Raw genomic sequence first — 144,179 nt, forward strand, 5'->3', positions numbered from 1 at the left:
GTCAGACATGACTGAGCGACTTCACTTTATAGCAAGAGATATAATACTTTCAAAAAGCTTTTCATCATCTGCTGAAATTTTAAATGCATGCAGTATTTGACAGTTTGGTTTGTTAGTGTTTTCATGATTATATATTTGATTTTTTCCCTACAAGTTATAAATTTCGCTGCAGTTTTGACTCTGCTATATAGAGGATAAAGTGATACTTAAAATTTTTTCTATAGGTATTCTAAAGATACAAAGAGCTATTCTATATGTATACATTTTGTATTTTAATAATGTTTTAATTAGTAGTCTAAATAGAGAGATTTTATTTAAAGAGATTATATTTCACAAATTTGAAAGATTAGATTTTACCCATTTTCAGCAAGCCTCTACAGATTTAAATTCCAATTTGGAATGTGTTATAATACATATGTGGTAAAATACATAAAAATTTCAACAGCAGTTCCATAGTTGAAGGCATTATATCAGGTTCTGAGTTTGTCGTTGCTGGGGTTAAGCTACTTTCTGATAAGAGTTTAAACCTTTCTGATGGCTGACTGCTAGAATTTCACTGAATAAATGGGCTAACTGCCCAAATGACAAGATGGCTGAACCTGTAGAATCCTAGTTTGTGTTTCCAAAAACAAAACTTTAAAATCTTAAAATGTGGCACATATTTACTATAATGAGTAATAGGTGTGTGTTGCATGTTAGAAAGAATATATGAGAACTCATGAACATTTAAAATACTGCTAGGATCGGAGAACTGTGGAATACATTCTAATAGAAATGATAAGATTGGCTAGTTGAATAAATATCTGCACATATTTTTTGCAAGCTTTCTGATAATAATCTACTATTCTTTGGGGACAGTCTCCTTCTGTTTAGTTGGACAAAGTCTTTCATTGACTGACCGAGATAGACATCAACATCATCTCTACAAAATGGTATGGATTGTTTGTCAATTGTTAGCCAAACAGAGAGGCCAACTGCAAATGTTTAGTTCACATCTTTCTTATCTGTATAGATTTTTTTCCTTCTTTTCTGAGAGAAAAAAAAAATTGCTTAAGTCAGAATACTACATATTGGGGAAAAAAACAGGACAAGGATCAACTAATGCCATCCTTTCACATATTTTATACTATTACTTCCACTCATATTTTAATGGTGATAATGAGAAATCTAAATCTACTGTAATGTAGTAATATATAATACACAATAAAGGCAGACACATATATATGTATGGATAAAATTTATTATTGATTTTTACATTTAAAATATATTCAATTTTTTTTATATTTTAAAAAATCTCCATACAAAAATATCCATCATATACAGATGTTCCAAATATTGCCTAAAAATATATGAGCTGCAGATTAATTTTAAAGTTCTCTTTTCAAATCAGGAATCCATATGGTAAACACATTTCTTCAGTGGATTCATGACATCTGGCCTTCCTCTTGCAGTTGGCATCCTTGTCCTCTCTGTCACTTCAACTCTTTTTCAGCCTATAAATATACACATCTTCTATAATCTCTTCCATCCTAAATAAAACAATAACATCAAACTAACTCTTTCTAACATCATATTCCTCTTTGTTTATTGCATACCAGCATGTGTTTCCATTTCTCTGCTCCACTTCACACAGACATTTGTTGAGAAAGTATTTGTAATACCGTGTCACACCTGCTCACCTTCCAGTCTCTCTGCAATCTATTCTACAAGGGCTTTCATTCCCAGCACTCCACTGAAACTGATCTCACCCATGCCTCCCGTGGCCTACATTGTGCAGATACAGGTGTTATTTATTGTTAATCTGAAGGATCTTGAACTTGCAAAGTGCTGGGTGCAAGTGATATCTTTGTTCTCTCCACACACTTTGCTTTTGAGTTCTGTCACACTGTTTATATTTGCTGTCTGACCACCTCACCAGTAGGCACTCAAGGTTTAGGTTCTGTGATGCAGGGCACCCTCCACTTTTTGGTCTTTCTCCTTCCACACCAGCCAACAGTTTCCTTGTTGCCTCTTATTCCACAGCTTGATTAGCACCTGTTAGAATGCTCCAAGGCTAAGTACTGGCACTTCTTCCCTTCCCTATTTATACTCTCTCCTTAGATGATCATGGTCAGCATCTTTATTTAAACATCTTTATGCTGATGACTCCCAAACTGATATCTTTAGCTTTGACCATTCCTCTGAGGTCCAAGAGTACGTAAGGATGTCTAAAAATCATGTCAGATAATATTGACCAACATAAAATCTTAATCTCACTTCCCACTATAAAGCATTTCCCATCCCCACCCTTAGTCTTTTGCATGTTTTCAAAAATCTTGTTGAAAGATTTGTTTGTTCTTATTTTTCACTATTACAAAAGTGCTGCTAAATATGTGGAGCAAATGTCACATCTTCATGGGCACATTCAAAATGACAGTCTGCTTCATATATTGACGATTCTAATGGTAGCTTCATATTTAGAGGACATTACTTTAATTCTTGATACATGCACCTAACATTCCAGGTTCCTATGCAACAGTTCTTTTTACAGCATCGGACCTTGCTTCTATCACCAGTCACATCCACAACTGGGTGTAGTGCTTGCTTTGGCTCCATCCCTTCATTCTTTCTGGAGTTATTTCTCAACTGATCTCCAGTAGCATATAGGGCACCTACCAACCTGGGGAGTTCCTCTTTCAGTATCCTATCATTTTGCCTTTTCATACTTTTCATTGGGTTCTCAAGGCAAGAATACTGAAGTGGTTTGCCATTCCCTTCTCCAGTGGACCACATTCTGTCAGACTTATCCATCATGACCCATCCGTCTTGGGTGGCCCCACACGGCAAGGCTTAGTTTCATTGAGTTAGACAGGCTGTGGTCCATGTGATAAGATTGGTTAGTTTTCTGTGATTAAGGTTTCAGTGTGTCTGCCCTCTGTTGCCCTCTCAACAACTACCGTCTTACTTGGGTTTCTCGTACCTTGGACGTGGGGTATCTCTTCATGGCTGCTCCAGCAAATTGCAGCTGCTGCTCCTTACCTTGGATGAGGGGTATTCTCACAGCAGCCCCTCCTGACCTTGAACGTGGAGTAGCTCCTCTCAACCCTCCTGTGCCCATGCAGCCGCCGCTCCTTGGACGTGTATCAAGGCAAATTGGAAGTGGTCAAACAGGAGATGGCAAGAGTGAAAGTCAACATTCTAGGAACCAGCGAAATAACATGGACTGGAATGGGTGAATTTAACTCAGATGACCATTATATCTACTACTGTGGGCAGGAGTCCCTTAGAAGAAATGGAGTAGCCCATCACAGTCAACAAAAGAGTCCGAAATGTAGTACTTGGATGCAATCTAAAAAATGACAGAATGACCTCTGTTCATTTCCAAGGAAAACCATTCAATATCATGGTAATCCAAGCCTATGTTCCAACCAGTAACACTGAAGAAGCTGAAGTTGAATGGTTCTATGAAGACCTACAAGACCTTTAAGAACTAATACCCAAAAAAGATGTCCTTTTCATTATTGGGGACTGGAATGCAAAAGTAGGAAGTCAAGAAACACTTGCAGCAAAGGCAAATTTGGCCTTGGGGTACGGAATGAAGCAGGGCCAAGGCTAATAGAGTTTTGCCAAGAGTACACACTGGTCATAGCAAACACCCTCTTCCAACAACACAAGAGAAGACTCTAAACATGGACATCACCAGATGGCCAAAACCAAAATCAGATTGATTATATTCTTTGCAGCCAAAGATGGAGAAGCTCTATACAGTCAGCAAAAACAAGACGGGAAGCTGACTGTGGCTCAGATCATGAACTCCTTATTGCCAAATTCAGACTTAAAATGAAGAAAGTAGGGAAAACCACTAGACCATTCAGGTATGACCTCAATCAATTCCCTTATCCAGTGGAAGTGAGAAACAGATTTAAGGGACTAGATCTGATAAGAGTGCTTGATGAACTATGGACAGAGGTTTGTGACATTGTACTGCAGGCGGCGATCAAATTCATCCCCAAGAAAAAGAAACGCAAAAAGGCAAAATGGTTGTCTGACGAGGCCTTACAAATAGCTGTGAAAAGAAGAGAAGAGAAAGGCAAAGGAAGAAAGGAAAGATATAACCATTTGAATGCAGAGTTCCAAAGAATAGCAAGGGGAGATAAGAAAACCTTCCTCAGCAAACAATGCAAAGAAATAGAGGAAAACAACAGAATGGGAAAGACTAGAGGTCTCTTCAAGAAAATTAGAGATACCAGTGGAACATTCTATGCAAAAATGGGCTCGATAAAAGACAGAAATGGTATGGACCTAAAGGAGCAGAAGATATTAAGAAGAGGTGGCAAGAATACACAGAAGAACTGTACAAAAAAGATCTTCACGACCCAGATAATCACAATGGTGTGATCACTCACCTAGAGCCAGACATCCAGGAATGTGAAGTCAAGTGGGCCTTAGAAAGCATCACTACAAACGAAGCTACTGGAGGTGATGGAATTCCAGTTGAGCTATTTCAAATCCTGAAAGATGACTCTGTGAAAGTCACTGCACTCTGTGAAATTTGCTGCACTCACTATGCCAGCAAATTTGGAAAACTCAGCAGGGGCCACAGGACTTGAAAAGGTCAGTTTTCATTCCAATCCCAAAGAAAGGCAATGCCAAAGAATGCTCAAACTACTGCACACTTGCACTCATCTCACATGCTAGTAAAGTAATGCTCAAAATTCTCCAAGCCAGGCTTCAGCAATACGTGAACCGTGAACTCCCTGATGTTCAAGCTGATTTTAGAAAAGGCAGAGGAGCCAGAAATCAAATTGCCAACATCCACTGGATTATCAAAAAAGCATGAGAATTCCAGAAAAAAAACATCTATTTCTGATTATTGACTATGCCAAAGCCTTTGACTGTGTGGATCACAAAAAACTGTGGAAAATTCTGAAAGAGATGGGAATAGCAGACCACCTGATTTGCCTCTTGAGAAACCTATATGCAGGTCAGGAAGCAAGTTAGAACTGGACATGGAACAACAGACTGGTTCCAAATAGGAAAAAGAGTATGTCAAGACTATATACTGTCACCCTGCTTATTTAACTTATATGCAGAGTACATCATGAGAAACGCTGTGCTGGAAGAAACACAAGCTGGAATCAAGCTTGCCTGAAGAAATATCAATAACCTCAGATATGCAGATGACACCACCCTTATGGTAGAAAGTGAAGAGGAACTAAAAAGCTTCTTGATGTAAGTGAAAGAGGAGAGTGAAAAATTTGGCTTAAAGCTCAGCATTCAGAAAACTAAGATCATGGCATCTGGTCCCAATTCTTCATGAAAAATAGATGGGGAAACAGTGGAAACAGTGTCAGACTTTATTTTTGGGGGGCTCCAAAATCACTGCAGATGGTGACTGCAGCCATGGAATTAAGAATCTAACTCCTTGGAAGGAAACTTATGACCAATCTAGACAGCATATTAAAAAGCAGAGACATTACTTTGCCAACAAAGGTCCGTATAGTCAAAGCTATGGTTTTTCCAGTGGTCATTTATGGATGTGAGAGTTGGACTGTGAAGAAAGTGACTGAGTGAAGTCGCTCAGTCGTGTCTGATTCTTTGCAACCCCATGGACTATAACCTACCAGGCTCCTCTGTCCATGGGATTTTCCAAGCACTAGTACTGGAGTGTATTGCCATTTCCTTCGCCAGGGAATCTTCCCGACCCAGGGATCGAACCCAGGCCTCCCACATTTTAGACAGACGCTTTACCATCTAGGCCACCAGGGAAGTCATGAAGAATGCTGAGCGCCAAAGAATTGACGCTTTTGAACTGTGGTGCTGGAGAAGACTCTTGAGAGTCCCTTGGACTTCAAGGAGGTCCAACCAGTCCATCCTAAAGGAGATCAGTCCTGTGTGTTCTTTGGAAGGACTGATGCTAAAGCTGAAACTCCAATACTTTGGCCACCTCATGTGAAGAGCTGACTTATTGGAAAAGACCCTGATTCTAGGGGGGATTGGGGGCAGGAGGAGAAGGGGACGACAGAGGATGAGATGGCTGGATGGCATCCCCACCTTGGTGGACATGAGTTTGAGTGAACTCCAGAATTTGGTGATGGACAGGGATGATGGGCATGCTGTGATTCATGGGGTCGCAAAGAGTCAAACATGACTGAGCGACTGAACTGAACTGAACTGAATTGAATTTAATTCTTAAGTCAATAAAAGGACTCAACTTTCAAAAAGTTTGGCAAATCACAACTATGAAACACTATGTGAGTTAATAAGAAAGCAATGATGAAAAATGTGTGTTACCTAATACCTAGTACTGATAACTACTAAAATACTTGTTGATGCTATTTGATTTCCCAAAATAAATGCTTAGTTCATCTATTTAGTCTGAAATTTAAATTTGAATATGATAAGAACTTAATCTTTGTGCTTATCATAATTTATGTAGACCAATGGTTTCAACTGTGTGGATCACAGCAAACTATGAAAAATTCTTAAAGATATGAGAATACAAGACCACCTTACCTGTCTCCTGAGAAGCCTTATGCAGGTCAAGAAGCAACAGTTAGAGCTGGATATGGAACAACAGACTGGTTCAAAATTGGAAAAGCCATACATCAAGGCTGTATATAGACACCATTCTTATTTAACTTCTATGCAGAGTACATCATGCAAAAACCTGGGCTGGATGAAGCACAGGCTGGAATTAAGATTGCCAGAAGAAATATCAATAACCTCAGATATGCAGATGACACCACCCTTATGGCAGAAAGCAAAGAAGAACTAAAGAGTCTCTTGATGAAGATAAAAGAGGAGAATGAAAAAGCTGGCTTAAAACTCAACATTTAAAAAACTAAGGTCATGGCATCCAGTCCCATCACTTCATGGCAAATAGATGGGAAAAAAATGGAAATAAGGGCAGATTTTATATTCTTGGGTTCCAAAATCACTGAAGATGGTGACTGCAGCCATGAAATTGAGACACTTGCTCCTTTAAAGTAAAGTTATGTCAAACTTCAGCAACATATTAAAAAGCAGAGACATCACTTTGCTAATAAAGATCTGTATAGTCAATGCTGTTTCCAGCAGTCATGAACAGATGTGAGAATTGCACCATAAAGAAGGCTGAGCACAGAAGAATTGATGCTTTCGAATAATGGTGCTGGAGAAGACTCTTGAGAGTCCCTTGGACTGCAAGGAGATCAAACCAGTTAATCCTAAAGAAAATCAACCCTGAATATTCATTGGAAGGACTGATGCTGAAGCTCCAGTACTTTGGCCACCTGACTCAAAGAACTGACTCATTGGAAAAGACTGGAATGCTGGGAAAGACTGAGGGTATGAGGAGAAGGGGGTGACAGAGGATGAGGTGATTGGATGACATCACTGACTCAATGGACATGACTTTAAGCAAGCTCTGGGAGATGGTGAAGGACAGGGAGGCCTGGAGTGCTGCAGTTCATTGGGTCACAAAGAATCAGATAGGATTTAGCAACTGAACAAATTATTTCAAATGTTTCAAGTAAATGACCTATATTCAGAATATATAACAAGAGATTTCATATAATACCATTTGTATTTTCTATCACTTATGTAAAATAAAGTCTATAGTTACTATGCATTTAGTTAACTTTTTAATATAATAAGTGTGCATTTACTCTAGACAATTTGTATACATTTTAGTGATATATATTTGCAATGTATGTTATTAGTCAACAATAATTCATACATATGGGTAAAGAATTCCTTACTAAATTTCATCTAGATATAGAGGTGGAACTATGACTATATTTAAATCTTTTATTTCTTCCTACCCAGACATGATGGAAAACTCAATGCTATATATCTGTAAAGTACATAAAAATGCACAGAAGAGGGATGTATGATTGGTGGCACACAGCGGATTATTAGAAAATGAAATTATTTTCTTTGATTAGGGTAGACACATGTCATTATATGGTTGTTAAAACTGATAAAATGTACAACACCAAGAGTGAGGTTGCTTGTAAACTATGGACTTTCGGTGACTGTGATGTGTTACTGTAAATTCACTGATTGTTAACAAACATACCACAGTGATGTAGGATGCTGATAATAGGGAAAGATATATGCATGGGTATTAGGGTGGGGCTGTGGTGTAGATCTGGGGATATATGGGAGCTTTGTGCTTTCTGCTTAGTTTTGCTTAAACCCCAAAACTCTTCTAAAAAATAGTTTGAAGTGAAGTTGCTCAGTCGTGTCCAACTCTTTCGACCCTTTGGACTGTAGCCTACCAGGCTCCTTTGTCCATAGAATTTTCCAAGCAAGAGTACTAGAGTGGGTTGCCATTTCCTTCTCCAAGAAAAAAAAAAATAGTTTATTGAAAACTAAATATGCAAATGCATGGCAGCAATCTATGTGTATGCATATGTACACATACGTATATGCATAAACACATATATGTATATATTAAATTAGATTGTGGGTATTCCCTAGTGTCTCAGATGGTAAAGAATGTGGCTGCAATGCAGGAGACCCAGGTTTGATCCCTGGGGTGGGAAGATCTTCTGGAAAAGGGAATGGACAGAGGAGCCTGGCAGGCTAAATCCATAGGGTTGCAAAGAGTCGGACACAACTGAGCAACTTTCACTTTCAAATGAGACTGTATACATTCATAGAATGTGAAAGTATACAGAGGCAATACATGAACAAATATTATCTTGTTAATTTACATCTGTTAACAATAGCTCTATACATACACATGTTGTTATTTAGTTGCTAAGTCATTTCTGACTCTTTTTGTGACCCCATGGACTGTAGCTTACCAGGCTCCTCTATCCATGGGATTTCCTGGGCAAGAATACTAAAGTGGGTTGCCATTTCCTTCTCCAGGGGATCTTTCCCACCCAGAGATAGAAAGCTGTGTCTCTTGCCTTGGCAAGCAGGTTCTTTAATACTGAGCCACCAAGGAAACCATATATACACATACACACATACAAACTATTTATAACTTTGTATGTGAATGCATTTTTAACCTTTATAGTAGCTTTTTAAAATATATAAATATCTTTGCCATTTTGGTGACATGCAATCCAACACTTAAAATGTTTAAAGGTCTTACAAAGTACACACAGATCTAAGGGCCAAAGTAAAGGCTTAAAACTGACTTTTGTTAAACATCATTTATAATCTTATTACTACCTTTCATTGCTGAATTTATAACAATACAACTGGAAACATATTTTTTTAATGTATTAAGATTTTAAAATACATATTTTGGCAATTCTGTATTTGAGGGCCAGCTTTTCAAAATTAATTAAGCAGCAAGAGGAAGAAATATTAAATCTATCTTGGGATGTAAATACTTTATAGTGTGTGATGGCTTAGGTAAAATCCCATGCCTTAGGGCATGAGGTAATGTTCTCTTTTCTCAAATTTTCATCAGGCCATGAGATTCTATGCACTGACATTACTTGATTTGAAGAATAGTGCTGTTGATATTGAAACTGAGTATTTTTTTACTTTTTATTTAGGGAATTCACTTTCCCTTTATTTAAAATAGGTATTTTGCCTGAATTATCAAAAAGCCATATTCCTTAACAGCAACTCTAATAACTTTTATGACAGAAGATGTCCGTATCATTACTGTTAAGTTCTGTTCATGTCAAAATTAAGCAAACCGCATATCACATTCCACTGTCATTTTTTAAGTTTTGTAATTATCCTCTGAAGTAGTCAGTTTATATATCAATGTAATTTTGAAATTGTAAAATGAAAAAAGATCAGTTGACATAATGTAGTAGCCCCAAACACAAAGGTCCAAAGAACATGAATTGTCTGAGACAGCTTTCTAATGTTTGACTTATTATATATTTATTGAAATACTTAGAAGTGCCAGAAGTGGTGCAGGACCTACAAAGGATTTGCTTATGAGGGTCTAGAAGCCAAAATTTAGATAGTCACATGACTGTGTAATCATGAGAACAGTTCTAATATTTAGAAAGGTAGGGGTTTTGTATGTTGAATTTATGATAATCTTCCTACATAATTGAGGGGACTTGGCAGATACTACTGTCTTATTTAGTATGTATTATTAATCACTGTTTTATTTTGTACAAAAGTGTCTCACGGGATATAGATTTTATTCAAACACAGCAGTTAAAAAAATCCTCTATTTCCAGAGAAATTCAAGAAGTATTTGTGAATTCTCTGGTAATCTGATCTGTTATTAAGCCTCAATTACTTCCTTTTGCTCACCCACACTATATACCCACTTCAGCCAGGCGAGTGAATTATCTATGACTTGAAACGGGAATGTATTCTCTGCCATAACTCAAATACCCAAGTTTTAGCCCACTCCACATGCCACATCCTCAAGGATACTTCTCCCGCAAGAATTTCATCTCAGGAACTGCTCCAATACATCATTTCCTATGTAAATCATCGGTAATGTCTTTTATTATACTATATAAATTATTCCATTTAGTTGAGTGAGAACTTAAAACTTTGCCCAGGTTTTTCTGGATTAAAAAGATATCAGAATATTTTATGTCTTCAAAAAGCTTTAAAATATTAATGTTTCAATTAATATTCTTGAGAATCTATTCCAAGTTAACACACTATTGGCAGTACATATTTCCTCTACTAATAATTAAATACTGACTAGATATAAATGAAGAAATATCTACAGGTTGTTGCTTTCTTACATAAATGAAATGTAGAATTATACTGATCACTAGGAATATAATATGCTTATTTCTTTGAGACAGGTAGGTTGAGTAACATACTTCTACTATTTATTTTTAAAATGAGATACATTTATAAATAAATGCTGGCAGAATAACTTTTTAAAGAAAATCCACTCTACATCTATCCTAGAAAATCAATGCATATAGATATACCTAAAGAATAAAGCTTGGCAAGCACTAACACTGATCCATTAATCAGAGTGATATCTTCAAAGTCAATGATCAGACATCTTTATGACTTTCTCAACACTCAGTGATTAAATATTAATTAAGTAAATTTTCACAGGGGTAACTAATGTTTGATTTAATAACACCTTGAATAATGAAAATGGAAAGTTTTGCTTCCATGTCATCCATTTTGACAGAAATCAAATTGTCACACTGAGATTTATTATGACATGTTTTTTAAGAATGGCATGTTTTTAAGAATTTTTAAAAGGAACTTAGAAATTTGTATTGTGCTGAATTTCATTTATAGGGTGACTTTCATAATTTACTTCACATACATTTCTTTTCTGTATTGAATTCTTATGAATAGTTGAGATGTACCCAGCATCCTTCCCCTTATTTTTCCTCAACCTTGCTACTCCTTGTGGATCCACATTTTACAAGAAAGCTTTGCCTTTTTTCACAGGTGAAGCATATAACCTGACTTCGCCAATCAGTCCAGTACAACACTATATCAAATAAGTTCAGTAAAGGTGACTCTCAGTGACACGTGATCAGATTTCCTCTCTTCCTCTCTATCATGTATGTGGTATGCAGATATGAAGCCTAGAATATCTGTAGTCCTTTGCTGTCAAATGGATAAACTGAGGAGGACAGAGCCCCAGAAAATCTCGGGTAAATTGTTCTGGACCCTAATCATATTTAATATCAAGCCCAGTTTAACTCTTGGCATTGCCAATCACATAAGGAAATGTATTTCTTGCTGTCGTTTCCTAGACTGAGTCAGGCCTGCACTTACTGGAAAATAAATTACATATATAATGGATAAAAAATTTGTTTCCAGGAATGAGGTTATAAGTAACAGGGGAGGATTCTTTAGAAATGAGGGAAGTGAAAAAGAACAGTCTTTCTTATGAGAAGTTGGAAATCTTTGTTTTACAACTAACTGCATGGTGGTTGATAGAAGCGGAGTTTCTTGTACTTCAGAACTAGAGCTGCTGCTGCTGCTAAGTCACTTCAGTCCTGTCCGACTCTGTGCAACCCGATAGACGGCAGTCCACCAGGCTCCCCCGTCCCTGGGATTCTCCAGACAAGAACACTGGAGTGGGCTGCCATTTCCTTCTCCAATGCATGAAAGTGAAAAGTGAAAGTGAAGTCTCTCAGTCGTGTCCGACCCTCAGCAACCCCATGGACTGCAGCCTTCCAGGCTCCTCCGTCCATGGGATTTTCCAGGCAAGAGTACTGGAGTGGGGTGCCATTGCCTTCTCCTCGGAACTAGAGCATGTGCTACCAAAACTACAGTATGAAGCAACTGAGAAAAACAAAGAAAAGCCACAGGATGGTGGATTCTACAGACAAAACAGAAACAATCTTGCTTCGTTATGTACTTCTCAAAGCAGAAAGAACATAAAAGAATATTTTGCTAAAAGCGGGCCCTCCCTTTGGTCCACAATACTCATGTACTAAGTTTAATTTGCAGGGACCCCCATGATTAGGAAGGCTGGATTACTTACAACAAGCCAAGGGAAAGTTATCAAAAGTAGAGAGATGGGAGACATAGCAGGGGAAAACAGAGAGCAACAGGAAGTATATAATCTTATCCTAGCATATTTTTAAAGCACTGACTACTGAAAAAAATATAAGCACTCACATTATAGAAATAAAATCAAACTAAAGGTTGAGAGTAAAAAAATAAATATAGTAAATACCCACTGCATTCCATTGTTTCTACTGGCTTCTGTAAAGATAGGACATATATATATGTGTGTGTGTGTGTGTGTGTCTGTGTGTGTATATACATATAAAATACATATAGACATATATCTCTCCAAAATATGTCTCATACAGATAAATATTTCCCAATTAAAGATGGAAGCAAAGCTATATTTATATTATTTTAGAAAAACTTTCATAAGAATATGATATTCACATTTAAGGTTAGTATATTCAATGTTTTCAACATGTAATCAGATGACATTCTTTTTAGAGATATAAATCAAATAAGCATTACTTTTCAAAATGATTTACAGGTTAAATAATATTCTCTTAAGATGCTGTGGATATCACACTTATTACAAACCTCATTAAGAATAATTTTTAATACATGTATCAAAAAAAGCTATTTAAGGCTGATTTTCTTTAAACCATCTTTAATTTTCTGATTTCCAGTTTATAAGCGTTTAAAATGAACAAGCATGATTTTACTTCCTAGTGCTAATTTTATATTAATTCAAGATATTTTGATTCAATATATAGCAATAAATCGCCACATGTTAACCATTAGTATCTTGGGGTTTTTAGTGGGATGTAACAACCATTACCTATAAAACACATCATTATTTTGGTGATTTTACAAATCTTTTCTCCAGCTGTAAATTAAAAAACAATTCTAAGACTTAGGGAATACAGAAAAACTAATGAAATCGAATTCCAGATTTATAATATTTCTGTTTTATCCTGGAAGAGAACATTAAAAATATGTAATTGCTATAAAAGACCATCTGGTTAACATTACAAAAGATTGGCAGGAGTAAGAACTGTGTCACTGACACATGAATTTTGGAGTTATCTCTACAAATCATTAGGAAAATGTTCAAAGGTAAAAAGAAAAAATAAAATAAAACAGCGTAGAAATATTTAAACTATTTTGATGATGAATAGCTTAGTCTAAATGTTTTTGCACTTATAATACTCACTCTCCCCTCAAATGCCTTCAAAAAATACCTTACAGAGTACAGTAGCAAAAATCAAAGACAATATATTTTCAAGAACAGAAAATTCTCTAGCGAAGATAGGCATGTGTGTGTGTTTGTGTGCGTGTGTGTACCCGCGAGCTCAGTTGCTCAGTGGTGTCCGACTCTTTTGTGACCCTATTGACTGCCCCCAACCAGGCCCCTCTGTCCATCCTGGCAAGAATACTGGTTGCCATTTTCTTCTCTTAGCAAAGAAATGGATGTTATAGTAAAGAGCAGACTTCTTTGGAGACATTAGTCAATTAACTTGCAATTCATTATGAAGACTTTTCTTTCCTCATCTGGGGAGAATCTAGTAGTCTATTTGAAGTTGCCACACCGTTTTCCGTTCCTTTTCTACAAAATCTGCCCTTAATCCGTTTCTTCTTCACACTTGGAGCCTGAAGAGGCGCATCTTCTTCCATCCACCTCTGAAGCTGAACATTAAATAAATTCCATGTTACGTATGCTTGGATAGAGCAACTGGATGACAGAACAGCGATTTTAGCTGCCAACACGTTCACGTCTTCAGCAGAATCATCCGAAATCACATTATGCCCTCCAGCCAGCTGAAAACCAGCAGTTATCAAAGAAACAATTAAAGTCACAAGTCGACCCAAAATAAACACAATGGCCCATAGAGAAAACTCCTTCTGGAACTTCTCGTCGCTAAAATAAAACAGGTCGCAAGAGTGGGAAAGGAATTCCACAAAATAATGCATCATCAAAAGAAGAAGTCCCAGGTGATTCAAGTACAAGAGATAAGCTCCCGCAATGTGAAAGAGGTGAAGACCAACATATACAGCTTGCTGGGAGAGTTCTTGAGGTCTGCTTCTCTGGAATAGTAGTTCGGGAAAGGCGTGAAACCAGTAAGCCAACTGGGAGATGTAGAAAAACTTCATCTGAAATGTCATCATGTTATGGGTATGAGCCTTCCATAAGACAGCCAGGTCTGACAGGCAGTTTTCAGAAACTAGAATGAATGTGCCCCAGATACAGGAGACAAGGAAGAATACGCTAAACTGACCAGATTCATAAAATTTGCCTTGCCTCTGTTTGGGGAACTGCATTCGCCTGTTAATTCTATCCAACACGTACTCCTGAATGGTGGCGTGAATGATGATTGCCACCAGCGTATAGAAGAACACCGTGGCCAAGTCTTTGGCACCATAATGATAAAGGAACTTGGGTGCTGTGGCTCGTTCTGCTTCTGCTTCTGCTTCTGCTTCTGCTGCAGGGAAGGTAACCCCGTGCTGGAGAGTAATAAAAACGATCGACACTTCTGCTGTCCCCTCGAACATGAGCCCCAGCACGAAGAACATCCCCACACAGGCGACAAAGTCCGCATGATTCTGCAGGATGAATTCCAGGCTCAGGAGTGGGGGGTTCTTGGAGCCCTTCTTACGAAACGTCATGGTGGCGGTTCGACTACTCACCGACGAGCGGCAGCTGCCTCCCCGTGGCTGCTCCTCACGGCGCCGCAGCAGTCGCTGCGGCGGCTCCGGGGGCTTCACTCCCCATCCCGGAGCCGGTCCCAGGTCGTCACGGCCGCCCAGAAAAAAATCAATCACAGCATTGGGCCGAGCAAGACTGAGCATGCGCACTAGGGCCGGCGGAGGCAGGGAAGGAAATCGAGCACCGCGCCCTTACCCGGCTCCAGGCCGGGGGTTGCAAGCCTTGATTTTTCTACGTTGATCCGCGGCTCTTGAAATCCGCGGCCGCCGCGGAGATGCTCCGAAATGATCTGTCCATAGCATCTTCATTAGTGACCGTGACAAAGCAGGACAGAGTTCTTCTTGTTCTTCATCAGCACTGATAATGTAAAAACCAGTATAATAGTTATGATAAAAGTCCTCTAGTAGCGCTTAGTATTCACCAGGTGCTGTTTTAAGCCCTTTATAAATGAAAGCTTTCTAGAAAACTCATTGAGGTAAATACTGTTGTGTGTGTGTGTGTGTATTTTTTTTTCCCCCCAGATGAGAAACAGGAACAGAGGTTAAGTGGTGTGTCCAAGATCACACAGCTGGTAGATCAGTCGCACCTGGAAATATTTTGCTAGGGCAATAGAGCACACTCAAAAATAGTTTCGTGATTAACAATAATAATATTTGTGGCAATGGGGAAAGGATGGGAAGTTGGAAAGCTATCAGTTCATGGAAAGGTCTTTTGGCTGCAAAGCCCACAAATGAATTTCCTCTTTCTAGCAGACAAGAAATTCACTTTTCATTATTAGTTTTTGCATATAATTTTGCTGAAATTCACAGATCAGAAATAGCTTCTTTTGTAAATGTTAATATCTCCATCAATTCAAAGTTCATGTCAGTCTTCAAATTTGTCTTTGCAGGCAGAGTAGTTCTGTGTTTCATGAGATCATAATCATTACTGATAGAGTTAAGATTTGAAGTCAAAATGAGAGCATCAAGAAGAGAGAAAAAAAAAAAAATCAAGCTTGAAGGCAGTTGCCAGGGATAAGACAGTCAAAGAACAGAGCAGTGTCTAGTGGGAATTGTTGAGTTTATTCAAGAAAGTGCAAATTTACTTTACAAAAATTTTAAAAATTTTTTTGAAAATAATAATTTAAAATATAGAATTCATCAGTTTTCTCATAGACATAGACAATATGACTAATCATTTTGTAAAATACTAAATATAAAAATAGTTGTGCAATTCCTGCACTAAGATTTCTGATTATGTTTGTTTGATATTTTTGACAGGTCTTTCAACTCTTGCTATGCAAATATGATAGATTTCGCCTCAAAAAAGAGGAACATATCAAAGTGAACAGAATAAATATTTATGCATAGTTGTGAATGGTATTTTATTAACAAAAGAAAAAGAAAAAAGGCCATTTTCAGTTAGCTTAAAATTATCTCTTAAAGAAAAACCAACAACATTTTCACCATCCCCCACCTTATTTTTGAAGTAGAGAAACTTCTTCAGTCATCAAATTATATTCTACAGTCTAAATTATTAATTTAAAATTTATATTAATAGTGTAAGTATTTGAATTTTAGTTTCATATTTCCTATTAACATTATCATGAAAATGTCAAATGTCTAAATTATTAGAACCTTTAAGAGTATTATAATAATATTATATAACATGCAGTTTAATTTCAGGAGTTTTATTGGCACTATTTGACAAAGAATAAAAGGTATATAACAATATTTAAAAAATGTGGATAGCTCTATGATTATTACACCATTTAATGTATGGGGGGTACTCCACTTTTATGTACAACCCTATGCCTGTAGTACATACAGATAAGGATTAAATTCAAATGGAGATTTCTTCTCTGGCCATGAATGAGTAATGATGATTGAACTTCCACTACTGTTGTAAATAACTGAAAAACTAGGCAAATTACACACAATAAACTTTAAATTATTGTTTGTAGTTATTGGAGAACAGAAAGGAGGGAGAGAAACGAGGAAAGCCTCACAATTTGCCTGGTTTTCTGCCTGGACACATTTTCCAGTTCCCTGTGTACAAACTAGGAGATGGAGGGTGGAGGGGGAGCTTGGAGCCCTTGGAACTGAGAAGAGAGAGGAGTTAGGCCATTGAAGTTTTCTGGGCAGAGCAATTTGAAGACAAAGTTAGGTGATTAGAGCACTTTTGAAACTTGCATATGGATTCCCTAGACTGTTCTTCTAATATTAAGTCTTATAAGTATAAGGTTAGAATACATGCAAGAGGCCAAGCAAGAAACAGTAGAAGAAATGTAAATTCAAAATTTCCAAGAATTCAAACAGGACCAGGAGACTTTGAAGTTTGGAAAAGTCAGAATGCCCTTGGAACACCTGTGAGACTCTATTCGGTAGAAGGACAAGGAAATTCATAGTCAAAAGTAATGGTCAAAATTCTCCAAGCCAGGCTTCACCAACACCTGAACTCTGAACTTCAAGATGTTCAAGCTGATTTTAGAAAAGGTAGAGGAACCAGAGATCAAATTGCCAACATTCACTGGACCATCGAAAAAGCAAGAGAGTTTCAGAAAAACATCTATTTCTGCTTTATTGACTACGCCAAAGCCTTTGACTGTGTTCAGTTCAGTTCAGTCACTCAGTCATGTCCGACTCGTTGCGACCCCATGGATCACAGCATTCTAGGCTTCACTGTCCATCACCAACTCCCAGAGCTTACTCAAACTCATGTCCATCGAGTCGTTAGCTTGGTTGTATTTATCAATTCACTGTGTATCAGTACAATTCAGTTTGCCTTCTCAGTTGTGTCCAACTCTTTGCAACCCATGAACCGCAGCATGCCAGGCCTCCCTGTCTATCAACAACTCCCAGAGTCCACCCAAACCCATGTCCATTGATTTGGTAGTGCCATCCAACCATCTCTTCTTCTATCGTCCCCTTCTCCTGCTGCCCTCAATCTTTCCCAGCATCAGGGTCTTTTCAAATGAGTCAGCTCTTCGCATCAGGTGGCCAAATATTGGGCTTTCAGCTTCAACATCAGTCCTACCAATGAACACTCAAGACTGATCTCCTTTAGAATGGACTGGTTGGATCTCTCCTTGCAATCCAAGGGACTCTCAAGACTCTTCTCCAACACCACAGTTTAAAAGCATCAATTCTTCAGCACTCAGCTTTCTTCACAGTCCAATTCTCATATCCATATATGACCACTGGAAACACAATAGCCTTGACTAGATGGACCTTTGTTGGCAAAGTAACGTCTGTGCTTTTTAATATGCTGTCTAGGTTGTCATAACTTTCTTTCCAAGGAGTAAGCGTCTTTTAATTTCATGGCTGCAATCACCATCTGCACTGATTTTGGAGCCCCAAAAAATAAAGTAAGCCACTGTTTCCACTGCTTCTCCATCTATTTGCCATGAAGTGATGGGACCAGATGCCATGATCTTAGTATTTGGAATGCTGAGCTTTAAGCCACCTTTTTCAGTCTCCTCTTTCACTTTCATCAAGAGGCTCTTTAGTTCTTCTTTGCTTTCTGCCATAAGGGTGGTGTCATCTGCATATCTGAGGTTATTGATATTTCTCCCGGCAATCTTGATTCCAGCTTGTGCTTCCTCTAGCCCAGTATTTCTCATGATGTATTCTGCATATAAGTTAAATAAGCAGGGTGAGAATATACAGCCTTGACATACTCCTTTTCCTGTTTGGAACCAGTCTGTTGTTCCATGTCTAGTTCTAACTGTTGCTTCCTGACCTGCATACAGGTTTCCCAAGAGGCAGGTCAGGTGGTCTGGTATTCCCATCTCTTTCAGAATTTTCCACAGTTTATTGTGATCCACACAGTCAAAGGCTTTGGCATAGTCAATAAAGCAGAAGTAGATGTTTTTCTGGAACTCTCTTGCTTTTTCGATGATCCAGCGGATGTTGGCAATTTGATCTCTTGTTCCTCTGCCTTCTGTAAAACAAGCTTGAACATCTGTGGATCACAATAAACTGTGGAAAATTCTGAAAGAGAAGGGGATACCAGACCACCTGACCTGCCTCCTGAGAAATCTGTATGCAGGTCAGGAAGCAACAGTTAGAACTAGACATGGAACAACAGACTGGTTTCAAATAGGAAAAGGAGTATGTCAAGGCTGTATATTGTCACCTGCTTATTTAACTTATTTGCAGAGTACATCATGAGAAACACTGGGCTAGAGGAAGCACAAGCTGGAATCAAGATTGCCAGGAGAAATATCAATAACCTCAGATATGCAGATGACCCCACTCTTACGGCAGAAAGTGAAGAACTAAACAGCCTCTTGATAAATGTGAAAGAGGAGAGTGAAAAAGTTGGCTTAAAGCTCAACATTCAGAAAACTAAGATCATGTCATCTGGTCCCATCACTTCATAGCAAATAGATGGGGAAACAGTGACTGACTTTATTTTGGGGGGCTCCAAAATCACTGCAGATCGTGATTGCAGCCATGAAATTAAAAGACACTTACTCCTTGGAAGGAAAGTTATGACCAACCTAGACAGCATATTAAAAAGCAGAGGCATTACTTTGTCAACAAAGGTCCATCTAGTCAAGGCTATGGTTTTTCTAGTGGTCATCTATGGATGTGTTGCTCCTGCTAAGTCAAATCTGACTCTGTGCAACCCCATAGACAGCAGCCCACCAGGCTCCCCTGTCCCTGGGTTTCTCCAGGCAAGAACACTGGAGTGGATTGCCATTTCCTTCTCTAATGCACAAAAGTGAAAAGTGAAAGTGAATTCTCTCAGTCATGTCTAACTCTTAGCAATCCCATGGACTGAAGCCTACCAGGCTCCTCCATCCATGGGATTTTCCAGGCAAATGAGTACTGGAGTGGGGTGCCAATGCCTTCTCCGATACGGATGTGAGAGTTGGACTATAAAGAAAGTTGAGCACAGAAGAATTGATGCTTTTGAACTGTGGTATTGGAGAAGACTCTTGAGAGTCCCTTGGACAGCAAGGAGATCCAACCAGTTTATCCTAAAGGAAATCAGTACTGGGTGTTCATTGGAAGGACTGATGTTGAAGCTGAAACTCCAATACTTTGGCCACCTGATGCGAAGAGCTGACTCATTTGAAAAGACCTTGATGTTGGAAAAGATTGAAGGCAGGATAAGAAGGGGATGACAGAGGATGAGATGGCTGGATGGCATCACCAACTTAATAGGCATGAATTTGGCTAAACCCCGGGAGTTGGTGATGGACAGGGAGGCCTGGCGTGCTGTGCTTCATGGGGTTGCAAGGAGTCGGATACGACTGAGCAACTGAACTGAACTGACTGAAGGCTAAACTTGCCCTAGGGAAAAAGCTAATTCATATTTGCCTACATAGTTTTCAAGAAGCTGTCAAAGAAAGGTGGTCAGCAAGGTCCTGTCAGAAAAATCTGCAGCTCAACAATAGGGAATGTATTGTCCATCATCTAATAAAATTTACGAAATAAACGCTAGTTTCAGCTGGGGTCTATCAGAATGCCTATATGTGGTCTCTCCATGTGGGTATTGGCATTGTCACGGAGCAGTGGCTATAGGCTCTAAGACAGTTTTCTAGGCTAAAGACGCTTTGTGGCCTTTTATGATCCAGCATTGAAAGTTACATCATATAATTTTCATTGTCAAAGCAGTTACAAGTTTTTAGTTTCAAGGTGGAGTAGTTTGTTAGGAGGGTGGCAGATACAGATATCACCTCTTAATAAGAGCTGTACCCGAATATGTGTGGCTAAGTTTTTTAATAGGTATATAGTTTTTTCCCTTTCAATAGCAATTCTTCTTTCCTCTCATATGAAATAAGTACTATTTCTTTCAATGCAAACAAAGTCTCATGCCAATAGAGCAAGAGGATCAAGTTTGTTATCCAGGAATTTGAAAACTAAATTAGATACAGGCACAGAAGGGCTCCTTAAGTCCTTTCCTCTGTTACACTTAGTCTTCATTTGAATACTTGGAAAGAAACAAGGTATCTGGGTCTCACATACCTAAGGCACAGGAAGAATGCAATAGACACCTATGGAAGTGGTCAAATGGGGATGCACACAGCAGTCAGTGGTCAAAGAAATTAGGACATCTATCTGGGGAAAGTCCCAAGATCTTTTATTTAAACCCAGTCTCTCTCCCTGGGAAATGGAAGATTTTTCTTTTTTGTTGTTGTTCTTTAAAACATAAACTAAATATTACAAGTTATTTGCTTATATTTATTGGTTCATGTATTTTCAAAGATAAAGAGAGTTAAGCAATAACTGCCGTGTGCTAACCACCATCAGGGGTATTAACAAGGCTTCTAGTATCTGGAAATAGTGCAAGCTATCTATGTTTCTATATAAACATTCATAGGGCTTTCCTAAAGCCAAGTAAGGTTAACGTGTTAATGTTAATCTTTGTCTTTGTGATACAATAGTGAATTATGCTATTAATTATAATGTATTAATTATACTATGCAACTTCAATGAACTTCATTTCATCAATGAATTTGTGGTGGAGGCAAGAAAGGAAAGGAAGGATTCGCATCCACCTGCAATAAGGTAGACCTGGGTTCGATCCCTGGGTTGGGAAGATGCCCTGGAGGAGGGCATGGCAACCCATTCCAGGATTCTTGCCTGGAGAATCACCATGGACAGTGGAGCCTGGAACGCTATAGTCCATGGGGTTGCAAAGAGTTGCACATGACTTAGCTACTAAACAACAACATCCTTTAAAGAGGACTGCCACATACTGGGTAAGGTATCTTGTCAAATGTTATTCTGATTTTGTTATAAGAAATTTGAAAAAAATTGATAGTAAGCCCCATTATAATTTAGGTAGTATATATTAATACAAATAATTAGTATTTTCCATTATCTACACAACATTTTGTGTATTTTATTACTTAACATTATTATTTATATGACTATTTTAGCCAAAATACTCTTTTAAATGAATTACATGCCTTTTTAAAACACAACTTCACCCAAGGGATAACTGAACACTGATTCTGACTTTGTTAAACAAGTACATTAAGAACTCTATATATGAACACTGCCTCATCTTTTCAGTATTATTTCTTATCTCACATGGAAAAATTAATTATATCTGTATACCTCTAACATACCAGATTTTTAATAATTTAAATTTGGATAATTCAAGTAATTTCAACATTTACATGCTGAAATTCAATAGCATTTGAGGAAGTAAGATGTGTTGGAAGAAAACTACTTCAAAAGATCAAAAGCAAGTCATTTTAAATCAATGTTTATAATTAGCAGTGATAATTGACTGAAATCACCAAACACTTAGCCCCATTAAGCAAAACATAATATGATTTAGCTTGTGCATGAAATTACAAAGTCTCTTGAGGTTTAACCAATTCAAACAGTTTTAAATAATTCAATTAAAGAGATTTTTTTACATTTAAGTCATTTTTATAACTGATAAGACATATTAAACATAGGCTTTAAAAATACAGCAAGCAATAAGATTTAAGATTTGATGGAATAAAGAAAAGCCTCCATGGGAAGAACAAGATGGTGGAGGAGTAGGTGAACATGGAGTACATCTCTATCCATAAATACATCAAGAATAGACCTTCAGACGCAGAAGTGCATGAAAAACACCAGCTGAGAGCAGACAGGAGAATCTGACCAGTGAAAAAGAATATATAGACCCAAGCAAAACTCGGTAGGAGGAAGGAACTAGGGGGGAAACTAGGAATGTTATTAAGACTGGACCTGCCCTCGGCAGGTGGGGGAACTGAAGTACGGGTCTGATCCCCACATCAGGGCAACTGTCTGAGTCAGAGGAGAAACAATGAAGGCTGAGAGTGAAACAGCTGATCTGTGGCAGTCCAAATGGAATAAGAATTAAATAGTCCTTGCTGCAGCCATACATACCCCAGACAGGGAGTAGATGCCCTGGAAGGTGCAGCTGCTGGGAGCTGTCATTTAGGGACTGTGGAACAATCCCAGGGTGAGGGCTGCTGTTGATTGCGGAGAGATGAATCAAGGGGATGTGAGGGAGGAGACTGTGGTGGGAAATGCCTGTGAAGGAAAGCCAGGCAGCCATGGCAGCAAAGTGATACTGCTGAGTCACGCGTAGGGGGTAGAGCTATCACCATAGCCTCTCTCACCCCACTCACCAGCACTGGTAGCTGAGCAACAGAGAGTCTGGCCCATCAAACACATGACACACTGAACTACTGAGTAGGACCCCACCCTGGGTGCCCCTTTAAGTGACTGCTGCACCAAACTGCAGAGTAGGACCTCACCTAAGGTACCCCATAAGTGCTTGATGTGCCAATCTACAGAGTAGCACACCAGTCAGGGGGCCCCCTCTATGTGCCTGATGCTCAAAACACCAGAGAAGGACCTCAGGTAAGGGAGCCCTTTAAGTGCCTGAAGGGAGGGAGCTATGGAGAACGACAGGCCCAAGAGGCCTTCTGATCACCAGCTACAAGCGGCTTGAAAAAAGACTGATAGGGCCATAACTCTTGCGAGAGAGGCAGTGCGTGTCCCTCCACATTTGACGCCACCAGCATCCCTGCAAGCCAAGCAGCTGTGCCACCTTCATGCTCAACTCACTGGGATAGAGCTGCCACAGGCAAAAAAAAAAAAGTCTTGTGTCTATGTGCACAGAGTCGCTTCAGTCGTGTCTGACTCTTTGCAACTCTGTAGACTGTGGCCTGCCAGGCTTCTCTGTCAGGTAGCGGGATTCTCCAGGCAAGAATACTGGAGTGCATTGACCAATACTGCTTGCCATACCCTTATATAGCACTATATGTCCGCTGCCCTAGCCACCAACTCCCCTGAGTACCTGGTGCTACCAGAACCCCTGCAACCCAAGCAGCTGCACCACCTCCACACTTGGCCCTCATAGTGGCAAACCCAAGTCCTCCAGGGCAGCATCAGGAGCAAACCCCAATGGACAACCCACATGCACAGGTGGAAATAAAATCACCATTGAAACCCAGGGGCAGTGTGGCTAAGGAGGAAGACCCAAAACCATCTCACCAGCTGTAACAAGCTGCAGGTTAAATCCACATGATCAACTAGGCAGACTCTGTGCCTATGGAATATATAAAAGGTCATTGAGAGCTCCAACAAAAGAAAACACACTATTTCTGATAGCTGTGGACACTGGAGGCAAAAACACACAGGAGTAGGACCAGGTTAGACTCTGAGCTGCCCCCACAATAGGTCCAGAGATCAGCACAATGTTGGAGGGCATCCTAGGGAGGTGAGATGGACTGAGACTCCCAGCGAGGAAAAGAACTCCGATAGGAATAGCTCAAGAAAAACCTTATTCTTATATTTTGACTTGTTCTGTAGATTCTTTTGGATTTTTTCCTTTCTTTTCCTCCTCTGTTGTAGCTGACACTTTTATTGGCACTATGAAATCTAATTATGCTTTTGAGTTTTTTTTGTTTTGTTTTTTTTTTTCCCCTCAGTCACACTTTTTACTGTTGTAAACCCCTGCCCCTAGGTTGGGCTTTTGCAATTCTGGGAAGTTTTCTTTTCTTTTTCTTTTCTCTCTTTTATAAATTTTTTAAACCTATTATTTTTCCCACATTTATTTATTTTTTGTTTACTTTGCCTACTGTCCTTTTCCTCTTGCTGTTAATCTTTAATGTGTATAAATCTTATTCATCTACCTCTATTTAACTTTGCATATCTAATCTTTCTTTCTTTCCTTTCCTTTCCTCTCAACATATTTGCTGGTTTTATTTTCATTGCTTTATTCCCCAATTGGCAATTTGCTTTAGTTTTCTTTTCCAGTTTGTGCTTTAGTTAGTTTTGTTCTGATAGATATAATTTTGGGTTTCCTTTGTTCACTGAGTCGGTCTATTGTATTTTATTTCTGTTGGACTCTCTTGATTTTGCTTATGGGTGTATATGTACATGTGTATATTCAGTCAGAATTTTTATTGTTTTTATAAACCTCTGCCTGTACGTTGGGACTTTACAGATCTGAGGAGTTTTCCTTTTTTCTTTCTTCTTCCATTTCTTTTCTTTTCTTTTTTTACAATATTAATTTTTAATTTTTTAAATCTATTATATTTTTCTACATTTATTCCTTTGCCTATCCTGTTCTTTTCCCCTTGCAGTTAATCTTTAATGTATATAAATCTTCATCTATCTCTCTTTAACTTTGCGTATCTATTCTTTCTTTCCTTTCTTTCCCTTCCTCTCAACATATTTGTTAGTTTTGTTTTCATTGCTTTTTTCCCCACATGGCTCCTTGCTGTAGTTTTCTTTTCCACTTTGTGCTTACTTTTCTTCTTAATTGGTAAATATCATTTTTGATTTCCTTTGTTCTCTGGGTTAACTGATTGTACTATATTTTTGTTAGACTTTTTGACTTTGTTCATGGGTGTATATGTATATATTCCATTATTTTAATTATTATTTGCCTGATTTGGTAAACGCCATTTGTCTTGGATTCATCCTTGTCTCTCATTTTTGAATATTTGTTTTAATCTCACTTAATGCCATAATAAACCACTTGTAGAATGTTCATTCCTGAGCAGAGATCAAGCCCTGAGTCTTTGGAGTGTGAACACAGATCCAAGGTACTAGATGACCAGAACTAACCCTAGGGAGTATCAAATAGTGAGAACTCACACAAAGGAAATCACTTGAATACAAGACCTGCCATCACCCAAGCACCAGTAGCACCCTGTGAAGGACACCTCATATAAACAACAAACAAAAGAAAAATACAAACCCAATTATCAGCAGACAAACTACCACCTCACTCAGCATTGCTCATCAAAGGAAAACCAAACAAACAAAACCTCAGCACAAATCTCATCCTATGTGAAGTTTACACAAACCGCTGGACAAACTTTAGGAGGACAGAAACCAAAAGAAAGAAAATATTCAACCTCAGTTCAGTTCAGTTCAGTCACTCAGTCGTGTCCGACTCTTTGCGACCCCATGAATCGCAGCACGCCAGACCTCCCTGTCCATCACCAACTCCCGGAGTTCACTCAGACTCACGTCCATGGAGTCAGTGATGCCATCCAGCCATCTCATCCTCTGTCGTCCCCTTCTCCTCCTGCCCCCAATCCCTCCCAGCATCAGGGTCTTTTCCAATGAGTAGACTCTTCACATGAGGTGGCCAAAGTACTGGAGTTTCAGCTTTAGCATCAGTCCTTCCAAAGAAATCCCAGGGCTGATCTCCTTCAGAATGGACTGGATGGATCTCCTTGCAGTCCAAGGGACTCTCAAGAGTCTTCTCCAACACCACAGTTCAAAAGCATCAATTCTTCAGCGCTCAGCCTTCTTCACAGTCCAACTCTCACATCCATACATGACCACTGAAAAAACCATAGCCTTGACTAGATGGACCTTTGTTGTCAAAGTAATGTCTCTGCTTTTGAATATGTTATCTAGGTCGGTCATAACTTTCCTTCCAAAGAGTAAGCGTCTTTTAATTTCATGGTTGCAGTCACCATCTGCACTTATTTTGGAGCCCGAAGAAATAAAGTCTGACACTGTTTCCAGTGTTTCCCCATCTATTTCCCATGAAGTGATGGGACCAGAGGCCATGATCTTCGTTTTCTGAATGTTGAGCTTTAAGCCAACTTTTTCACTCTCCACTTTCACTTTCATCAAGAGGCTTTTGAGTTCCTCTTCACTTTCTGCCATAAGGGTGGTATCATCTGCATATCTGAGGTTATTGATATTTCTCCCGGCAATCTTAATTCCAGCTTGTGCTTCTTCCAGTCCAGCGTATTCAACCTTGAACCTTGGAAAAGAGGACCTCAAACACAGTAAGTTAAAAATAATAATGAAATGGCAGAAAACTACTACACAAATGAAGGAACAAACTGGAAACACAGAAGTCCAAATAAATGAAGAGGAAATAGGCAAACTACCTGAAAAATAAGTCAGAATAATGATAGTAAAGATGATCAAAAACCTTGAAAACAGAATGGAGAAAATAAACAAGACCTAGAAGAATTAAAGAATAAACATACAGAGACAAACAACACAGTTATTGAAATTGAAAATACTCTGGATGGAATCAATAGCAGAATATCTGAAGCAGAAGAACAAATCAGTGAGCTGGAAGATAAAATGGTAGAAATAAGTTCTGAAGAGCAGAATAAAGTAAAAAGAATGAAAAGAACTGAGAGTAGTCTCAGAGATGTCTGGTACAATATCAAATACACCAACATTCAAATTATAGGGGTCCCAGAAGAAGAAGATAATAAGAATGGGTATGAGAAAAATTTTGAAGAGATTATAGTTGAAAATTTCCCCACCACAGAAAAGGAAATAGTCAATCAAGTCCCAGAGGCAAGAGTCCCATACAGGGTAAACCCAAGGAGAAACACACCAAGACCCATACTAATCAAACTAACAAAGACTAAATACAAATAAAGAATATTAAAAGCAGCAAGGGAGAAGCAACAAGTAACATACAAGGGAAACCCTATACCCATAACAGCTGATCTTTCAGCAGAAACTCTGCAGGGCAAAAGGGAATGGCAGGATATATGTAAGGTACTAAAAAGGAAAAATCTACAACCAAGATTATTATACATGGCATGTATCTCATTCAAAATTGATGGAGAAATAAAAAGCTTTTCAGACAAGCAAAAGTTAAGAGAATTCAGTACCACCAAACCAGCTTTACAACAAATGTTAAAGGGATCTATATAGTCACGTAATATAAGAGAAGAAAAAAGATCTACCAAATCAACCCCAAACAATTAAGAAAATGGCAATAGGAACATATATACAAATAATTACTTTAAATGTAAATGGATTAAATACTCCAACCAAAAGACACAGACTGGCTGAATGGACACAAAAATAAGACCCATATATATGCTGTCTACAAGAAACCCACTTCAGACCTAAAGACACATATAGACCGAAAGTGAGAGGATGGAAAAATACATTCCATGCAAATGGAAAGCAAAAGAAAGCTGGATAGCAATCCTCATATCAGACAAAATAGACCTTAAAATAAATAAGATTACATGAGATAAGGAACGACACTACACAATGATCAAGGGATCAATCCAAGAGGAAGACATAACAATTGTAAATATCTATGCACCCAACATAGGAGCACCTCATTACATAAGACAAACACCAACAGACATAAAAGGAGAAATTGACAGTAACACAATAGTAGTAGAAGACCTTAACACCACACTCACACCAATGGAAAGATCATCAAAACAGAAAATTAATAAGGAAACACAAGTCTTAAATGATACATTAGATGAGATAGATCTCACTAATATTGTCAGGACATTCCATTCAAATGCAGAAGAACACACCTTCTTCTCAAGTGCACATAGAATATTCACCAGGAAAGACTACATCTTAGTTCACAAATCAAACCTCAGTAAATTTAAGAAAATTGAAAATGTTTCATGTATCTTCTCTGACCACAACACTATGAGACTACATATCAATTACAAGAAAAAGAAAAAAAAAAAACTGTAAGGAACACAAACACATGGAAATTAAATAACATATTTCTAAATAACCAACAGGTTACTGAAGAAATCAAAAGGGAAATCAAAAAGTTTCTAAAAACAAATGACAGTGAAAACATGACAATTCAAAACCTATGGGAAGCAGCAAAAGCAGTTCTAAGAGGGAAGTTTATAGCAATACAATCCTACCTCAAAAAAAAGAAGAAAAACTTTACACCTAAAACAACTGGAAAAAGAAAAACAACAACAACAACGAATTAGTAGAATGAAAGAAGTCATAAAAGAACTAGGCAGAAATAAATGAAAAAGAAATGAAAGAAACAATAGTACAGATTAATAAAACTAAAAGCTGATTCTTTGGGAAGATAAATAAAATTGACAAACATTTAGCAAGACTTATCAAGAACAAAACAGAGAAGAATCAAATCAACAAAGTTAGAAATGAAAATGGAGAAGTTACAACAGACAATGAAGAAATGCAAAGGATTATAAGAGACTATTATGAACAACTATATGGCAATAAAGTTGATAAACTGGAAGAAATGGACAGATTCTTAGAAAAGTTCAATTTGGAACCAGGAAGAAATAGAAATTATGAACAACCCAATAATAAGCACTGATATTGAAGCTGTGATCAAAAATCTCCCAAAAAACAAAAGTCCAGGACGAGATGGCTTCACAGGAGAATTCTATCAAACATTTAGAGAAGAGCTAATGTCTATCCTTCTGTCAAGGTATGACAAAGCCACTAAAATATTGTAAAGTAACTAGCCTCCAATTAATATATATATATATATATATATATATATATATATATGAATAAACTCTTTTAAAAATTGCAGAGGAAGGAACACTTCCAAACTCATTCTAGGAGTCCACGATCATCCCAATTCCAAAAGCAGACAAAGGTAACACACAAAAAAGAAAACTACAGGCCAATATCACTAATGAACATAGATGCAAAATTCTTCAACAAAATTTTAGCAAACAGAATTCAACAACACATCAAAAACTCATACAAACGTGATCAAGTTGAGCTTATTCCAGGGATGCAAGGATTCTTCAATATATTTAAATCAATCAATGTGATGCACCATATTAACAAATTGAAAGACAAAAACCATATGATCATTTCAATAGATGCAGGAAAAGCCTTTGACAAAATTCAGCACCTATTTATGATTCAGTTCAGTTCAGTGGCTCAGTCGTGTCCAACTCTTTGCAACCCCATGAATCGCAGCACGCCAGGCCTCCCTGTCCCTCACCAGCTCCCAGAGTTCACTCAGACTTACATCCATCGAATCAGTGATGCCATCCAGCCATCTCATCCTCTGTCATCCTCTTCTCCTCCTGCCCCCAATCCCTCCCAGCATCAGAGTCTTTTCCAATGAGTCAACTCTTCACATGAGGTGGCCAGAGTATTGGAGTTTCAGCTTTAGCATCATTCCCTCCAAAGAAATCCCAGGGCTGATCTCCTTCAGAATGGACTGGTTGGATCTCCTTGCAGTCCAAAGGACTCTCAAGAGTCTTCTCCAACACCACAGTTCAAAAGCATCAATTCTTCGGGGCTCAGCTTTCTTCACAGTCCAACTCTCACATCCATACATGACCACTGGAAAAACCATAGTCTTGACTAGATGGACCTTTGTTGTCAAAATAATGTCTCTGCTTTTGAATATGCTATCTAGGTTGGTCATAACTTTTCTCCCAAGGAGTAAGCGTCTTTTAATTTCATGGCTGCAGTCACCATCTGCAGTGATTTTGGAGCCCCCCAAAAATAAAGTCTGACACTATTTCCACTGTTTCCCCATGAATTCTTAAAAAAATGGGCATAGAAGGAACCTCCTTCAACATAGTAAAGGCCAAATATGATAAGCCTACAGCAAACATTATTCTCAATGGTGAAAAACTAAAACCATTCCCTCTAAGATCAGGAACAAGAGACAAGGGTGTCCACTTTCACCACTGTTATTCAGCATAGCTCTGGAAGTCCTAGCCACAGCAATCAGAGAAGAAAAAGAAATAAAAGGAATCCATGTCAGAAAAGAAGTAAATCTCTCACTGTTTGCAGATGACATGATGCTGTACACAGAAAACCCTAAAGACAGTATCAGAAAATTACTAGAGCTAATCAGTGAATTTAGCAAAGTTGTATGATACAAAACCAATGCATAGAAATCACTTGCATTTCTATATACTAATAACTAAAAATCAGAGAAATTAAGGAATCAATCCCATTCACCATTGCAACAAAAAGAATTAAATATCTAGGAATAAACTTACCTAAGGAGACAAAAGAACTGTACAAAGAAAATTATAAGACACCAATTTAAAAATCAAAGATGATATAAACACATGGAGAGATATTCCATGTTCCAAGGTAGGAAGAATCAATATTGTGAAAATGACAATACTACCAAAGGCAATCTACAGATTCAGGGTGATCCCTATCAAATGAAAAATGGCATTTTTCACAGAACTTGGACAAAAAATTCCATAATTCATATGGAAAAACAAAAGACCCAAAATAGCCAAAGCAGTCTTGAGAAAGAAGAATGGACCTGCAAGAATCAACCTTCTTGACTTCAGATTTTACTACAAAGCTACAGTCATCAAGACAGCATGGTGTTGTCACAAAAACAGAAATATAGACCAGTGGAACCACATAGAAACCCCAGAAATAAACCCATGCACCTATGGGTACCTTATTTTTAACAAAGGAGGCAAGAATATACAGGGAGGCAAAGGATATACATCCTCTCCAATAAATGGTGCTGGGAAAACTGGGTATCTACATGTAAAAGAATGAAATTAGAACACTTCCTAACACCATATACAAAGATAAATTCAAAATGGATTAAAGTCCTAAATTATGACCAGAAACTATAAAACTCTTAGAGGAAAACATAGGCAGAACACTCAATGACATAAATCAAAGCAAGATCTTCTATGACCCACCTCCTAGAGTAACAGAAATAAAAGCAAAAGTAAACAAGTGGGCCCTGATTAAACTTAAAGGCTTTTGCACAGCAAAGGAAACTATAAACAAGGTGAAAAGACAACCCTCAGAATGGGAGAAAACAACAGCAAATGAAACAACTGACAAAGGATTAATTTCCAAAATATATAAGCAACTCATACAACTCAATATCAGAAAAGCAAAAAAACCAGTCAAAAACTGGGGGAAAATCCTAACAGATATTTCTCCAAAGAAGACATACACATACACAACAAAGACATAATAAACACATGAAAAGATGCTCAACATCGCTCTTTATTAGAAAAATGCAAATCAAAACTACAATGAGATATGACCTGACACCGGTCAGAATGACCATCATCAAAAGTCTACAAACAAATGCTGGAGAGTATGTGTAGAAATGGGAACACTCTTGCACTGTTGGTGGGAATGTAAATTGATACAGCCACTATGGAAAATTGTATGGAGATTCCTTACAAAACTAGGAATAAAAGCATCATATGGCCCAGCAATCCCACTCCTAGGCATATACTCTAAGGAAACCAAAATTACACATGTATCCCATTGTTCATTGCAGCACTATTTACAATAGCTAGAACATGGAAGTGAAGTGAAGTCGCTCAGTTGTGTCCAACTCTTTGTGACCCCATGGACTGTAGCCTACCAGGCTCCTCTATCCATGGGATTTTCCAGGCAAGAATACTGGAGTGGGTTGCCATTTCCTTCTCCAGGGGAACTTCCCGACCCAAGGATCAAACCTGGGTCTCCCACATTGTAGGCAGATGCTTTACAGTCTGAGCCACAAGGGAAGCCCTGTAACAAGCTAGGAACAGTGGAAGCAACCTAAATGTCCATCAACAGATGAATGAATAAAGAAGTTGTGGTACATATACACAGTGGAACATCACTCAACCATAAGAAGGAACACATTTGAGTCAGTTCTGATGAGGTGGATGAACCTATAACCTATTATACAGAGTGAAGTGAGAGAGAGAAAGATAAATATCATATTCCAATGCATATATATGGAATCTAGAAAAATGGTACTGAAGAATATATTTACAGGGCAGCAATGCAGAAGGAGACATAGAGAATAGACTTATAGATATGGGGAGAGGGGAGGAGAGGGTGAGATGTATGGAAAGAGTAACATGCAAACTTACATTATCATATGTAAAATAGATAGCCAAGGAGAATTTGCTGTATGGCTCAGAAAACTCAAACAGGGGCTCTGTATCAACCTAGAGGGGTGGGATGGGGAAGAAGATGGGAGGGAGATTCAAAAGGGAGGGGATATTTGTATACCTATGGCTATTCATGTTGAGGTTTGACAGAAAACAACAACATTCTGTAAAGCAAGAAAAAGAAAATCTAACTTAAACAAACAAAAAAGCATCAATACAGCATTTCCAAATTCTACTATAATGATACTGATAACATATTCTGCTCTTTCCTGTTTTGTCAACTGATACAATGTCAATGTATTTATTCACATACTTCAGTATAAATCAGTTATAAACCTCATTCTTCTCATATTTAAGTTATACATTTCTAAATAAACTACCTAATACCTTAAGTAGGGATCTATTGTTTAAATAAATTATGACATTTTAACTTAATTTTCCATAATCATAAAGGGAAATAAATGATTTGAAGTGAAGTGAAGGGTTAGTTGCTCGGTTGTGTCTGACTCTTTGCGACCTCATGGACTGTAGCCCGACAGCCTCCTCTGTCCATGGAATTCTCAGGCAAGAATACTGAAGTGAATTGCCATTCCCTTCTCCAGGAGACCTTCCCAAGCCAGGGGTAGAACCTAGGTCTCCTACACTGCAGGCAGATTCTTTACCACCTGATCCACCAGGGAATCTCAAAAAAACAAATCTGTTACTAAAGTTTGCCACGTATGGATCATTTTATGCATACAAAATACGATGGCAAATTAGGTTTCTATTGATATTTACTGAACAAACAATTGTTATGAAACTGCTAAAATGGTCATGAGTATGATGCACATTTTTGCTCTTGCTAAATTCTGTTTGATCTCAACAATATCCATGGCACTAAGTGACATGAAGGTGTTCTAAGCTCTAGTAGAGACAGCATGAAAAACCAGTTTTGGTAGATTTAATTCAAATGAAGTTTGAAGTTTAACCTAGAGATGAAGGCTGTCTTTTATATAGTGGTTCTAGGAACAATTAATTACTGGTCTCCACCTCATTGTTTCTTTTTTTTTTTTTTTTCCTCTGTAGATTTTTTGGTTGTGGGTGGTAATTACAAAGTTTCTGAAACTTGTCTCATATATAGCAGCATAAATGACAAATGAAAATCTGTCTATGACATGTTGTCAAGGGCAAATAAGACTGTGCACCATTTATTTCTGACAAGAAAAATGATTTTAATGTCACTCACATACCATCTTTCTCACAAATTCCCCCCTATAGAATGCATCAATCATTGGTTGTCACTTTTGTGAAAGTCATGATCTGTATTCCTCCTGCAGCTCTCTTACTTTACAGGACCTGAAACAGATTCAGTTATAGCTTACAACTGCAAGAGAGAAGAAATCCATTTCCTCTATTCATTTCTTTGGGTTTCCTACATTTTATGTTATTGTCTTTCTGATAACTTGTCAGCAAAAATTACAAAATGGACAAAGTAAGAGTTACATTCTTTTCATACAATCTAGTAATTAAATAATAAAGATAAAAGAACCTCACCTAAAGGTAAAGTAAAAATATTTTACAATAAAGATCCTAAGGCCAAGATAAATCTTTATTATTTCCTCTGCTACAAAACAGATCTATAATTTTGCAAATAATATAGGGGAAGTTGCTCTAATCATGTGTGAATCTTGCTTTAATCTTTTGTGACTTTTACTCTAAAATAATTCATGCTTTTTTGAATGTAAAATTATTTCTGGCTACACAGAAATATACTGGCTACACTGCAAGCCATTTTTTTTCAGTACTAATTCAACTTTTACCCTATGGATTCTTATTTCCTAGCTACCTAAATCTCAACATGATTTGGGTTAACAGTAATGGGCCCACTGAATATTTTACTTTACAAATTAAGATCAATTTAAGCAATTCTCTTCAACTTCCCTAAGGTACTTTTTTTTTTGAGGTAGAATAATTATTCTTCTAATAAGGAATATATTTGAATATTAAATAAAGATTTCTAAGAGACACATTATGATAGGCATGTGCAACCTGATGCTAAAAAAATTCAGGGTCAGTTAATACTGTAATAATATTAGACATAAGCTGTCAGCAAATATAATACTCTAGACACTCAACATGGGAAAATAAGGATTTCAGTTGTGTGAGAGAGAAAGACAATATACAGGCCAGTGTCTGACACCAGAGAGGCTGTATTAAAATATGGATTCAGTGCATAGAAGAAAAACAAAGATTTAGTTTCTGGTTAAGATGTGAAATTTGAAAACTGGTCCATAAGCAAAAATAATATTTGCATTATTATATAAGTTTAAGAATTACTATAAAGATAGTGTCATCAGAAAATATGGCATTGGTAAAAGAACAGACACATTGATAAATGGACAGAATAGACAGCCCAAAGAATGACTTATACATTAATCATCAACTGATTTTTGACAGTACAGAGGCATGTCAAGGATAAATAACGGTCTTTCTAACAAATGGTACTGGAATATTTGGACATCTGTATGCAAAAAGCAAGAAAACAAAATAATATAGACTGAGACCCTTACACTATTACAAACATTGACTCAAAATGAATTCAAGGCCCAAATATAAAATGACAAAGTATAAAATATCTAGAAAACACAGGAGACAATGTATATGACCTTGGATTTGTTGATCAGTTTTTATTCAAAAACCAAAACACAAGATTCTGTAAAGGAATATATGATATTTTGGACTTTGTTGAAATTAAAAATTTTTGCTCAGCAAAAGACAATGTCTAGAGAATAAAAAGACAAGTCATGGATAGGGAGAACGTTTTTGTAAATTCTGATAAAGGGTTTGTAACCAGAATATAAAAAGCACTATTAACATCAACAATAAGAAAAACCAATACAATATTGCAAAGTAATTAGCCTCTAATTAAAATAAATAAATTTAAATTAAAAAAAGAAAAGTAAAAAAAAAGAAAAAATTAACTTGCAAAAGATATTTTAAAAGATATATAGAAGACTACTAAATACATGAAAAAATGTTCACTGTCACTTGGGAGTTCAGTTCAGTAACTCAGTCATATCTGACTCTTTGTGACCCTATGGAACGCAGCACGCCAGGCCTCCCTGTCCATCATCAACTCCCAGAGTTTACACAAACTCATATCCATTGAGTCAGTGATGCCATCCAGCCATCTCATCCTCTTTCGTCCCCTTTTCTACCTGCCATCAATCTTTCCCAGCATCAGGGTCTTTCAAATGAGTCAGCTCTTTGCATCAGGTGGTCAAAGTATTGGAGTTTCAGCTTCAGGATCAGTCCTTCCAATAAACACCCAGGACTGATCTCCTTTAGGATGGACTGGTTGGATCTCCTTGCAGTCCAAGGGACTCTCAAGAGTCTTCTCCAACACCACAGTTAAAAAGCATCAATTCTTTGCCACTAAGCTTTCTTTATAGTCCAACTCTCACATCCATACATGACTACTGGAAAAACTATAGCCTTGACTAGATGGACCTTTGTTGGCAAAGTAATGTCTCTTTTTAATATGCTGTCTAGGTTGGTCATAACTTTTCTTCCAAGGAGTAAGCCTCTTTTAATTTCATGGCTGCAGTCACCATCTACAATGATTTTGGATCCTAAAAAAAACAAAGCCATTCACTGTTTCCCCATCTATATGCCATGAAGTGATGGGACCAGATGCCATGATCTTAGTTTTCTGAATGATGAGCTTTAAGTCAACTTTTCCACACTCTTCTTTCACTTTCATCAAGAAGCTCTTTAGTTCTTCTTCACTTTCTGCCATAAGGGTGGTGTCATCTGCATATCTGAGGTTATTGATATTTCTCCTGGCAATCTTGACTCCAGCTTGTGCTTCATCCAGCCCAGCATTTCTCATGATGTACTCCGCATATAAGTTAAATAAGCAGGGTGACAATATACAGCCTTGATGTACTCTATTAGGAACCAGTTGGTTGTTCATGTCCAGCTCTCACTGTTGCTTCCTGACCTGCATACAGATTTCTCGACAAGCAGGTCAGGTAGTCTGATATTCTCATCTCTTTCAGAATTTTCCACAGTTTGTTGTGATCCACACAGTCAAAGGGTTTTGGGTAGTCAATAAATCAGAAATAGATGTTTTTCTGAAACTCACTTGATTTTTTGATGATCCAGAGGATGTTGGCAATTTGATCTCTGGTTCCTCTGCCTTTTCTAAATCCAGCTTGAACATCTGGGAGTTCACACTTCATGTATTGCTGAAGCCTGGCTTGGAGAATTTTGAGCATTACTTTACTAGTGTGTGAGATGAATTCAATTGTGCGATAGTTTGAGTATTCTTTGGCATTGCCTTTCTTTGGGATTGGAATGAAAACTGACATTTTCCAGTCCTGTGGCCACTGCTGAGTTTTCCAAACTGGCTGACATATTGAGTGCAGCACTTTCACAGCATCATCTTTCAGGATTTTAAATATCTCAACCAGAATTCCATCACCTCCACTAGCTTTGTTCTTAGTGATGCTTCCTAAGGCCCACTAGACTTCATATTCCAGGATGTCTGGCTCTAGGTGAGTGATCACACCATCATGATTATCTGGGTCATGAAGATCTTTTTTGTACAGTTCTTCTGTGTATTCTTACTACCTCTTCTTAATATCTTCTGCTTCTGTTAGGTCAATACCATTTCTCTCCTTCATCGAGTCCATCCTTACATGAAATGAGTTCCCTTGGAATCTCTAATTTTCTTGAAGAGATCACTAGTATTTCCCATTCTATTGTTTTCCTCTATTTCTTTGCACTGATCACTGAGGAAGGCTTTCTTATCTCTCCTTGTTATTCTTTGGAACTCTGCATTCAAGTGGGTATATCTTTCCTCTTCTCCTTTGCTTTTCACATATGTTCTTTACACAGCTATTTGTAAGACCTCCTCAGACAGCCATTTTTCTTTTTTGCATCTCTTTTTCTTGGTAATGGTCTTGATCCCTATCTCCTACACGATGTCATGGACCCCCGTCCATAGTTCATCGGGCACTCTGTCTATCAGATCTAGTCCCTTAAATCTATTTCTTACTTGTACTGTATAGTGGTAAGGGATTTGATTTAGGTCATACCTGAATGGTCTGCATGCCACTGGAGTAGCAAGTGGCTGACAGGAGATACCCTACGTCTAAGGTAAGGAACAACAGCTGCACTTTGCTGGAGCAGCCATGAAGAGATCCCCCATGTCCAAGGTAAGAGAAACCCCAGTAAGATGGTAGCCCTGAGAGACGGCATCAGAGAGCAGACAGACTGAAATCACAATCACAGAAAACTAACCAATCTAATCACATAGACCAGAACCTTGTCTAACTCAGTGAAACTAAGCCATGCAATGTAGGGCCACCCAAGACATATGGGTCATGGTAGCGAGGTCTGACAAAATGTGGTTCACTGGAGAAGGGAATGGCAAACCACTTCAGTATTCTTGCCTTGAGAATCCCATGAACAGTATGAAAAGGCAAAAAGAGGACACTGAAAGATGAACTCCCCAGGTCAGTAGGTGCCCAATATGCTACTGGAGATCAGTGGAGAAATAACTCCAGAAAGAATGAAAAGATGGAGCGAAAGCAACAACACCACCCAGTTGTGGATGTGACGTGATAGAAGCAAGGTCCAATGCTATAAAGAGCAATATTGCATAGGAATCTGGAATATTAGGTCCATGAATCAAGGCAAACTGGAAGTGGTCAAACAGGAGATGGCAAGAGTGAATGTTGACATTTTAGTAACCAGAGAACTAAAATGGACTGGAATGGGTGAATTTAACTCAGATGACCGTTATGTCTATTACTGTGGGCAAGAATCCCTTAGAAAAAATGGAGTAGCCATCATAGTCAAAAAAAAGAGTCCAAAATGCAGTACCTGGATACAGTCTCAAAAACGACAGAGTGTTCTCTGTTCGTTTCCAAGGCAACCCATTCAATATCATGGTAATCCAAGTCTATGCTCCAAAGAGTAATACTGAAGAAGCTCAAGTTGAACGGTTCTTATGAAGACCTACAAGACCTTTTAGAACTAATACCCCAAAAAGATGTCCTTTTCATTATAGGGGAGTGAAATGCAAAAGTAGGAAGTCAAGAAACACCTGGAATAACAGGCAAATTTGGTCTTGGAGTGCAGAATGAAGCAGGGCAAATGCTAATAGAGTTTTGCCAGAAGAATGCACTGGTCACAGCAAACACCATCTTACAACAACCCAAGAAAAGACTCTACACATGGACATTACCAGATGGCCAACAACGAAACCAGAGTGATTATATTTTTTGCAGCCTAGATGGAGAAGCTCTGTACAGTCAGCAAAAATATGACCGGGAGCTGACTGTGACTCAGATCATGAACTCCTTATTGCCAAATCACTTGGTAAATGCAAATTAAAATTACAGAAACACTAGAATAGCTAAAATCCCCAAAACTGATAATACCAGTTACTGGCAAGGATAGGAAGAATAGAGATGCTTGCTCAGTGTTGGTGGGAATGCAAAACAGGATAGCCCTTGAGAAGACAGTTTGGTGGTTTCATATAAAACCAACCATAGTATTCCCATATAACTCAACAATGGCATTCTTAAGTATTTACCCAACTGATTCAAAAAGTTACACAAAGATGTTTATAGAATACACAAAACACCCAGAGATGTTTATAGAAAATTTAAAATCACAAATACTGAAAACAAAGATGTCCTTTAACAGGTGAATGGATGAAATGTGGTACATTCACAGAACGGAGTATTAAATGAATCTTAAATGAATATTACCTAGTGAAATACATGAGTCTGTAAAGGAAACATACCATATGATCCCACTCATATGACATTCTGAAGAAGGCAAAACTATTGATGGAAAATAGATCAGTGGTTGCCAGCCAGCTGCGTGTGAAGAGAAAGGGAATTGAAGAGAGGACACACAGGAGATTTTTTCAGGCTATGAAATTATTGTTTGATACAAAAGTGATGAATAAACAAAACTATACATTTGTCAAAACTAATAGAAATCTTTCTAGTACTCAGAGTGAACTTTTATGTATGCAAATTTAAAAATCAATTGTGATATACGAGGATCCCAGGAAGGAATGCAGAATGTAACAAAAAAAAAATCTAATTATATTACAAATGTGAAACAAAACATCACACGAAAGGGATGGGCAGGAATGAACTGCCAGGGAAAAGAGTGAAGACTGTAGGACTAAAGCAGAAGGAAACATTTATAGGTACTGAAAGCTAGATAGCATATTCTAAAGCAGAGACATTACTTTGCCAACAAAGGTCCACCTAGTCAAGGCTATGGTTTTTCCAATAGTCATGTATGGATGTGAGAGTTGGACTGAAGAAAGCTGAGCACCGAAGAATTGACGCTTTTGAACTGTGGTGTTGGAGCAGACTCTTTTTTTTTTTTGGAGAAGACTCTTGAGAGTCCCTTGGACTGCAAGGAGATCCAACCAGTCCAACCTAACGCAGATCGGTCCTGGGTGTTCTTTGGAGGGACTGATGCTAAAACTGAAACTCCAATACTCTGGCCACCTCATGTGAAGAGTTGACTCATTGGAAAAGACTCTGATATGGGGAGGGATTGGGGGCAGGAGGAGAAGGGGATGACAGAGGATGAGATGGCTGGATGGCATCACCGACTCAATAGACATGAGTTTGTGTGAACTCTGGGAGTTGGTGATGGACAGGGAGACCTGGGGTGCTGCAGTTCATGGGGTCACAAAGAGTTAGACACGACTTAGCGACTGAACTGTCTGACTGACTGAACTCTAGTTTGTAAATATTTATTGTGTGAGTAAGGTATAAGAATTCTGAAATCACTGTACATGTGTACTGAGATTTAAAGGATACTTGCATTAATGGCATCTGATGGGAGCCAGGATTCTCTATTAGAAAGGTAGTTTATAGATAAGCAAGAAAGGGACTAGAGTTGGATTCACTACTATCAACTCATGTATCAGTCAGTTCAGTTCAGTCGCTCAGTCATGTCCGACTCTTTGTGACCCCATGGATCGCAGCATGCCAGGCCTCCCTGTCCATCACCATCTCCCAGAGTTCACTCAGACTCACTCCCATCGAGTCAGTGATGCCATCCAGCCATCTCATCCTCTGGCATCCCCTTTTCCTCCTGCCCCCAATCCCTCCCAGCATCAGAGTCTTTTCCAATGAGTCAACTCTTTGCATGAGGTTGCCAAAGTATTGGAGTTTCAGCTTTAGCATCATTCTTTCCAAAGAACACCCAGGGCTGATCTCCTTTAGAATGGACTGGTTGGATCTCCTTGCAGTCCAAGGGACTCTCAAGAGTCTTCTCCAACACCACAGTTCAAAAGCATCAATTCTTCAGTGCTCAGCTCATGTATAGTTTAATGCAAATATAAATACAGGCTATCTTAGTCAATTTGGGTTGCTATAAATAATACCACAGGCTGAATGGCTTAAGCCTTTTGAAGGCTGGAAGTCCAAGATCAGGGTGCCAACATGGTTGAGACTTGGTAAAGGCCCTTCTCCTGACTAATGGAAGCTACCTGCTCAGTGCATCATCACCTGGTAGAGGGAAAGTTCTGTTTCCTTCATCTCCATATAGAGACATCATCTAACTACGAGGGCCTTGCTTTCTCGAGCTGATCTAAAACAAATTATCTGTCAAAGGCCAGCTACAAATATTATAACTAAGGGATTAGAGTTTCAACATATGGATTTTAGGGGGATATAAACATTCAGTCCACAGTTTAGATGTACACATGTGATACTTATTATTCATTTATTTAACAAATATATGACAATATATTTCCTGTCTCTGTCAGCTGTGAGGTCCCTGAGGCAAATACACACAGCACTGACTTCTTGGTTTCTAATACCATCTCCTATAAAAATGGAAACAGTGACAAATTTTACTTTCTTTTGCTCAAAAAATACTATGGATGTTGACTGCAGCCATGAAATTAAAAGACACTTATCCCTTTGAAAAACTTAGTGTATTAAAAAGCAGAGACATAACTTTGCCAACAAAAGTTTGTATAGTCAAATCTATGTTTTTTCCAGTAGTCATGTAAGGATGTGAGAGCTGAACCATAATAAAGGCTGAGTTCCAAACAACTGATGCTTTCGAACTGTGGTGCTGGAGAAAACTGCTGAGAGTCTTTGGGACTGCAAGGAGAACAAACCAGTCAATCCTAAAGGAGGTCAATCCTGAATAGTCATTGGAAGGACTAATGCTGATGCTCCAATACTTTGACCCCTGATGTGAAGAGCCGACTCATTGGAAAAGACCCTGATGCTGGGAAAGACTGAAGGCAAAAGGAGAAAAGGGTGGCAGAGGATGAGATGGTTAGACTCAATGGACATGAATTTTAACAATCTTTAGGAGACAGTGAACACAGGAGAGCCTGGCATGCTGCGGTCCATGGGGTTGCAAAGAGTAGGACATGACTTAGCGACTAAACAACAACAACAACATAAAAGGAACCGGCACACTGTAGAGAAATGACTGATATTAAGACAGAGGGCAGGAATATGCTACACGAATCTGGAGCACCTTACAGAGACATAAAGTAAGGAAGTGCTCAAAATGAAACAAGAAACAATGAGTATATGTCAAAGGAAAACCAACAAAAAGAGTTCTCAGGGCCAAAGCTAGAAGAATGTGAATAAGAAAATAAACATAGTAGTACTATAAACCAAGGATTAAAATAAATAACCTAGAGTCCAAATGGATATAAACAAATGACTGAAAAAATAAATGAGGGAAACATGCATAAATCCTCTACAGAGAACTTCCTAGTAATTTATATAGATACTGCCCCTCAAGGAGATGGAATGTAACTCCCACTCCTTAAGTGTAGGATCTGCATTGTAACTTTCTTCCAAAAGTACAGTATAGAAAGTTGAGGGGGTGAAAGCAACTTTACTTCACCACCTCAGCCAGGTGACAAAGTGAGCTTTACTAGTCACAAATCATGTTGATAGTATGTATACCACTGGAATGATGTGAAGAAAGTGACACTTTACCTCTGCAGTTTTCTTCTTCAAAACCCCAATCTAATCATTAGAAAAATGTTAGACAAATATGAATATAGGAACATCCTAAACAGTATCTGGCTAGTATGCCTTAAAACTCTCAAGGCTATCACATCAAGGAAAATCTGAGAAACTTTTACAGTCCAAGGTATTGTAAGGAGACGTGATGACTGCATGTAGTGTAGTATTACAGAAGGAACTGGGGGGGAAAAAAAAAAAAACAGGATCTCAGATTAAAAACTAAAGAAATCTAAATAAAGCATGAACTTTAGTTAAGAATACTCTTTCAATGTTGGCTCAAAAGTGTGATAAATGTAGTATAAGAATGTAAAATGTTAACAATAGGGTAAACAGGATTTAGGATATACAGAAATCTCTGAACTATCCTGGACAACATTTCTGTAAGCATAAGTGTTAATTGCTCAGTCGTGTCCAACTCTTTGTGACCCCATGGACTGTAGCTCGCCAGGCTCCTCTGTCCATGGGATTCTCCAGGCAAGAATACTGGAGTGGGTTGCCATGCCCTTCTCTATGGCATCTTCCTGACCCAGGGATTGAACCTGGGTCTCTTGCATTGCAGGCAGATTCTTTACCATTTGAGGTACCAGGGATGTGTCCCCTATAAGTATAAAAATATCCTTAAGAGATTTTTTTACAAAAAAGTAAAAGAGATTATTTACCAAAAAAATAATATCGACCCAAGTGTATACCTACATGAAATCAGTATAAAGTCATGAAACTGTTTAAACTGGCAGTTAGCAAACTAGTTGCCTTAGGAGAAGAGAACAAGGAAAGTTAGAAACTGCTATTGGAAAGCAAGCAGCATTTCCTTTTCTTTACTGTACTTTCATTACTATCTAATATACCTATGACCCTGTCAGTGAAACCACAATGCTAAAACTTTCATCATTTAACTTTGGTGTCAGAATTGTTTTTAACCTAAACTTTTTGGTGGTGAATTCAAGTGTCAAATCAGTGTTACAAACACCTTAGTTATTATTCTGCTTTATGAGCTAAAAATAAGAATACTAGTCATTTCAATATGTGGCAACTTTTGCCCAGCTTGGCAGAACTGTTCTAATTATGTACTACTAGGGTGCTCTCAACCTTACTCTGATCCAAGCTTCTCTAATTGGATAGCAATTTCTGAAATGCTACAGTTGACAAAATATACTACTATCCAAAAAGATTTTTTTTTAATAGTTGACCTTTTCATAGTTAAGTTACATCATGAAAAGAAAGTCTTTCAGTTTAACCTAAGTATGTTTAAAAGTTAGAGTACTTATACCAGTGGCCAACAAGCTATTACATATGAGCTGAATCCACTGGGTGGCCAACTTTTGCAAGGGCTTTCAACTAACAATGGTTTTCACAATAGTGTTCCCCAGATTCATGTCCATCTGTTACCTGTTAATGTGACCGCCTTTGGAAATACTCTTTGCAGATGTAATCAAGTTAAGATTAGGTCATTTTGGATTGGGTATGCCTTAATTCCAATTGCTGGTCTCCATATGAAAACTCACACACACACACACACACACACACAGACATACACAGGTAACAAGGTCATGTGAAAAAGGAACAGAGAATGGAGTGATGCATCTACAAGCCAAGGAACACTGATGATGATTGCCATTAACCACAAAAGTTGTAAAAGGGAAGAAAAGATTCTTCCCTAGGGCTTTCAAAAGGAACCTGACTAGTCAACACCATGACTTTTAGCCTCTAGAGCTGTGAGAGGATAAATTTCTATCATCTTAAGCCACTAGTTTGTAGCATTTCTTTTTTTTTTAAACATCAGCCCTGAGAAACCAATTAAAGTGAAAGTGAGAGTGTTAGTCACTTGGTCATGTCTGATTCTTTACAACCCTATGGGCTGTAGCCCACCAGGCTCCTCTGTCCATGGAATTCTCCAGGCAAGAATACTGGAGTGGGTTGCCAAGCCCTTACATATATTTAAAGGCCTGTAAGAACAATACAAAAACAAGGAAGAACATACAACATATATCATATGTCATCTGCAAAGCCTGAACTATTTACTAGTTGGCTTCTGTATCTCCTTTCCAAGCCCCACGTGATGAACAAGCACTCTCTGCTCAGCTAGTTGAACACTTCTCTGCCCTACGTGAGTTCTTCCCATAGTAATCTCATAAGGTGCCTGTGTGTTTTAGTAGTCAGCTGACTCAACAGGACGCCTGTACATGTTTTCAGCATTCTTTCTTTCTCTGTGGACCTCTGTTTTGCAACTTACACACACCTCACCTTGCCTTTCCAAATTCTGATTTCCTCAAATTAGGAGGATTTTAAGACTCTGTCTGGGATCCACACCCCTGCTCCTTGACCTGGAATGTGACATCCAACAGGGTGTACGGCTCACAGTAATCCTGTGCTAATTCTTGGCCAAGATCTGCTGATATTTTAAAATATATTTTTGCCCAGCTTTCTAGTTGTATACAGCTGAATGTAGATTCTGACCCTGTTCTTTATTATGTTTGAGGGTGAAGGCTCACTTAGCTTTTATTTTTAAATGTTGGCCAGTATATTTGAGCTTAATAAGAAGAGTTAAACATATAATTCATGTTTTAACCTTGAATATTATAGAACTTCTTCCCTATCGAATGCTAGAATGGACATTTAATTATGTAAAACTCAGTAACAGTACATTCCCAGGTTGCCAGTTTGATATAAAAGGTGACTTTCTGCTGCTGCTGCTAAGTCACTTCAGTTGTGTCCAACTCTGTGCGACCCCAGAGACGGCAGCCCACAAGGCTTCCCTGTCTCTGGGATTCTCCAGGCAAGAACACTGGAGTAGGTTGCCATTTCCTTCTCCAGTGCATGAAGGTGAAAAGTGAAAGTGAAGTTGCTCAGTCGTGTCCGACTCTTCGCGACCCCATGGACTGCAGCCTACCAGGCTCCTCCGTCCATGGGATTTTCCAGGCAAGAGTACTGGAGTGGGGTGCCATTGCCTTCTCCAGGTGACTTTCTAGGTAAGGCCAAAAAACCTGGCTCCTAAAATCAAACTTTGTAACAATTCAGATGTGCTGCAGGCTACTTCTCCATTGATTAAAAAAAAAAAGTATTTAAAAAAATTAGTATATGAGATCAACATTGTGTGTGTGTGTGTGTGTGTGTGTGTGTGTGTGTATAGAGAGAGATACTGCTGTTGCTGCTGCTGTTTAGTTGCAAAGTTGTGTCTGACTCTGTGACATCATGGACTGTAGCCCACCAGGTGCCTCTGTATATGCAATTTCCCAGGCAAGAATACTGGAGTGGGTTGCCATTTCCTTCTCCAGGGGATCTTCCTGATCCAGGGATCAAACCTGTGTCTCTTGCATTGACAGGCATATTCTTTACTACTGAGCCACCTGAGAAGCCTTTTGACACATTAGATGTTTCTAGTTGTTTTCTATATACCCAAGTTTTTGATGTTTGAAAGAGGCCCAAAATCAGCCAAAGCAACAGTGTATATAAATGGAGTTAGAGAGTTATATGCAGTTATGCAGGTCATGAAATAAATTAATAATTAAAACAACTGAATCAGTTCAAAATACTGCATTAGCTCTTAGAAACCTTACTGTATCAGTTTGCTTATATCTCAAGATAAATGAACAGGAAAATACAGCATACCAAAACTTATGAGACACAGCAAAAGCAGTTCTAAGAGACAAATTTATAGTGATAAACAGTTATATTAAAAAAGAAGAAAGGTCTAACCTAAACAGACATTTCTCCAAAGAAGACATACAGATGGTCAGTAAAAACTTGACAAATGCTCAACATCACTCATTATTAGAGAAATAAAAATCAAAAATACAATGAGATATCACCTCATAGCAGTCAGAAGGCCATCATAAAAAAAATACCTATAAAAAATAAATTCTGGAGAGGATGTGGAGGAAAGGGAAGCCTCTTGCACTGTTGGTGGGAATGTAAGTTTAGATACAGTCACTAAGGAGAACAGTATAGAGATTTCTTTAAAAAGTAGTAATAAAAACTACCATATGACCCAGCATATGGTGACTTCAGCTATGAAATTAAAGGACACTTGCTCCTTGGAAGGAAAGCTATGACACGCCTAGACAGCATATTCAAAAGCAGATACATCACTTTGCCTATAAAGGTCTATACAGTCAAAGGTATGATTTTTACCAATAGCCATGTATGGCTGTGAGATTTGGACTGTAAAGAAGGCTGAGCATGGAAGAATTGATGCTTTCAAATTTTGGTACTGGAAAAGACTCTTGAAAAATCTCTTGGACTGCAAGAAAATCAAATCAATCAATCCTAAAGGAAATCAACCCTGAATATTCATTGGAAGGACTGATGCTGAAGCTGAAGCTTCAGTACTTTGGCCATGTGATGCAAAGAGTTGACTTCCTAGAAAAAACCTAATGCTGGGAAAGATCAAAGGCAAATGGAGAAGGGGTGGCAAATGAGATGGTTAGATAGCATCACTGACTCAATGGACATGAATTTGAGCAAACTCCAGGAGATAGTGAAGGACAGGGAAGTCCATGAAGTCCATGGAGTCACAAAGAGTTGGACACAACTTAGCAGTTGACGACAACAACAACAATGACCTAGCAATCACAATGACCTAGTAATCCCACTCTGGGCATATATCCTGAGAAAACCATAATTCAAAAAGAACACGTACCTCCTATACTCATTGCAGCACTATTTACTAGAGCCAGAACATGGATGTAACCTAGATGTCCACTGACAGATGAATGGATAAGGAATTTGTGATATATATATATATATATATATATATATATATATATATATATGTGTGTGTGTGTGTGTGTGTATATATATATATATAATGGACTATTACTCAGATATAAAAAGAAAATAAGTGAGTCAGTTCTAGTGAGGTGGATATACATAAAGCCTAAAGTTATACAGAGTGAAATAAGTCACAATGAGCAAAACAAATATTGTATATTAATGCTTACAGACGGAATCTAGAAGAATGGTACTGATGAACCTATTTGTAGGGCAGGAATAGAAATGCAGACATGGAGAACAAGCTGTGGACACAGCAGAGGAAGAAGAAGGTGGGATGAATTGAGAGAGTAGCACTGAAATGTATGCATTACCATATGTACAGCAGATAGCTATTGAGAAGGTGCTGTATAACACCTTCAACTCTGTGCTCTGTCACAACCTAAAGGGGTGGGATGGGGTGGGATGTGAAGAGTGGGAGAGAGGTTCAAGAAGGAGGGGAAAGATATATGCTTATGTTTGATTCACATTGTTGCATGGCAGAAAGCAACACAACATTGTAAAGCAATTATCCTTTAATTAAAAATAAATTAAAAATAAAAACAAAGCTCTGAAATAAACAACCTAATGTTATACCTTAATGAATTAAAAAAAAAAAAGCAGCAGCAGCTATGTCTAAAGTTAGAAGAAGAAAGGAAAAAACTAAACCTTGGAGCAGAAATACATGAAATAGATATCAGAAACTCAATAGAAAAAAATGACAAAAGCTGATCTGGTCTTTTGAAAGGAAAGACAAGATTGGCAAACACTTAACTAACCTAATTAAGGGGGAAAAGATAATATTCAAACAAATAAGAATTAAAGAGTAGACATTACAACTTATGATATAGAAATTTAAAAGATTATAACGGACTCTTGTAAACAACTTTTATACCGAGAAATTGGACAACCTAGAAGGAATAGTCTTAGAAGCATACACCTCTCAAGACTGAATTATGAAGATTGGACAATTTGAACAGACCAATAACAAAGCAATTGAGCCAGCAATTAAAAACTTCTTAAAACTAAGAAAACCTGAGACCAGATGACTTCAGAGTGAATTCTATCAATCAGGTAAAGAATAATTAATACCAGTCTTTCTTAAACTATCCCCCAAAATACAAGAGGAAATATTTCCAACTCATTTTGTAAAGCTAGCATCAACCTGAAATCAAAACCAGATAAAAACAGAAGTACACACCAATATCTTTGATGAGCATGGATGCAAAAATCTTCAAAAAATATTTACAAACTGAGTTCAACATGTTTAAAGGATCATAAATAATCAAGAGGGATTTATTCCTGGGATGCAAGGATGGTTTAACATAGGCAAAAAATCAGTATGATACACCACATTAACAGAAATCAGAACAAAGGTTTAAAATCACGCTATCATCTTAATAGATGCAGAAAAGGCATTTGACAAAATGTGATAGTCTTTCATGATATTACACAGAACTATAACTGACTCCCTGTATTTCAGAAAGCAGATTTAAATAGAGGCAATAAAATATTTTCTAAATAATTACAAGATGGCAATTAATGGCTCTCCAATTCTTTTTGCATTTGCTCATATGAAACAACGATGTGCACAGAGTTTATCTTCCTTACAATATTATTACCAGTTGAGTTTTTCAGGAAAACATCCTTTCTCCGTAAAAAAAAAAAAAAAAAAGAAATCCTCCCTTTCATACCACCATATATTATATTCATTAAAACCTTGGGAAAATAAAGAGTAAAAAATAAATGTTCTTTTTAGTTTAAATACATATACTGTTAATTTTTGGTATGAATAGTTCCTTATATTTCTGTCTCTTTCCATCTCTCTAGCTCTTTCTTTCCCTCTCTTCAGACACACACACACACACACATTATATATGTGTTCAATGAAACAATAAATATATATGTACATATATTTACATAAATAGATGAGATTTAACAAAAGGAGTTGATGCATGTGATTTTGGTAGACTGAGAATCCCTATGATCTGCTGTCTGCAAGCTGAAGACCCTTGTAGCTGACCCATCAGGACAGGTGATGGTGTAAACTTCAGTCTGACTCCAGAGGTCTGAGAACCAGGAGAATCAACAGCATAACTTCCTGTCCAAGGGCAGGAGAATGCCGATGTCTCAAGCAGTCCAAGAGTAAGAATTCAACTTTCCTCTACCATTTTGTTCTCAGGCCTCAGCAGGTTGGGTGATGCCCATCCACTTTGGAGAAGGTCTCTGATTTACACTGTCCACCAATTCAGGTGATCATCTTTCTGAAGCACCCTCACAGACACAACCAGGAGTAATACTTAACCAGATACTGGGGCATTGCATGGCTGAGTCCAGTTAACATATAAAATTAGCTACCATGCACACACATACCCCACACATTACATCTCAAACAGAACATGCAATCAGCAATGACTATATGCCAGGAAATGACTAAAATGTTTTACAAACACCATCTTATTTAATACTCAAACAATTATTAACACCATTCCCATGGAAAATGTAATAAAGGACTGGGTAAGTAATGTAAGTCACCCAGCTTTCCATCTTACTAAAAGGCAGAATGAAAGGCCAGCTCCATCATACCTAATAGTATTTTATCATAAAATTAAACATTATAATTCAGGTTGAGCTTAGTGGCTGACTACTGTTCAGTTTTCCGGATTGCAGAATAGTTCGTCTGACATTTTTCTATGTCCTTTGTTTTCCCTATTTTCTTTCTTCTTTTCTATAACTCTTATCACACGCCAATATACACTATACAGTTTTCTTTGTGGATAACATTTCTATTCTCTTAAAACAGATTACAAAGTTGTTAGAAATTATACAAGGAATTATAACACATAGTGCCATATTGTCTTTTGGTTGTAAATCGTCCTTTATGACTCATCGTATTGGTAGTATATTATAATAAAACATGAGTCAAGGATAAATGCACATTATACTTTGAATACCTTCTTGCTTTTTTTCCTGTAAATTTATTTTGGCTTTGTGTTATTATTGATTGAATTACATACATTTAAGAGTCTTTGGGCATTATTTAAATGTTAGGAAAGAGGCTCCATGGCAGATTCAATCAAATAGACTTTCTTACATAGGGTTCAAGGATCTAAGAAAAAAAGTTCCTGGATGATTGTGATGTACAGAAAGGTTTAAGAACCACGGATACATGCTGATGTTCCAATGCTTTGATTTGACTCTATCTACTTTTAACTGTGGCCACGGGACTGGAAAAGGTCAGTTTTCATTCCAATCACAAAGAAAAGCAATGCCAAAGAATGTTCAAACTATTGCACAAATGCACTCATCTCACACACTAGCAAAGTAATGCTCAAAATTCTCCAAGCTAAGCTTCACCTCCAGGAGTTGGTGATGGACAGGGAGGCCTGGTGTGCTGCAGTCCATGGGGTCTCAAAGAGTTGGACACAACTGAGTGACTGAACTGAACTGAAGGCTTCAACAGTACGTGAACTGAGAACTTCCAGATTTTCAAGATGGATTTAGAAAAGGCAGAGGAACCAGAGATCAAATTGATTTTCATTGGATCATTGAGAAAGCAAGATAATTCCAGAAGAACATCTGCTTCATTGACTGCACTAAAGCTTTTGATGGTGTGGATCACAAAAAACTGTGGAAAATTCTTAAAGAGAGATGGGAATACCAGACCACTTGACCTGCCTCCTAAGAAATCTGTATGCTGGCCAAGAAGCAACACTTAGAACTGGACATGGAACAATGGACTGGTTCCAAATTGGGAAAGTATGTCAAATTGGGTTCCAAATTGGGAAGGAGTATATCAAGACTGTATACTGTCACCTTGCTTATTTAACTTATATGCAGAGTACATCATGCGAAATGCCAGATTGAATGAAACACAAACTGGAATCAAGATTTCAGGGAGAAATATTAATAACCTCAAATATGCAGATGACACCATCCTTATGGCAGAAAGTGAAGAGGAACTAAAGAGCCTTTTTGATGGTGAAAGAGGAGAGTTAAAAAACTGACTGAAAACTCAACATTCAGAAAACTAAGATCAAGGCATCCAGTCCCATCACTTCATGGCAAATAGATGTGGAAACATGAAAACAGTGTCAGACTGTTTTCTTGGGCTCCAAAGTCACTGCAGATGGTGAGAATGCAGCCATGAAATTAAAAGATGCTCTTCTTTGGAAGAAAAGCTATGACAAACCTAGACAGCATATTGAAAAGCAGAGACAATATTTTACTAACAAAGGTCCATCTAGTGAAAGCTATGGTTTTTCCAGTAGTCATGTATGGATGTGAGAATTGGACCATAAAGAAAGATGATTGCTGAAGAATTGATGCTTTTGAACTGTGATGTTGGAGAAGACTCTAGAGAGTCCCTTGGACAGCAAGGTGATCAAACGAGTCAATCCTAAAGGAAATCAGTCCTGAATATTCACCGGACGGACTGATGCTGAACCAGAAGCTCCAACACTTTGGCCACCTGTTGGGAAGAACTGACTCATTGGAAAAGATCCTGGGAAAGATTAAAGGCAGGAAGAGAAAGGGATGACAGAGGATGAGATGGTTGGAGGGCGTCACTGATTCGATGGACATGAGTTTGAGCAAGCTCCGGGAATTGGTGATCGATAGGGAAGCCTGGTGTGCTGCAGTTCATGGGGTCACAAAGAGTCGGACGCAATTGAGTGACTGATCTGAACTGAACTTTCAACTGACATAGAACACAGTAACATGATGCAACTAGTGAACTTCTCTACTATTCATCCTCCTCCAGGTGATTCTTTTTTCTCATGTCAGGGAAATGTTCTTTTCGGTCATCTGTATACATTTGAATCCTTCTGTATTCAGCTAACTTCAACCCAGAGTGCCGGTAAGTTAGTTATCACACATCAAAATCCCTGCCTACTGTCAACATGAAGTTCTACAATTGAATACGATTGGCATCAATCATAAAATCTTTTAACTATGCTTAAGCTGTGATATGCTTTAGCTTAATAACTATGTTTAAGTTATAAGAGTCATAAAATTCAAGGTTGTTCGTGTTTAACACAAAGATTCACCCAAAATAAAATATGAATTACAAAGACTGGTTATGTCTTTTTTAAAGCAAAATGTGAACAAAAGTTACATATATGTATATTTATGAAAAACTAGGGAATCCATTCACTGGATATTTACTTAAAGAAACTAACAGCTTTAATAATGCTGTTAGTATGTTATGTTAGTATAAAATGTATATTATACATCCTAAAACAATTTACTCCTGCAAAGTATACTTACAGAGTTGTGTAACTATTAACACAATCTAATTTTAGAATATTCCCATTGTTCCAAGAAGAAGCCTCATGTTCATTTGCAGTTACTACCCATTCTCACTCTCCCTCCAACCACTAATCTACCTTGTGCCTCTAAAAATTTGCATTTACCAAGTTTTTATATAAATGGAATCAAATAACATGTATTCTCATGTGCCTGACTTCTTTCACTTTGCATGTTTTTCAATTCAGCTATGTTGTAACATGTTATACTTTGTATCTTTTTATTCCTTAATAATATCCTATCATATAGCTATAGCACATTTTATTTATGTATTCATCAGTTGATAGGCATTTAGTTGTTTACTAAAATACATCATAATTGTTTATGTTAAAAACCCTATGGACAGTATAAAAAACTACTAGGAAAATAAATTAATCAAGGTACAGGAGTATATATCAATATTCAAGAATATATGCTTATCTTGATTTAGTGATTTCATTGCTAAGTCATGTCTGACTCTTGTGACCCCATGAACTGTAGCCCACCAGGCTCCTCTGTCCATGGGATTTCCCAGGCAAGAATACTGGAGTGGATTGCCATTTCCTTCTCCCAAAGATAAATTTCTCCTCGGGAATATGCAATCCAAAAGATGGAAAATCAATATATCCAAAGTGTTGGTGGAAAATATGACATTCTGAAGTTTTACATCAAGTAAAAATATTTTTCAAAGATAAGCTGAAGTCTTTTCAGCACATGGTGCTGCGAAAATTGGATATATACAAGAAAATGAATAAAATTGAACCCTACCTTGTTGTTGTTCAGTTGCTAAGTTGTTTCCAAATTATTGCAACCCTATGAACTGTAGCATTCTCGGCTTCCCTGTCCTTTACTATCTCCTGGAATTTGCTCAAAGTCATGTCCATTGAGTCAGTGATGCTATTTAACCACTCATCCTCTGTTGCCCCCTTCTTCTGCCTTCAATCCTTCCCAGCATCAGACTCTTTCCCAATGAGTTAGCTCTTTGTATCAGGTGGTCTAGGTATTGAAGCATCAGTCCTTACAATGAATATTCAGGGTTGATTTCCTTTTGGATTGGCTGGTTTGATCTCCATGCTGTCCAGGGGACTCTCCAGAGACTTCTTCAGCGCCAATTTGAAAGCATCAATTCTTCAGCGCTCAGCCCTCTTTATGGTCCAATTCTCACATCTGTTTGTGACTCCCAGTTGAGAAGCACTGCTTGAAACTTTTGCTAAAATCTGACCAGTTAATAAAGCACCTGTGTTTGTGAAAATTCTGCATTTCATAGTTTCTCTTAGTTTTAACACTTACTTCTTAATAAGTTCGTTAACACTCGTCATGAAAAGTGACTCCAGATGGGTGCACAGAATCACCTCGCTGAGAGGAAAAGGTGTTTTCCCCTAAATTTGGGGGAAGTAGTCAGTCAGGACAGAAGCCTGGTGGGCTGCTGTCTATGGGGTTACACAGAGTCAGACACGACTGATGTGACTTAGTAGCAGCAGCAGCAGTCAGTCAGTCAGTCATTCGGAGAAGGCAATGGCTACTGACTCCAGTGCTCTTGCCTGGAAAATCCCATTGACGGAGGAGCCTGGTAGGCTGCAGTCCATGGGGTCGAAAAGAGTCGGACACAACTGAGCGACTTCACTTTCACTTTTCACTTTCATGCACTGGAGAAGGAAATGGCAACCCATTCCAGTGTTCTTGCCTGGAGAATCCCAGGGACGGGGAAGCCTGGTGGGCTGCTGTCTATGGGGTCGCACAGAGTCGGACATGACTGAAGCGACTTAGCAGCAGCAGCAGTCAGTCATTTCAATTCAAAGCTAAACCCTTTTCCAACTGGCCTCCCCTTGCATTAATCTTCTTTTCCAATTAAAGTCCCTCATTTTTCCCACTTATCCTACATAATAGCAAACTAAATATAAAAATTTAAGATATAATATTCACTATAGTATCAAAAAATAATAAATGCTTAGTATTAAACCTAACAAAATATATGTAAGAAATGTAGACTGAAATCTATAAAATATTGCTATGAGAAATTAAAAAACTAAGCAAGTGGATATGATGTATCTAGAATCAGAAAATTCAATATTGTCAGTTTTTTACTTCTCTTGAAATTGATCTATAGATTCAATGCAATCACCATCAATGTTGCAGTAATGTTTTACTTACAGAAATATAAACTGATTCTAAAATTTTTATATGTTAAGGATTTAGAACAGATAGAACGACCTTGAAAGAGAAAAGAAAGTTACATATTATGAAGTACCTGATATCAAGACTTATTATGAATATACACGTTATGCTATAATAGTAGGCATAAATATAACTGTAACAGAATACATACTCCAGAAATAGAAGACAACAAATATGGTTGATTGATTTTCCACAAAAGTGGCAATGATATCCCATGGATAAAGAAACAATTTTGTTTTGTTTTTGAACAATGACAGGTGGATGCCTCTACAGCCATATAAAAAAACAAAATTAAAAACCATGACACTTAATTGACACTGTACACAAAAAATAATGGATGCAAAACAGATAATGGGCTTACCATAAAAGTTTTAAAAGAAACTTCTGGATAGAAAAGTAAAGAATGCCTTTGCGGTTCTAGAGTAGGCAAACATATTTTAGGAAGAGCACAATAGGATGAATCATAATGGAAAATGTGACTGAACCAGAGACCATTAAGAAAACAAAAAGACATATTGGTAGAATACAGTGATACTACAGGTATCTGGCCAAGGAAATATACCCAAGCTACATAAAGAATTCTAGTTAGTTGTTCATTTTAAAAAATAAATAAAATGTGGTTTAAAAATGATTTAAATAGACATTTCTCATAAAAAGATACAGAAATAGGCATTAAGCAGAAGAGCAGATATTCAGCATCATTAGCCATTAGGCAGTCACAAATTTAGAATCATGATTAGATATTATTACATACCTCATACTGATAGAACAGCAAACATTTTTTAAAAGGTTGATAATTAAACATTATTAATGATGTAGTATGGGCTTCCCAGGTGGCTCTAGTGGTAAAGAACCTGCTTGCCAATGCAGGAGACATAAGAGATGCAGATTCCATCCCTGGGTCAGGAAGATCCCCTGGAGGAGGCATGGCAACTCACTCCACTATTCTTGCGAGGAGGATCCCATGGACAGAGGAGCCCTGCAGCGGCCTACAGTCCATAGCATCGCAAAAAGTTGGACACGACTGGAGTGACTTAGTGCACACACACACAAGGATGTAGTGTGATGTGAACTTTCATACATTCTTTGGTGGCTTATATGGTGACACAACTATTTTAGAAAACAGTTGATGGTTTTGTTAAAAAATTAAATTATAACAAATTTACTTTTAAATATAAACTTACAACATGATCCAGATATTCCTTCACAAAGCATTTAACCAAGAGAAATGACATACACATCTGCAAAAAAGACAAATACTCATAACAGTATTATTTATAGTAACAAAAAGTTGTATACAACCAAAATGTACAGCAGCTGAAAACTGCATAAACAAACTGTGCTATATATACAGGGTGTAATTTTATTAAGCAATGCAAAGGATAATACATCTAATTTATGGATTAGTACAGAAAAAGATATTGAACACAGCAAGCCACACACAGTAAATGGTTCATAATTCTAATTCTATTAAGCTAAAATCAAGCAAGATCTATTCAGACAATTGTGCATGATGACATACAATCAGGAGTTACCTGGGGTGGGTAGATTATAAGAACGAAGGAAAGTTTCTAGGAAACTTTTACTTGTTCTGTGGCTTGACTGCAGTATTGTTGACAAATGGTTAGATTTTATTGCATTAAAATTGTTCTCAATATTTTTAAAAAATTAGAGTTAATTCTTAACCTCTTACCATGGTTCTGCCATTAATTTATTGAGTAGTTTAGATAAACTGCTTCAATTTATAGGGCTTTCCTAAACTGAAAGAAAAGAACTTAGACTAGAAAATCTCTAAAGTGTCATTTCACTTTCAGTTTCTAAAACTCTATGATACATAATAGTAAAACAAAATAATGACAGGCAAAATAGATAATTTTAGAAGTATTCTATATGAAAAACATTGTTTAAAAAGAATAACCTCTTGCCTGTGTTATATGTTAAAAGTGGGGGGAAAAAAGTATGATTTGAAGCAGTGATTTTAGAGAGAAATTTTCAATCTTCATGTATAAGGTTAATTTTGCTGGTTGGAAATCCACATAAATTGAGTGGAACCAGTAGTGTTTCTGGAGGAAACCAAACAAGAAGCATGTTTCAGTGAACTGATGACATGCTCACTAGATGGATACAATAGCTAAAGCCATCCCAAGCCACAAACAGAAGACACACACTTTAGGTGTTAATCTTATGTAGGGAAAATGATTCATGTCAAGAAGGAGTTGAAATAAAAACACATGCAGATAATGAAAATTAGATAATGACAAAGGAGGCAAGAATATACAATGGATTAAAGACAATCTCTTTAACAAGTGGTGCTGGGAAATCTGGTCAACCACCTGTAAAAGAATGAAACTAGAACACTTTCTAACACCATATACAAAAATAAACTCAAAATGGATTAAAGATTTCAATGTAAGACCAGAAACTATAAAACTCCTAGAGGAGAACATAGGCAAAACACTCTCTGACATACATCACAGCAGGATCCTCTATGACCCACCTCCCAGAATATTGGAAATAAAAGCAAAAATAAACAAATGGGACCTAATTAAACTTAAAAGCTTCTGCACATCAAAGGAAACTATTAGCAAGGTGAAAAGACAGCCTTCAGAATGGGAGAAAATAATAGCAAATGAAGTAACCGACAAACAACTAATCTCAAAAATATACAAGCAACTCCTACAGCTCAACTCCAGAAAAATAAATGACCCAATCAAAAAATGGGCCAAAAAACTAAATAGACATTTCTCCAAAGAAGACACACAGATGGCTAACAAACACATGAAAAGATGCTCAACATCACTCATTATCAGAGAAATGCAAATCAAAACCACTATGAGATACCATTTCACACCAGTCAGAATGGCTGCGATCCAAAAGTCTACAAATAATAAATGCTGGAGAGGATGTGGAGAAAAGGGAACCCTCTTACACTGTTGGTGGGAATGCAAACTAGTACAGCCACTATAGAGAACAGTGTGGAGATTCCTTAAAAAACTGGAAATAGAACTGCCTTATGATCCAGCAACCCCACTGCTGGGCATACACACTGAGGAAACCAGAAGGGAAAGAGACACGTGTACCCCAATGTTCATCGCAGCACTGTTTATAATAGCCAGGACATGGAAGCAACCTAGATGTCCATCTGCAGATGAATGGATAAGAAAGCAGTGGTACATATATACAATGGAGTATTACTCAGCCATTAAAAAGAATACATTTGAATCAGTTCTAATGAGGTGGATGAAACTGGAACCTATTATACAGAGTGAAGTAAGCCAGAAGGAAAAACACCAATACAGTATACTAACGCATATATATGGAATTTAGAAAGATGGTAACGATAACCCTGTATATGAGACAGCAAAAGAGACACTGATGTATAGAACAGGCTTATGGACTCTGTGGGAGAGGGAGAGGGTGGGAAGATTTGGGAGAATGGTATTGAAACATGTGAAATGTCATGTATGAAACGAGATGCCAGTCCAGGTTCAATGCACGATGCTGGATGCTTGGGGCTGGTGCACTGGGACGACCCAGAGGGATGGTATGGGGAGGGAGGAGAGAGGAGGGTTCAGGATGGGGAACACATGAGAAATAAAGGAATAAAAAAAAAAATTTTTTTTAAATTTAAAAAAAAAAGAGAAAAAAAAAAAGAAATAAAAACACATGCAGATAATGAAAATTAGTCTCATTACTTTCCATTCAAATTTCAATATAATGGGGCAATTTTCCTAGTAAATATATTTTCCAGATAGCATTTGCTCTCATCTGGCAAGTCATTAACTTCCATTTATTCAAGGCACAATCTGTATCTTTCTCTCCTTCCTTAAGAATACTATCCACATCAAAAAACAAAATGTAAAATCATTTCCTATTTTTTTTTTTTTGCTATTTAGTTTTATGATTATTAATAGACCAGACTGGGAAAAAGACAAAAAACACCTAGAAATTTGATAGCTAACAAACTTTTCTGACAAACGATGTTGCCATGTGTTCAATTAACTTCCTTCTAGGGATCTAATACCACTTTGCTTAGAACTATTCTTTGCTTTCATGTGGAACTGGCTTTTTATCATAGCTTTTGTGATATAAAAAGAATTGGGTCCTACTTTCTATCGGCAACCCACTCCAGTACTCTTGCCTGGAAAATTCCATGGACGGAGGAGCCTGATAGGCTATACAGTCCATGGGGTCGCAAAGAGTCAGATACGACTGAGCGACTTCACTTTCACTTTCACTTTTCTATCTCTTAAAATTTTTTTTTTTTCTTCAGTGTACATTATCGAGCTGGAAATAATCTGACTGACTTACAGCCATATATATTTCCACTATGTCGTCTCAAGCACTGAACTCCTTATCTCTCTTTCACTGGGTGTCTCATCAACTTTTGTCATTTGCACTTTCAGTCAATTAGCAAGAGCTGATTAATGTGGAAAATAATAAGTACTTCTTAGAACTTCAAAGTGTTTTTCTCTTGATTACAATTGCTACGTGTGTTCTATGACAAGGAATTTATGATTACCACAGTTATCATTTTATAATCAGATAAGTTGGGCAAATTTGTGCTGTAAGACTTTAGCAAAATGTTTCTATAGAGTCAGGTTTGCTAAATCCCATATTAGCCAGATAATTTTGTCTCTTTATTCATGCTTGTAGTGAATTAAAATAGTAAATTTCAATTTACAAACACTGTCAGAACCCTTTCATTGACAGGTTGCTTAAGATACACAAGAGATATACACAAGAACTGTATCCTGAGACTATAAAATGACATTCGTAGAAATGGAATGGATCCATAATTGAATGCAATTCCAATTAAAAATCACAAGGGGTGTTCATAGATACTGAGAAGCTAACTGAACAATTCACATGGTGAAACAAAGATTGAGAAGCAAAAATAATCTTGAAAACTATTTTATATTCTACAGCAGGTGTCCCCAACCTCCAAGATGGAATGCCTGATGATCTGAGGTAGAGCTGATGTAATAATAATTGAAATAAAGTGCATAGTAAATGTAATACACTTGAATCATCCTGAAACCATCCTCCCCAGTCCACGGAAAAATTGTCTTCCATGAAGTGGTCCCTGGTGACAAAAAGGTTGGGAACCACTATCTTACAATGTTTCATTTCAAGTTGTGAGCATAATCATTGAACAATAAAACAAAATAAAGGTTCCTGAGTCTCACACATACATAGTCTCAAGATGGGATTTGCTAGAAAGGACTTTAAGGAAACTTTCTGAGAGGATGAAAATATTCTCTATTTGTTGATATGTGGTTGCCAAATTCTACCAAACTGGAAATTTGCTTATAATTAAATAATTAATTAAATATAGCTTACTATATTTAAATTTTACTTGAACTATACTAGAAAAATAGAAATAAAGTGATATGCAAATGAGAAACTATACTTTAAATGACAAACTATTAGAAAATTTAGAGAGTTTGACTGAATTGAACTGGAATTGAAATATGGTGATGGTTTGGTCGCTAAGTCATGTCCAACTCTTGCAACCCCATGTGCTATAGCCTGCCAAGCTCTTCTTTCCATGGGATTCTCCAGGCAATAATACTGGAGTGGGTTGTGATTTCCTTCTCCAGGGGATCTTCCCAACCTGGGAATCGAACCTGGGTGTCCTGCACTGTAGGCAGATTCTTTACCAACTGACCTACAAGGGAAGCCCCAGAATTTAAATATAGCAATTTAAAAAGATTTTTTTTAGCAACCAATAGATTCAGTAACAAAGATAGCAGCAAAATCAACATTAATCATTTTGAAAGATTATTATTTAAAAAGAATAACAATTTAGAAAGGAAAGATTTATGCTAATATGCTATATGTATCTGTGTGTTTAATCATGAGTTACACATTTTTTTATTTTGAATAACATTATAGACTTCTGTTTACTTAAATCTACTTCATTTTACCAGTTGTTCATATTTGTATCAACTCTAACTGTCTCAAATGTTCATATTTGCATGACTTTTTTTTTGAAGAAACTATTCTGATACCACCAATGATAGTAATGTACCCCTCCTTAACTCCATTCTATCCTCAGTACATAGAGAACATAAGTATCTTTAAATTGATTTGTAATATTTCCATAACACTCATTAACTTTGCATATGTCTGTAAGAGTTCATACTTATACATGTTTTAAACTCTTGAGTAATTCCACACTGTTATATTCCTTTCAGCATTTATTTATATGTATGCTTACCATTACCTTACTGGCATTTATACATGCACAAAATTGAGTGTGATTTTTAACAAACAATAAACACTAAGTTTCTCTTTTTTTTGGACAGTGTTAGTATTCTTATTTGAACATCTGGGAGTTCAGGGTCGATATAAAACCAAAAGGACTGTCTCCATGAATGCCTGAGCCAGAATAGAGAGCAGGTTCTATAAGAAGTCAATGTTCTATTAAAATCTGGATGTTGAATTGGATTCTGGTTCATAAAGAAAAAAATGCATACTTAAACGGATGTTGAGCTGTATGCTTACTATACAGCTTGCTTTGATCGTAGGTATTTTTTGCTGAACACAAGAATAGCAAGGTCAAATTTTCATTGAATAACAACCTCTGTACTTGTGGACAGAAAAACGTCACTGTTTTTAAATACTGTGACCATTTACTCCCCATTTCTTCCTGTAGCATGATTATGTGATTATTTTTGAGGACCAATTACAGAGAACTGTAACTAACAAACACCAACTGTTTTGTGATTTTTTTTTTCCTATTCCTGGAACAAGACCCCTAGAGGGAGTGATTCAGATAAACACATAGTTTTATCTTTCTGCTTATAAACCCAGTTATGAATATCACTCTTTAATCAGCTTTCAGTCTTAAAATCAAATTGAGTCTCTAGGTTCCCTTCCCTCTTCAGGTGGATCAGTGGAAAATGATCCGCCTGACAGTGCAGGAGCCACATGAGATGCAGTTTCAATCTGAGGGTTGGGAAGATTCCCTGGAATAGGAAATGGCAACCCGCTCCGGTATTCTTGCCTGGAGAACGCTATGGACAGATGAGTTTGGGGTGGGACGTGGTGGTTGGGGTTACAGTTCATGGGGATGCAAAGCGTTGAACACCACTTAGCGACTGAACTGCAACAACAAATCCTTCCCTCACAGATAACAATACGGGAAACAACTAGCCTGATGGCGGTCCCCTTCAAATGCAACTCAGCACTCTAAGACCTTAATTTATGGCTAACATACCATTAGTCCACTAGAGCTGCTGGAACAAAACACCACAGACTGGGTGGCTCAACCAATATAAGTTTATTTTCTCACAAGCTGGAAGTACAAGTCAAGGTACTTGCAGGATTGGTTTTGGTGAGACCTGTCTTTCCAGCATGCAGACAGCTGCCCTCTCTCTATGTCCTCTCATGACTATCCTTTGTGCCCATGCGCAGAGAGAAAGGACTCTAGCGCCCTTCTCTTTACATAAGGACATCAATGCTATCAGGTTAGGGCCTCTTTCTTAAGACTTCACTTAACCTTTATCGTCTCCTGAAAGCCCTGTCTCTGAATGCAGTCACATCAGGGGTTACGGCTTCAGCATATGAATTTGGTAAGAACACCATTCAGTCCATAACATGTACACAACCACATACAGGTAAAATTAAAAAAACTCACATGACTCACATAGCCCAGTCTTTGCTTTGTTTATACCACTATTTTCCTCCTGACTTACTTGATATTTACTTTAAGTGATATATCTACTTTAATTAAAAATTATTTTACTTTTATAACTAGTGCTGTTCTTTGTAGACTGCAAAACTGACATGAAATTTTATACTGCATGTAAGTAAAAGGAGTTATTTGAACTTAATCCAAACACTAAATGGGATTTTCTAAGGGTGAGTCTATGCACTATTAAGTAAGATCTTTTATTATGGCCATTGCTTAGGAAAAAAAAAATTCATGTTCAGCAAACCTTGGCTTATGCCTATGAATTATTAATTTTAAATAACAATTTTTAGATAGGTTAAATGGCTTATTTTGGAAAAAAGTTCAATCTAGATACAAAAATAATCATATTTTGTTGTGCTTTAACATAACACAATGACTTGTGAAATGGATTGGAGGAACCACCTCCAGAGACATGGAAATGGACTGCTTACTCTAGTCTGTATAGTAAATATACTAATTTTTATTTCTAAAGCAGTTACATTGCATGGATTTTCTGGGAACAGAGGGCAAATTTCCCAGTTGGTGTTACTGGTAGAAGAAAGTGTTCACTTAATTTTTTTCCTTTATTTACTAAGATATTTGGTGTGGTTTTATTGTTATTATTAATTGTTCCTGTGCTTTTTTTTTTCCTGCCCTTCAGAGAATTAAGTCTGCATACTCAGCTTTAGCAATGTTTCCTACCTTTATAAGGGAGAATTACTAGGATAGTAAATAATTTGTTATAAGCAGAAGACTCTTAGTATCTACTTAGCAATACTGGAAACCAAAATACAGGTTCACACTCTACCATATGTTGCATTTATCCTCTATCTTTTCCTGAATATCAAAAATATCTTTAAAAGCCATATATATGCATACAGACATTAAAATCTTAGATATATACACAATATTAGTAATATGTGTTACATAGCAAGATTTTAATTACATAATGTATATTGATATTTTAGAGAAATTATTTAGATCTTTTTATTAGTCTCATGATAAGTTTTGTGGGTACTCAATATCCTCTAACACCTATTAACACCACAAAAATTATAAAGTCTATCGTAATTTCAGAAAAGTCATCACATTTAAGCCAATTGCTTTAAAAAATACACAGAAATTTACAAATTAGAGTTAATATGGTATGTTAATATGGTATGGTTCCTCTAGGAAAACATGCTTCAAAATAAATGACTCATAAGACAGAAAACCTACTTTTGTGCAAAAACGTTCTAAACCTCTAGAGACAATCAAGTCAGTAAAATACAAATACCAATAAGCATTATTCACTTTACTTTGCTATTTTTACAGCATGTAAATGTCCTATAATCACTACAGATGGTGACTGCAGCCATGAAATTAAAAGACACTTGCTCCTTGGAAGAAAAGCTATGACAAACCTAGACAGTGTATTAAAAAGCAGAGATATTACTTTGCCAAGAAAGGTATGTAAAATCAAAGCTATTGTTTTTCCAGCAGTAGTGTATGGAAATGAGAGTTGGACCATAAAGAAAGCTGAGTGCCAAAGAATTGATGCTTTTGAACTGTGGTGTTGGAGAAGACTCTTGAGAATACCTTGGACTGCAAGGAGATAAAACCAGTCAATCTTAATGAAAATCAGTCCTGGATATTCATTGGAAGGACTGATGCTGAAGCTTAAGCTCCAATATTTTGGCCACCTGATGTGAGGAACTGACTCATTGGAAAAGACCCTGATTCTAGAAAAGGGATGACAGAGGATGAGACAGTTGGATGGCATCAGCGACTTGATGGACATGAGTTTGAGTAAGCTCCGGGAGTTGGTGATAGACAGGGAAGCGTGGCGTGCTACAGTCTATGGGGCACAGAGAGTCAGACAAAACTGAGTGACTGAACTGAACTGAAATGCCCCATTTGCAAATAAATATTTCTCTCAATTATTGCTAATTGAGCACATGATTTAAAATCAGTGTGCACACATACATAAATGTAAATTCTAAGTATTACCTCATCCCCTATATTGTTTATTCCACCCCTTGCCTATTTGATTGTAATTTTACCTGTCATTATTAAATGCAAACTTGAAAATAAATAACCAATTAATTTCATAGACACAAAATGAAAGGCCTCGTGCACAGAAGTACAACTGGAATGAATGACAAAGCATATTTAGGGAGTCTGTGATATTTCAATCACATCAGAAAACGTAATGTACATCTCAGTGTACTCATCAACGTTGGGCCTCTATAACAAAATACCACAGACTGAGTGTTTTAAACCGTAGGAATTATTTTCTCACCATTCTGGAGTCTGGAAATCTGAGATGAGAGGTCCAGCATGGCCAAGTTCTGGTACAGGATATTTTATATGAAAGTTTTATTGATAGCTGAAACTTAGTATGATACTCTTTTGCATCCCAATGCCATTTTTATTCTGTTCTATTAGGTACCTAATTTAGAGAAACTAGTTTTGCCTGGTTACATTAATAAGAAGTTGAGATAATTTAGGTTTTTGACTGAAAACTTAATCGAATATTTCCAGTTCATCTATATTGCTAGGGGTCAAACTAAAAACTTGAGTGTTTTCTAGAGACCTTAATTCTTAGTAGGCTCTAAATTCTAATTAGTGTTCCTCAAACCTGTCGAAAATTCTGCTCAGCCACAGCTGCTAAAATTGCCAAACCTGCTGGGATTTGTTTCCTCGGGGAAGGAACCACAGCAAATATCTGGCACTTTCTCTGTTGCCCTGGATTCGAGCTACAATCCCACACTTTATTGGCATGTTTCTAATCTATATAACACATTTTCATAACTAATTTTCACCTCTATAAATTGTTTTCAACATTAGGGTTGATCATGACAACCTAGCATACAAATACCAAAAGAATTATGTGTTAGAAATAATATACATTTGAAAGACAAGCTCTTATCTTTTGGGAAGGCAGAAATCACTTCCGATGTATCATTTTATATGTGGCCTACATTTTCCTGGAATACAGGGAATGTACAATTCATTGCTTTTGAATGATTTGAAATATATGAAAATGTTCATTTCATTTTTCATGAGGAAAAATATATAACCCAAGAGTAGGAATCCAAGACATATGATAAAAATAGTGTTATTAAAAATATATACCTCCTCTTTGATTATTGTCTCACTCTCTTTAAATTAATTCTTTAGTCATTTTCTACAATATGGATTTGACAGTTCTTACAATCTGAGTTCTAGAAACAAGTTAACTTTGAAATAAAATTATGGTTTAATCATATTTCTAACTAATTATAGCAAGAACCTTGAAATGAAAAAAAATATTGATATAGTTCTCTTATTGCTCTCATTTTTTTTATTCCATAGAAGACATAAAATAAATGATGGATCAGTTTTCAGATGAATATTTTTCCAATATTCTTGATTAAAAATGATAACACTATTTTTTCCTAAGAAGAGACAAATTGGGGAAGTAAAAGAGACCTTTCAGAATACGTGAAACTCAATTAAGCATTCTTCTAAGTATTGGCTTTTTCTATGCAAGTTAATGTTCTTTAATAAATCAAGCTGAAATTTTCAAAGATGAACAAATTACTAATGGTAGTAATGGATCATCACATAATCTTAAAAAATCATCCTCCACTCTTCTTAATCATAAAATTACTCACAAAAGGAAAGTTTTCAGTTTTCTTTTTGCATTTTTCCAATTTTAATTTTTCAAGAGCAGAAAATATTTTGTGTAAAAAGACAATTTATTACAGTAAGAAGAAAAAAGTTAATTTCAAAACAACCATTTTTATGTAAAGATTGTGAGATTTATAATAAAACTCAGCATTTAAATTCCATTAGGAGTCACTTTAAATGCATTGCCAAAGTTTAAACTTTGAAAATTCCAAAATATTCAATGCAAATTATTAATCAGTAAACCCATTTGTACACTGGAATCATTTCATGTTACTTAATCAAATATTTAGTTCAAGGATTATCTTGAATCACCAAATTTTTTTCTATCTACTGTATTTTTTCTACACTATTCAAACTAACTTTTTCACAACTTAAAAACACAAAACAAAACAAAAAACTGATTTCTGGTTTCTGTAATGCAGCTTAGAAATCTTAATTCCATCCTCACAGAAAGCTGAAAAACTGAAAAATCAGTAATTCTCTTGAGAGAATTGAGGTCGCATGTCAAATCACTACTCCCTAAACTGGAGAGACATCAAGCAGACACAGAGCAGTGGTATTAACCAGGGCAGCAACTTCTGCAGTAAACTCTGTTAGGGTAGGCTAACCATAATTGAAAAACTTCTCAAGGCTCCGTGAGGCCAAGTCCCAGAGTTAAAAACTCCCGAATCCGAGGTTTTGTGATTTTCTTTTTTAACCTCTAGCAGGAGTTTTACAGGCCCTTGTAGCAAATACTGGAGACAAATCTCATGCATCTGGCAGGCAGAGGCGAAAAGGAACCATTTTGAAATATTCTGGAGCATTCTGTTCCTCTTTATTAGGCCAACCCTCAGGAGAAACAATTTTACCAAAGCTCAATGTTGGGTTCTATTACAATCTAAATTATCTGGGGCACTATAACACCCAACTTCCACTGGCTCTAGTTTTCCTCCTGAAGGAAGGAAGATAACTTAACTCCAGACCCCTCTAGTTATCCTATCCCACTGAAATTTGGAGGAAAACACCCTAAGAGTCACTAATAAAGTTTGCAGTTAAGGGGTACACCTGCACCAAAACACTGAAACCTAGTCACAGGACTATAGAATAATTTCCCATTCCACTACCTTCCTACGGCTTATTTACAAGGATTCATTTTACCTAGACTATCATATACACCTTACAACAAAAAAATACAATACTATGCTAGTATTATAGTAATATACTACAAGAAAAAAAGGAATGTAAACAACAGTTTGAAGAAGCTGAACAAAAATGAAAGGCGGAGTCAGACATGGTAGAATTTTGGGAATTATCAGAGGAGGAATTTTTAGAAATTATGATTAATATGCTAAGTTTTTAATGTGAAAGTAGATACCAAGAAAAAATACATGGGTACCATAGGCAGAGAAATACAAATTCAGGGAGGGGGGGGAAAAAAAAGCTACTTCCTCATATAAGGAGCTCCGAAGTCACCACTTTGTCTTAACAAACAAACAAACAAACAAAAAAAAAAACGAGAGAAAGAAGAGTCAACATTTTTGTGATTCACAAGGAGTTAAAAAACAAACAAACAAACAAAAAACAGAGAAAACCACTGCCCCCAAGATATGACAGAAAGATGAATGCTAAGAATAAAAACCTACCGGATTAGATTGACGTAGGAAGCAGCTCGAAATATAGTGCCGAAGTAGGGAAACCAGGCTGAAATTGACAAATTTGTTGAACACTTAGCGTGGACGAGTCGCAATGTAAAAACTCCAGGGGGACCAAGTGATAGCCCGCTACCCCTGCACAGTTCTCTGAGATCTACCACGGTGAGCTCAACAGGCTCACACAGCAGATACCGGAGAAAAAACCCCCTTGAGCTGCAGATGGTTGAAACACAGGGGAAACTGTTTCGAAACACGCCAAAGCACTCTGGGCTTCCTCAAAAAAAGGCTACCCCTCAGGAGAAACTAGTTAACAAGCTCCTAACCACCTGGGGCGTATCAAAGCTTAATTGACCTGGAGAAGGGAAATTCCTAACCTCAGGCCATTCTGACCATCCTCTCCCACCTCAGGAGAGGGAAAATTAAAATAAAAATAGGTGTCACGGTCACAGTCCAGAGGCATAGGTGCAATAAAAGGCTGAAACCTAATCACGGCAATCTAGAAGGATTCCTCTTCTCACACACACCTTAACGTCCCATTAGTAAAGCCTATTTTTAAACTAAAATATGGCTAATTTACAATGTTGTGTTAGTTTCTGGTGTATAGCAAAGTGATTCAGACTATACATATAGTCTGAACACATATACACACGTATATGTATATCTGTTCTTTTTCAATATTTTTGCATTATAGGTTATTATAAGATAATGAATCTTCCCAACCCAGGAATTAAACCCAGGTCTCCTGCATTACAGGCGGATTCTTTATCGTCTGAGCCATCAGGGAAGCTGGAGAAGCGCACCCTATCCTTTCTCAGGGGAACTACCTGACGCACAAATCGAACAGGGAGATTTTTTACCAGCTGAGCTACCAGGGAAGCCCATAAATAGATAGATAGATAAAGTCTGACACGTATACATACGTATATGTTCTTTTTCAATATTTTTCCCATTATAGGTTAAATAAGATAATGAGGGCTTCCCTGGTGACTCAGTTGGTAAAGAATCCAGAGGCAATGCGGGAAACCTGGGTTTGATTTCTGGGTTGGGAAGATCCCCTGGAGGAGGGTATGGCAACCCACCCCAGTATTCTTGTCTGGAGAGTCCCCAAAGACAGAGGAGACTGGTAGGCTACAGTCTATGGGGTCGCAAAGAATCAAACATGACTGAGTGACTAAGCACAGCACAGCATAAGATAATGAACATAGTTCTCTGTGCTATACAATAGGGCATTGTTTATTTTATATGAAGTAGTATCTGCTAATCCCAAACTCCTAACCAAAGCCTATTTTTGGCAATTTCTTCTACTAGGTACATCACATCCAGCTATCATAAAAAAAAAAAAAAAAAATTAGAAGGCATAAAAAAATGCAAAAAAAAAAAAAAAGCAATTTGAAGACTCAGAGCAAGCACCAGAAATGAATGTGACAGTAATGTTAGAATTATCAGACTAGAAAATCAAAATAACTATGATTAATATGCTAAAGGTACTAATGAATAACAGCATGCAAGAACAGATGGGGAATGCAAACTGAGAGAAGGAAATCCTTAAAAAGAGCCAAAAAGTAATATTGGAGATCCAAAATTCTACCTAAGATCTTTGAGACCAAAAAGATGTAATATAAGTATACTGGGAACACTAGCAAGAGAAGAATAAGAGGAAACCAGAAATATTTGGAACACGGGAGAAATATCAATAACCTCAGATATGCAGATGACACCACGCTATGGCAGAAAGTGAAGAGGAACTAAAAAGCCTCTTGATGAAAGTGAAAGTGGAGAGTGAAAAAGTTGGCTTAAAGCTCAACATTCAGAAAACTAAGATCATGGCATCTGGTCCCACCACTTCATGGGAAATAGATGGGGAAACAGTGGAAACAGTGGCAGACTTTATTTTTGGGGGCTCCCAAATCACTACAGATGGTGACTGCAGCCATGAAATTAAAAGACACTTACTCCTTGGAAGGAAAGTTATGACCAACCTAGATAACATATTCAAAAGCAGAGACATTACTTTGCCAACAAAGGTCCATCTAGTCAAGGCTATGGTTTTTCCTGTGGTCATGTATGGATGTGAGAGTTGGACTGTGAAGAAGGCTGAGCGCTGAAGAATTGATGCTTTTGAACTGTGGTGTTGGAGAAGACTCTTGAGAGTCCCTTGGACTGCAAGGAGATCCAACCAGTCCATTCTGAAGGAGATCAGCCCTGGGATTTCTTTGGAAGGAATGATGCTAAAGCTGAAACTCCAGTACTTTGGCCACTTCATACGAAGAGTTGACTCATTGGAAAAGACTCTGATGCTGGGAGGGATTGGGGGCAAGAGGAGAAGAGGACGACAGAGGATGAGATGGTTGGATGGCATCACCGCCTCGATGGACGTGAGTCTGAGTGAACTCCGGGAGTTGGTGGTGGACAGGGAGGCCTGGCATGCTGTGATTCATGGGGTCGCAAAGAGTCGGACACGACTGAGCGACTGATCTGATCTGATCTGATCTGAATCACTGGACATTTTCCCAATTTAATGTCAAATACCAAGCCACAGATTCAGGAAGCTCAGAGAATACCAAGCAGGATAAATGCCCAAAACAAACATGAAATACCTTGAAATATAATTTTTAAAATACATAAAATCAAAGATAAAGAAAAATCCTCAAAGAAAGACAAGAATTAAATCAGACTTTTCCTCAGAAACCATGCAAGTGAAAAGAGAGCAGAGTGAAATAGTTAAAATGTTTAGGGAAAGGGGGAAAAAACCACACACACACACACACACCTACCTAGAATTCTATACTAGAATTGTATAGAATTTGTACAGAATTTGTATAGAATTTGTACTAGAATTTGTATAGAATTCTATACTAGAATTCTACATGAAGTTTTCTTTCAAAATTGAAGGAAAAATAAAGACTTCCTCAAACAAACTAAAATTGAGAGAATAAGTTGCCAGTAAACCCACCTTGGAAAAAAGTGTTGAAATAAGTTCTTTTAGAGAGAATAAAAATAATATAGGTTAGAAAATTGGACCAATAGAAAGAAAGAAAGAGCATCAAAGGATGAAGCTAAGGTAAAATAAAAACTTTTTTAAAATTCTTAATTGATCCAACAATAGCACTTTGTTCAAAATAACAATAGCAATGATATATTCTATCACGTATGCTTATGTATATTAGTATTATCCACACATATGCCTACATATACATATATAAAGATATGCTTATATATATGAAATTAATTATATAAATGACACAAGGGACAGGAAAAAGGAATTAGGATTACTTTGTTATTGTAAAGTACTCACATTGCCTGTAACTTAGTATAGTATTATTTGGACCTGGATTAAGTGTAAGTATATATTGCAAAATCTAGGGGAGCCACTAAAGAAAGTTAAAAAAAAGAGAAGTATAATAAATAGACATTCTAAGAAAAGAGAGAAAATGGAATAGGATAATTACATTTTATGTAATATATATAATAATAGTATAAATTATCCTCAATTAGCACTACAAAAGGTACAAAAAGTATGGGATACAAAAAGAACAAGTATAGCAAATACAAAACAATAAAAAATATGGTATGTTCTAATCCAAGTAATATCTATAATCACTTTGTCAATGGTCTAAATGTGCCAATTAAAAAATCACTGCTAACCATATGTTATATGTAAGACACTCACTTTATATATAAAGACACATGTAGAGTAAAAGTAAATGGATGGAGAAAAATACCATGTGAAGATGAGTCAAATGTTAGCAGGAGGGGCCATATTAATTTCAGACAGAGAGGACTTCAAAGCAAGGAAAGTTACCAAGGATAAAGGGCATTACCTAATGATGAAGGGGGTCAATTCTCTAGTAAGACTTAAGCATCCACCATGATATATATTCCTAAAATCAGAATATCTAACTGATGGAACTGCAAGGAGAAATAGATGAATTCACTAACATAGGTGGTGTCTTCAACACTCTGCTATCAGAAACTGAAAGATCCAGCTGGCAGAAAACCAGTAAGGACACAAACTCAAAAACATCAGTAATCAACTGTAAATTATTGACGTCAGAGAAAACTTCATCTAATGAAAGCAGAATACACATTCTTCTCAGGCTCACATGCAACTCTCAACAAGATAGACCACACTCTGGGTCACCAAACTCATACTTTATTTAAAAGAAGGAAATTATGCAATGCCTGCTCCCAGACAACAATGCAATTAAGCTAAAAATCAATAACAGAAAGATAACTTGAATATCCCCAAATACGTGAATACCAAACAATGCACTTCTAAGTAACACTTAGGTAAAACAATGTATCAAGAGAAATCAAAGATTATTTTTAATAAAACAAAATAGAAAATAATCTTCCAAAACTCACACAAGAAGAAATAGACAATCTAAATTCACCTTTCCTGTTAAATTGGATAACTAATAATCTCTTAAATGGAAAGCACCAGGCCCAAATGGGCTCATTTATATATTCTACTAAAGATACAAAAAGGAAAATATGCCAGTACTCTACAATCTCTTTCAGAGGATAGAAGTAGAAGGAATGTTTCCTAACTCACTGTATAAGATCAGCATTTTCCTAATACTAATTAATTATACATGGTAACCAACTATGATTTATCCCAGCTTTAGTTATTCTGATGACAAATAAGCATATGAAAAGATGCTTCACATCATACATCATCAAGGAAATGCAAAAATGAAATAACAATGGGATACCACTATGAACCTATTAGAATGGCCAAAATCCAAAACATTGACCACACCAAGTGCTGACAAGGTTGTAGAACCATAGTAACTCTCCTTTATTACTGGTGGGAATGCAAAATGGCATAGTCATTTTAGAAGACAGTTTGGGAGGTTTTCAGAAATATATGCATTCTTACTTACTGTACAGTCTAGCAATTGTGCTCCTTGACAACTTCCAAAGGAGCTGAAAAATTATGTCTACACTAAAACCTGCATGAAATATTTACAGCAACTTTATTCATAGTTGCCAAAACTTGGAAGAAACTGAGATATCCTTCTTCAGGTAAATGGACAAAATGTAGTAATAAACTATTCACAATGAAATATTGGTTAGTGTTAAAAAATATGTGATCAAGACACGAACAGATACAGAGAACCTTAAATGCACTTTAGTTAGTGAAAGAAAACAATCTGAATGTCTAGATACTGTATGATTCCAGCTATATTGTATTCTGGAGAAGGCAAAACAATGGAAATAATAATAATAAAAAAAAATTAGTAGTCGCCAGTGGTTGAGGGGAGACGGAAATGAAGAGGAAGAGTGCAGAGAATTTTTAGGGCAGTGAAACTACTCTCTATAACACTATAATGGTGGATATATTTCATTATACATTTGCCCAAATCCATAGACAGTATAACACCAAGAATAGATACTAAGGTCAACTATAGACCTTGGGTGGTTATGATGTGTCAGCGTAGGTTTGTCAATTGTAATTAAAGTACCACTGTGATACAGGATGTTGATAATGAAGAAATCTGTGCTATGTGTGGGCAGGGACACCTTGAAACTCTATTTCCCATTCAATTTTGCTGTGAACCTAAAACTGCCCTAAGAATACATTTTATTAATTTTAAAAAGCCATCTTACACTCACTGAAACTGCTACTCTCTGTATCATATTCTTTTTATATCCAAAGTTTCAAAGAAAGGATAATTAGTCAATTCCAATTTCTCTTTTAACATTCTCTCTTGAAACTGCCAGAACTGGTCTTTTCTATGTCACTTCACCAAAATTCTCTTATCAATGTCACCATTGACCTCCACATTTTTAAATTAAATGATCAATTCTCAGTTCTTGTTGCATTTGATTATGTAGTAGCCTTTGATACAGTTATTTAGTTGTTAGATTCTCACAGTCTCCCAGTTTTCTACTTTATTGTTGGTGTTTCCTTTTCACTTACTTGTTCTTAATATGCTTCTAAATTTCTTGTTTGAGTTTTTACAGAATCAATTTCAACTACTTTTATTTCCCATCTATACCTACTCCAGAGGTGATAACTAGCTTCATGTTGAAATCTGCCAAATATATGCCCAGTATTGATATTTTCTGAACTCCAGACATATGCATAATAGACATCTTTATGTTTTAAATGTAACATGTCCAATTTTGATTTCTTAACCTTCCCTTTCAAAATTATCCTTGATTTCCTCCTGTGTGATATCTAATATATTTACAGAGTTTGGTTCTTCCCAGGATATACCCAGAATCCAATACTTCTTATCACCTCTTCTATTGCAACTTTGGACCAGATACCACTGTAAGTCTGATTCCAAATTTTGCTACTCCCCCACACTGCATTTTATTCTCCAAATAAAAGCTAAAGTGATTGTTTTTTTTTTTTTCTTTTTAGAGAATTAGCCATTCCTCTGCTCAAACCTCTCCAACTCACTTAAATCAGGAAAATGTTAAGATGCTTACTTTGACCTATAGAACCCTACATAATCTGCTGTTTTGTTATATCTCAGTCTCATCTTCTAATATCCTACCCTTCACTCACTGTATTTTTATCATTATGCTTTTTCCATTTCTCAAATATTACAGGATGATGCCTCCAGAACCTTTGAACTTGTCCATCTTTCTGACCTTTATACTCTTCTTCCAGACCTCTCAGATACTCTCTGACCTGTTGGAATTACAATAATTACCTCATTGAATCTTTCCTAAGTACCCATTTTCTTACTCAAAACTTCCTATACATTTTCTTTACTTCATTGGTTCCTAAGTCTTTATCATTCAATATGCTATACATATTTGTTTTCATTTCTTGCCTAAATTCAAGTCCTTAAGTTCTCCTTAATATAAATTTATAGTCTCTTTTATTATCTCCTATATCTTGAGGTCTGGTATCTTCTCAAACTTGTATTTGAGGATAAATACAGCAATTATAGTTTAAAAATTCTTTATAAAAATAATTTTGTTATTTACACCAATTATAATTTCTGGAAAATATTACTTACTAATTTAAACATATTTCCTTCAGCATTTACTATTCTTTGGTACTAGATGGTAACTCTTCTACTATATTCTTTGTATGAATTTGAATGTGGATTATATTTGTAGACTTCTCCTCAATTTACATTCACAACAGAAAAAAAATCAAATATCCTCTAAAACAATGTACTATGTCAAATCTGTTTTTGAGAGGAAAGACTTGTTTGTGTTATATTAAATATGTGTCAAAAAGACCATCTTGCAAGAAATAAATAAAATAAATTTTAGGATTAGAATAGATTTTCATACGATCTGACTGAACAATCTCATTTTTCTTGAAAATATTTTTAAACTTAGAATATGCCTGGATACATAGTGCAAATCACAACTAGGCTAAGTGTATTTATTCATTCCATCCATTTCTAGGGCCAACTGTAGCACATTTTTCAATTTTTCTAACAATTAAATATTAAATTGCTGGGTTGGAAAGAATAGATGAAAGTAGATGGTGGTAAAAGAAAAAAAAAAAAAAGAACTCTTGTAATCTTCATAAAAGTTAAACTATTAAATGACCCAAATCACATGATCAATATACATAATAGCATAATGGTACTAGTACAGCAATAAAGTTCATTTTTAGGATAGCAGTAAACATTACATAATAGATCCTGGCCTTCATTCCAGCCATTAAAATCACAGCAGAACACTTCCTGGGTTGTATCATCATCAGCCCATATAGGAAAGGCAGATGAAAGAGTGCTAATTCGTGAAGCTTATAAAGACAATGACAACTATAGTTTGGTGTTTAATGTCCATTCTTCAATTAGAGAAAATAATTGGAAAGAAAAATAGAGATAGATAAAGGCCTCTGATACTATCTTTTAGCCTTTTCCATTGAGCCACAACATTTTATTATCATCTATACACAATGTCCATGATTTCTTCTGCCAGGGAAACCTAATTAAAATTCTAATATCAAACTATCCTGAGACTGAAGGTCTACTTACCTTGTTTGTCCCATCACTGTTAATGTAATTTCTTTGAAAATTAAGAATTTTAATCATGTTACTTATTGGCTTAAAATGCTTCTATAGTGTCTTTGGGTTTTTTATAAATGAGGTTTAGTTTCCCTCCTCTGCTTATCCTCCAATCTCATTTTCTCCAAACTCAATATTAACCCTTTTCTTCTTCTACATCAATTCATTTACATAACCTTGAATGCCTCTAAAAATTGCAGTAGTTTCCCATCTTTGGCTTTTCCTCCTACCTGAAAACACTTCTCCCATATTCCATGTACCCTTATTTGGTTAAAGCCAATTAAAACCAAGCTAAAGTATTACATTTCTTGACATCCTCTTACTTATTTAGGAACATCCAATTTCTTGTTTAGTTTCACAGACTTTTTTTCCTTAAGTAAAAAAAAAAAAAAAAAAAAAACTCTCTCAGCCATTGGACTTCGAAATCCATATATTAGTTTTATATACTTATCACTAAAACTCCAGGTAAAGTTACAGATTTGAAGTATCTGACAAGTGTTAAACCTAAACACTCTCTCTATATATACATGAATATAAAACAATTTTCCTGACATTACACATAGTTAAATAGTTTCAGTTATTAACATATGTGTTCAAATTTTAATTACACTATTAATAGTAATAGTACATTCTGTAAATGTAAGTACAAATAACAACTACAACACATTCTGTAAATGTGCAACTCAATTAGCAAATGCAAGCAGTTTTAACCATGCTGTTGGAAATAGCTCTTTTGCTTTCCTCACAGGAATAAAATTAGTACAAATTTTCTTAATTTCTGTTTGATCATGTATAATAAAAGACTTGAAAAGCTAGTACTTTTACCTCTAAAATTTCATTTCCAAAAGTTGTTTCTCATCAAAATTTAATTGGATATTCTGTGAACATATATTAATTGTGAATAAAATATTAATAATGGAGATTTGGTATTGAAATGGTTTTTGATAACCATAACAAAAGTATTGATAATTTTATAGAATCTGGATAATATTCTCACAGCATAGATCTTTCAATTATTACAATAGTCCACAGTTCCATCTACACTAACTCTTTATGCTTAAGATATATTATAAAATCAATAGAGTAATGTCAATAAATTATCTTATTGACCTCAGGTGGACATCAATCAAAGTCAAACCTATTTTTAAAATTATCAGAGTGAGTGGAAATAGTTTTTCCTTGGAATATACATTTTTTTAAATATGATCAGTAAAAAATCTTTTAAGTATTGAAGGTGAGGGATATAGGACAAAGCCAGAAAATGATTATTTGAAGTGGTAATCTATAATCTTGGAGCCCAAAATCTATGCACAATCAGGTACATAATTCATCTTGAAGGATCTCTTTAACAAGTGGTTCTGGGAAAACTGGTCAACCACTTGTTAAAGAATGAAACGAGAACACTTTGTAACAGCATACACAAAAATAAACTCAAAATGGATTAAAGATCTAAACGTTAGACCAGAAACTATAAAACTCCTAGAGGAAAACATAGGCAGAACACTTGCTGACACAAATCACAGCAGGATCATCTATGACCCACCTCCCAGAATATTGGAAATAAAAGCAAAAATAAATAAATGGGACCTGATTGAAATTAAAAGATTTTGCACAACAAAAGAAACTATAAGCAAGGTAAAAAAAAACAGCCCTCAGAATGGGAGAAAAAATAGCAAACTAAGCAACTGACAAAGAATTAATCTCAAAAATATACAAGCAACTCCTGCAGTTCAATTCCAGAAAAATAAACAGCCCAATCAAAAAATGAGCCAAAGAACTAAACAGATATTTCTCCAAAGAAGACATAAACATGGATAACAAACACATGAAATGATGCTCAATATCACTCATTATTAGAGAAATGCAAATCAAAACCACAATGAGGTACCATTTCATGCCAATCAGAATGGCTGTTATTCAAAAGTTTGCTGCTGCTGCTGCTGCTAAGTCACTTTAGTCGTGTCCGGCCCTGTGCGACCCCATAGATAGCAGCCCACTAGGCTTCCCCGTCCCTGGGATTCTCCAGGCAAGAACACTGGAGTGGGTTGCCATTTCCTTCTCCAATGCACGAAAGTGAAAAGTGAAAGTGAAGTCGCTCAGTCGTGTCTGACTCTTAGTGACCACATAGACTGCAGCCTACCGGGCTCCTCCATCCACAGGATTTTCCAGGCAAGAGTACTGGAGTGGGTTGCCATTTCCTTCTCCTATCCAAAAGTCTACAAGCAATAAATGCTGGAGAGGGTGTGGAGAAAAGGGACCCCTCTTATACTGTTGGTGGGATGCAAACTAGTACAGCCACTGTGGAGAATAGTGTGGAGATTCCTTAAAAAACTGGAACTAGAACTGTCATATGACCCAGCAATCCCACTGCTAGGCATACACACCGAGGAAACCAGAATTGAAAGAGACACATTCATCGCAGCACTGTTTACAATAGCCAGGACATGGAAGCAACCTAGATGTCCATCGACAGACAAACGGATAAGAAAACTGTGGAACATATACACAATGGAATGTTACTCAACTATTAAAAAGAATGCATTTAAGTCAGTTCTAATGAGGTGGATGAAACTGGAGCCTATTATACAGAATGAAGTAAGCCAGAAAGAAAAACACCAATACAATATACTAACGTATATATATGGAATTTAGAAAGATTGTAATAATAACCCTGTATGCAAGACAGCAAGAAAGACACAGACGTATGGAACAGTCTTTTGGACTCTGTGGGAGAGGGCGAGGGTGGGATGATTTGGGAGAATGGCATTGAAACATGTATAATATCAGATGTGAAATGAATCACCAGTCCAGGTTCGATGCATGAGATGGGGTGCTCGGGGCTGGTACACTGAGATGACTTAGAGAGATGGGATGGTGAGGGAAGTGGGAGGGGGGTTCAGGATGTACACGTGTACACCTGTGGGGGATTCATGTCCATGTATGGCAAAACCAATACAATATTGTAAAGTAATTAGCCTCCGATTAAAATAAATAAATTTATATTTAAAAAATAATAATAGTAAAAAAAAAACCCATAATTTATAAAAAAATAGAGAGAGGGGTCATATGTACACTTATGGTTGATTCGTGTTTATGTATTGCAGAAACCAATACAATATTATAAAGCAATTATCCTCCAATTAAGAATAAACAAATTTTATTTTTTTTAAAGTCTCCCATTATTATTGTGTTATTGCTAATTTCCGCTTTCATACTTGTTAGCATTTGCCTTACATACTGTGGTGCTCCTATGTTGGGTGCATATATATTTATAGGTGTTATATCTTCTTCTTGGATTGATCCTTTGAATATTATGTAGTGTCCTCTTTGTCTCTTTTCACAGCCTTTGTTTTAAAGTCTATTTTATCTGATATGAGTATTGCTATTCCTGCTTTCTTTTGGTCTCTATTTGCGTGGAATATCTTTTTCCAGCCCTTCACTTTCAGTCTGTATGTGTCCCTTGTTTCAAGGTGGGTCTCTAGACAACATATGTCGGATCAGATCAGATCAGTCACTCAGTCGTGTCCGACTCTGCGATCCCATGAATCGCAGTACGCCAGGCCTCCCTGTCCATCACCAACTCCCGGAGTTCACCCAGACTCACGTCCATCGAGTCAGTGATGCCATCCAGCCATCTCATCCTCTGTTGTCCCCTTCTCCTCCTGCCCCCAATCCCTTCCAGCATCAGACTCGTTTCCAATGAGTCAACTCTTCACATGAGGTGGCCAAAGTACTGGAGTTTCAGCTTTCGCATCATTCCTTCCAAAGAAATCCCAGGGCTGGTCTCCTTCAGAATGGACTGGTTGGATCTCCTTGAAGTCCAAGGGACTCTCAAGAGTCTTCTCCAACACCACAGTTCAAAAGCATCAATTCTTTGGCGCTCAGCTTTCTTCACAGTCCAACTCTTACATCCATACATGACCACAGGAAAAACCATAGTCTTGACTAGAGGGACCTTTGTTGCCAAAGTACTGTCTCTGCTTTTGAATATGCTATCTAGGTTGGTCATAACTTTCCTTCCAAGGAGTAAGCGTCTTTTAATTTCATGGCTGCAGTCACCATCTGCAGTGATTTTGGAGTGCAGAAAAATAAAGTCTCACACTGTTTCCATTGTTTCCCCATCTATTTCCCATGAAGTGATGGGACCAGATGACATGATCTTCATTTTCTGAATGTTGAGCTTTAAGCCAACTTTTTCACTCTCCACCTTCACTTTCATCAAGAGGCTTTTTAGTTCCTCTTCACTTCCTGCCATAAGGGTGGTGTCATCTGCATATCTGAGGTTATTGATATTTCTCCCGGCAATCTTGATTCCAGCTTGTGTTTCTTCCAGTCCAGCGTTTCTCATGATGTACTCTGCATAGAAGTTAAATAAACAGGGCGACAATATACAGCCTTGACGTACTCCTTTTCCTATTTGGAACGAGTCTGTTGTTCCATGTCCAGTTCTAACTGTTGCTTCCTGACCTGCATACAAATTTCTCAAGAGGCAGGTCAGGTGGTCTGGTATTCCCATCTCCTTCAGAATTTTCCACAGTTTATTGTGATCCACACAGTCAAAGGCTTTGGCTTAGTCAATAAAGCAGAAATAGAAGCTTTTATGGAACTCTCTTGCTTTTTCCATGATCCAGCGGATGTTGGCAATTTGATCTCTGGTTCCTCTGCCCTTTCTAAAACCAGCTTGAACATCTGGAAGTTCACGGTTCACGTATTGCTAAAGCCTGGCTTGGAGAAGTTTGAGCATTACTTTACTAACCTGTGAGATGAGTGCAATTGTGTGGTAGTTTGAGCATTCTTTGGCATTGCCTTTCTTTGGGATTGGAATGAAAACTGACCTTTTCCAGTCCTGTGGCCACTGCTGAGTTTTCCAAATTTGCTGGCATATTTAGTGCAGCACTTTCACAGCATCATCTTTCAGGAATTGGAATAGCTCAATATATATATATATATATATATATATATATATATATATACACACACACACATACACACACATCATATATAGGGGTCTTGTTTTTGTATGCATTCAGCCAGTCTTTGTCTTTTGGTTGGGGCATTCAACCCAATTACATTTAAGATCATTATTGATAAGTATTATCCCGTTGCCATTTACTTTATTTTTTGGGGTTTGAGTTTATACACCCTTTCTTTGTTTTCTGTCTAGAAAAGATCCTTTAGCATTTGTTGTAGAGCTGGTTTGGTGGTGCTGAATTCTCTCAGCTTTTGCTTGTCTGTAAAGCTTGTGATTTCTCCTTCATATTTGAATGAGATCCTTGCTGGGTACAGTAATCTGGGCCATAGTGTATTTTCTTTCATCACTTTAAGTATGTCCTGCCATCCCCTCCTGGCCTGAAGAGTTTCTATTGAAAGATCAGCTGTTATCCTTATGGGAATCCCCTTGTGTGTTATTTGTTGTTTTTCCCTTGCTGCTTTTAATATTTGTTCTTCTTTGTTAATTTGATTAATATGTGTCTTTGGGTGTTTTGCCTTGGGTGTATCCTATTTGGGACTCTCTGGGTTTCTTGGACTTGGGTGATTATTTCCTTCCCCATTTTAGGGAAGTTTTCAACTATTATGTCCTTAAGTGTTTTCTCGTGGTCTTTCTTTTTGTCTTCTTCTTCTGGGACTCCTATGATTCGAATGTTGGGGCATTTAACATTGTCCCAGAGGTCTCTGAGTTTGTCCTCATTTCTTTTAATTCGTTTTTCTTTTTTCTTCTCTGATTCATTTATTTCTGCCATTCTATCTTCTACATCACTAATCCTATCTTCTGCCTCCCATATTCTACTATTTGTTCCCTCCGAAGTGTTTTTGATCTCATTTATTGCATTATTCATTATATATTGACTCTTTTTTATTTCTTCTAGGTCCTTGTTAAACCTTTCTTACATCTTCTCAATCCTTGTCTCCAGGATATTTATCTGTGATTCCATTTTGATTTCAAGATTTTGGATCATTTTCACTATCATTATTCGGAATTCTTTATCAGGTAGATTCCCTATCTCTTCCTCTTTTGTTTGGTTTGGTGGGCATTTATCTTGTTCCTTTACCTGCTGGGTATTCCTCTGTCTCTTCATTTTGTTTATATTGCTGTATTTGAGGTGGCCTTTCTGTATTCTGGCAGTTTGTGGAGTTCTCTTTATTGTGGGGTTTCCTCACTGTGGGTGAGGTTGTATGGGTGGCTTGTCAAGGTTTCCAGGTTAGGGAAGCTTTTGTTGGTGTTCTGGTGGGTGGAGCTGGATTTCTTCTCTCTGGAGTGCAATGAAGTGTCCAGTAATGAGTTATGAGATGTCAGTGGGTTTGAAGTGACTTTGGGCAGCCTGTATATTGAAGCTCAGTGCTGTGTTCCTGTATTGCTGGAGAATTTGCATGGTATATCTTGCTCTGGAACTTGTTGGCCCTTGGGTGGTGCTTGGTTTCAGTGTAGGTATGGAGGCATTTGATGAGCTCCTGTTGATTAATGTTCCCTGGAGTCAGGTGTTCTCTGGTGTTCTCAGGATTTAGGCTTAAGCCTCCTGCTTCTGGTTTTCAGTCTTATTTTAACAGTAGCCTCAAGACTTTTCCATCTATACTGCACTGTTGATAAAATATCTAGGTTAAAGATGAACAGTGAGGAACACCCAGAGAGGTTCACAGAGTTACACGGAGACGAGAAGAGGGAGGAGGGAGATAGAGGTGACCAGGATGAGATGAGGTGGAATCAAAAGAGGAGAGAGCCAGTAATCACTTCCCTATGTGAGCTCCAGAGTCAGGACTGCTCAGACATGTTCATGAAGTTATACATAGAAGAGAAGAGGAAGGAAGGAGACAGAGGTGGCCAGGAGGATAAAGGGGGGAATCAAAAGGAGAGAGACAGATTCAACCAGTAATCAGTTCCCTAAGTATTCTCCACCATCTGGAACACACAAAGAGATTCACAGAGTTGGGTAGAGAAGAGAAGGCAGAGGGAGGAGATAGAGGCAACCTGGTGGAGAAAAAGGAGAGTCCAAAGGGGGAGAGAGCAGTCAAGCCAGTAATCTGGCTCCCAAGTGAAAATGGGTACTGAAGATTGGGTTCTTAAAGGTACAAAATTGATAACAAATACCAAAAAGCAAAGATTAAAAGTCTAGAGTAGAAGTTGTATTTTCAAAAATACTATATTAGGGGGAAAAAAGTCACAAAAATTATAAAATATATATATATGAAGTTTGCTTTTAAAAAATAGGGTCTCTCTCTCTTTTTTTTTTTTTTTGCAAAGTAATAGTAGGTTATAAAAATGAAAATTAAAGGAGTAATAGAGGACTTGAAAATAAAAAAAATAAATTAAAGAATGATAGTAAAAATAGTAAAAATATATCTAGGGCGTTTCTCTGGTGTTGTTATGGACAGTGTGGGGTCAGTTCATTTTCGGATAGTTCCTTGATCTGGCTTATATTTCTCAAGATCTATAGGCCCCTTCCTATGTAGTCAGTACCAACTACAGGGTTTTAATCTATTGCACCTGTCGCTTCCAAGGTGGTTCCCTCTGTTTTAGCTTCTTCTGTTTGCTGGTCTCTTCAGTGTCTAATTTCCACCCTGACACAAGAGTGCGGTGGTGGTCACTTTTTTAGGCTCACTTGTTCAGTGGTGCTGTGGGGAGGGAGGGACGCTGCTAACAAATAACACTGGCGTGTGTGGGGAGTGTTCACTGTGTCTCCGCCACACTGGGTTTGCCCCTGCTCACAGCATGTGTGCTTTCTCTGTCTACACTGCTTAGGGTCTAGGTTGCTCTGTCTGAGGCCAGCCCTGGGTTGTATGCACTTCCCAGGTCTAAGCCGCTCAGGTTCAAGTACTCGGGTAGTCCTCAGAGGCGCAGAGCTGGTTGGGCCTGCGTTTTGGGCCCTTCCCAGGTACAACCAGCACACCTTCTCAGGTGGATGTTGACTGTCCAGAATCCCAAGAAGTATTAGTTTGTGAAGAAGCCTGATTGCAGTTTGATAAATAATGCCTCTCTGGGGCCGCGATTACCTCCTTCCATCTCTGGTTGCCCTCACCTGCCTGTCACCAGAGGGGGATAGACCTGTCTGCAGCCGGCTAGCTCTGCTCAGTCCTTTGTTCTGTGAGCGGGCCTGAAGGTGTCTTATGTTAGGGATTTTCGTGTGGTAGCTATCCCACAGTCTGGTTTGCTATCCCAAGTTAGTTCCATCAGATTGCCCTTGGGGCATTCAGGCCCAGTCCTTACTCTAAGCAGTGCAGCCCCTGCCTCCCTGCCCAGGCCCTGCTTGCTAGTGGCGGGTGCAGGCGTCTGCGCTGCTTCTCTGCTGGGGGAGTTACCCTTCAGCACATAATCTGTGGGTTTTAATTACTTATTTATTTTCCCTCCCAATTATGTTGCCCTCTGTGGTTCCAAGGCTTGCCACAGACTCGGGAGTGAGAGTGTTTCCTGGTGTTTGGAAACGTCTCTTTTTTAAGACTCACTTCCGGGGATGGAGCTCTGTCCCTACTCTTTTGTCTTTCTTTTTTTGTCTTTTATATTTTTTCCTACCTCCTTTCGAAGACAATGTGCTGTTTTTCTGTGTGCCTGATGTCCTCTGCCGGCATTCAGAAGTTATTTTGTGGAATTTACTCAGCGTTCAAATGTTCTTTTGGTGAATTTGTGGGGGAGACACTGGTCTCCCCGTTCTATTCCTCTGCCATCTTAGGACTGCCTCTCTTCTTTTTAAAATAAACAAATTTTAAAAAGAAAAAAAAATCAAATGATAGAATTCATTCAATATTTACTGATAACCATTAATTATAAGTATTTTTAATATTAGTGATAAATATTTTTCAATATCTTTTATGTAATCTACATAATTTATTTCATTAAACCTTCATAGTAGTCCTAATAGAATGGGTATTATAATCCTTTAATAGATAAATTATGATTGCTACACAGAAGGTTACTTCCCATTTTTAGTCATTACAAAATATTGCCTATATTCTTTGTGTTGCAAGCTATTGGGAGTAAGATAGGTTTGAATGTAAACATTTTAATAAACTCACTAGTCATAAAGAAACAATCAGGAAAATCCATATTATAGTGTGTTCCACAAACGAGCTAACCTAAACTATTCAAAATGTGGCAACTTTGAATGAAAATATAAAGATGGTTTAAGATTAAGTAAGATTAAAGTAAAACAGCAGTAACATATTTTATAAATAATTAGAATCAATTTGAATTTTTAAGCTATAAAATGAATTTCAGAATGAGAAAATAATTTTTAATTTAGGCTTAGAAATATTACATAATGTAGTAAAATTATCATTTATTTTCTTTTGTGTGATAATGGCATAATGGTTAGGTAGAGAATATCATTTTTAGGAGATACATATTGAAGTATTTAGGGTTGAAGCACACAATACACTTCTGTGTGGGAGAGAGAGAAAGGACAGATTTATTCAGTAAATAATATAAAGTATTAATCACTGCTAAATTTAGATAAAGAATACACGTGTTTATTTTCATAATCATTTTTTCTTATTAGCTTACATATAAAAATTCCTGAAATGTATGTTTGTTATTAACTCAATATTTATACATTACAAACATTGAAATACAGAAATACAGATAAGGAAAGAAAAGACCCTCATCATAATTATATTGCATAATCAGCAATAATTACTAATTTACAGCCCTGGCATTAATTATATCATTCTATAATGTAATTTTATTCATACATAAACTGTCTTTGCACAACTTATTTACATATGGCTTTGTAACTTTGGGCTTCCCTTGTGGCTCAGCTGGTAAAGAATCCGCCTGCAATGTGGAAGACCTGGACTCGATCCCAGGGTTGGGAAGATCCCCTGGAGAAAGGAAAGGCTACCCACTCCAGTATTCTGACCTGGAAAATTCCATGGACTGTACAGTCCATGGGGTCACAAAGAGTCGGACACGACTGAGCAACTTTCACTTGTAGCTTGCACTCTAGGCATAAAGTACATTTTAAATATATTTTGATTTTGTGACATTATGAGTATTTTCATTTTACATTCTCTATGGCTGAATTCAAAGGCTATTAACACTACTTGGAAATAATACTAAATTGTCCCCAGTCCATTCGTTTTCCCTGTCTCCTAGGTGAATACTGCAAGCCTTCCCTCTTAATATCTTTAACTACCCATCTCCTATTCTCATCCCTAAATGAGGAGCTTGGTTCCTATTTCATTCAGTAAATTTAAGTCGTCAGAACAGAACATCTATGACCACAGTTATGCAGATGTATGTGTCCATGCATATCCGCCATATACATTATTTTCTTTACGCTTGTTCTGAATATACTGTCCACACCAAAGGCTAAGACCACTCTCTTCAATCTTGTTCTAGATCATATGACTTCTCTCCTACTTAAGGATTTTTTTTTTTTTTTTTAAACAAATGTCTATCTTCTCTTTTGCATTATCACCCCTTCCTTTTACTGGAAATTTCCCATCAATCAGCACATATATTTTAATAATTCTCCTGACAAACTTTACCCATCAGGCTCCCACCCAGTTTTCCTCCCTCCTTCTAGAGAAATAAAAAAATGTCCATTCTCTTTTGAACACTCCATGTCCTTCATTAGGTCTTTGAAAGGTTACCAATGACTTCCATGTGGAAGTCACCCTTGTAAAAACAGACGTAAGTCCTATTGGTGGGTACCAAGGACTCACTCAATGGACTTGTCAGCCACACTTGATAAGGGGAATCAGTCTCTTGTTCTAATAACACTCAACTGAATTAAATAACATCATATTTTTTTTCTAATTTTATTTTTAAACTTTACATAATTGTATTAGTTTTGCCAAATATCAAAATGAATCCGCCACAGGTATACATGTGTTCCCCATCCTGAACTCTCCTCCCTCCTCCCTCCCCATACCATCCCTCTGGGCCATCCCAGTGCACCAGCCCCAAGCATCCAGCATCGTGCATCGAACCTGGACTGGCAACTCATTTCCTACATGATATTTTACATGTTTCATTGCCATTCTCCCAAATCTTCCCACCCTCTCCCTCTCCCACAGGGTCCATAAGACTGTTCTATACATCAGTGTCTCTTTTGCTGTCTCGTACACTGGGTTATTGTTACCATCTTTCTAAATTCCATATGTATGCATTAGTATACTGTATTTATGTTTTTCCTTCTGGCTTACTTCACTCTGTATAATAGGCTCCAGTTTCATCCACCTCATTAGAACTGATTCAAATGTATTCTTTTTAATGGCTGAGTAATACTCCATTGTGTATATGTACCACAGCTTTCTTATCCATTCATCTGCTGATGGACATCTAGGTTGCTTCCATGTCTTGGCTATTATAAACAGTGCTGCGATGAACATTGGGGTACACGTGTCTCTTTCCCTTCTGGTTTCCTCAGTGTGTATGCCCACCAGTGGGGTTGCTGGATCATAAGGCAGTTCTATTTCCAGTTTTTTAAGGAATCTCCACACTGTTCTCCATAGTGGCTGTACTAGTTTGCATTCCCACCAACAGTGTAAGAGGGTTCCCTTTTCTCCACACCCTCTCCAGCATTTATTATTTGTAGACTTTTGGATCGCAGCCATTCTGACTGGTGTGAAATGGTACCTCATAGTGGTTTTGATTTTCATTTCTCTGATAATGAGTGATGTTGAGCATCTTTTCATGTGTTTGTTAGCCATCTGGATGTCTTCTTTGGAGAAATGTCTATTTAGTTCTTTGGCCCATTTTTTGATTGGGTCATTTATTTTTCTGGAGTTGAGCTGTAGGAGTTGCTTGTATATTTTTGAGATTAGTTGTTTGTCGGTTACTTCATTTGCTATTATTTTCTCCCATTCTGAAGGCTGTCTTTTCACCTAGCTAATAGTTTCCTTTGATGTGCAGAAGCTTTTAAGGTTAATTAGGTCCCATTTGTTTATTTTTGCTTTTATTTCCAATATTCTGGGAGGTGGGTCATAGAGGATCCTGCTGTGATGTATGTTGGAGAGTGTTTTGCCTATGTTCTCCTCTAGGAGTTTTATAGTTTCTGGTCTTACGTTTAGATCTTTAATCCATTTTGAGTTTATTTTTGTGTATGGTGTTAGAAAGTGGTCCAGTTTCATTCTTTTACAAGTGGTTGACCAGATTTCCCAGCACCACTTGTTAAAGAGATTGTCTTTAATCCATTGTATATTCTTGCCTCCTTTGTCAAAGATAAGGTGTCCATATGTGCATGGATTTATCTCTGGGCTTTCTATTTTATTCCATTGATCAATATTTCTGTCTTTGTGCCAGTACCATACTGTCTTGATAACTGTGGCTTTGTAGTAGAGCCTGAAATCAGGTAGGTTGATTCCTCCAGTTCCATTCTTCTTTCTCAAGATCGCTTTGGCTATTCGAGGTTTTTTGTATTTCCATACAAATTGTGAAATTATTTGTTCTAACTCTGTGAAGAATACTGTTGGTAGCTTGATAGGGATTGCGTTGAATCTATAAATTGCTTTGGGTAATATACTCATTTTCACTATATTGATTCTTCCAATCCATGAACATGGTATATTTCTCCATCTATTAGTGTCCTCTTTGATTTCTTTCACCAGTGTTTTATAGTTTTCTATATATAGGTCTTTAGTTTCTTTAGGTAGATATATTCCTAAGTATTTTATTCTTTCTGTTGCAATGGTGAATGGAATTGTTTCCTTAATTTCTCTTTCTGTTTTCTCATTATTAGTGTATAGGAATGCAAGGGATTTTTGTGTGTTGATTTTATATCCTGCAACTTTACTATAGTCATTGATTAGTTCTAGTAATTTTCTGGTGGAATCTTTAGGGTTTTCTATGTAGAGGATCATGTTATCTGCAAATAGTGAGAGTTTTACTTCTTCTTTTCCAATTTGGATTCCTTTTATTTCTTTTTCTGCTCTGATTGCTGTGGCCAAAACTTCCAAAACTATGTTGAATAGTAATGGTGAAGGTGGGCACCCTTGTCTTGTTCCTGACTTTAGAGGAAATGCTTTCAATTTTTCACCATTGAGGATAATGTTTGCTGTGGGTTTGTCATATATAGCTTTTATTATGTTGAGGTATGTTCCTTCTATTCCTGCTTTCTGGAGAGTTTTTATCATAAATGGATGTTGAATTTTGTCAAAGGCTTTCTCTGCATCTATTGAGATAATCATATGGTTTTTATTTTTCAATTTGTTAATGTGGTGTATTACATTGATTGATTTGCGGATATTGAAGAATCCTTGCATCCCTGGGATAAAGCCCACTTGATCATGGTGTATGATCTTTTTAATGTGTTGTTGGATTCTGATTGCTAGAATTTTGTTAAGGATTTTTGCATCTATGTTCATCAGTGATATTGGCCTGTAGTTTTCTTTTTTTGTGGGATCTTTGTCAGGTTTTGTTATTAGGGTGATGGTGGCCTCATAGAATGAGTTTGGAAGTTTACCTTCCTCTGCAATTTTCTGGAAGAGTTTGAGCAGGATAGATGTTAGCTCTTCTCTAAATTTTTGGTAGAATTCAGCTGTGAAGCCGTCTGGACCAGGGCTTTTGTTTGCTGGAAGATTTTTGATTACGGTTTCAATTTCCATGCTTGTGATGGGTCTGTTAAGATTTTCTATTTCTTTCTGGTCCAGTTTTGGAAAGTTGTACTTTTCTAAGAATTTGTCCATTTCTTCCACGTTGTCCATTTTATTGGCATATAATTGTTGATAGTAGTCTCTAATGATCCTTTGTATTTCTGTGTTGTCTGTTGTGATCTCTCCATTTTTGTTTCTAATTTTGTTGATTTGATTTTTCTCCCTTTGTTTCTTGATGAGTCTGGCTAATGGTTTGTCAATTTTATTTATCCTTTCAAAGAACCAGCTTTTGGTTTTGTTGATTTTTGCTATGGTCTCTTTTGTTTCTTTTGCATTTATTTCTGCTCTAATTTTTAAGATTTCTTTCCTTCTACTAACCCTGGGGTTCTTCATTTCTTCCTTTTCTAGTTGCTTTAGGTGTAGAGTTAGGTTATTTATTTGACTTTTTTCTTGTTTCTTGAGGTGTGCCTGTATTGCTATGAACTTTCCCCTTAGGACTGCTTTTACCGTGTCCCACAGGTTTTGGGTTGTTGTGTTTTCATTTTCATTCGTTTCTATGCAAATTTTGATTTCTTTTTTGATTTCTTCTGTGATTTGTTGGTTATTCAGCCGTGTGTTGTTCAGCTTCCATATGTTGGAATTTTTAATAGTTTTTCTCCTGTAATTGAGATCTAATCTTACTGCATTGTGGTCAGAAAAAATGCTTGGAATGATTTTTATTTTTTTGAATTTACCAAGGCTAGCTTTATGGCCCAGGATGTGATCTATCCTGGAGAAGGTTCCATGTGCGCTTGAGAAAAAGGTGAAATTCATTGTTTTGGGATGAAATGTCCTATAGATATCAATTAGGTCTAACTGGTCTATTGTATCGTTTAAAGTTTGTGTTTCCTTGTTAATTTTCTGTTTAGTTGATCTATCCATAGGTGTAAGTGGGGTATTAAAGTCTCCCACTATTATTGTGTTATTGTTAATTTTTCCTTTCATACTTGTTAGCATTTGTCTTACGTACTGTGGTGCTCCCGTGTTGGGTGCATATATATTTATAATTGTTATATCTTCTTCTTGGATTGATCCTTTGATCATTATGTAGTGACCTTCTTTGTCTCTTTTCACAGCCTTTGTTTTAAAGTCTATTTTATCTGATATGAGTATAACATCATATTTAACCTTACTTTATTCCTACTTCTTGGGTTTCTCCTCAGTCTCATGTGTTGTCTTGTCCTCTTTCCCATGACCTCTAAACATTGGCATACTCTGGGGCCTTCCTGTGCACTTGATTTTGCTAGATGCACTTAACCTCTTTGGTTATTACAAACAGTAGATATCCTCATCTGTTTACATCTTTATCAATTTCTCTCAATAACATTATATGCTATCCTATAAAGAAGTCCTATATAACTTTGCTTAGATTTATTTCCAGAAAATTTACAGTTTTCCTGCTATTGTATTTTAAATTTTCTTTGTGTTTGTTGCTGGGATATGAATAACCATTGTGAGGCTGATTATGAAAAAAAAAATTTATAAATAAATGTTATTTAATTGGATTGAGTATTATCATTGAATTAGACAAGTGTTCTATAAATAAGATCATTCAATCAATTTCTGGCCTTATTCTATATTCATCCTAAAGTTTTTCACCAAAGATCAGTATCTAAATTACATTTCATCTAAATTCTTGAGATGTGTATCCCTTTTATAACTATAGGCTATCTTCCACAATGTTATACACATGGTAGATACTCAAATTCAACTTGAAGTATGAGTGAATAAGAAAAATGTGAATGAGCAGCCCTGAGGAGAACTCTTTATTCATGTCTCCATTGTAAATAAATTGCATTATTTAACAATTATCTGGTCTAGTGTTTGCCAGTGGACAACAGATTATATGATAGTCATAGTTTCATCGCATAATTACACCATCCAGTGATGTAATTTCTTGTACATAGGAGTTAAATTAAGTAGTTATTGGATTAATAAATTCAAGACAGAAATGACATATATGATGAGAAGAAAAAATAATTATGATGATTGAGAAATAAAAATAAAGTCTCCAGAACCCACCATGTGGAAAAACAATAGAAAGTGGTTGGATCCTAAGTCAAAAAGGCAACAAATAATAATTTAAGTAATTATTATCAGTAAATAAAGTATGTATCTTTTATGTGTCAAGGAATATATTACATAGTTGATCTATTTTAATCCTCCAAATTCCTTTTTATTGTGGAAGTGGAAGCTTTGAGATGTTAACATTTCTGAACCAAGCAACCACAAAGAGACTGCCTTGAACAGCTGTCTTTGGAGACAATAACTAGTTGTTCCCCAAATGTTTGGATTAATTTTTTTTAACCCATTTACTTATCTGAATTTTTCCCATAGTCTAACTCTAAGCTCAGATCAATTGACAAATGAATAATACATCTAATCTAACTAACATGTGAATCTCTGGGCTCAGAAGTTGACTTGTTAATGTCTCTACTTATTCTCTGTACAACGTAAACCTGAAGGGAATTCCCTTTTCAGTTGTACCAAATTTTAATTTTTAAAAAACTATGTTCAATCTAAGACAGAAGCCCTGTAAACAAGAAAGCCTTCTGTTAGGCCACATTTATGAAAATCTAAGAAAAAAAAAATCCAAATATTCTCAATTTTTTTTTCATATAATATAAAACACTTTCTGTAATAAAAATTATGTATTTTCAAAGAATGCAGCACACAGTGCATAAACAGTATTCACACATTGTCAGTCAAGACAGTTAAACATAAATGCAATTTTATTGGACAATGAAACAGCTCTATTGCCTTAGAGTCAAAACAATGGAAAAACCAGAGAAATAATAACAAAGCACAGCTTAGCAAAATTTAGAATTACAAAATAATATACATGTTTCAGATTAGATTGGGGTAAACCTTTCATTTTTGTTTCTGTCAATTTTCTGAAAAGAACAGATTCTCAATTCTGTTTGAGAAAGTAAAAGTGCTTTCAAGTTAATATTTCTGACAAAGTAGACACTAAATCATTTTTCTTGATTCTTGCTATTCAACTATTAATCCTATCTATGCTTATATATATATATATATATATGCAACAAATGAGAGACTGATATTTATAAAATAAAGTTATTGAAGATTCAACAAACCCTGCTGCTGCTGCTGCTGCTAAATCGCTTCACTTGTGTCCGACTCTGTGAGACCCCATAGACGGCAGCCCACCAGGCTTCCCCGTCCCTGGGATTCTCCAGGCAAGAACACTGGAGTGGGTTGCCATTTCCTTCTCCAATGCATGAAAGTAAAAAGTGAAAGTGAAGTCGCTCAGTCATGCCCGACTCTTAGCGACCCCATAGACTGCAGCCCACCAGGCTCCTCCGTCCATGGGATTTTCCAGGCAAGAGTACTGGAGTGGGGTGCCATTGCCTTCTCCATCAACAAGCCCTAGTTCGTCTTAATTGTCAATTTTATATTCAACAATTCATTAGAAAGTAAACACAGATTTATGGCAATTGGTAGTTCAAAGGCAGGCTTTTACACATTCAGTTCAGTTCAGTTCAGTCTCTCAGTCGTGTCCAACTTTTTCGACCCCATGAATAGCAGCACGCCAGGCATCCCTGTCCATCAGAAACTCCAGGAGTTCACTGAGACTCACGTCCATCGAGTCAGTGATGCCATCCAGCCATCTCAGCCTCTGTCCCCTTCTCCTCTTGCCCCCAATCCCTCCCAGCATCAGAGTCTTTTCCAATGAGTCAACTCTTCACATGAGGTGGCCAAAGTACTGGAGTTTCAGCTTTCGCATCATTCCTTCCAAAGAAATCCCAGGGCTGATCTCCTTCAGAATGGACTGGTTGGATCTCCTTGCAGTCCAAGGGACTCTCAAGAGTCTTCTCCAACACCACAGTTCAAAAGCATCAATTCTTCGGCGCTCAGCCTTCTTCACAGTCCAACTCTCACATCCATACATGACCACAGGAAAACCATAGCCTTGACTAGACGGACCTTTGTTGGCAAAGTAATGTCTCTGCTTTTGAATATGCTATCTAGGTTGGTCATAACTTTCCTTCCAAGGAGTAAGCGTCTTTTAATTTCATGGCTGCGGTCTCCATCTGCAGTGATTTTGGAGCCCAAAAAAATAAAGTCTGCCACTGTTTCCACTGTTTCCCCATCTATTTCCCATGAAGTGATGGGACCGGATGCCATGATCTTCATTTTCTGAATGTTGAGCTTTAAGCCAACTTTTTCACTCTCCACTTTCACTTTCCTCAAGAGGCTTTTTAGTTCCTCTTCACTTTCTGCCATAAGGGTGGTGTCATCTGCATATCTGAGGTTATTGATATTTCTCCCGGCAATCTTGATTCCAGCTTGTGCTTCTTCCAGCCCAACGTTTCTCACGATGTACTCTGCACATAAGTTAAATAAGCAGGGTGACAATATACAGCCTCAACGTACTCCTTTTCCTATTTGGAACGAGTCTGTTGTTCCATGTCCAGTTCTAACTGTTGCTTCCTGACCTGCATACAGATTTCTCAAGAGGCAGGTCAGGTGGTCTGGTCAAATCACTTTCTGATGGGAAATCTGCAAGCTTTGTCCCTCCTCTGCAGTGCCCACTTAGCCCCACTGTGGATCTTTGTAAGGGCTGGCCAACATTGCCCAGGGATCTCTGAGAGGGCTCTCCACTTCAAACAGCACTCATCTCTCCTATTCCTCACTCTCAGAACAAATCCTTTCCTCTGGTTGGGCAATTCTTAGAGGTAAAACAGTATCCTGAATTGTAGAAAAATGTCTGTTTTGGCAGATATTAAGAATGTTATATCTGACTTTTTAAAAAGACATTAAAATAGATGCCTGAAATGCACCCTAACTCAGGATCTTTTAACACCCAGATTTATTAATGCTGCTTACTAATTTTTCAATTTATTAGAGCTTTTTTTTTTCTTTTTCAGATAGCTCCAGCACTTATTTTCTAAATGATTTCACCAAACTCTTTAACTAACTCAAGGGAAATGAGTGTATTTAACATTATATAAAAGAAAACAATGCTTTACTAAAACTATGTTAATCTGCTGACTTTTATATTTCATTCAATATAATACCTCTTGGGGTATGAATTGTCTAAATGAGAATTTCAGTTTTCCAAATAAGTCAAACAGTTTACAATGTTTCCTGACAAAATTTTCCTGTTTATTCATTAGGAAAAAAGTGATGTAAAATTTTAAATATCCAACCAGTTTTTTATAAAAACACAGTGTCTATGCACAAAATAAAAATGTGATCCTCACCCAAGCATATTTCTTACTAATTGACCACATGAAATCAAAGAAAGTTATAGTTCATTGTTGCCATTTAATTATTGGGGTATGAAGTTTCACACAAAATGCACAAAAACCATGGATGGTTAAAAATTGAAAAAGTTTCTTATTCTATGAATTAGTAAATGAAAATAATAGAGAGATCAAAAAAGGATGATAACATAAAATAATACCTACTTGAACCCATATTCCTTATTATTCCCTACTCCTATTTATGTCATTCTGTATCCTCATTACTTCAGCGATGATAACTAAACCCAAACTTTCCCTTTGACTTTCTTCTCCTGGTGTTTATATTTCACATGAAAAGCAAGAAAGGAATAGTGAAGAGGAAGTTTTGACTTACTTATCATACATGAAGAAAACAAGAATCATCTAAAATATTACTAGAAGTGAGAAGCATAACCAGTAAGAATATACTCACTGCTATATCATTAAAACTTGATCTCTCTATAATTACACTTATAGAAAAAAATTTCCAACCTTTCAATTTTGTCCCATTTTATCTATTTAAGAACAAATCTGCCTTGACAAAATAGTAATTATTTGTTTTAATTTTATAAGAGTTCTGAAAAAAATCTCCACAAACATCTCTAACCCACTAATTAGTTTTCAAAATGTAGAATATCTTGGTCATCTTTACATTTTATTGACCAATGAAAAAATTACATCTCAACACATTTAATAATATATTTAATGATTGTATTGCTACTTTAAAAGCATAGTGTTCTTTAACTTACATTCAAAAGTGGAAAATTTCTTCACTTTTTAAAAAATTAGACTTTCTACTTTTTCATTCTGGCAAATTACATCCATTTGTATTTTTTTTTTTCTTGTATTTATTCTTAAAGCTATGTAACTTTTTCCTCTTTCAGGTTAAAAAAATAACTTTATATAAATTTACTTAATTTTCTATTTTCAAGCTTAAAGGAAGGGAGTGAGATAAGATATAGTTTTTCCCATTCCAGCTCCCAAAGCTATAATAACCTCATCTCATCATCTCCTTCCTTGAGCAGCAATTTCTGATCTCCCTCAATCTCAGCCAGCAGTTCTATAGTTCCCACCTTGTGGGGTTACTCAGTTGAATGATGTATACTGAACATATCACACGTCAACCTCTGTTCTAGGTTGACATGTTCTAGGGATGGATTGTGTATTGATAGGAAAAATAATAGAATTCAGACAAAATCCTGACCCTACTGGATACAGAATTATCATCCTACCTTTTCTTGATTAATACTTATTTCTGACCTTAGAGTAATAGGGCGTTTGTTAATTTTTGTACTCACATACTTTTTCTTGACCTACAACTTAACACACAAAATTCTAGAGTTTCCTTTCCTAAATATTAACTTAAATGCTATGTCTGCTGATGCCACCATTAGTTACATTGCTGTCTTTCTGGATATCTAATTATATGCCTCTGGGTCATTTGGACTCAACTCTGTTTCCCAAAATAAAATGCAGTAAATAATTGTGCTCTATAGATTAAGTATATTATAATTAATAAATAGCAAATATTAAAAAAATCGAAACCAAATTTCTGATAAAAAAGAACTAGAGTGAGAATACAAATTTAGAATGAAGGAGTAACTGATGGAACAACAGCTCCACTGTAGAGCCAGGAGGATGTGTAAACTTGACAAAGGTGCAGAGACTCATCTAAAGCAGAAGAAAGGTCTCTTCCTTAAGTACAGAGAATAAGAAGGCAGAAATAACTGTGGAGGGATATTTTGAATATATGGAGTTTAGAAAGTTTTGTCTAGTGGTCTTTCTGAGATGTAGGAATTGAGTTTGTTTGCTGAGAACTAGGTGATTTGATGAAAATTGAAAACAATTTCTAAAGAAGTGGGAGAGAGTGCATACCAGACAGATTGCAAGGTGGAGTTGAGGGTCCTGTTGAGATTGAGACTCTAGGATTTGCAGTGACACCCAATAATGAGGCTCTTCAATGTTTCATGGCAATCAGCTGCACTTGGAAGCTTGCTGATAGTTGAGCCGTAAGAAGGTGATGCAAGAAACACTTAGAAAGACTGGGGAAATTTCTATCTGTAACTTGGCTTATGTTTGTTACTGAAACTGAGAATAATATCTAATTTTTGTTTTCTAGAAAAAATGCAAAATTTAAGCTAATCTATCACATGATATCAATACTTTAATAAACAACAGTATATAGGTCTTTCTGGAGATACAAATTTTCACATTAGAAAGATTTGTAAGTAAACTTTTATCACAGTTAATCAGATGAACACACATACACAGAAAATTAACTAAAATAATAAAGTGTTTTTAGATAATATTTTGACCACCAAGATGTATTCTGCTTTTGGCTATTTCTTTCATTAATAAAGAAAAACTCTGAAATATACTTAAATTACAATGTTGAGTTTTAAGTCTCCTGAGAAACCTGTATGCAATTCAAGAAGCAACAGTTAGAACTGGACGTGGAACAAAGGACTGATTCAAAATTGAGAAAAGAGTACAACAAGGTTGCATATTGTTACCTTGCTTATTTAACTTATATGCAGAGTACAAGATGCTAAATACCAGGCTGGATGAATTACCAGCTGGGATCAAGGTTCCCAGAAGAAATATCAACAACCTCAAATATGCAGATGATACCACTGTAATGGCAGAATGTGAGAGGAACTTGAGGAGCATGAAAGAGGAGAGTGAAAAAGTTGACTTAAAACTTAACATTCAGAAAACTAAAATCATGGCGTCCAGTCCCATCACTTTATGGCAAATAGAAGGGGAAAAATTGGAAACAGTTGTAGATTTCATTTTCTTGGGTTCCAAAATCACTATGGATGATGACTGCATCCATGTAATTAAAAGATGCTTGCTCCTTAGAAGGAAAGCTATGATAAACCTAGATAGTATTCAAAAAACAGAGAAATCACTTTGCTGACAAATGTCTGTATATTCAAAGTTATGGCTTTTCCAGTAGTCCTGTACTATGAGAGTTGGACCATAAAGAAGTCTGAGTGCTGAAGAATTTATGCTTTTCAATTCTGCTACTGGACAAGACTTATTGGAAAAGTCTTATGGGCTTATCTATTGGAAAAGGCCTTAATGCTGGGAACTTTGAAGGCAAAAGTAGAAGGAAGTGGAAAAGAATAAGGTGGTATCACTTCATGAGTTAGATGGTATCATTAACTCAATTGACATGAATTTGAGCAAAATCTAGGAGAGAGTAGAGGACAGAGGAGCCTGGCATGCTGCAGTCCATGAGATCACAGAGAGTCGGCTCTTTGCATCAGGTGACAAAAGTATTAGCCCTTCAGTTTCAGCAATGGTCCTTCCAATGAATATTCATGGTTGATTTCTTTTAGGATTGAATTTAATCTCCTTGCAGTCCAAGGCACTCTCAAGAGTTTCTCCACCACCACTGTTGAGGTCCTTTAATGGACCAGAACCTGGTGGTTCAGAGTCGACCAATAAGAAAGCAAATGAAAGAGAAAGAGGCTGATATTCTTTGGTTTATGCATAAAGCCAATAAAGTCCCTGACACGGGGCTTGCTCTGTTCACAGAGGCCTCAGGCGCTCTCTCAATGGGGTGAAGGGGCAGAGTGCCTTCTCGAGAGGGACTTAGAAGCTTGGGCGGGAAAGTGAACTCAGAGAGCCTCTGCACTTCAGGGGATCAGCCTGAAAAAGAGAGAGAGGGAGAGAGAGAGCTAGAGAAAAAAAGCAAGACATGGGGACCAAAGCTCTGATGGAGCAAAAGTGTTTTAGTCAACATGGTGTAGGCATATATACTGTAGTTATTCTCAGCAAAGCTACAGATTAAAATTCCAGATTTACAAAACATAGGTGATCCATATTAAAGAGAGAGAGAGTTGTAAATAATCACTTTTACCATATGGTTCATAAAATGTAAGAGGGTACTTATCACCGTATAGAAAAACTAACAAAGGAAATACCTGGATTCCTCAGCCCCTGGGAGAGGCTTACCTCTCCTCTTAATTCCTGAATATTCAGGAATTAATAAGGAACAGAGAATTCCTGACAGATCCAAAACAGTACACAGGAAGCCTCCTGTTAAATGCTTCCTGACACATCACAATTCAAAAGCAAAAATTAACACATTATAAATCAACTATACTTCAATAAAAAATAAGGATTGAAAACATTTTAAAATAAACTTAACTTGTTATAGTTTATAAGAATTTCAGCTCTTTGTCTAAAATTGTTTGCTTTATGTGTAAGTCACACTATCTATTTATTTAAAAATCTTAGACTTATGGGATATGGGCTTCCTGGAATTCCTATACTTTTCACTGAATATATTTTAGAATTTTTTTTCATTTAAATCCCAGTGTATCTTTCCTAAGGGTGTATTAACAGTATCAATGTCAGAGAGAATAAAATATCAACTAACTGATAAGAATGAATATACTCTACTTTTAAGGTACTTGGGAACTGTATCAATTTGATATAACAAATTACCACAAATTGGTGGTTTACAACAGCAGAAAAAATAAATTAAAAATCAGATTATAATAATAAAATATTTATTTTGAGTATTTACTATAAAATTAACTGATATATATGAAGTATTTTATCTTATTATTACTATCTAAAACCAATATATTGTTTTCTACTCTCTCCCCTATACATACATATAGAGTATAATATATATTATAAATGTAATACAAATAGTTGGAATCAATGTGTATATATCATAATTATATATTACATATGTTAGATACATATATACACACCTGTAAGCCCAAACACACATACACAAACACATGCTGAAAATCTGATGGAAAGCATAAAGAGAAACTGCTTCCTTTTCCTACTGTTAGTACTCTTCATTTCCTTCTCATTTTAATCACATTTGCACTAGAGAACATCAATTAGCAAAGGGGTCTTTTTAGTTTCCAGATGGCAAGAAACAATGACCTTTCTCCTTAAATTCACTTAAAGTAGATTTTTTTTTTAAAGTATAAATAGTATAGTCAAAGACATATTTTTAGAGATTATCCAAATTGAAGATGGAAAGACTTTCCTTGTGGTCAAATGGCTGAGACTCTATGCTCCAACTGCAGAGGGCATTGGTTCTGGTTGGGGAACTAAGATCCCGCATGCCCTATGCCATTGCCAAATTAAAAAAAAAAAAAAATGAAGGTATTAAAAAAGAATTGAAGGAAAGGAAGGAAGAAAAGAGCATCAGTGAATCATGGAACAACTTCAAAGAACCTTGTAAAAAAGTGTTAGTCCTTCAGCCTGCCAGGCTGCTCTGTCCATGGGATTTTTCAGGCAAGAGTACTGGAGTGGGTAGCCATTCCCTTCTCCAGGGGATCTTCCTGACCCTGGATCAAACCTTTGGGTCTCCTGTATTGCAGGCAGATTCTTTACCATCCAAGCCACTGTTAACTGAAGTCCTTGAAAGAGGGATGGAGTGTCAGAAAAGTTATTTTACAAAACAATTTTGAAAATAATTCTAAAATAGATGAAAACCATAAATGCACAGATTTAAGAAACTCATCAAAATCACTCTGAGAACAATAAAGAAATCTACATGAAGACAAGCAGAATTGTTTTTCAAAGCAGTGAGTATAAGGAAGCAGGGCAAAATTTTGAAAGGTAAAACCCATCCATCCAGAATTCTATACTCAGTGAAAATATTTTTCAACAACAAAAGCAAAGTGAATTTAGGAGCTAGGAGGTGAAAAGAATGTATCTCCAGCAGACTAACAAGAAAAGGAATTTTAGAGGAAATCCTCCAGGCGGAAGAAAAATATATCAGGAAGAAATATGGATCAAACCAAAAGAATGAAGAACAATAAAGTTTTATTGAAATATATACAGTATAAAAGGAGGAAAGAGAATGAAAAAGTATCCACCAGAGATGACATTTCAACAATTTCCTTATTGAAGGAATAATAATAGATATTTATAATAAAGGAGCATCGTGGGAGAAATACTGACCTAGAGTATGTTCAAAGAGAGTGGAGCTATGGTAATAAGAAGCCCTGTATATTCGGCAGAACATAAGAGAGCTTTAAGTGTCTAAAAGAACTTGTTAATTTTAGGGCCTAGGAAATGTATTTGGACTGAAAAAAAGTCATTCCTGAAAGCTCTGTGTATGAAACAGGAGATTCTTCTTTCACTTCATAGAAGTGTTAAGTCACAGAAAAGCCATGAATCAACAACATAAGTAGAAAGTGCATTGTGTTTACTCACATAGAAAAGTATGGAAGAAGGTCTTTTAGAAAGATTCAGCACACAATTAAAGATTCTGAACCCTATCTTTTCTCTAGCATACTTATCATTTGACTTATTTTTCCCTGGTGGCCTCATGGTGGCAATGCAGTTCCAGAAACAACATTCATAGTTCAGGCAAAGACAATGAGGAAAAAGGTGACTGGTTTACTTTCAGTTCAGTTCAGTCACTCAGTCGTGTCCGACTCTTTGCGACCCCATGAATCCCAGCACGCCAGGCCTCCCTGTCCATCACCAACTCCCGGAGTTCACTCAAACTCATGTCCATCGAGTCAGCGATGCCATCCAGCCATCTCATCCTCTGTCGTCCCCTTCTACTCCTGCCCCCAATCCCTCCCAGCATCAGAGTCTTTTCCAACGAGTCAACTCTTCACATGAGGTGGCCAAAGTACTGGAGTTTCAGCTTTAGCATCATTCCTTCCAAAGAAATCCCAGGGCTGATCTCCTTCAGAATGGACTGGTTGGATCTCCTTGCAGTCCAAGGGACTCTCAAGAGTCTTCTGCAACACCACAGTTCAAAAGCATCAATTCTTCAGTGCTCAGCTTTCTTTACAGTCCAACTCTCACATTCCTACATGACCACTGGAAAAACCATAGCTTTGACTAGACGGACCTTTGTCAACAAAGTAATGTCTCTGCTTTTCAATATGCTATCTAGGTTGGTCATAACTTTCCTTCCAAGGAGTAAACATTTTTAATTTCATGGCTGCAATCACCATCTGCAGTGATTTTGGAGCCCAGAAAAATAAAGTCTGCCACTGTTTCCACTGTTTAACCATCCCCACATTTCCCATGAAGTGATGGGACCAGATGCCATGATCTTAGTTTTCTGAATGTTGAGCTTAAGCCAACTTTTCCACTCTCCTCTTTCACTTTAATCAAGAGGCTTTTTAGTTCCTCTTCACTTAATCATGACAAAAAAAAAAAAAAAAAAAAAACACTTTTATAGAGACTTTTTTCTACATCACGTGGCAGGAATGTATGTGTTCAGTTCAGTTCAGTCCAGTTGCTCAGTCGTGTCCAACTCTGTGACCCCATGAACCGCAGCACACCAGGCCTCCCTGTCCATCACCAACTCCTGGAGTTTACCCAAACCCATGTCCATTGAGTCGGTGATGCCATATATATGTAGCCACTTCTAGTTGGAAGGGAGCTTGAAAGTCAAATATTTCAGCCTACAAGAATCCATATAAGAGAAAGGCTAAGGAGAAAAGTTTAGAGTGACTTCTTGTTTATAAGGGCCCACATCATAAAACAATAACCCTGAGATAAAGAACCCAAAAATATAAGGCTAGAGAGGGAACTGCTTATTCAAATGGAAGAGGATTCATTAAAAAATTACTTATAATATTCTAATATGCATCCCACAATCTGTCAATAAATTGCACAATGTACCAAAAATTTTATTTTGTAAAATAATGATTATAACAATAAACTATGTAAGAGTTTTTTAAAATCTATAAAATTATCATTTTCTGCAAGAAGCAGTCTGTGGGAAAACATCATTTCTATAAGAAGCATCTGAAAGGACAATTAAAGAGTAAAGTTATGAATAGTCTAATAGATCTAGATCTTTGTTACTCAGGGGAAAAAAAGGTAAACTAATTCCCTTTCTCTCTCCCTCTCTTTCTCTCTCTCTCTCACACACACACATATGTGCAAATATACACAGAGTCACTCAATGCCACAAATAAAGATTTTTCACTAAGAATGAGGCAGAATTCTCAATCCTACAGATTTATGACTTCCGTTCCTCACATGAAAGAGCTGCCAATTGCTGGTCTGATAGGAACAATCTTATTCAAAATTTATTAATAAACTAAATGGAACCATCATAGACTCAAGTAAATGATAGTGCATGATTTAAAAAGAAAATATAAAGAAACAGTGTAACCAAATTGATGGTGAAGAACACAGGGCAAGCATATAGCAGGAAGGCAATTAAAAGTCAAGATAGAAAACATATTTTTTTAAACCTGTGGGCTTTGAAGATAGAATTCAAGATTTGGACATAAAAATTCAGGGAAGTTATAATGATTGATTATTGTGGCTCTATTTGATTACTAAGTCATGTCTGACTCTTTGGTGACCCCATGGACTGTAGCCGACCAGGCTCCTCTGTCCATGGGATTTCAAGGAAAGAATACTGGAATGGGTTGCCATTTCCTTCTACAGGGGATCTAGCCCCATCCAGGGATCAAACAATGGTAGGCAGATTCTTTACTGTCTGAGCCACCAGTGAAGTCCATATGGGTGAGGACAGATGGGACAAAATATTAGCTGGTAGAAAAAAAAAGAAAACAAAACAGCACAGAAAAGTAAACTTTCTATAGATAGTGAAAAAAAAATGTAAAATAGAATGGATATTACAAAGGAAACAAAAATGAAATCTAAAAGAACTTGTGAAAAATAATATGGAAAAGTAGTAACTATAGAAGACAAATAAAGGAGAATATATATTTGTAGTGAATACCCATTAAGAAAAAAATAGAATAAAAGCATTTGACAAAACTTTTTCAAGCAAAGTTTTGAGGAATTAATCAATATGCTAAAAGAGTTCATGTGAAAGTGAAAGTTGCTCAGCCCTGTCTGAATATTTGCAAGCCATGGAATGGTCCATGGAATTCTTCAGGCTAGAATACTGGAGTGGGTACCCTTTCCCTTCTCCAGGGGATCTTCCCAACCCAGGGATTAAACCCAGGTCTCCCACATTGCAGTCAGATTCTCTGCCAGGTGAGCCACAAGGGAAGCCCAAGAATACTGGAGTGGGTAACCTACCCCTTCTCCAGGGGACCTTTCCAACTAAACAATCGAACTGGGGTCTCCTGAGTTCATATTGTATTGTACTGTAAAGTATTCAGGTTTAATAGTATTGAGACAAGTCCTAGGAAATTTCCTGGGCTTCAGTGATAATCAAAAATGCCTTGAAGCATTCAAGCAGAAAGATTACAACATCTTTAAACAGTGCTGTATTTCCTATTGCACCCTGAAAAAGACTCACTGTGCTTGACCAAATGACCTTACTGATGGATTGGTGGCTGTGCCATTTAAATTACCCAATACTTGAGTAGCACTTCTGTGGGTAAACAGGGATGAACATTAAGAGTAAGAATGCTCTAATGTTAGATTATATCTGCAAATCAATCAATGTAATACACCACATTAACAAACTGAAAAATAAAAAAACATATAATTATCTCAATAGATGCAGAGAAAGCCTTTGACAAAATTCAACATCCATTTATGATAAAAACTCTCCAGAAAGCAGGAATAGAAGGAACATACCTCAACATAATAAAAGCTATATATGACAAACCCACAGCAAACATTATCCTCAATGGTGAAAAATTGAAAGCATTTCCCCTAAAGTCAGGAACAAGACAAGGGTGCCCACCTTCATCACTACTATTCAACATAGTTTTGGAAGTTTTGGCCACAGCAATCAGAGCAGAAAAAGAAATAAAAGGAATCCAAATTGGAAAAGAAGAAGTAAAACTCTCACTGTTTGCAGATGACATGATCCTCTTCATAGAAAACCCTAAAGACTCCACCAGAAAATTACTAGAGCTAATCAGTGAATATAGTAAAGTTGCAGGATATAAAATCAACACACAGAAATCCCTTGCATTCCTATACACTAACAATGAGAAAATAGAAAGAGAAATTAAGGAAACAATTCCATTCACCATTGCAATGAAAAGAATAAAATACTTAGGAATATATCTACCTGAAGAAACTAAAGACCTATATATAGAAAACTATAAAACACTGGTGAAAGAAATCAAAGAGGACACTAATAGATGGAGAAATATACCATGTTCATGGATCAGAAGAATCAATACAGTGAAAATGAGTATACGATCCAAAGCCATCTATAGATTGAATGCAATCCTTATCAAGCTACCAATGGTATTCTTCACAGAGCTAGAACAAATAATTTCACAATTTGTATGGAAATACAAAAAACCTCGAATAGCCAAAGCAATCTTGAGAAAGAAGAATGGAACTGGAGGAATCAACCTGCTTGACTTCAGTCTCTACTACAAAGCCACAGTCATGAAGACAGTATGGTGCTGGAACAAAGACAGAAATATAGATCAATGGAACAAAAAAGAAATCCCAGAGATAAATCCATGCACATATGGACTCCTTATCTTTGACAAAGGAGGCAAGAATATACAATGGATTAAAGACAATCTCTTTAACAAGTGGTGCTGGGAAATCTGGTCAACCACTTGTAAAAGAATGAAACTAGAACACTTTCTAACACCATACACAAAAATAAACTCAAAATGGATTAAAGATCTAAACATAAGACCAGAAACTATAAAACTCCTAGAGGAGAACATAGGCAAAACACTCTCTGACATACATCACAGCAGGATCCTCTATGACCCACCTCCCAGAATATTGGAAATAAAAGCAAAAATAAACAAATGGGACCTAATTAAACTTAAAAGCTTCTGCACAACAAATGAAACTATAAGCAAGGTGAAAAGACAGCCTTCAGAATGGGAGAAAATAATAGCAAATGAAGCAAGAGAAAAACAACTAATCTCAAAAATATACAAGCAACTCCTATAGCTCAATTCCAGAAAAATAAATGACCCAATCAAAAAATGGGCCAAAGAACTAAATAGACATTTCTCCAAAGAAGATATACAGATTGCTAACAAACACATGAAAAGATGCTCCACACCACTCATTATCAGAGAAATGAAAATCAAAACCACTATGAGGTACCATTTCACACCAGTCAGAATGGCTGCGATCCAAAAGTCTACAAATAATAAATGCTGGAGAGGGTGTGGAGAAAAGGGAACCCTCTTACACTGTGGGTGGGAATGCACACTAGTACAGCCACTATGGAGAACAGTGTGGAGATTCCTTAAAAAACTGGAAATAGAACTGCCGTATGACCCAGCGATCCCACTTCTGGGCATACACACTGAGGAAACCAGAATTGAAAGAGACATGTGTACCCCAGTGTTCATTGCAACACTGTTTATAATAGCCAGGACATGGAAGCAACCTAGATGTCCATCAGCAGATGAATGGATAAGAAAGCTGTGGTACATATACACAATGGAGGATTACTAAGCCATTAAAAAGAATACATTTGAATCAGTTCTAATGAGGTGGATGAAACTAGAGCCTATTATACAGAGTGAAGTAAGCCAGAAAGAAAAACACCAATACAGTATACTAATGCATATATATGGAATTTAGAAAGATGATAACAATAATCCTGTATATGAGACAGCAAAAGAGACACTGATGTATAGAACAGTCTTTTGGACTGTGTGGGAGAGGGAGAGGGTGGGATGATTTGGTAGAATGGCATTGAACCATGTATAATATCATATATGAAATGAGTCACCAGTCCAGGTTCAATGCACGATACTGGATGCTTGGGGCTGGTGCACTAGGACGATCCAAAGGGATGGTAGAGGGAGGGAGGTGGAAGGAGGTTCAGGATGGGGAACACATGTATACCTGTGGCGGATTCATGTTGATATATGGCAAAACCAATACAATATTGTAAAGTTAAGAAATAAATAAAATTTTTAAAAAAAAGGAAAAAAGAAATAAAAAAAATAGAGAAATACAATCAAAGTTCAAAGGGAATTTAGAAAACATAATAATCTAAGGAAAATGGAAGGCAGGGATAAACTGTTAAGTCAGGAAATAATGAATAGAAAAACAGAAAAACAGTAACACTCCCAAATAAACTCAATAATTCAGTGTTTGAATTTTCTGATGCATAGATAAAATTCATGTAAGAAGAAAAAGAGAAAATCATACAAATTAGTGAACTCATAAATGAAATTGAGGGAATAATGACATTCAGAGAAAGTTTAAAAACAATCCTCAGAGATATCTTTGTTGTTGTTATTCAGTCACTCAGTCCTGTCTGACTCTTTGTGACTCAATAGACTGCAGCTTGTTAGGCTGCAGTTAATTTTCACTTGTTAATAGTGAACGACAGCAATTTCTAAAAATGGTTGTTGCTGTTGTTCAGTCATTTAGTCATATTTGACTCTTTGCAGAGCCCGTGGATTGCAACACAGCAGGCTTCCTATCTTCACCACCTCCCAGAGCTTGCTCAGATTCCTTGTTCATTGACTCAGTGATGCCATCCAACTATCTTATCTTTTGTTTCCTTTTCTCCTGCCTTCAATCTTTCCCAGCATCACGGTCTTTTCCAATGAGTCAGCTCTTTGCATCATGTGATCAATATATTGAAACTTCAGCTTCAGCATCAGCCCTTCCAATGAATACTCAGGACTGATTTCCTTTAGGATTGACTGGTTTGATCTCCTTTAGTCGAAGGTATTCACAAGAGTCTTCTCCAAAACCACAGTTCCAAAGCATCAATTCTTTGGCACTCAGCCTTCTTTATGGTGCAACTCTCACATCCATACATAACTACTGGAAAAACAGTAGCTTTGACTATATGGACCATTGTTGGCAAAGTAATGCCTCTGCATTTTAATACCCTGTCTAGGTTTCTCATAGCTTGTCTTACAGGGAGCAAGCATCTTTTAATTTCATGACTACAGTCACCATCTTCAGTGATTTTGGAGCCCAAGAAAAAAAAAAAAAAAAAAAAAAGATGAAACCACCCTTATGGCAGAAAGCAAAGAGGAACTAAAGAGCTTCTTGATGAAGGTGAAAGAGGAGAGTGAAAAACCTGGCTTAAAACTCAACATTCAAAAAATTAAGGTCATGACCTATGGTCCCATCATTTCAAATAGATAGGGAAACAATGGAAACAGTGACAGACTATTTCCTTGGCTCAAAATCTTTTCCTAGTGTTTTATAAAAACATTTAGTGAGAAACCTATATGCAGGTCAGGAAGCAACAGTTAGAACTGGATATGGAACAACAGACTGGTTCCAAATAGGAAAAGGAGTATGTCAAGGCTGTATATTTTCACCCTGCTAATTTAACTTATATGAAGACTACATCATGAGAAATGCTGGGCTGGAAGAAGCACAAGCTAGAATCAAGATTGCCGGGAGAAATATCAATAACCTCAGATATGCAGATGACACCACCCTTATGGCAGAAAATGAAGAGGAACTAAGAAGCCTCTTGATGAAAGTGAAAGAGGAGAGTGAAAAAGTTGGCTTAAAGCTCAACATTCACAAAACGAAGATCATGGCATCCGGTCCCATCACTTCATGGGAAATAGATGGGGAAACAGTGGAAACAGTGTCAGACTTTATTTTTTGGGGTTCCAAAATCACTGCAGATGGTGACTGCAGCCGTGAAATTAAAAGACGCTTACTCCTTGGAAGGAAAGTTATGACCAAGCTAGACAGATAGCATATTGAAAAGCAAGGACACTACTTTTCCAACAAAGGTCCATCTAGTCAAGGCTATGGTTTTCCAGTGGTCATGTATGGATGTGAAAATTGGACTGTGAAGAAAGCTGAGCACCGAAGAATTGATGCTTTTGAAATGTGGTGTTGGAGAAGACTCTTGAGAGTCCTTTGGACTGCAAGGAGATCCAATTGATCTTATCATCTTTACTGTTTGGAAAATGTAGCATCACGCGGTTTCATACAAATACAAATAAGATCATTATCCACATGCCTGGGTATACAGAATAGAGAATGCACATTTAAGAATTGGCAGATTAAACACAATATAAACTAAACTACATAGAGTTAAAAAAAAAAAAAGAAGGTACACCCCATATGTCTGGGTCAAAAAAGGGAAATTCTAATACAGATCATTGGAATTCTTAATATTAATGCCATTTGGATTTTAACTGCATTGCCATTATCTAATTATATAATGATTACATATAAAGATCATTAGCATTGTTTTTGTTTTGTGTAAAAACTACTGACAATGATGCTGCTGCTGCTGCTGCTGCTGCTGCTGCTGCTGCTGCTAAGTTTATTTCCAATGAGTCAACTCTTCACATGAGGCAGCCAAAGTATTGGAGTTTCAGCTTCAATATCAGTCCTTCCAATGAACACCCAGGACTAATCTCCTTTAGAATGGACTGGTTGGACTCTGTACAACCCCAGAGATGGCAGCCCACCAGGCTCCCCCGTCCCTGGGATTCTCCAGGCAAGAACACTGGAGTGGGTTGCCATTTCCTGTTCCAATGCAGCAAAGTGAAAAGTGAAAGTGAAGCCGCTCAGTCGTATCCGACTCTTAGCGACGCCATGGACTGCAGCCTACCAGGCTCCTCCATCCATGGGATTTTCCAGGCAAGAGTACTAGAGTGGGTTGCCAATGCTACTCCAGCATTACTATGTTCTGTTTTCTTTTGATAATGATTTCTTTTGTCCTGGTAAGGAAAATTCATAAAGACAATACTCTGTTACTTTATTAATGGATACAAATTTAGAGAACTCTGAGTTACTCAATAGCTTCACGAAGCAGGGCATACCAATGGGGTTATCTTTGTCATTCAGGCAGTTAAGAGGGCAGAGTAATCAAGCAGGGACAGAGACACACAGTTCTGCCTAATTTTGTCACTAATCCCTTTTCAGTAATCTCCTGAATAATTCCCTTTATTTAAATTGCTCTAAAATTCAGAGATATAGTGCCTTTCAGCCTGAAAACACATATGCCTGACATTAGAGAGAATGAAATTACAGTCTATAATTTGTTTTTATGTACATTAAGCTTCATTTCCTATGTCTGCAATTGGCAATATAGGTGATAAAAAGGAAAGGTAATTCTCAGCCAATTAAATATTGTTTAACAACAAAAATTTATAATTAGGGATATTAACACAAATTGTACTTTGTTGCTAAAGTGGAGGTGATCTTGAATAGAGATCCTGTAAACAGGATAAGTCAAGAGTTCATAATTTAAAAAAAAAAAGGGCATTATTTTAAATTGTATAATTAATTTAGAACTTCAATTGTATAGAGATGAGACTTTTATTCCATTAGGGAAAAGTAAATGATAAGTATTTTTTCTAATTTTAAAATCTATTTGTCACTTAAAAAGACAGACATACATATGTGTGCATTTTAAAGAAGTGGATAAAAATTTTTCATACTTTGCTTTCTGTTGTATTTGTGCTGTACAAAAACTTGAACATTATCTATTTTTTCTATCTATTCTAAGGATACCAAAAATGATATTAATGATATATATAGGGAGTATAAGATTTGCCTGTATAGTGTTATTTTCCCTATGACTTCATTAGTTCAATTTCAGATACTACAGAAGGGTATTGCTAATGCCCTACATTAGACAATGTAGAAGAGTCATAAGTCTTCAGTAAGTTAATGTTTTTCCTTTTAACTTCTTAAAAAAAAATTCAGCACCTGATCTTCCCTGGTGATACAGTGGATAAGGATCTGCTTGCCAATACAGGGAACACGGATTCAATCCCTGTGTCCAGGAAGATTCCACATGCAAGGGAGCAACTAAGCCCATGCACCACATCTACCTGAGCTCAAGCTCTGTAAAGCTCATGAGCCACAACTACTGAAGCCTGTGCACTCTAGACCTGTGCTGCTGCTACTGCTAAGTCGCTTCAGTCGTGTCCGACTCTGTGCGACCCCATAGATGGCAGCCCACCAGCCTTCGCCGTCCCTGGGATTCTCCAGGCAAGAACACTGGAGTGGGTTGCCACTGCCTTCTCCAATGCATGAAAGTGAAACGGAAATTACTCAGTCGTGTCCGACTCTTCGCGACCCCATGGACTGCAGCCTACCAGGCTCCTCCGTCCATTGGATTTTCCAGGCAAGAGTACTGGAGTGGGGTGCCGTGAGCTACCCACGTGCCCTGTGGTGAAACTACTGAAGGCCAGCAAGCTGCAACAATGAAGCCAGAGTGCTTAGAACTTGTGCTCTGCAACAAGAGTGGCCACTGCAATGAAAAGCTTGTGTACTGCAGCTGGAGAGTAGTCACCGCCCTCCACAACTAGAGAAAGCCTGTATGCCGCAATGAAGATCCAGTGCAGCCAAGAATAAATAAATTAATTTTAAAAATTCAGCATTGTGAAAATATTTCCACAGAGATTATTCAATGGAATATACCTAAAGCTGAAATAGTCTTCTCTCTGATAATGAATACAAATAAAAATAATCTTTTCTGAGGTGAAATTATTCCCATAATTTGTATTAGTTTTTGTAAAATGCTAGTGTGTTTTGTCTATAATAGTACGGCTTTTCTTAATTTTATATTAAATGCTTCTGAGTTACATAGAAATGCATCTTTTTCACTGGGTCCTGGTTGGTTGATTGATTAAATGGCATTGCATTTCGATAGTTATTGTAACCTATTAAGTTAAACTGAATTTGCTGATATAAATACTTGGTGAAACTCTATCCCTGTGCGTTCATTTTTAGTGTGTGTGAGAGAATGACTCTTTATCACCTCAGAATAGAGTCTGAGTACTGCTTTTTAAGTTTATAGCTTATACATGACAGTGTTCTTATATGCACAGCCTTATTTAATTCCCAGTGATCACAGTGATAGCACTACATCTCTAGTCTACTCCTTTCAGTCAAACTAGGACAAAAATCAAATTTAATGACATCCCCCACACCTCCAGGAGAACTTGTCCCTGAGTAGATAACTAGGAAACATTCAAAGAAGGAGAGGAGGTTCAAAAAGTGGTTGCAGTAAACATATTAGAGTATAAGCAAAGTAAATAGTTTGCAACTACAAATTAATAATAATGAGGATTATAACAGAAAGAAGTCAAATATTTTTAAAGTTAAAATTATGGTAGCAGTTATCATCAACTGTATTTTCAAACATATTAAAGTATATTTTGCCTAAATTCAAGGGATAATGCAATGCATGATCATTTTGTTTTTGTTCACAAACAGGTTAATTCTGTTTATTAAAATTCCTATTATCAAAAATTTGATGTATTGCTCCATTGCACTGAGAAGTTTTGATTAAAAAATAATTCTACAAATTTAATTTAAGCTCTTAGGTTCACCAAGTCTTCTCACTCTCTAACAGAGCCTGATCAAGATAATTAAATTATACCTTTATGTTGTAGTGATGTAAATCCAGGTTCAAAAGCATCTAACCAATTCTGACTCTATCATTTGGGTCAATTAGAGTGTGTTTAGTAATTGCAAGATATCAGGCAGTTTACAAAATTGGAAAGGACAAGAATCCTTATTGCTGTAGAGAAATGAAATTTGCTTTGACTGATTCTATTACCTATTCAGGACATGTTATCCAAACTACCAGCCAAAGTAATAAAACACAAGGTTATACAGTATTGAACAAAATGCTCCTGATTTGACAATGGGAATAATAACGTTACATGCCCCAAAGCTTGTGCCTGACAATAGATTTACAGTGTATAAAGCAGGAAAATCAAGACCATCATGGTAGCTACAATGACTTCTGACCTAACTTGCAGGAGTTAGTGTAGATTCCACAGACTAAGGGTACAGATCCCAACAAAACTGCCCTCACTTCAGGAACCAGCTGCCAGCTTAGGGGATCTTAGACTATCTGTACTTCTGAGCAACTGGCTACAAATCCTGGACTTCCTACCAACCATTCAGATACCATTCACTCAATGTGCTATACTTATGATTATAATTTTATTATAGCAATATGGATACAAATCTGGGACAGTGAAAAGAAAAGACAAGTATAGAGGTCTATGTGACCACATAAGAGGTCTAGGAGGGCGCAGTCTTGAAGCTTACATGTCCTATCTCTTTTGGAGTCAGGAGGTGTCATTCTCCCAGCATGTTGACTCATAGAAATATGTGCAGAATATTGTTAACCAGAAAGGGAACTCAAGTTTCAAGTTCATTTCATAAGCATGATTGATTGAATCATTGGCCAAATGATTTAAACTCAAATTCTAGCCCCCATGGGATACCCAGAGGTCATGCTTACATCACCTGCCTCAGAGCTCCACATCTCTAATCACATGGTTGCCCTTTCTGAGGAACTAGACTTCAACCTGAGTCATCTTGTTTGCATACCCACCACTTCTTTAGCATGAACTCATCTAATCTGATGGCCTCATTACAAACAACAGATACTTCTATTACTCAAGAAATTACCAGGTTATAGGGTTTCCATGCCAGGAAGCAAAGGAAAAAGTCAACAAAGTTCTTCGCTATACAGTAGCTGCAGAGCAAATTCAGACCTGTTCTCACTTTGGCAATGAATGTGTCTGTACATGCTCATCCAATTTTAATAATGATAAAGAGATGTACTTTGCTTCTAAATCATATTTTATTATTTTATCATTGTTACTTCCATAATAATAGTTATGTGAGGCTATTATTTGATAGAAACATAAGTTGAGTTATGTTAAAACTGTTGTTCCACAATACAGGTCAGTTTTCAAAACATCCAGGGGAAACAGTTCCTTTTCTTTTTTTCTTTTCATTATTTTCAAGGAACAAAACTAACTTCAATAGTTTAAAAACTATTCCTAAGGTCATGGATTCTGCAAAGATTTCTGATTTTTTGTTTTCTTTTCAATTATGCCTTTCTCTGAAAGATTTTGTTCAAATTTTTGATACCCATTTATGCTTGTACTTGTTTTTTAGACCATTTATTTGTGGTGATTCAGTGACATTCTCTATGAAACAACTAAAAGGAAAAAAGAAAACACACAAAAAAAACAAATTTCAAAAATAGAAAAAAAAAGAAAACAGAAAAATTACTTACAGAAAAGATATGTACCTTTGAAGGGAATGGAACAAATGTTTTTATAAAAGAGAAATCATGACTGAAGTGACCTAGCAGCAGCAGCAGCAATCTTAAGAAAACATAAATTTCTAAATCATGTGATATGTACCATAAATCATTTTAGCTCATTTTTAAAATTTAAAACAAGATGAACTATATTAAAACCAAAATGCCTTCATTATGTGAAAATGTTCAATTAAGATGGGCTTTGAAACTACATAGACATTTGTAATGATTTTAGAATTTCTATCTTAAATTTTATTTCAAATTGGACAAATAGTAATTATAAAAGTTATTTCAGAAATAAATGTTTATTGCCTGTGAAATTTCACAGGCAGAGACTGAGAAAGACAGTGAAAAACAGAGACAGAGAGAAGCAGAGATAGAGATTGATTTATACTAATGGATTGGCTTATATCTTTATGGAGACTGGTGAATCCAAAATCTGCAGCAGATTTTGGGGCAGCAGATTGGAGACTCAGGAGAGTTGATATACAGATGATGTCCAAAGAAATCTTTTGAGATTACTCTCTTGCTTCCCCTTGTTTGGAGAGACCAGTCTTCTGGGTTTTTTTTTTTTTTTTTTTTTTGTTTGTTTGTTTGTTTGTTTAGGCCATTAGTCTGATTTGCGGAGAAGGCAATGGCACCCCACTCCTGTACTCTTGCCTGGAAAATCCCATAGATGGAGGAGCCTGGTGGGCTACAGTCCGTGGGGTCGCTAAGAGTCAGACACGACTAAGCGACTTCACTTTCACTTTTCACTTTCATGCATTGGAGAAGGAAATAGCAACCCACTCCAGTATTCTTTCCTGGAGAATCCCAGGGCCAGAGGAGCCTGTTGGGTTGCCGTCTATGGGGTCGTACAGAGTCGGACACGACTGATGCGGCTTAGCAGCAGCGGCAGTCTGATTTGAGGAGACCCAAGCAGATGATACCATCTTAATGTCAGAAAGTGAAGAAGAACTGAAGAGCTTCTTGATGAAGATGAACTCAGCATTCAAATAACTGAGAAAATGGCATCTGCTCCCATCATTTCATGGCAAATAGATGGGGAAAATTTGTAAACAGTGGTAGATTTTATTTCTTGGTCTCTAAAGTCACTATGGACAGTGACTGCAGCCATGAAATTAAAAGACACTTGCTCCTTGAAAGAAAAGGTATGACAAATCTAGAAAGCATATTAAAAAGCAGAGACATAACTTTGCCAACAAAGGTCTGTACACTCAAAGGTATGGTTTTTCCAGTAGTAATGTATGGATGCGAGAGTTGGACCATAAAGCTGAGCACCAATGAATTGATGTTTTCAAACTGTGCTGCTGGAGGACTCTTAAGAGTTCCTTGGACAGCAAGGAGATCACACTAGTCAATCCTAAAGAAAATCAACCCTGAATATTCATTGGAAGGACTGATGCTGAAGCTTCAATACTTTGACCACCTGAGGTGAAGAGTCAACCCACTGGAAAAGACCCTGATGCTAGGAAAGATTGAGGGAGGGAGGATAAAGGGACAACAAAGGATGAAATGTTTGGGTGGCATCACTGACTCAATGGACATGAGTTTGAGAAAGTTCTGGGAGATAATGAAGGACAGGGAAGCCTGGAATGCTGCACTCCATGGGGTCACGTAGAGCTGGACATGACTTAGGGACTGAACAACAAATCCCATTATGGAAGACAGTCTACTTATTCTAACATAAAATTAGCCAATACATTCTAAAACTACAAAATAACAGTTATCATACTAGATATCTTAATGCAAATATTAGCATGTAGTTTCTAAATACTTTCCTATTATTAATATTTCAGTTACTAAGTGCATAGGCTTCCCAGGTGGCTTAGTGATAAAGAATCCACCTGCCAATGCAGGACACCTGGGTTTGATCCCTGGATCAGGAAGATCCCTTGGAGAAGGAAATAGCAACCCACTCCAGTATTCTTGCCTGGGAAATCCCTTGGAGAGAGGATTGTAAGGAGTTCAAAACAGTCAACCTAAAGGAAATCAACCCTGAATATGCATTGGAAGGAATGCTGCTGAAGCTGAAGCTCCAATACTTTGGCTACCTGATACAAAGAGCTGACTCATTGGAAAAGACCCTGATGCTGGGAAAAACTGAAGGCAAAAGAAGAAGGAGGTGACAGAGGATAAGAGGGTTAGATAGCATCACCAACTCAATGGACATGATTTGAGGAAACTCCAGGTGATACTCTAGGACAGAGAAGCCTGGTGTTTTGCTGTCCATGGGGTCACAAAGAAACAAACACAATTTAGTGACTGAATAATAACAACAACAAAGACCACATAGCAGATACATTGCTATTTATGTATATATGTGTGATTGTAAATTAACAGTAAATTCTCTGAGGAATGAAACAGTGAAGAAGTACTGTACCACTTTGATTTTTATTTTTATAAGAAATATGTATTAATTTGGAGAAGGGAATGGAACCCAACTCCAGTATTCTTGCCTGGAGAATTCCATGGACAGAGGAGCCTAGTGGGTTGCAGTCTATGGGGTCGCAAAGAGTCAGACACAACTGAGTGACTAACACACATGTATTAATTATATGTTCTAATTTGTGTACATATAAAGTAAAAAAAAAAAAAAACAAATGCAATACTTCTTTAAAAATTGATCTAGAAGAAAAATATTGTATTCTGTATTTATTTCAGAGTTTACCTATTACTTTGAGATATAACATTTTATTTGATTATCAGCTGCAACTCCATCCATACATAATCAAGAAAAATGTAGTATGGCCAAGGAAAGGACTTTATGTGAAGCCCTAAGTCCTAGAGCTCTGCCTGGGTTCACTTTTTTAGCCCAGGTTAAACTTTGGATGAAATTGTAATTTCTCTAAATTTCAGATTTCAAATATGTAGGCACAGAAATTATAATGGCAACTAACTCACTCATAGCATGAGAGTCAAATAAGTTTGTGTCTATTAAACCAGTTTTTAAACTGAGAATGCATATCAATGAATATGGGCCATATTTATTACCTGAATTCATATGACCAATAAACAAGGAAGCTAAGAAAATGATCTCAGTTCATTTCAGTCTCTCAGTCATGTCTGACTCTTTGCGACCCCATGGACTGCAGCACACCAGGCCTCCCTGTCCATCACCAACTCCTAGAGTTTACCCAAATTCACATCCAACGAGCTGGTGATGCCATCCAACCATCTCATCCTCTGTCGTCTGCTTCTCCTCCTGCCCTCAATCTTTTCCAGCATCAGGGTCTTTTCCAAAGAGTCAGTTCCTTGCATCAGGTGGCCAAAGTATGGGAGTTTCAGCTTCAGCATGAGTCCTTCCGCTGAACACCCAGGACTGATCTCCTTTAGGATGGACTGGTTGGATCTCCTTGCAGTCCAAGGGACTCTCAAGAGTCTTCTCCAACACTACAGTTCAATAGCATCAATTCTTCAGCACTCAGCTTTCTTTATAGTCCAACTCTCACATCCATACATGACCAATGGAAAAACCATATCCTCAATTAGATGGACCTTTGATGGCAAATTAATGTCTCTGCTTTTTAATGTGCTTTCTAGGTTGGTCATAACTTTCCTTCCAAGGAGTAAGCCACCTCTCTCTGCTCCAGCGCCACGCAGTCGCTCCTTGCTGCTCAGAAAATGATTTGGTAGGCCTGATTTGTAATCTTGTGTTCTTTCCCTAATGGCACACAGTTTCTGCAGATTTAATATGTCATCTTTCAAATATGATAACAAATTGATTAATTGATTCTTATGAATAAATAGAATGTCACTAGCTGCAGTACTGGTGGTAGTTTGGTTTGGGTGGGAAACACCAGTGCACAGAATGAGAAATGCTATCAGTCCCCACACTCTGGAACTGGTCTCAACCAGAATTCATTTAAAAACAAAGCAACACAGAATGAATGCATCCATCAGATTTGAAAATCATACCTGGGACATTACTTTCTAGATATACATGCATTGGAGATTGGAGATAGCGCAGAATTATCACTCATTTAAAAAGTTGAAAAAAAAAAAAAAAAAAACACTGAGTCAAATATCTTGAACACTTTGTAGACCAGGATTCTGTAGTAGAATCAATTTGGGAATCTGTTCATGTAAAGAACAAAAATAAACACACTTTCATATTAAAAAGACATGTGTATGCATATATAAATGAAAACAGTTTGCAAATGATCATAATGGGGTACTCCATCAGTAAAATCATACGAAAACTCCAGATTATGGTGAATTTCTTCATGAAAACTAAATTTGGAAGGAAAGATAAGCTTCTCCTCTTAGTTTTAAAAATGTCAAAAGCAGAGCATCATATACAGGATCTTCAAAACTCAAGTAAGTCATTTGTGATCAGACACAGTAGTAAAATTGGAGTGTGGGAGCCAGAGACATACGTTAAAAAATAATCTTTTACCAATACAGTATACTAACACATGTATATGAAATTTAGAAAGATGGTAATGATAACCCTGTATGCAAGACAGCAAAAGAGACACAGATGTATAGAACAGTCTTTTGGACTCTGTGCGAGAGGGAGAGGGTGGGATGATTTGGGAGAATGGCATTGAAACATGTATAATATCATATATGAAACGAATCCCCAGTCCAGGTTCGATGCATGATACTGGATGCTTGGGGCTGGTGCACTGGGATGACCCAGAGGGATGGTATGGGGAGAGAGGAGGGAGGGGGGTTCAAGATGGGGAACACGTGTATACCTGTGGCAGATTCATATTGATGTATGGCAAAACCAATACAATATTGTAAAGTAATTAACCTCCAATTAAAATAAATAAATTTATATTTTAAAAAATAACCTTTTTAGTAATTGCATTGTTTATCTACTTCATCTCTAAAATGAAGATAATAATTTGCCTTAGCAAATATTATAAGGCAAATAATCTATTTGCCTTAGCAGCAATTTAAACGTTAAGGGACATACTATACTTAAAATGTTTTAAAGCAGTGAATAGCACACTCAATAAATGCTATCTACCATTATTACTATTATATTTAAATTACTATTATATTTACAATGGGAGTGTTGTGATAGAATCATTTAATGTTCATTTATGACTCAGACTCACCTACTAATAAGGAGTTAACTAATTTGAATCTCCTCTAACTCTTAAAGTTAATGCTATTCCACTCTTTCTGAAACTACAGTGTTGAGAAATATTAGAAGAATAATAGCTTTCCAATAACAACCAATTAGAAAAAAGTAATAAGATGAGCACAATAAAGGACATAAATTGTATGGACCTAACAGAAGCAGAAGATATTAAGAAGAGGTGGCAAGAATACACAATAAAACTATACAAAAAATATCTTAATCCTGTAATGCAAAGTCAAGTGGGCCTTAGGAAGCATTGCTATGAACAAAGCTAGAGGGGGTGATGGAATTCCAGTTGACCTGTTTCAAATCCAAAAGATGATGCTGTGAAAGTGCTGCACTCAATATGCCAGCAAATTTGGAAAACTCAGCAGTGGCCACAGGACTGGAAAAGGTCATTCCAATCCAGAAGAAAGGCAATGCTCAAAGTTTTCCAACTCAGGCTTCAACAGTACATGAACCGTGAACTTCCAGATGTTCAGGCTGAATTTAGAAAAGGCAGAGGAACAAGAAATTAAATTGCCAATATCCACTGTATCATCAAAAAGGCAAGAGAGGTCTAGAAAAAACATCTACTTTTGCTTTATTGACTATGCCAAAGCCTTTGACTGTGAGGATCACAAAAAATAGTAGAAAATTCTGAAAGAGATGGGAATACCAGACCACCTGGCCTGCCACCTGAGAAATCTGTATGCAGGTCAAGAAGTAACAGCTAGAACTGGACATGGAACAACAGCCTGGTTCCAAATCGGGAAAGGAGTAAGTCAAGGTTGTATATTGTCACCCTACTTATTTAACTTAAATGCTAGGCTGGATGAAGCACAACTGGAATCAAGATTGCTGGGAGAAATATCAATAACCTCAGATACACAGATGACACCACCCTTATGGCAGAAAGCAAAGAAGAACTAAAGAGCCTCTTGATGAAAGTGAAAGAGGAGAGTGAAATAGTTGACTTAAATAATAGCAAATGAAGCAACTGACAAAGAGTTAATCTCAAAAATATACAAGCAGCTTCTGCAGCTCAATTCCAGAAAAATAAATGACCCAATCAAAAAATGGGCCAAAGAAGTAACACACATTTCTCCAAAGAAGACATACAGATGGCTAACAAACATATGAAAAGATGCTCAACATCACTCATTATCAGAGAAATGCAAATCAAAACCACAATGAGGTACCATCTCACGCCAGTCAGAATGCCTGCTATCAAAAAGTCTACAAACAATAAATGCTGGAGAGGCTGTGGAGAAAAGGGAATCCTCTTACACTGTTGGTGGGAATGCAAACTAGTACAGCCACTATGGAGAACAGTGGAGATTCCTTAAAAAACTGGAAATAGAACTGCCATATGACCCAGCAATCCCACTGCTGGGCATACATACCGAGGAAACCAGAATTGAAAGAGACATGTGTACCCCAACATGTTCATCGCAACACTGTTTACAATAGCCAGGACATGGAAACAACCTAGATGTCCATCAGCAGATGAGTGGATAAGAAAGCTGTGGTACATATACACAATGGAATATTACTCAGCCATTAAAAAAATGCATTTGGATCAGTTCTAATGAGGTGGATGAAGCTGGAGCCTATTATACAGAGTAAAGTAATTCAGAAAGAAAAAACACCAATATAGTACACTAATGCATATATATGGAATTTAGGAAGATGGTAATGATGACCCTATATGCGAGACAGCAAAAGAGACACAGATGTAAAGAACAGTCTTTTGGACTGTGTGGGAGAGGGAGACCGTGGGATGATTTGGGAGAATGGCATTGAAACATGTATAATATCATATGTGAAGCAGATCATCAGTCCAGGTTTGATGCATGAGACAGGGTGCTCAGGGCTGGTGCACTGGGATGACCCTGAGCAATGGGATGGGGAGCGAAGTGAGGAGGGGGGTTATGAATGAGGAACACATGTGCACATGTGGCTGATTCATGTTGCTGTATGGCAAAACAACTACAATATTGTAAAGTAATTAGCTTCCAATTAAAATAAATTAATTAATTAAAAAAAAAACTCAACATTCAGAAAACTAAGATCATCACATCCAGTCCCATCACTTCATGGCAAATAGATGGGGAAACAGTGGAACATTGACAGAATTTATTTTGGGGGGCTCCAACATCACTGCAGATGGTGACCGTAGCCATGAAATTAAAAGACACTTGCTCCTTGGGAGAAAATCTATGACCAACCTAGAAGGTTTATTAAAAAGTAGAGACATTACTTTGCCAACAAAGGTCCATCTAGTCAAAGCTATGGTTTTTCCAGTAGTGATGTATGGATGTGAGAGTTGGACTATATAGAAAGTTGAGCACCGAAGAATTGATGCTTTTTAACTGTGTGTTGGAGAAGACTCTTGAGAGTCCCTTGGACTGCAAGGAGATCCAACCAGTCCATCCTAAAGGAATCAGTCCTGAATATTCATTGGAGGGACTGATGCTGAAACTCCAATAATTTGGCCACCTGTTGTGAAGAACTGACTCACTGGAAAAGACCCTGATCCTGGGAAAGATTGAAGGTGGGAGGAGAAGGGAATGACAGAGTATGAAATGGTTGGATGGTATCACCAGGGTTATGATAAGAGTTTGAGTAGGCTCTGGGAGTTCGTGATGTACAGGGAAGCCTGATGTGCTGCAATCTATGGGGTTGCAAAGAGTTGGACACGACTGAGTGACTGAACTGAATAAGTCTATACTGAAAATAATAGACATAAGATATTTCAGAATTTTTAAGGATTGATTATAGCCTTTAAAAGTACACAAATACTGAGGAAATTTGAAATGCCATTGACTAATATTTTCATTTTGCTTGGAAGCCTGAAAATGGACAATGCACAAATAATGTTTATAATTTATAGAAGGTGTTTTCTTCTCCACCAAACACTTTTTTACAGAGAAATTTGCAACATAAGTGTTTTTATTAAACAGGGGCTAATGATAGCAAATATATTTTATCTGGTAAATTACAGACTGTAAAAGGAGAAAAATGAAACTGGAAAGTTCCTTAAAGGAACAAATGAAAGGAAGCAGAGGAAGAATCTCTTGTTATCCTTTCTTTCCCTCCTTTTTTGATACCATTTTATCTTGCTTGGCTAAAATATTTTTTGGTTTAAATATGTATAAATTGATAGAAACTAAACTTACTCTTATTTATAAATGTATATATACATACACATCTTTCGTTGTGTATGTATGTATGTGTATTGTTGAGAGTTAGCTGAACTGTTCCATTGTTGCCTTGACATCCATTTTGTTTGGCCTTAAACTGACACTAGCCCCTCAAGCAAGCCCATGGCCTAGGAGATAGCTTGCAGAGTCACAAGCAAATTTCAGTTCATGATATGAATTTCCCAACAGCCCTTGTGATAAAAAGTCTCCTTATCTCTTGGGGCTTGTCCATCGTGCCCCATAGAAGAGATCCCTGTGGATCTCACTAAAACTCCACTCTTTGTAGTTTGACTTGACCAAGTGTGCCTTAGCTTGGGAACCCCAAAGCACTCAACCCACAGACCCTAGTGAAGGACTGTGACTCTCTGTCTGCATCCTGCCTTACCTCCCCCAAGTAGCTCTTTAAGATGTTTCATGTACTTTCCCCAAGACCTGTGAGTAATAAACTCCATCTCAGTTTCTCTTGTGGTCTTCTGTTGAACCACAGCTCACCATCTGGCACCCTGTGTTCCACTTAACAAATATTTATTTCGCAAAGTCATAACTCTTATTCAAACATATATAATGGTTGAAATGCATAAATGTAAATAAGTTCCTTTAATTTTGTAACTTACTTATGGTAGCCCATTTATTTTGTTGATCTTTTCAGCATTTATTTACTTAATAGAGCAACACAGAAAATTCCCTCAGATATTTGCAGAAAATGAAATATATTGCTTCAGGTGTATCCTGAAGGCAGGTGTATCCTCAATAGTGGACAGAGAAAACCCACACATGTCAACAGAAAGCATATCTGAACATCAAAACAATGAAAAGACTGAGCATCACAGGTCAGCTACCAACCCTATTGGGTTTTCAGCCTGCATCTGGTATGCTGAGAAAAAGTGAATGTGGATTTAGAGCGATTGCATATTTATTATTCAAGATTGTTAAGAGATTGATTATCTCATGTATTGACTTGTTCAGGTTTTGTAAGCCTCTAAACAGTGCTTTAAAATAGAGCAATTAATTTTTTCGTTCATTAACTTTAATTATGCTTAGAAGCCTAGAAATCTTGTAGTAATTTCAAAAAATAAATCTGCTTACTAAATGAATTCTCTCAAGTTTTCAAAAATCAGTAACACCAAAAACATCAGTATGGGCCTGATTAATAAGAAAAAAAAGAAAACCATAGAAATCTAGATAATGTATGTTAGTTTAAAGTTATAATCAAGAATTGAAAATGTGAAGCTAAGGAAGTATAATAACTGATATCATATATGCCTACTTCTACAGAAACTTTCTAAAAATGTATTAGTATCTTGAAGGAAATGTTTAAGAGGCAATAGGTGTTCACATGGCACAGCTTAGTATTACCAGTGCATTTTCACTAAGGGCAACAAATAAAACACTTTGCTTTTATTAAGAGCTATAAGATTAACTCACACTTATATCACTGTTAATTTTGATAAATTCTTGCATTAAACATTACTAATATGCTTAAATAATTTTTTATCCAATTTTATTATTTTATACTGAATATGAGTGACCAATTGCAAAGTTTTATAGTAATTATAATTAATTAGCATCATTTTTCAATAAATATTTGATATCAGCATATATGTTTTAAAACAATTAACCTTTTCTTTAATATTCAAATAATTCAGAAACTAAAATATTTCACTTACTAAATAATAAGATATACTGAATTTTCTACTAATCTCCTGAGGTTTTCACATTTAGCCAGTTGCATCTGCACTGAGCACAGAGTTACAAAGAAAAATGATGATTAGTTTTTGAAGGAAAAATAAGGCTATTTTTCCCCTTGTCAATAAAAACTCATTGATGTATCAAGATATTTTGATAAGTGTACATTAATATCAATGCCAATAAAGGTGAGAAGAAGTCCATAAAAGAAGCAAAAATTTATAATGGAATATTTGTTGCTACAAACTCATTATACATGAGTTAAAATCTTAACATCTTCAATTTAAAATAACCCTTTCATTTAAAAACTAGCTAGATCCAGTAGACACCACAATGAAGTTCAGGAAAGATGGGAGATGAGATAGATTTAAAAATATGCAAAAACAGTGACATGTTTCTAAGGAATTTGTGGTTCCCTAGGTTTTTAGGGGGTTCTTACATTTTTTAAGTACTTAGGGAAAGAGGGCAAGATTCAAAAAATTCTCACAGTCTCCAAAGTAGAGTCTGGTGAAGCTGTTTGTGTTGGAAAGGCAATGAGCAAGTAGCTTCATAAGGTAAAGGAAAGATATCAATAAGATGAAGCCTAGAAACTGTGGATAGATTAAGACAAGTATTTATGTTAATGTGTGCTCATATTAATATTCTAATAGCAGAAAATAAAAGTAACCTAAGTATGTGATCAGTTGTATTATTTATTTCCATGCTAAAATTCTCGTGTTCCCATGATTATTTAATTATGATAAAATTCCCATTCCCTTCTTCAGGGGATCTTCCTGACCCAGGGATCAAACCTGGATCTCCTGCATTATGGGCAGATTATTTACCTTCTGAGCCACCAGGGAAACCTACAAGCAGGCAAACAAGTAAACACAAATCTAACAATGAGAAGGACTACAGAGAAAAGCTGAAACAAATAACCAAATTCAAACAACATAAGACAACTAAGCAACGCCTTAAATGGTGTCTTGTGGACCAATTTGAGTATTCAGGAAAACCTTTCTTAGGTAGCTGCTGCTACTGCTGCTAAGTCACTTCAGTCATGTCCGACTCTGTGTGACCCCAGAGACGGCAGCCCACCAGGCTTCCCCGTCCCTGGGATTCTCCAGGCAAGAACACTGGAGTGGGTTGCCATTTCCTTCTCCAATGCATGAAAGTGAAAAGTGAAAGTGAAGTCGCTCAGTCTTGTCCAACTCTAGCGACCCCATGGACCGCAGCCGACCAGGCTCCTCCATCCATGGGATTTTCCAGGCAAAAGTACTGGAGTGGGGTGCCATTGCCTTCTCCGTCTTAGGTAGCTAGATAACACCAAAAACAGGAAAATAGAAAAAATTAACCTTTTTTCTTTTTCTTTTTTTGCAATTGTGTTTATCTTCTCAGTTTGAATACCCCAAAGTGTAACATTTAGCTATTGCTGTTGTTGTTCAGTGACTCGGTTGTGTCCAACTCTTTGCAACCCCATGGACTGCAGCATGCCAGGCTTCCCTGTCCTTCACTGTCTCCCAGAGTTTACTCAAACTCATGTCCATGGAGTTGATGATATCATCCAACCATTTTATCTTCTATCATCCACTTCTCCTGCTCTCAATCTTTCCCAGCAAGTTTTCTCCAGTAAATTGGCTCTTTTCACCAAGTAGCCAAAATATTAGAGCTTTAACTTCAGCATCAGTCCTTCCAATGAATATTCAGGGTTGATTTTCTTTAGGATGGACTGGTTTGATCTTCTTGCGGTCCAAGAGTCTCTGAAGAGTCTTCTCCAGCATCACAGTTCAAAAGCATCAATTCTTTCAAGTTCAGCCTTCTTTATGGTCCAACTCTCACATTAATATATGACTACAGGAAAAAAACGTAGCTTTGACTATACAGACCTTTGTCGGCAGTCAGGAAAGTGATGTCTCTGCTTTTTAATAGGCTGTCTAGGTTTGTCATAGCTTTTCTTTCAAGGAGCAAGCATCTTTTAATTTCATGGCTTCTGCCACTGTCCGTAGTGATTTTGAATCCCAAGAAAATAAAGTCTGTCACTTTCCATTTCTTCCCCATGAAGTGCTGTGACCAGATGATCTTAGTTTTGTGAATGTTGAGTTTTAAGCCAGCTTTTTCACTCTCCTCTTTCACCCTCATCAAGAGTCTCTTTAGTTCCTCTTCACTTTTAGCCATTAGGGTGGCATCATCTGCATATCTGAAGTTGTTGATATTTCTCCCAGCAATCTTGATTGCAGCTTTTACTTCATCCAGTGTAGCATTTTGCATAATGTATCCTGCATATAAATTAAATAAACAGGGTAACAATATACAGCTTTGACATACTGCTTCCCAATTTTTAACCAGTCTGTTTTATCTATTTTATCTATATGAATATAAATAAAACATCATTTCCAGTTTTGTGTTGTTATTTAATTTCTTCACAAGAATAAAATTGTCTGTCAACATTTGATAGACAATGCATAAAACCAGTGGTTGATCAACTTTCAGTTATTTCTTTATATTTTCCTCTGGTTATTAGATGCACTTTACTTATTGCTTTAACTTTTTGTTTGGCTAGGGTATTATACCAGCTGGATAGCTAAGTAATGTATTAACAAAGGTTTCTGTAGAAGTTTTATTAGCAGAATTTAGTGATGATTCAAATTACTTTTTGTTTCTTAACATCTGGCTATTGGTTTCTAAACTTTCAACACAAACTAAAAGATTCATACACATTAACATAAATTGAAAAAAAAATCTTTAAACTGATATTATAAAAAAATTGTTTCAGAATGGAAGAAATGTGGGACTTCCCTGGTAGTCCAGTGGTTAAGATTCTGTGCTTCCATTGCAGGGGGCAGGGGTTCAATCTCTGGTCAAGAGGAACTAAGATCCCACATGCCACATGGCACAGTAAAAAAAAAAAAAAACATAAACATAAATAAATAGAAGACTCTTAGCCAATTTCATTATGGCTTCCCTGATCTCAGAAAGATATATTTCCCTTGCTTGCCAGATGACAAATTGACTCCACTGCTGAAAAGTTTTTAAAAACTGTATGTAAAAGTTTTCAGATATAACCAAAATAAATATGATTGTAACATATTTGTTTAAATTTGTCTTGCACATACTAATGTATATTTTTTCACTCTGAAAATATAGTCAGACAAAAGGAAAATATAAGCACTCTGCTGAATTTATTCATGTGAAATTATTTTCATATGTATTTTGTGATTAACTTTATGTGTTTTTTCATATTACATGATTTCACAAGTCATACTTAACAACAGTCATTTAATAATTTAACATTTAAGTAATGCTCCTTAGAGATATTATTATCCTTTTAAATGTTAAATAAAAAGCTGCTGCCGCTGCTGCTGCTAAGTCGCTTCAGTCGTATCCAACTCTGTGTGATCCCATAGACGGCAGCCCACCAGGCTCCTCCGTCCATGGGATTCTCCAGGCAAAAGTACTGGAATGGGTTGCCATTGTCTTCTCCGAAATAAAAAGCTAAAATACACATATTTCAATTAATTAGAGATTCATTAGATTATTTTATATATTTCATTCATTTTATATGTGAAAAATCAAATTCACATAATTAAAACTCTTTAAGTAATTCAGATTGAAGAAATGTTCCTTCTATGGATTTCTAATTGCTTGCAACTATATTAAAATATTTTCAAAATACCACATGGGAAAAAGCTGAAGATAGAGACTATTCATGAAAAAAGAAATAGGGCTCTCTTATGGAAAAATAATTTTAAATTTTTTCTATATTAATCACAAAAAATGTACATGTATCAGTGTCTGTTTTTGGAAAGAAGAGGTAACTCTTCTGGGAAAATACAACTTATTCTTATCTGTAAAAAAATGTGTGAATAAACCATATTGCACATTTTGTGCTTCTTTTAAATTCTTAACCATATTTAATTTAAGTTAAACTTTAAACAAATCTACCTACTGAAGTGAATCTTTTATTAGGCTATTGGAAGTAATTATTAAATGTACACCTTCTCTTAATAAATTCACTAATCTTTCAATTTTGACTTTTTTAATTGAAGTGGTCAATGGGATATAAATATTTGAAATATGCATAATTCTATTTTTGAGGTATAATATGATCTAGCAAGTACAACAAAACCTTTAAAACTGAATATTAATAAAACTTTTTAACGATCATGGTCTAGAAACTATACAGTATCTTTACCCATTTTCTACTGAGAGCAGAGCAGTCTTCCATAAACACATACATCATTATTAAATGTGCTCATTTTCATGAAAGCCCTGTAACTCTGTAATCTGTCCATATGTCTCTCAAAACTTGAAGTCACTTTAAAAATAGGCAAGTGAACCTGATTGCCTCTAGGGTTTGCTTAGGTTTATAGAGTGGTTGTGAGCACAGACTCAGGAGCCAAAATGTGTAGAAGTGAATGCCAACTTCTCAGTTTAATGTATGTGTGGCTTCTGATAGCTTGAGAAAAAAATAAGGGATGATGTTTTGAAAGTGCAGTGTGTTTGTAAGGCAATTGAATCATGCTTTAATTGGGCTGTGTGGCTATATGCTTTTTAATGAGTCAGATCATATTTCTAAAAAAATATCACAAGTCTCATTCTCTTTTTCAGATGTGGGCAAGAATAGCAGAAGCTTTCACTTGTTTATATCTTATTGTTGATTATTAGTTGTGCACACTTCTTTAAAATCTTTAGAAAGACTTCAAAACTTCTCACAAGCAATGTAAATCAAATGGTTTATTTATGAAATGGTATTTCACAATGAGTGTATAGCATGAGAGACAACTATTCTAACCCAAAATAATGAGTACCTTTTCTAAACATCTTTTGATACTTTTTAAGTGAGAATAAATTAACATTGATTTTATCTAAATGAAACTCATAAAACTCATCTACATATAGTAGGTCAAAGAGGAGCAAATCACAAATGTAATATTTTTGTCTCTTTTTTAGGTACAAGTGTTTCATACTGCTACTGCTGCTAAGTCACATCAGTCGTGTCTGACTCTGTGCAGCCCCATAGAGGGCACACCCACCAGATTCCCCCATCCCTGGGATTCTCCAGGCAAGAACACTGGAGTGGGTTGCCATTTCCTTCTCCAATGCATGAAAGTGAGAAGTGAAAGTGAAGTTGCTCAGTCGTGTCCTACTCTTAGCGATCCCATGGGCTGCAGCCTACCATGCTCCTCCGTCCATGGGAGTTTCCAGGCAAGAGTACTGGAGTGGGTCGCCAGTGCCTTCTCTGACAAGTGGTTCATAGCAGTGTTAAAATAGAGCAAAACTGCAAATGGTACAGACTTATTTGCAGGCGCATCATGCAGCAGTAAATCCCCACTGTGTTTCCATTCAGAGTCCTATTTCAGCATCATTATCATTGACAGGACAGTGTTAAGTAAGGCAGTGTTAGCTTTTAGGAACACATTTATGGGCTACTAATCAATTATTTACTATCCTAGAGAAAACAGAGACTTGTTTAAATGCACACAATATTTATAGAAGCTAAAGTTATCAGTGCTGCTAAAAGAAATCAGGCAGAAGAATATGTTTTATGTTATAAAACCAAGTTAAATCTTGCCTTTGTAAATTGAGAGAATCTTGACTTTTCTGGACACTTGTATTTAAAAGGAAACTAAATGTTACTACTCAGAAATTTATTAGGGCTTCCCTAGTGTTTCAGACAGACGGTAAAGAATCTGCCTGGAATGCAGGAGACCTGGGTTCAATCCCTGGCTGGAGAAGATCCTCTGAAGAAAGGAATGGCTACCCACCCTAGTATTCTTCCCTGGGGAATTCCATGAACAGAGGAACTCAGCAGACTACAGTCCATGGGATCGAAAAAAGTCAGAAACAACTGAACAACTAACCCATTCACTTTCAGAAGTTAATTCACATGAAAATGGCTTTTAAATAGAAAATTAACAGCACTAATTTATACTTAGTTTTGAAGTATTCTCACTCAGATGATTTTAAGGTTTGCCTTTATTAGCTAAACCAAAAATATAAGCAAAATAATTGCACATTTTCAACTGGAACAATATTTTCCCATTCTAACCAAAATTAGCAATGTGACTTTTCAAATTTAGTATATGAATGGACTCCAAGATTAAGTAAAATAAAGTTTTAAAATAAAGAATATCTTCAGTATTATACTTTAAAAGAGGCAATTTGGGAAATAGTTATTTACCAAACTTGAAATACTGTTTCCACACATGATAGGTGGTGGGTTCTAAAATCTTACATGTGGTTTCAAATTTTCACTTTCTCATTTCATTTTGATTTATTTTGAGAAATTAAAAAATCTGACTTTTGCTTTCTTCATTTCATACATTAGAATAATAATATAATCAACCTTGCAAAGTCATTTGTGGACGTGTGTAATATCTACACAGTATTTAGCACAGCAATCTTCACAAAGGAAGAAACAACCAGAATGGTTATAATTCAAATAAGGATTCTGCCTTTCTGTAATTTTTTTATTATAAAAACATTTAAATATATACAAAATACAGAATTATTTTAAATTCATGCCAAAATTTAGAATTAACAAATGCGAGTGCATAATTTTAGACATATGACAACTATCATTGTAAGCAAAATAAGAAACTAAATGAAAAAATGTGTATCAGAGACAAAAGTTTAATTATTCTAGTATGAAAAATTCATTTAAATATAGAAGACAAAATAGTACTAACCCTAAAGAAAAGTTAACAGAATCACAAATAGAACAAATGTATTTTTAACCACATGAAAATATGTTAAACCTTTCATAATAAGAGAAATGAAAATAAAAATTAAGAAAACACTTTCCACCTTTTAGATTGGCAAAATAAAAGAACTTGAAAATGCTCTTATTTGACAAAGTCATGGGAAATTCTCACATAATGAAAATAAAAAATTAATGCAATCTTATAAAGAAACTTGACAATAACTAAAAGTATTGTGTATCTATTTACTGTTTGGCCCACAATCCTATTCTAGAAATACATCTCAAAGATTCACAGGCAAAATGAGAACACAATATATGTAGGACACCTGGTAACAGCAAAAGACTGAGGGCAAAGAAGTAGCCATTCACAAGGGGATTGACTGAATAAACAATGCTGCACCAAGGACATAGAATACTGAGAACAATAACAAACAAAAGTAACCTTAGAATATTACTAGGAATCCACTACAGCATGATCTTTAGAGAATATTATTAATTGAATAAAGCATAAGCACACTTATTGCAGAAAGCAAAGATGAACTAAGGAACCTCTTGATGAAACTGAAAGAGGAGAGTGAAAAAGTTGGCTTAAATCTCAACATTCGGAAAACTAAGATCATGGCATCCGGTCCCATCACTTCATGGGAAATAGATGGGGAAACAGTGGAAACAGTTATAGACTTTACTTTTTGGGCTCCAAAATCACTGCAGATAGTAACTGAAGCTGTGAAATGAAAAGACACTTGCTCCTTAGAAGAAAAGCTATGACTAATCTAGACAGCTTATTAAAAAGCAGAGACATTACTTTGCCAGCAAAGGTCCGTCTAGTCAAAGCTATGGTTTTTCCAGTAGTCATGTTTGGATGTGAGAGTTGAACTGTAAAGAAAGCTGAGCACCAAAGAATTGATGCTTTTGAACTGTGGTGTTGGAGAAGACTCTTGAGAGTCCCCTGGACTGCAAGGAGATCCAACCAGTCCATTCCAAAAGAAATCAATCCTGAATATTTATTGGAAGGACTGATGCTGAAGCTGAAATCCCAAAACTTTGGCCAGTTGATGTGAAGAACTGAGTCATTTGAAAAAACCCTGATGCTGGGAATGATTGAAGCTGGAAGGAGAAGGGGACGACAGAGGATGAGATGTTTGGATGGCATCACTAACACAATGACTCCAGGAGTTGGTGATGGACAGGGAAGCCTGGCATGCTACAGTCAATGGGGTCGCAAAGAGTCTGACAGGACTAAGTGACTGAACTGAACTGAATTTTTTCTTATTACTGTGATTATCTTAGAATTAATGTCACATGAAGGCTGGAGAAAGGATGGAACAGGTTTTTACATCTATGTGCCAATAACAAAGATAATATCAAAAAGTTATTTAATGGTGATGATAAGAAAATACCTATGAACTTCTGTAATATGAAACTGTGATTATTTCAAGTGTCCAAGTATATGTTAGTACACACAGTTTGCTTTTATATTGGATGAGACATGCTTCACCTATTCCCTGTTAAGCAGCTATCCAAGTCCTACACTAAGAATGTTGCACAAATATTCTTATAAATAGGGTAATATTTATCATAGTCCCAATTAAGAAATTGTTATCTTTTCTATGGAAAAAGAGGGAAACTTTTGAATGAGCTATGTCACAGACAATCCACAATAAAATTTCACTATTTTCATAAGCTATTTTTTTTAAATTCTGCTTCAGTTATTTGCCAATTGAGAGGGTAAAATTGCAAGAAATATTGTTTATCCAAAACTGATTATGGCCACAACCCTGTAGGTAGTCTGCTTTAGGGAAATCACTATTCGTTGTCTTTACAACATCTGTTCCCTTTCTTCTGTCTTATCAATTGACTCTCAATTTTGCTCACTTTTCTGTGAGCCTCCAAGAGAAACTGGGGCTTTTTCGAGCCATAGGGAGTGAATTATGATAGGTCTAAATTGTTCTTGGTGGCTTTAGTCCCCTTGAATAGTAATAGGCTTTACATTGCCATGTGAGGCATGTTTGTCCAATGAAACAAAAAAGAAAGTTTGCTGCAGGTTTTCTCAAAAAGGCTTTCTTGCCCTTACACAGGAAAAAAAGATTAAAATGTTCTCGTTTCCTTCCACAGTGTTATTACCTGCATATAGTGCCTCGAAGTGTGACAATAGTCTTGGAACCATGAGGGAACAAAGTCTAAAAGGCTAATGCTTAGATAGTAGTGCAGATAAATATAAAATAAACTGGGCTTTGGGGAATACTGTTGAGCCACTGAAATGATCCAACTGTGGGACTGCATTATCTCAGGAGTTTTGCTACTTGAGATAATAAAAGCCATCATTTTAAGTTATTTACAGTATTATATTTTCAAATGTATGTTTAGTCCTTATGCAAAATTTCAATGAGTTAATTATTTGCACATTAGCATTAAATGTAAACACAATGTTAGTAGTATTGCATAAAAAGAAAATCTTAAATTAGAATTAGATAAATTCATTATAAAGGCTAATTGTGTGAAGTTCACCATAAAAGTTCTATGAAAGTAAAAAAGCTATATTTAGGTTTCTATAAAGTTTACTTTGCACTTTATCAGTATTTTTTTTTTCTTGTTTAAAAAAGTCATTGCCTATCAGTAAGAAAAAACAACAAGTTTCAGAGTATGTTACGTTAACACAATTTGGAGTCATTAGTAAAAACAAATGTTAATCGGTGGTAGTAAAATGGCAGAGGAATTGGATGGGGAAACCACTTTTTCCCCCATAAATTCATCAAAAGATCATTTGAATGCTGAGCAACTTCCACAAAACAACTTCTGAACGCTGGCAGAGGACACCAGGCACCCAGAAAATCAGCCCATTCTCTTTGAAAGGAGGTAGGACAAAATATAAAAGACAAAAAGAGAGAAAAAAGAGTTAGGGATGGAGACCCATCCTGGGGAGGGAGTCATGAAGGAGGAGAAGTTTCCAAACAGCAGGAAACCCTCTCACCGGTGGGTGTGTGGGGAGTTTTGAAATCTCAGAGGGCAAGATAACCAGGGCAGAAAAAAAAACAACACAGAATACATGCCTAGCCGCAAGTCCCAGTGGAAAAGTAGCCCAGACGCTTGCAACCGCTACCAGTGGGGGGGAGGGGGGGGGGCTGGATAGGGAGGCACAGGTTGCATGCTTAGGGTAAGGACCAGGCCTGAATGTCCTGAGGACAATCTGAGGGAGCTAACATGAGATAGCAACCCAAACTGTGGGATCACCAGAGAGAAGAAAAGGGAAAAAAAAGAGAGAGAGAGAGAGAACTTTTCCCCCCAAAAAACTGTAACTTAAGGTGCCCTGGCCCTCTCATAGAACAAAGGATTGAGTGAACACTAAAGGACAGCTAGAGGGCTACATACTGGCCCCTCTCCCCACCAGACACAGATCGGCAGTCAGTAGACAGCCAGAGCCAGAAGGCAACGGGCTATCTTGGCCCCAGAGACTGGCATCCCCCACCAAACTGTGAGCAGGCTCCCAGTTGCTAAACAAATCTTCCTGGGATCCTGGAAGGTTGACATATGCCAGGAGGGTTGCAGCCAGAGATCAGCTCCCCAGAGGAGACACATGGCACACCTGAGATGGTGCTCTCACAGCACACCTGGGAAACTGAGCAGCTGGGACAGGGAGGTGATTAAGACACACAGCCCACCTGGGACAGTAAGCTCACCAAGCACCTGGTTGCCTGAGATGCTCGGACCTAGGAAGGGCACAAAATGCACACCCAACCAATTCTGTGCCTTTGTGGAATACCCGAGAACCTGAACCTGAGCATCTTAGGCCAGGGAAATGCACAAAATGTAGGGCCCGCTTTGAACAGTTCCCCTGCTGAGCAACCTGGAGCCTGAGCGGTGTAGACCAGGAAAGCATAGACCACCATGAGCTGGGGCAAACCTAGTGTGGGCCATATACTGTGAGCACTCCCCACACATGCCAGTGATATTTGCTTGCAGTGTTCCTCCCTCCCCACAACACAACTGAACAAGTGAGCCTAAATAAGTGACCACCTTTGCCCCCTTGTGTCAGGGTAGAAATTAGACACTGAAGAGACTTGTAACTGCTAGTGCTGCTACTGCTAAGTCGCTTCAGTTGTGTCTGACTCTGTGCGACAGCAGCCCACCAGGTTCCCCCATCCCTGGGATTCTCCAGGCAAGAACACTGGAGTGGGTTGCCATTTCCTTCTCCAATGCGTGAAAGTGAAGTCGCTCAGTCGTGTCCAGCTCTTAGTGGCCCCATGGACTGCAGCCTACCAGGCTCCTCCATCCATGGGATTTTCCAGGGAAGAGTACTGGAGTGGGGTGCCACTGCCTTCTCTGGAAGAGACTTGCAAACAGGAAGCCAAAATAAACAAAGAGGGAAATGCCCTGGAAGTAACAGCTGCAACAGATTGAAACCTGTAGTTAACATTGACTAAGCATTGGAAGGGGCCTATAGACCTTGCGAAGAAGTACAAGCTGGAACAAGGAACTATCTGAAACTGAACTGACCCCACACTGCCCTTAACAGCTTCAGAACAATTCCTAGATATATTTATACTATTACCATTTTTAATTTTTTTTTTTTTTACTTTTAAGTTCTTTATGACTTCTTTAATTTTCATTTTTATAACCTACTATTACCTTGCCAAAAAAAGACCTATATTTAAAGAAAATTTCATATATATGTATTCTATAATTTTTGTGATTAATTTTTAATTGATTTTTTGTACTTTTAATACTGTATTTTTGAGAGTCTAACCTCTAGATTTTTAATCTTTGATTTTTGGTATTTTTATCAATTTTGTACTTTTTTTTCTTTTTTTTTAATTTAAATTTATTTTAATTGGAGGCTACTTATCTTACAGTATTGTATTGGTTCTGCCACACATCAACATGAATTCACTACAGGTGTACACGTGTCCCCCATCCTGAACCCCCCTCCCACCTCCCTCCCCATACCATCCCACCGGGTCATCCCAGTGCACCAGCCCTAAGGATCCTGTATCAAACCTGGACTGGCGATTCATTTCTTATATGATATTATACATGTTTCCATGCCATTCCCCCAAATCATCCCACCCTCTCCCTCTCCCACAGAGTCCAAAAGACTGTTCTATACATCTGTGTCTCTTTTGCTGTCTCGCATACAGGGTTATCATTACCATCTTTCTAAATTCCATATATATGCATTAGTATACTGTATTGGTGTTTTTCTTTCTGGCTTACTTCACTCTGTATAATAGGCTCCAGTTTCATCCACCTCATTAGAACTGATTCAAATGTATTCTTTTTAATGGCTGAGTAATACTCCATTATGTATATGTACCACAGCTTTCTTATCCATTCATCTGTTGATGGACATCTAAATCTCCAGTACCCATTTTTACTTAGGAGTGTGATTACTGGTATGATTGCTCTCTTCAGTTTTGACTCCCCCTCTTCTACTCCAGGTTACCTCTATCTCCCTCCTCCCTGTTCTCTTCTCCATTTAAATCTGTGAACCTCTCTGGGTGTTCCAGACTGTGAAGAGTACATAGGGAATTGATTACTGGCTAGATTGGTCTCTCCCCTTTTGACTCCCCCTCTTCTCCTCCTGGTCATTTCTATCTCCCTCCTCCCTCTTTTCTTCCCCATGTAACTCTGTGAATCGCTCTGGGTGTTCCTCACTGTGGAGAATTGTTTCACCATTAACCTAGATGTTTTATCATCTGTGCTGTATGGATGACTAAGTCTTGAGGCTACTGTAAGAATACGACTGAAAGCCAGAGGCAGGAGGCTTAAATCCAAAACTTGAGACCACCTGAAAACTCCTGACTCCAGGGAACATTAATAGATAAAAGCTCATCAAAAGGTCTCCATAAATACACTGAAACCAAGCTCCACCCAAGAAGTTCCAGAGCAAGACATACCACGCTATTTCTCCAGCAACACAGGAACACAGCCCTGAACATTAAAATACAGGCTGCCTAAAGTCACATCAAACTTCAAAACTCACTACTGGACACTGCATTGCACTCCAAAGAGAAGAGATACACGTCCATCCACCAGAACACAAATGCAAGCTTCCCTAAGCAGAAAACCTTGACAAGCCACTAGTCCAAACGCACCCACAGGGAGCAACCTCAAAAATAAAGAGAAATAACAAATTTCAAGCCTTCAGAAAGACCACCCCAAACACAGCAATCTAAACAAAATGAAAATGCACAGAAATATATTGCCAGTAAAGGAACATGATAAATACCCATCAAACCAAACAAAAGAGGAAGAGATAGGGAATCTACCTGAAAAAGAATTCAGAAAAATGATAGTAAAGATGATCCAAAACCTTGAAAACAAAATGGGGCTACAGATAAATATATTAGAGACAAGGATTGAGAAGATGCAAGAAATGTTTAACAAGGACCTAGAAGAAATAAAAAAGAATCAATCAATAATGAATAATGTGATATCTGAAATCAAAAGCACTCTGGAGGGAATCAAAAGTAGAATAACTGAGGCAGAAGAGAGGATAAGTGAGGTGGAAAATAGATTGGTTGAAAAAAATAAAGCAGAAAGTAAAAAAGAACAAAGAATTAAAAGAAATTAAGACATCCTCAGAGATCTCTAGGATAATGTTAAATGCCTCAACATTCGAATCATAGGAGTCCCAGAAGAAGAAGACAAAAAGAAAGACCATGAGAGAATCCTTGAGGAGCTAATAGTTGAAAACCTCCTTAAAATAGGGAAAGAAATAGACATCCAAGTCCAGGAAACCCAGAGCATACCAAACAAGATAAACCCAAGCCAAAACACCCCAAGACACATATTAATCAAATTAATGAAGTTCAAACACAAAGAACAAATAATAAAAGCAGTATGGGAAAAGCAACAAATAACACACAAGGAGATCCCCGTAAGGATAACAGCTGATCTTTAATAGAAACTCTTCAAGCCAGAAAGGAATGGCAAGACATACTTAAAGTGATGAAAGAGAAAAACCTACAACCCAGATTACTATACCCAGCAAAGATCTCATTCAAATATGAAGGATAAATCAGAAACTGTATACACAAGCAAAAGCTGAGAGAATTCAACACTACCAAACCATCTCTTCAACAAATCCTAAAGGATCTTCTCTAGACAGGAAACACAGAAAAGGTGTATAAACTTGAACCCCATACAACAAAGTAAATGGTAATGGGATCATACATATCAATAATTGCCTTAAATGTAAATGGGTTGAAGGCCCCAACCAAAAGACAAAGACTGGCTGAATGGATACAAAAATAAGACCATTATATATCGTGTCTACAAGAGACCCACTTCAAAATAAGGGACATATATAGACTGAAAAAGGACTGGAAAAAGATATTTCATGCAAATGGATATTAAAAAAACAAACAAACCAAAAAAAAAAAAAACAGGAGTAGCAATACTCATTGATAAATAGACTTTGAAATAAAGGCCATGAAAAGAGACAATGAAGGACACTACATAATGATCAAAGGATCAATCCAAGAAGACGGTATAACAATTATAAATATGTATAAGCATCTAACATAGAAGCACCACAATATATAAGGCAAATACTAACAAGTATGAAAGCATAAATTAACAGTTACACAATAATAGTGGGAGAGTATAATATCCCACTCACACCTATGAGTAGATCAACTAAGCAGAAAATTAGCAAGGAAACACAAACTTTAAATGATGTAATGGACCAGGTAGACCTAATTGATATCTATAAGACATTTTACCCCAAAACAATGAATTTCTCCTTTTTATCAAGTTCACAGGGAACATTCTCCAGGATAGATCACATCTGGGGCCATAAATCTAAACTTGGTAAGTTAAACAAATTGAAATCATCTCAAGCATCTTTTCTGATCACAGTGCAGTAATATTAGATGTTAACTAAAAGAAACAACTATTGAAAATGCAAACCTATGGAGGCTAAACAACACACTTCTGAATAACCGACAGATCACAGTAGAAATGAAAATGTGCACAGAAATGAATGAAAATGAAGACACGACAAACCAAACCCATGGGACTCTAAGGGGAAGGTTCATAGCAATACAAGCCTACCTCAAGAAACCAGAGCAACATCAAATAAATCACCTAACTCTACACCTAAAGCAACTAGAAAAAGAAGACATGAAGAACCCCAGGGTTAGTAAAAGGAAAGAGATCATAAAAATCAGAGCAGAAATAATTGAAAAAGAAACAAAGGAGACTATAGCAAAAATCAACAAAAGTAAAAGCTGGTTATTTGAGAAGGTAAATAAAATAGACAAACCATTAACCAGACTCATCAAGAAACAAAGGGAGAAGAATCAAATCAACAAAATTAGAAATGAAAATGGAGAAATCAGAACAGACAACACAGAAATACAAATAATCATAAGAGACTACTATCAGCAACTATATGCCAATAAAATGGACAACTTGGAAGAAATGGACAAATTCTTAGAAAAGTACAACTTTGCAAAACTGAACCAGGAAGAAATAGAAAAATTTAACAGACACATCACAAACATGGAAATAGAAACTGTAATAAAAAATCTTCCAACAAACAAAAGCCCAGGACCAGATGGCTTCACCAGGTGAATTCTTCCAAAAATTTAGAGACAAGCTAACACCTATCCTACTCAAACTCTTCCAGAAAATTGCAGAGGAAGGTAAACTTCCAAACTCATTCTATGAGGCCACCATCACCCTAATACCAAAACCTGACAAAGATGCCACAAAAAAAGAAAACTACAGGCCAATATCATTGATGAACATAGATATAAAAGTCCTTAGCAAAATTCTAGCAAGAAGAATACAACAACACATTAAAAAGATCATACATCATGATCAAGTGGGCTTTATCCAAGGGATGCAAGGATTCTTCAATATTCACAAATCAATCAATGTGATACACCACATTAACAAATTGAAAAATAAAAGCCATATGATTATCTCAATAGATGCAAAGACAGCTTTTGACAAATTCAACATCCATTTAGAGATAAAAATCCTCCATAAAGCAGGTATAGAAGGAATATACCTCAACATAATAAAAGCCATATATGATAAACCCACAGCAAACATTATCCTCAATGGTGAATAATTGAAAGCATTTCCCCTAAAGTCAGGATCAAGATGGATGCCCACTCTCATCACTATTATTCAACATAGTTTTGGAAGTTTTAGCCACAGCAATCAAAGAAAAAGAAAGAAAAGGAATCTAGACTGGAGAACAAGAAGTAAAACTCTCATGTTTGCAGATGACATGATCCTCTACATAGAAAACCGTAAAGACTCCACCAGAAAATTACTAGAGCTAATCAATGAATATAGTAAAGTTTCAGGACATAAAATTAATTACTATCTTTCTAAATTCCATATATATGCATTAGTATACTGTATTGGTGTTTTTCTTTCTGGCTTACTTCACTCTGTATAATAGGCTCCAGTTTCATCCACCTCATTAGAACTGATTCAAATGTATTCCTTTTAATGGCTGAGTAATACTCCATTGTGTATATGTACCACAGCTTTCTTATCCATTCATCTGCTGATGGACATCTAGGTTGCTTCCATGTCCTGGCTATTATAAACAGTGCTGTGATGAACATTGGGGTACATGTGTCTCATTAATTCTGGTTTCCTCGGTGTGTATGCCCAGCAGTGGGATTGCTAGGTCATAAGGTAGTTCTATATTTGAAAAGAATCTACACTTATTAGAAATTAAAGTGATTTTTCTGTAAATAGTTTAGGAAAAATAATTTGAAGAAAAACTGATAAAATATTTTTATAATTTTTATCTTCACTACTTAGACATTTATATATATCTGAAAATTTTATATTTAAGCCTTCTGATATTTCATGTATAATATCATATATGAAACAAATTCCTTGAGTTCCTATACACTAACAATGAGAAAAGAGAAAGAGAAATTAAGGAAATAATTCCATTCACCATCGCAATGAAAAGAATAAAATACTTAGGAATAAATCTACCTAAAGAAACATGTTGTTAGGTAGTTAGAATAGGGAAAAGGACTCCAAAATGGGGTTGGCTAAAAGACAAGGAAGGGAAAAGTCCATGAAAATAGAACAAAGGAAGGTCAAAGAAAGGTCCGAGGACTGGAGTGAGGACTTCAGGTAGAACAGCCCTCCTGGCTGACCCCAATTTGCATACGGCAGGCCCAGGGGGAAGAAAACATGTAAAAGGAGGAGCCAAGCGCTCTCTCTGGCTCTCTCCCACATGCGTCTGCTCTGTCCCTCTCCTTCTCCCTCCCCTTATCTCCCTCCCCCTCCCTCTCCTTCTCCCTCCTGCATGCTGGGGCGCTCTTCTCTTCGTGTCTTTGGATTGATGTGCCTTCACACCTCGAAGATGAATTTTCCTGCTATCTTCTAAATAAAATAGAGCTGTAACACTGTGCTGTAACACTGATTTGTCTAAGAGCTGTAACATGGTCCGTTTGAGACCTGAGAGCTATAACATGGTCTGTCCAAGACCCGAGAGCCGTGATACACCAAGGGGTCTTTAATGTCTGTCACTCCAAATCTTTGTTGTGACAAGACAAAAGCCAAGGAGCATACACTCGCCTGACAATATCAATAGCTAATGTACACTGAATCCTTATAATAGTGTTGTGCCACCATGGAACATATTTTACTAGCAGGAATTAAAGTTGTAATAGCTGATAACAATTTTTGAAATTTTATTTTGTGCTAGGTAACACCCTAAAGTTTTTACAGATACTAACTAAATTTATTTGTATAATAATCCTCTTAGGAAGAACCATGAATAACCCAGTTTCACAGTGCAATATTTGAAAATAAGAAGTATTTAATATGTGATTGGTTCATGCTGTGATAATTTAAGTGTCAGAGCTGAGAAATAAGCTCCTGTTTTCCAAAATTTTTAATATATTTATAAGTAATGAAATCAATCATCCTATTTTATTAATATATAAAATATTTCCAAAGGCAAATTAGTTGGGATAGCCAAATTACAGAGTAATTCAGTCATAAAGAATATTAATAGCCATATTGCAGAAATATGCTTTGAATGTTAAAGTGCCATCTTCTTTACTTAGTGTGTTAGTATATAACTGCTAAGTGAAATTGACATTTGACATTTGACATCTGACATTTGACAGCATCTGAGACAACTATAAGGTCAATATTATAATGTTCTGACTGCAAGGAAAATGTTTCTTGATTTTGTATTACATGTGTTTCCATTTAATTCAGTCATTATGATTTGTCATGTAAAAACCCAGAGATCATCTCTAATCTGTATTCCACAGGAAACCAAAGATCATTATTAATGTTCCTCTGATTCTTCTCTTTTCTAGGTCAAAATCTGATAATGAGATTGAATGGTTGTGCTTAATTCGTTGTAAGCATATGCAAAATAAACATGTGTGAGAGATTTTATTTAACTCATCATGAGACGACCAATAGATGTTGAAATTCAAACAAAAACTTGAGAAGTTTAGTATACATGGGCAATTTAATAAATAAATTTAGGAAAAGTACAAATTTATGGTTTTTTATACAAAACTGGTTAATGTTCAACAAGGCAATAAACCAAAATATTTGAGGCTATATATTCTATGGTTATTCAAATCTCTACTAGACAAAAATATACAAGTTAACTTCTGCCCAGAGTTTTAAATTGTTTATTAAGATGCTCAGAACTATACTGGCCAACAATCTTTTATGATTATTTCAAAGAATTTAGGTACTTTTTTTCTAAAATCAAAACATTCTTTGAAACTTGAAGCATCTCGTTTCAATTCTATTTCAGTTAAACTTCCTCTGCCTTCAATTTAAATTACTTAATCTCTGAAACTTGGAATGTATCCTGTCAACTATCTTTTCTTTCCTTTTTTTTTTTTTTTTTTTTTTTACTTTTTCCCACTATCTTTAGTGGAACTTTAAACTTAAGCTTTGTAGAGACAAACAACACTATTGTTTAATCTGTGCATAAACTGGCTCCTGACTCTACTTTTTACAAATTTTACCTAAAACTGTGTTTTAATACCTTAATCTCATTTTTCTAAAATTATTGAGATATATCACTTATTGAAGTATGATTGACATGTAAAATACTGTACACTAAAATAAAGACATGACATGTAAAAAGCTGTATTTAGTGTATAAAACTTTAGTAGGAATTTGCTAAGTCACTTCAGTCGTGTCCGACTCTATGCGATCCCACAGATAGCAGTCCACCAGGCTCCGCTGTCCCTGGGATTCTCCAGGCAAGAACATTGGAGTGGGTTGCCATTTCCTTCTCTAATGCATGAAAGTGAAAAGTGAAAGTGAAGTCGCTCAGTCGTGTCCGACTCTTCGCGACCCCATGGACTGCAGCCTACCAGGCTCCTCTGCCCATGGGATTTTCCAGGCAAGAGTACTGGAGTGGGTTGTCATTGCCTTCTCCATTTAGGAATATAGGAATAAGTATAAAATCAGGAAGGGCTTCCCAGGTGACTCAGTGGAAAAGAATCTGCCTACAATGTAGGAGATGCAGATTTAATCCCTGGGTCAGGAAGTTCCCCATGAACAAGAAAATGGCAACCCACTCCAGTATTTTCACCTGGAAAATCCTATGGACAGAAGAGTCTGACAGCTACTGTCCATGGGGCTGCAAAAGAGTGGGACAGGATTTAGCAACTAAAGAAAACAACAAAACCAAGACACTATCACCACCATCAAGGCCAAGAACATAGAAATCATCTCCTAAAGTTTCCTCTAACCTATATTATTATTCTTATTAAATACATATTTGCTATTTATTTACTGTATGTAATATATAAGAATAAATATATATTATATATAGTGGTAAAAACACTTAACAAAGGATCTATCATCATAGCAGATTTTAAGTATACAAGACAATATTGTCAGCTATAGGCACACGATTTCCAGAATTTATTTATTTTGCATAATTGATACTGTTCTGCTTTCTGCTTCTGTGAGTTTGACTATTTTAGTTTCCATATATAAAATCTTACAGTATTTGTTTTTCTCTGACTTATTTCACTTAGCATAATACCCTCCAGGACAATTCATGTTGTCACAAATGGCATGGTCTCCTTTTTTAGCTCTGAATATTTCATTATATGTATATGTTGCTTTTTAAATATTTTATCCATTTATGGTCATTTAGGTTGCTTCCATATCTTGGCTACTGTAATACTGTAATGAAAGAGAAAGTGTAGATGCCTCCTCAAGATTCTGATTTTGTTTCCTTTGGATATATACTGAGAATCAGAATTGTTGGATCATGTGCTACTTCTATTTTTAATTTTTGAGAAATTTCCATATTCTTTTCATAATGACTGTACCAATTTAGAGCCTTACCCATATGTACAAGTTGTTCTTTTATACCTCATCATCCCTAGCACTTTTTGTTTGTTTGTTTGTTTTGAAAATTACTACCCTAAAAGATGTGAGATAGTAGCCCTTAGTGATTTTGATTTATGTTTCTCTGATGAATAGTATGGAGAAGGCAATGGCACCCCACTCCAGTACTCTTGCCTGGAAAATCTCATGGACGGAGGAGGCTGGTAGGCTGCAGACCATGGGATCGTGAAGAGTCGGACATGACTGAGTGACTTCACTTTCACTTTTCCCTTTCATGCATTGGAGAAGGAAATGGCAGCCCACTCCAGTGTTCTTGCCTGGAGAATCCCAGGGATGGGGGAGCCTGGTGGGCCGCCATCTATGGGGTCACACAGAGTCGGACACGACTGAAGTGACTTAGCAGCAGCAGATGTATAGTAATTGAGTACTTTTTCTTCTATTTGTTTGCCATAGGTAGTCTTCTCTAGATAAATATCTATTCAAATTTATTTTTACTGAATTATTTGCTTTTTTGCTATTGCATTGTATGAATTTCCTTTATATTTTGGATATTAACCTCTCAAGTTATGACTTGCAAATATTTCTCCAATTCTGTACATAGTTTGCCTTTTCTCTCTCTTGATTATTTCCACTGCTA

General features: G+C 36.8%; 1 protein-coding gene and 1 long non-coding RNA gene across 3 annotated transcripts; both read right to left on the bottom strand.

Moving 5' to 3' along the window:
- Positions 1–1,220: 1,220 nt before the first annotated feature.
- On the bottom strand, positions 1,221–4,427 carry LOC147371194 (uncharacterized). Its single transcript, XR_015166048.1, has 2 exons — positions 2,960–4,427; positions 1,221–1,529 (listed from the first exon to the last, which is right to left on the bottom strand). It is a non-coding gene; the product is annotated as an uncharacterized LOC147371194 (long non-coding RNA).
- Positions 4,428–12,998: 8,571 nt separating this feature from the next.
- On the bottom strand, positions 12,999–68,205 carry TRAM1L1 (translocation associated membrane protein 1 like 1). Of its 2 annotated transcripts, none has more exons than XM_086407814.1 (2): positions 67,823–68,122; positions 12,999–15,409 (listed from the first exon to the last, which is right to left on the bottom strand). In XM_086407814.1, the coding sequence occupies exon 2, from the start codon at positions 15,193–15,195 to the stop codon at positions 13,876–13,878; it is 1,320 nt and encodes a 439-aa protein (XP_086263940.1). In that variant the 5' UTR covers positions 15,196–15,409; positions 67,823–68,122; the 3' UTR covers positions 12,999–13,875. The 2 variants fall into 2 exon arrangements, 1 of the variants encoding a protein (XP_086263940.1); XR_015166293.1 differs by lacking the exon at positions 12,999–15,409 and adding an exon at positions 56,037–56,106 and having other exon boundaries at positions 67,823–68,205.
- Between the last annotated feature and the right edge of the window lie 75,974 nt (positions 68,206–144,179).

The sequence above is a fragment of the Bos grunniens genome, chromosome 6, assembly GCF_055505025.1.
Source record: "Bos grunniens cultivar Pamir isolate PY7600 chromosome 6, Bosgru_T2T1.0, whole genome shotgun sequence".
Classification (NCBI taxonomy): Eukaryota; Metazoa; Chordata; class Mammalia; order Artiodactyla; family Bovidae; genus Bos; species Bos grunniens.

Coding starts and splice junctions, on each gene's coding strand:
- TRAM1L1 (XM_086407814.1), bottom strand. CDS start 15,195: ATGCTCAGTCTTGCTCGGCCCAATGCTGTGATTGATTTTTTTCTGGGC.